Source organism: Pristiophorus japonicus, chromosome 13, assembly GCF_044704955.1.
Source record: "Pristiophorus japonicus isolate sPriJap1 chromosome 13, sPriJap1.hap1, whole genome shotgun sequence".
Taxonomy (NCBI): Eukaryota; Metazoa; Chordata; class Chondrichthyes; family Pristiophoridae; genus Pristiophorus; species Pristiophorus japonicus.
The window spans coordinates 96,834,734-96,978,912 of NC_091989.1; the positions used below are offsets into that span (position 1 = coordinate 96,834,734).

The 144,179-nt window shown below is 45.5% G+C and overlaps 1 protein-coding gene across 1 annotated transcript; it reads right to left on the reverse strand.

Annotated features, from left to right (window-relative positions):
- Positions 1–32,480: 32,480 nt before the first annotated feature.
- trim71 (tripartite motif containing 71, E3 ubiquitin protein ligase) lies at positions 32,481–94,354 on the reverse strand. Its single transcript, XM_070897774.1, has 4 exons — positions 93,209–94,354; positions 64,503–64,670; positions 41,875–42,009; positions 32,481–39,980 (listed from the first exon to the last, which is right to left on the reverse strand). The coding sequence occupies exons 1-4, from the start codon at positions 94,217–94,219 to the stop codon at positions 38,529–38,531; spliced, it is 2,766 nt and encodes a 921-aa protein (XP_070753875.1). The 5' UTR covers positions 94,220–94,354; the 3' UTR covers positions 32,481–38,528.
- Positions 94,355–144,179: the final 49,825 nt, after the last annotated feature.

Genomic DNA, 144,179 nt, shown 5'->3' on the forward strand with positions numbered 1-144,179 from the left:
CCTACTAGTCTTGGCCACTTTGTATGTCCTTGTTTTCAATTTGATATCATCCCTTATTTCCTTAGTTAGTCACGGATGGTTATCCCTTTTAGTCTTTTCTTCTCATTGGAATATATTTTTGTTCATAGTTATGAAATATCTCCTTAAATGTACGCCACTGTTCATCAACCATCCCATTCTTTAATCTATTTTCCCAGTCCACTTTCGCCAACTCTGCCCTCATACCTCTGTAGTCTCCTTTAGTTAAGATTAGGACACTGGTTTGAGATTCAACTTTCTAACCGTCCAACTGAATTTGAAATTCAAGCATGTTATGATCACTCATAGGCAACGGCCACCACACGTTAAAAAAATCCACACACAGGCATCTTCACCCTTCGAGATTTAGCTCGGGACCTGGAATATTAGGTCCTTCATTGAAACATCTCTGAACTTTTTGCCTGGAAGTAAGTCATCCTTAATTCGAGGGACTGCCTATGATGATGGATCACTCATTCCTAGAGGATCCTTTACGAGGAGATCATTTATTAACCCTGTCTCATTACACAGTACCAGATCTAAGATAGCCTGCTCCCTGGTTGGTTCCGCAACGTATTGTTCAAGGAAACTACCCTGGATACACTCTATGAACTCATCCTCAAGGCTACCTTGGTCAATTTGCTTTGTCCAATCAATATGAAGGTTAAAATTGCCCATGATTATTGCTGTTCCTTTTTTACAAGCCTCCATTATTTCTTGATTTATACTCCGTCGAACAGTGTAGCTACTGTTAGGGGACCTATAGATTACACCCACCAGTGACTATTTCCCCTTATTATTCCTTATCGCCACCCAAACTGATTCAACATCTTGATCTTCTAAGTCAATATCGTTTTTCACTAACGCACTGATCTCATCCTCACAAAAAGCTTCTAGAATTCTTTCAGAAAATAACATTTTGTGTTTCAGAATATGAGTGATCTGAGACATGATATGTGGTAAGTGTAGCATGTTTGAGAAGAACAGGCAACTTTGGGCCTGTGGTTCCTAAAGCTCTCCACCACTGGGGGTTTTCCTCACCTTGTGTCTGGGTCTGTTGTAGACTCATTGTTAGAGATCGATCACTGTGACTGGACAACAACTCCATTATCATTGTATCATGTGACTATCAGAGTGGTAGAAGGTGAACTAGATGGACCTTGGTCTTTTTTCATCGAGCAATTCCTATCTTCCTGTTAAAGTTCCACAGGAAAAGCTATAGGTTAAACCCAAAGCTGTGGGGATTCAGGGCGAGCCCTGGGAATGGGTAAGAAACAGGCTGATGTACAAGGAGCATGCAATAAAGGATGTTGGGGTGGGGGAAGGTACCCTAGAGCTCAGTATTGGGAGCACTATTGCTTCTACTTTGCATCGCTGACTCGGTTTTAGGAACCCAGTTCCAATACGTTAAATTGGTGGATGATACCAAAATAGCAGGGGTAGTGGAATGGAAAGAGGCTGTTCCGAGATCACAGGACAAGTTGGACGCAATAGGAAAGAGGGCAGAACAATGAGGGATGACATTTAATGCAGACAAATGTAAAGTATGGCACACAGGAAGCAAAGAATTAAGCGACACACATGAATGGTGCTGAAATAGCTGTGGATGAAGGCCATGGAGAGGTAGCAGACTTGTTACATTCAACCAATGAGGAACAGCAATCAAAAGAACCAATAGAATGTGAATCTACGTGGTCAACACAGTAAAATGAAAATACATTTACATTTATATGGCGCCTTTCACGACCACCGGACGACTCAAAGCGCTTTACAACCAATGAAGTACATTTTATTTTGGAGTGTAGTCACTGTTGTAATGTGGGAAACGCAGCAGCTAAATTGCGCACAGCAAGCTCCCACAAACAGCAATGTGATAATGACCAGATAATCTGTTTTTGTTATGTTGATTGAGGGATAAATATTGGCCAGAACACCGGAGATAACTCCCCTGCTCTTCTTCGAAATAGTGCCATGGGATCTTTTACATCCACCTGAGAGAGCACACGGGGCCTCAGTTTAATGTCTCATCTGAAAGACGGCACCTCCGACAGTGCAGCACTCCCTCAGCACTGCATTGGAGTGTCAGCCTAGATTTATGTGCTCTAGTCCCTGGAGTGGGACTTGAACCCACAAGCTCTGACAAATTGAGTCACAGTTGACATTTAAAATAGAAGTATAATAGATAGTAGAATAAAGGCCTGGGTTTTCATCTGTTTTTTTGCCTCTCCCAGGGATCACATGGCTCCGGTTGGGGTGGAGTGTAGAATGTTGCGGTGCAAGGAGTGTCGCAGTTGTGTGAGGCAGACTGGTTGGGCTGGATGCTCTTTGCCTTTCTGCCATTGTTCATTGTTCATAGGTTTATATGTAACCTTCAGGGCTGCTGACCAAAGGCCATGCGGCTCTTTGTCGGCCGGCGCGGACACGATGGGCCGAAATGGCCACCTCCTGCGCTGTAAATTTCTATGTTTCTATGTTTCTACAAGTCACAGGAAGGTCACGATCAAATTGTACAGTGCTCTGGCCGGGCAACATATTGAGCATTGTGTCTACTCCTGGTCACCAAGACACAAACGAAAGGTTGTGGACACAGTTGAGGGAAGAGCTCCAAGGCTGATCCCTAGTGTTAGACATCTGAGCACTCAGAGGCACAAGTCACGCAGCTCCTGGCTACAGCTCGCAGTGTTGAGAGCTGAGCCACACTTAGCTTTGATTCCCAGCTGATGCTGACTTACTGATTTCAGTCAAGGTGCCAGTAGGAATGGCTAGAAATGGCCTGATCTCCAGAGGGGAAAGTCAGGCACAGTCGCTGATAAATGGCGATCAGCCGATCCCAGTCGTAAGTGTGAACGCTGCGCAATAACCTGATCAGGCTGGACTGCGATGCCCCCACAATCAAATATCTTGCCATGGTTCACACATGATGAATGGCCACTTGGACAAGATACCTGATGCCAATGGGCCCATGTCCAACCCTACCCCAGTGCAGGATGTCCATGCCTTCAGGAGAGGGGACGCAAGAGAAGGGGAATAAAAGCTGATTAGCGGCCGGCGGTCGCTCGCTCCTGAGCCACGTTGGGAAATGCCTTTTGAGTGGACGGGGGAGGAGTGGGGGGGGATTTAATTCGGCTGCTCACCAAGCTCATGGACTACCGGGCTGTAGTAATACCTGCCTTCCTGTAAGGCTCAGAGACATGGACCATGTACAGCAGACACCTCAAGTCGCTGGAGAAATACCACCAATGATGTCTCCGCAAGATTCTGAAAATCCCCTGTGACAACAGACGCACCAACATCAGCATCCTCGATCAGGCCAACATTCCCAGCATTGAAGCACTGACCACACCCGATCAGCTCCGCTGGGCGGGCCACATTGTCCGCATGCCAGACACGAGACTCCCAAAGCAAGCGCTCTACTCGGAACCCCTTCATGGCAAACAAGCCAAAGGTGGGCAGCGGAAACATTACAAGGACACCCTCAAAGCCTCCCTGATAAAGTGCAACATCCCCACTAACACCTGGGAGTCCCTGGCCAAAGACCGCCGTAAGTGGAGGAAGTGCATCTGGGAGGGCGCTGAGCACCGCGAGTCTCATTGCCAAGAGCATGCAGAAATCAAGCGCAGGCAGCGGAAAGAGTGTGCGGCAAACCTGTCCCACCCACCTCTTCCCTCAACGACTATCTGTCCCACCTGTGACAGGGACTGTGGTTCTCGTATTGGACTGTTCAGCCACCTAAGGACTCAATTTTAGAGTGGAAGCAAGTCCTCCTCGATTCCGAGGGACTGCCTATGAAGATGATGAGCAGACCTCCATGGTCAAACAGCCTGCTCTGGGCTCAGGGGAGGTGGCAGAAGGCAGCCTGTGGAAAAATGTCAGCAGGGGGGAGCAGTGGAAGAGAAGCACATTCTCCAAAACCCCAAAGTGCCTTTTTGTACGAATTCCTGATGCTCTGCTGCGAACGGTGTCTGGACTTTAACCCTGCGCCCTGCCCCCACCCCTCCCAAATAAACACGTTGTCCCATGCGGGCTGCAAACAGTGGGACGTGAATTGCCCCAGTGAGGTGAGGCATATCCTGCTGTGCCAATAAAGCTGAGAATGCAACAGGTCGGACTGCCAAGTGCTGAATTGTTTTGGAGAACAGCCTCTTGCGACAGACACAACAAATAGCACTTACTGCAGAATTGGCCAAGAGCCAAGTGCCTCTTCCTCCCCGCCTCCTATTTATCCCTTTATTTGTTCCATATGTCCGTCGCTGCACCATTTCCAGAATTGATATTCCTGGATTCCCGGAGATAAAAGGAGTTCCCAGCACGCAGTTGTCTGGGATGGGCAGCCAGTGGTGCAGGCCTGGAATATCGGGATATGGAGGCACCCGAGAAAGGGCAACACAGATTTACAAGGATAATCTCAGAACTAATAGCTGAGGCTCTTCTCTAAAACACAGCAGGCCGAGGGGTGACCTGACAGAAAGTATGAGCGGGTTTGATAGGAAAGACGTAGAGAATATGTTTTTCACTTGTGGGAAAGACCAAAACAAGGGGCCATGAATATAAAACCACAGTAATTATTTGTACTCAGGCCCCCTTCTGTCCATGTGTCTCCTGAGGAATGCGCATGCGAGAGTTAGGACAAATATCACCCCCCCACCACCCACCCGCAGCACACTTCCTACTGAAGCTTCTCTGCGCATGTGTCCAACACCACGTCGCCTCCGATCCATCCAGCAGCTGAACACATCCGCCGAGCACCCCCCCAGGCCCGAGCCCTCAGCCCCCCCGCAGCCCTGAGCCCTCAGCCCCCTGAGTGAGCCGTGGGCCCTGAGCCACCTGCAGCGCCGCAAGCGTCTGCTTGGGGGCAGCGGGGAGAGCGAAAAGAGGGGCGATGGGGTGAGAGGGTCTGGGGGGAGAGAGAGAGCGAGCCTGGGGGGAGAGACAGAGAGAGAGTCTGGGGGGAGAGAGAGAACTGGGAAGGGAGAAAGAGAACTGGGGGGAGAGAGAGAGAGAGAGCCTGGGGGGGGGGGAGAGAGAGAGCTGGGGGCGGGGGTGGGAGGGGAGAGAGAGTGAGACAGCCTGGGGGGAGAGAGAGTGAGACAGCCTGGGGGAGGAGAGAAAGCTGGGGGGGGGGTGCGGGTAGAGAGCTTGGTGGGGGAGAGATAGAGCTTTGGGGGGGGAAGAGTGTTACAAGGGACATTGCTGGGGTGGATGATATCCAGACGTCACGACACTGTCACTATTCACTTCATACCCAATAAACCTGTTAACAATCCACACACAATACCCCATCTATGTGGGGGGGGGGGAGGCGGGGGTAAGATATTGCGCTGTTGTAAGGGACTTTGACTGAGGGAGGCAACACTTGTGCTGGGGTAAGGGATTTCGGCTGGAACTTGGTGGCTTTTGAGGAGATCTATCCTCTGTGGCTTCTGAAGTCAAAATGGATCGAATTACAAATTGGAAATTCACTCAGAATTTGGGTTGGGCGGTTCCAGTTACACATTCCAGCGGAACTTCAGGGTGTGGCTTATCCTCCAAGGGGACCAATCAGCAATAGGTCATGTGAAAATGGACAGCCAATCAGAGACACGGCTGTCTTTCAGTTAGTACAAATAGACATAGCCATAGAAAATAATCACTAATCGATCCAATAGGGAATTCAGGAGAAAGCTCTTTACTCAGAGAATGGTGAGAAGGTGGAACTCACTAGTGTCAGCTGTGGCTCAGTGGTGAGCACTCTTGCCTCTGAGTCACAAGGTTGTGGGTTCAAAATTCTAGGCTGACACTCCAGTGCAGTACTGGGGGAGTGCTGCACTGTCGGAGGTGCCGTCTTTCGGATGAAACATTAAACCGAGGCCCCGTCTGCTCTCTCAAGTGGACATAAAAGATCACAGGGCACTATTTCGAAGAGCATGGGAGTTATGCCTGGAGTCCTGGCCAATATTTATCCCTCAACCACTATCACTAAAACAGATGATCTGGTCATTATCACATTGCTGTTTGTGGGAGCTTGCTGTGCGCAAATTGGCTGCCACATTTCCTACATTACAACAGCGATTACACTCCAAAAGTACCTCATTGGCTGTAAAGTGCTTTGAGACGTCCAGTGGTCATGAAAGGCACTATATAAATCCAAGTCTTTCTATTTTCTTTCTCACGACCACACACAGTGGTTGAAGCGAATAGCATAGATATATTTAAGGGGACTCTAGATAAACAGAGGACAGAGGACTTTGGAACAGAGGAGGCTGAGGGAAGACCTTATTGAGCTCTATAAAATTATGTGGGGCCTATATAGGGTGGATAGGAAGGACCTATTTCCCTTAGCAGAGAGGTCAACAACCAGGAGGCATAGATTTAAGGTAAATAGTAGAAGGTTTAGAGGGGATTTGAGGAGACATTTTTTTGCCCAGAGGGTGTGGGGGTCTGGAGCTCACTGCCTGAAAGGCAGAAACCTTCATCACATTTAAAAAGTACTTGATTGGCATTTGAAGTTGTAACCTACAGGGCTACGGACCTAGAGCAGGAAAGTGGGATTAGGCTGGATAGCTCTTTGTCAGCCGGCGAGGACATGAATGGGCCGAAATGGCCTCCTTCCGTGCTGTAAAATTACATGAGTCTATGATAAACACAAGTGGGAGAAAGGACTAGAAGGATATGGTGATGGGCTGCGATGAAGCAGGGTGGGAGGAGGCTCGTGTGGGGCAACCATCCTGCTAGGCTGCACAGCCACGGAGCCACGCAGCGATGTGCAGGTCTCACAGAGGCCGCTCACTGACTGCTACAGGGAAGAAACCTGCATACGTGATCATGTGATTGGGCCCTGCACCCAGTTAAAGAGACAGCGCACTAAAATAAAAGAGGGAACAGTGGTGTGGAGCATAAACACCGACACAGACCAGTTGGACCGAATGGCCTGTTTCTGTGTTGCAAATTATACATAAAAGGTCCTACAGCACTATTCAAAGAAGAGCAGGGGAGTTCTCACCAGTGTCCTGGCAAATATTGATCCCTCAACCAACACCTAAAACAGATTGTCTGGTCATTATCTCATTGCTGTTTGTGGGAGCTTGCTGTGTGTGAATTGGTTGTTGCATTTGTGACATTATACCAACGGCTACACTTCAAAAGTGCTTCATTGGCTGTAACGTGCTTTGGGATGTCCTGAGGTCAGAAACGATGCTATGAAAATGCAAGTCCTTTCTCTCTCTTTCTGGGCGAAGACAGGATTGGGATTAGCTGTGATGCTAGGTGTGGCTGAATAGCTCACTGTCCAGGGTCGCGGGAGCAATGCACTGGAGAAGCGTCAGGTGCCTGTACCCTAGCGTGAGGAGGGGAGAAAGCGGAGAGGGGGGAAAAGTACGCCTTTCTCTCGCCTTGTCAATGCTTTGACATCTATTCCCCCCCCCCCCCCCCCCCGCCACCCCACACACTCAGATGAGTCACTGGGAGAGCGCTTTAAAAAAAACATTCCTGAAAGAAATCGGCACTGAACAAAAAGAGATGTGACAGAGAGTTCAGTTTACAGCCAAGGGTAACACTCAAGTGTTGTCGCCTCCAGACTATTAATGATGCTAAATGGCGACTGAGGTAATTGGCTTTTATGGTCGAGAAACACACAGGATTCCACATGCAGATTGACCTGTAATACTTCCCAGCAGCATGGTAAATGGAGATAGCCCACCGCACACAGCCACCAAACAACCCTCTTCTCCAACTAGACAAGAGCTTAAAGAGAAGCTGCAGCCAAATGACATGTGTCATTCAGTGAGACCCTCTGTCCCTCTTTGAAGCGGCCTCCAGTGCGTTTGATTTACAGGTCAGAACAACTTGATGGGCCGGTCTCCATGTGTTCCGTCAGACGTGTGATTTGAGCACCAAAGAGGATTTTTTTTCACACCCCGCTCTCTATTCTTTTAAAGGGGTATAGTAACCAGGAATTTCAAGGCTGGAATTCCTGGCGACAATGGCCCTTTAACAGACGGGACAATGGAGGATCTGGGCAGTTTCTCTGTCAGCCCGCTGTACTGTACAGCCTCACAGAGACAAAGAGCGGGGCCTGCTCTTTGTGAATGAGCACCGTGGAATCCACTGCAAAGGCAGTAATATCAAGAATTCCCATTCAGCGGAGACCGAGCAGCCCCTTTTGGGCGGGAGGGGGTTAAAAGAGACAGCGTCACAAATGGATGGGAAGATCAAAAGTAGCAAAGCCGAGCCAGGGTTTCTTTGTGTTTGTGTGAGTTTAACAAAAGCGGGAGGACCTCCTGAAAAAAAACAACGGCACAATGATCACACGTAGGTTCCCAGTCACATTGCCTCCTGGTTAAAAACACGGTTTGTACAGTGAGTGCCTGAGCCATACGGATCAGGCCTGTCCCCGGGATCAATCCCTGGTCTATGCTGAGTTAACTGTGAATTCTGTAACTGGCTTCGCTGCTCCTGAATGTTCTCCAGAGACCTCTACTGAAGATGGGCCTGTGTGCACATTGGGAGGGGACAGGATTGGAACATAGGAACAGGAGTAGGCCATTCAGCCCCTCGATCCTGTACCACCATTCAATGAGATCATGGCCGATCTGTATCTCAACACCATTTACCCACCTTTGCTCCATACCCCTTAATACACAGTGTCAGCTGTGGCTCAGTGGGTAGCACCCTTGCCTCTGGATCAGAAGGTTGTGGATTCAACACCCTGAGCACAAAAAAATCTAGGCTGACACCCCAGGGGAGAGCTGCACTGTCGGAGGTGCCGTCTTTCGGATGGCACATTAAACCGAGGTCCCGTCTGCTCTCTGGACGTAAAAGATCCCATGGCACAGTTCGAAGAAGAGCAGGGGAGTTATCCCTGGTGCCCTGGCCAATATTTATCCCTCAATTAACATAACAATAAAACATCATCATCATCATAGGTAGTCCCTCGAAATCGAGGAAGACTTGCTTCCACTCTAAAAATGAGTCCTTAGGTGGCTGAACAGTCCAATACGAGAACCACAGTCCCTGTCACAGGTGGGACAGACAGTGGTTGAGGGAAAGGGAGGGTGGGACAGATTTGCCGCACGCTCCTTCTGCTGCTTGTGCTTGATTTCTGCATGCTCTCGGCAATGAGACACAAGGTGCTCAGCGCCCTCTCAGATGCACTTCCTCCACTTAGGGTGATTTTGGGCCAGGGTCTCCCAGGTGTCGGTGGGGATGTTGCACTTTATCAGGGAGGCTTTGAGGATGTCTTTGAAACGTTTCCTCTGCTCACCTTTGGCTTGTTTGCCGTGAAGGAGTTCCGAGTAGAGCACTTGCTTTGGGAGTCTTGTGTCTGGCATGTGGACAATGTGGCCTGCCCAGCGGAGCTGATCGAGTGTGGTCAGTGCTTCAATGCTGGGGATGTTAGCCTGGACGAGAACACTGATGTTGGTGTGCCTGTCTTTCCTAGGGGATTTGCAGGATCTTGCGGAGACATCGTTGGTGATATTTCTCCAGCGACTTGAAGTGTCTGCTGTACATGGTCCTTGTCTCTGAGTCATACAGGAGGGCAGGTATTACTACAGCCCTGTAGACCATGAGCTTGGTGGCAGTTTTGATCTGGTCATTATCACATTGCTGTTTGTGGGAGCTTGCTGTGTGCAAATTGGCTGCTGCATTTCCCACATTACAACAGTGACCACACTCCAAAAGTACTTCATTGGCTTTAAAACACTTTGAGACGTACGTGGTTGTGAAAGGCGCTATATAAATGCAAGTCCTTCTTTTCTTTACACGAGGATAACAAAAATCTATCAATCTCAATCTTGAAATTTTCAACTGATCCTCAGCCTCAAGAGAGTTCCAGATTTCCGCTACCCTTTATGTGAAGAAATCCTTCCCAACATCACCCCTGAGCGGCCTAGCTCGAAGTGTAAGGTTGTGCCTCCTTGTTCCGGACTCCGCCACCGGAGGAGATGGTTTCTCTCTAGCTACCCTCGAATGATTGAATGAATGGCTCAGCAACAGGACTCTGTTGCTAGTGGCCACCTCGGGGTGAAGCACCAGAGCGTGAGCGACAACAGAGCTTTCAAGAGAGGAAGGAAGCGGGGAAAATTGGTGGTGGGGTTTGGAGAGCCAAGAGACAGTGGGGCTGAAAGGTTTCAGAGAAACATTACAGGGCAGATATTCTTCTCCGTTACGTCTGGGGAGCTCAGTTCCCTTTTCACCAGCTTTCCAACCCCAGTCCACGGCTTCCCCAACTGGCTGGAGTGGGACCAGCAGCTGCAGGCCCAGTGAGGTTATTGGAGTGAGGTCGATCTTAGCCTCCTGTATAAACTCTCCGTCCTCCAATCAGAGGGCCGCCTGTATAAACTCTCCCTCCTCCAATCAGTGGGCCGCCTGTATAAACTCTCCGTCCTCCAATCAGAGGGCCGCCTGTATAAACTCTCCCTCCTCCAATCAGTGGGCCGCCTGTATAAACTCTCCATCAGCCAATCAGTGGGCCGCCTGTATAAACTCTCCCTCCTCCAATCAGAGGGCTACCTGTATAAACTCTCCGTCCTCCAATCAGAGGGCCGTCTGTATAAACTCTCCGTTCTCTGCACCTGCGGGCTGCCCAATCAGAGGGCCGCCTGAAGAAACAACAACAACTTGTGTTTATATAAAAATAACAACTTGTGTTTATATAGCACCTTTAACATAGTCAAATGTCCCAAGGAGCTTCACAGGGGCGATATCAGACAGAATTTGATACCGCGCCACAGACAGAGAAATCAGGACAGGTGACCAAAAGCTTGGTCGAAGAGGTAGGTTTTAAGGAGCATCTTAAAGGAGGAGAGAGAGGTGGCGAGGCGGAGAGAGTCAGGGAGGGAGTTCCAGAGCCTGGGGCCTCGGCAACAGAAGGCACGGCCACCAATGGTCGAGCGATTATAATCAGGGATGCGCAAGAGGGCAGAATTAGAGGAGCGCAGACATCTCGGGGGGTTGTAGGGCTGGAGGAGATTACAGAGATAGGGAGGGGCGAGGCCATGGAGGGATTTGCACACAAGGATGAGAAGGTTTAAATCAAGGCATTGCTGGACCAGGAGCCAGTGTGAGTGCATCGGTGGCCGCGCTTTGATGATGCCCTTAGAAGGGTTTGGCAGCAGCAGGGCGGAAGTGATAACCGATGGAAACACCAGCGAGGAGAATTTCGCCAGCGGCGGCCATTTGACACTGCCGCGTGGCCGTCACTTTCCGGCGATAACCGGCCTTATTGGGAGGCTGCATTTCGACCCCAACATATCCGGCAGCCTCTGTGGAGGAACAAACAGAGTTAACGTTTCAGGTCAGTTAGTTTTCAGCAACTCACAAATGAGCTTTCGATCTGAACCGCTGCTCGCCTGTTCCCTCCGGTAGCCGGTGCTGGTGATGGAGGACAGCAGCACCAGAGGCAGTGGGAGTGGAGGAGGTGTGGGCCGGTGCTTGGAGTGGGGATCTCCTATTGGTACACGGCCAGTGGGGTGGTCCGCACCCCTGGGGTCTACCTGCCTCTCTCCCGCAACAATCCCGGGCAACTACAGCCTGCTCCTCTTTGCCAGGTTTTCCATCCTTCCCTCTCCCTTTGCTATTCTGCTGTAACCATTTTCACCTCCTCTAGACCCATCTTTTGTTTCCATTATCACCTCCTTTCCCCTTTTGTCATTTAACCATCGTTCCTTTTGTCATTTAATCGCCGCCCTCCACCCTATCACAGACTTTATTCCTCCCTCCCCCACCTACCATCTTTTCCCTGGCTCTGTATTTGCTTAAAAACTGTTAAATCTCTAACATCTTTCCTATTTCCCTTAGCAGAGGGGTCAATAACCAGGGGACATGGATGTACAGTAGTTGGTAGTAGAAGGATTAGAGAGGAGATGAGGAGACATCTCTTTACCCAGAGGGTGGTGGGAGTCTTGAACTCGCTGCCTGAAAGGGTGGTAGAGGTACTTGGATGTGCACTTAAAGTGTTGTGACCGACAGGGCTATGGACCTAGCGCTGGAAGGTGGGATTAGGCTGGGTAGCTCTTTTCCGACCGGCACGGACACGATGGGTCGAATGGCTCCCTTCTGTGTCGTAATTTTTCTATGACTTCGATGATTCTATGAACTTCTGCTTCTGGACCTGAAACATTAACTGTTTCTCTCTCCACAAATGCCATCTGACCTGCTGAATGTTTCCAGCATTTGCTACTTTTATTCCCCCTTTGATCTTGACTGTCACAATGTAGTTACCAGCTCTGCAAAGCTGTAGGCCATGGAATAAAAGGGGCAGTGGCAGCCTGGATACAGAGCTGGCTAAGTGACAGGAAACGGAGAGTAGTGGTGAACGGTTGTTTTTCGAACTGAAGGATCGTCTACAGTAATGTTCCCCAAGGGTCATTTCTAGGACCACTGCTTTTCTTGATATATATTAATGACTTGTATTTGGGTGTACAGGGCACAATTTCAAAATTTGGAAGTATAGTGAACATGAGGGGGAGAGTGATCGACTTCAAGAGGACATAGACAGGATAGTGAAATGGGCGGGCACGTGGCAGATGAAATTTAAAATTGCAAAATTATCTATTTTGGTAGAAAGAATGAGGAGAGGAAATATAAATTAAAGGGTACAATCCTAAAGGGGGTGCATGAACAGAGAGACCTGGGAGTATTTGTGCACAATTCGTTGAAGGTGGCGAGGCAGGTCAAGAAAGCGGTTAAAAAAAGTATACAGGATCCTGGGCTTCATAAACAGAGGCAGAGAATACAAAAGTGTGGAAGTTGGATAAGTACCTGAAGGAAAAACGTTTGCAGGGCTACGGGGAAAGGGCGGGGGAGTGGGACTGGCTGAGGTGCTCTTGCAGAGAGCCGGCAGGGGCTCGACAGGCCGAATGGCCTTATTCTGTGCTGTAACCATGCTGTGACCACTAGATGGCTCTGTGGAGTGAGGTTCTGAAGGCTCTCTCCCAACAACCTTTGAATCTTTGGCAGGACAAGGTGAGATGGCTGTTAAAATAAAACATACGGGATCCATGGCTTTATAAATCGGGGCATTGAATACATAAGAACATAAGAAATAGGAGCAGGAGTAGGCCATATGGCCCCTCGAGCCTGCTCTGCCATTCCAGTCAGTCAGTCATAGGCAGTCCCTCGAAATCGAGGAAGACTTGTGTCCACTCTAAAAATGAGTTCTTAGGTGATTGAACAGTCCACTATGGGAATTACAGTCTCTGTCATTCAATAGAATCATGGCTGATCATTAACCTCAACTCCACTGTCCTGCCCGATTTCCATTTCCCTTGATTCCCCCAGACTTCAAAAATCCAACTATCTCAGCCTTGAATATATTCAGAGACTCAGCATCCACAGCCCTCCGGGGCAGAGAATTCCAAAGATTCACAACCCTCTGAATGAATAAATTCCTCCTCATCTCTGTCTTAAATGACCTACCCCTTATCCTGAGACTGTGCCCCTAGTTCCAGACTCTCACGCCAGGGGAAACAACCTCTCAGCATCTACCCTGTCAAACTCCCTCAGAATCTTGTATGTTTCAATGAGATCTTGTCTCATTCTTCTAAACTCCAGAGAGTACAGGCCCATTCTACACAATCTCTCATCATAGGACAACCCTCTCATCCCAGGAATCAATAGTAAACCTTCGTTGCACCGCATCCAAGGCAAGTATATATATTTCCTTAGATACGGAGACCAAAACTGTGCACAGTACTCCAGGTGTGGTCTCACCAAGGCCCTGTATAATTGTAGCAAAACTTCCTACTCTTATTCTCCAACCCCTTTGCAATAAAGGCCAACATGCTATTTGACTTCCGTATTGCTTGCTGTACCTGCACACTAGCTTTCTGTGTTTTTTGCATGAGGACACCCAAATCTCTCCGAACACCAACATTTAAAAGTTTCTCACCATTTAAAAAAATTCTGTTTTTCTATTCTTCCTACCAAAGTGAATAACCTCACATTTCCTTACATTATACTCCATCTGCCACCTTACTGCCCACTCACTTAGTCTGTCTATATTCCTTTGGAGACACTGTGTTCTCCTCACAGCTTACTGGTCCACCTAGCTTTGTATCATCAGCAAACTTGGATACATTACAGTCGGTCCCTTCATCTAGGTCATTAATATAGATTGTAAATAGCTGAAGCCCCAGCACTGATCCTTGCAGCACCCCACTAGTTACAGCCTGACAACCTGAAAAAGACCAGTTAACCCTGCTCTCTGTTTTCTGTCCATTAACCAATTCTCTATCCATGCTAATAAATTACCTCCAATCACATGATCCGTTATCTTGTTTAATAACCTTTTATGTGGCACCTTATCGAAAGCCTTTTGGAAATCCAAATATACTACATCCACTCGTTCCATTTTATCTACATCCTCAAAAAACTCTAATAAATTTGTTAAACATGATTCCTTTTCATAAAACCATGTTGACTCTGCCTAATCATGTTATGATTTTCTAAGTACAGAGGGGATTTACTGGAACTTGCATCTTTCTCCAGTTAGAACCCTCGGATGTAGGCCGTTAGGACCAGGGGATTTGTTGGCTTTTTATCCTGTTAGTTTTTCTAGTACTTTTTCCCTACTTATATTAATTACATTAAGTTCCTCAACCTCATTAGACCCTTCGTTCCCCACTATTTCTGGTATGCTTTTTGCATCTTCTACTGTGAAGACAGATACAAAATATTTGTTTAACATTTCTGCCATTTCCTTATTCCCCATAATAATTCCTCCTGCCTCAGCCTCTATGGGACCAACGTTTACTTTTGCTACTCTCTCCCTTTTTATATACTTGTAGAAGCTCTTACAATCTGTTTTTATATTTCTTGCTAGTTTTCTCTTATCATCCATTTTTTTCCTTTTTATCACATTTCTGATCATCATTTGCTGGTTTCTGAAACTTTCCCAATCCTCAGGCTTACTACTATACTTCACAACATTATAACAAAGGCAAAGAATTTATGGTAAACCATTATAAACCACTGGTTAGGCCCCAATACTGGACACCACACTTTAGGAAGGATGTCAAGGCCTTGGAGAGGGTACAGAGGGGATTTACTGGAACTTGCATCTTTCTCCAGTTACTCTCTGATCTCCCCTCATGATCTCTCCAAGCTCATCTTGTCCTTGAGACCCACTTCCTGCTCCCTTGAACCCCATTACCACTAAACTGCTGACCACCCAACTTCCCTTCCTGTCTCCCATGTTAGTTGATATTGTTAACGGTTCTCTCTCCTCAGGCGCTGTCCCCCTCGCCCTCAAATCTGCCGTCATCACCCCTCTCCTCAAAAAAACAACCCCTGACCCCTCCATTCTTGAAAACTACCGTCTGATCTCCAACCTCCTTTTCCTCTCCAAAGTCCTTAAATGTATTGTTGCCTCCCAAATCTGTGTCCATCTTTCGCGCAATTCCATGTTTCTGCCTCTGTCACTGTACTGAAATGGCTCTCATCAAAGTTACAAATGACATCCTATGTGACTCTGACAAAGGATCTCGCCCCGTCCTTCTCGGCCTGTCTGCAGCCTTTGACATAGTTCACCACTCTATCATTCTCCAAAGCCTCTCCACCATCGTCCAGCTGGGTGAGACTGCACTCGCCTGGTTCCATTCTTATCTATCTAATCGTAGCCAGAGAATCACCTGTAATGGCTTCTCTTCCCGCCACCACATCGTTACCTCTGGTGTCCCCCAAGGATCTATCCTTGGCCCCCTCCTATTTCTCATCTACACGTTGCCCCTCAGATATAACATCCAAAAATACAGCGTCAGTTTCCACTTGTACACTGACAAGACCCAGCTCTACCTCACTAGCACTTCTCTCGACCCCTGCACTGTCTCTAAGTTGTCAGAATGATTTTCCGACATCCAGTACTGGACAAGTAGAAATTTCCTCCAACTAAATATTGGGATGACCAAAGCCATTATCTTTGGTCCCAGCCACAAATTGTGTTCCCTAGCCACCGACTCTATCCCTCGCCCTAGCAACTGTCTGAGGGACTGTACGCAACCTTGGTGTCATATTTGACTCTGAAATGAGCTTCCGACCACATATCTGCGCCATCACTAAGTCCGCCTATTTCTATCTCTGTAACATCGCCCGTCTCCGTCCCTGCCTCAGCTCATTCACTGCTGTAGCCCTCATCCATGCCTTTGTTACCTCTAGACTTGACTACTCCAACGCAACTCTGGCTGGCCTCCCACATTCTACCCTACGTAAACTTGAGGTCATCAAAAACTCGGCAGCCCATGTCCTAACTCGCATCAAGTCCCGCTCACCCATCACCCCCTGTGCTCACTGACCTGCATTGGCTCCCGGTTAAGCAACACCTCGGTTTTAAAATTCTCATCTTTGTTTTAAAATCCCTCCAGGGCCTCGCCCCTCCCTATCTCTGTAATCTCCTCCAACCCCACAACCCCCCGAGATATCTGCGCTCCTCTAATTCTGGCCTCTTGAACAGCACTGATTATAATCGCTCAACCATTGGTGGCCGAGCCTACTGTTGCCTGGGCCCTAAACCTCCCTCTGGAACTCCCTCCCTAAACCTCTCTGCCTCCCTTTCCTCCTTCAAACATACCTTTTTGACCAAGCTTTTGGTTATCTGCCCTAATTTCTCCTTATGTGGCTCGGTGTTTTATAACACTGCTGTGAAGCGCCTTGGAACGTTTACCATATTGAAGGCACTATATAAATAAAAGTTGTTGTTGTTATTGATGGTACCAGGGATGTGGGACTTCAGTTATAGGAAAGATTAGAGATGCTGGAATTGTTCTTCCGCAGAGAAGGTCATGGGGAGATTTTCAAAACCATGAATGTTTTTGATAGAGTTGATGGGGAGAAACTGTTTCTATTGGCAAGAGTGTCTGTAAGCAGAGGACACAGATTTAAGATCATTGGCAAACAGTCCAAGGGGGGAAATGAGATTAAATATTTTATTACGCAGCGAGTTGTTGTGATCTGGAATGCACTGTCTGAAAGGGCAGTGGAATCAGATTCAATTGTAACTTTTAAAAGGGCATTGGATATATACTTGAAAAGGAAAGATTTGCAGGGCAATGAGGAAAGGGCAGGAGAGCGGGACTAATTGGATAGCCTACTCAAAGAACCAGCACAGGCACGATGGGCTGAATGGCCTCCTTCTGTGCTGTAACGTTCTATGAACTGCATCACTATTTTGTATATAAAAAACGTCTATTCATTAATTGACCGTGACCAACACCACAGGTTAATTACGAGCATAATTAAAATGTTTGACCGCTGGTGTGCGTGTCACATGTCTGGAGGGCATGGGGAGATAACCAATTGGTCCATAAGGCTCATGTGTCACGTTCCCTAAAATTTAGCCAATCAAAAAACACGTAAAGGCTTGCAAATCCACAGGCTATTTCATTCTGTCACAAACAATCTGCATTCACATCCTCACAAACAAGAGAGAAAGACATTTCCTGCCTTGTCCATTATCCATTTGTTGCTCATTTTCCCTCCGAACTCCACCCCCTCCCCATCCTCATTATTTTAACGGCTGTTGTCATGGAAACACTGACTTGTCAACCTGCTTCCTTTCCGTTCCTGTCCCTTTGCATCATATTTCTTCAGGAGCCCCAGTGACGGCCCTCCGCTCATTTACTTGCTCAATCAGCCTTTCCTTCACAATGTTCATTTTTTGGGCCATTTTTCTACGCTTCATGACAGCTTGATTTTCCTGGGCTGTAACTAAAGAAAATCAGGTCGTACAACGAAAGAGGAAAAGCAGGGGGACCCGCAATAGCGAAGAGAGAAAAAGAGAACAGTTGGTGGAGGTGAGAGAAAATTCACAACGCAGAGAGTATAGCTGAAGATTTAAAACAAAGTCAAGGAAGAAGTAATGACGGAGAAAAAAAACACTGCCAAAAATCAGCAAAGAATGAAGCATAGAAAAGACTTGCATTTATATAGCGCCTTTCACCAGCTCAGGGGGTCCCAAAGCGTTTTACAGCCAATGAAGTAGTGTTGTAATGTATGAAACACCGCAGCCAATTAATGCACAGCAAGCTCCCACAAACAATAATGTGATCATGACCAGATCATCTGCATTTAAAACAGTATCTGCTGTTTTTATTTCAGATTTCCAGCATCCGCAGTAATTTGATTTTGTACCAGGTAATCTGTTTTATTGAGGGAGAAATATTGGCTAAGACCCTGGGGAGAACTCCCCTGCTCCTCTTGAAATAGTGCCATAGAAGAAGAACTTGCATTTATATAGCACCTTTCACGACCACCTCATGTCACAAAGCGTTTTACAGCCAATGAAGTACTTTTGGAGTGTAGTCACTGTTGTAATGTGGGAAATGCGGCAGCCAACTTACGCACAACAAGCTCCCACAAACAACAATGTGTTAATGACCAGATAATCTGTTTTTGTTACATTGATTGAGGGATAAATATTGACCAGGACACCAGGGTTAACTCCCCTGCTATATAGTGTCCTGGGGTATTTTACATCCACCTGAGAGTAGACGGGGCCTCGGTTTAACGTCTCATCTAAAAGACAGCACCTCGACAGTGCAGCTCTCCCTCAGTACTGCACTGGAGCGTGAGCCTGAATTATGTGCTCAAGTTTCTGGAGTGGAACTTGAGCCCACGACGTTCTGACTCAGACGAGAGTGCTGCCCACTGAGCCAGAGCTAACCCCACATACAGATCAACCTGGCAACGGCTGATGGACAGAAAGGCCACATTGTCCAAAAGAAACTGACAGTTCACTATCAGTCCAGGTTACAACCTTCTCATTAACTGAAGCTTTCGTTTGTATCTTAAAAAATAATTCAATGATCGACAGTGATAAAGGCCCAAAACGACAGCTTGTTAGAAAATATTGTGGAAGAATTCCATCGTGTTTATCGTTTTGCTGTAAATAACCAACAGTGGCGACCTTTACATAGATGACCTGGAAGAGGGGACAGAGTGTAGTGTAACAAAATTTGCAGATGACACAAAGATTAGTGGGAAAGCGGGTTGTGTAGAGGACATAGAGAGGCTGCAAAGAGATTTGGATAGGTTAAGCGAATGGGCTAAGGTTTGGCAGATGGAATACAATGTCGGAAAGTGTGAGGTCATCCACCTTGGGGGAAAAAAAACAGTAAAAAGGAATATTATTTGAATGGGGAGAAATTACAACATGCTGAGGTGCAGAGGGACCTGGGGGTCCTTGTGCATGAATCCCAAAAAGTTAGTTTGCAGGTGCAGCAGGTAATCAGGAAGGTGAATGGAATGTTGGCCTTCATTGCGAGAGGGATGTTGTACAAAAGCAGGGAGGTCTTGCTGCAACTATACAGGGTATTGGTGAGGCCGCACCTGGAGTACTGCGTGCAGTTTTGGTCACCTTACTTAAAGAAGGATATACTAGCCTTGGAGGGGGTACAGAGACGATTAACTAGGCTGATTCCGGAGATGAGGGGGTTACCTTATGATGATAGATTGAGTAGACTGGGTCTTTACTCCTTGGAGTTCAGAAGGATGAGGGGTGATCTTATAGAAACATTTAAAATCATGAAAGGGATAGACAAGATAGAGGCAGAGAGGTTGTTTCCACTGGTCGGGGAGACTAGAACTAGGGGGCACAGCCTCAAAATACGGGGGAGCCAATTTAAAACCGAGTTGAGAAGGAATTTCTTCTCCCAGAGGGTTGTGAATCTGTGGAATTCTCTGCCCAGGGAAGCAGTTGAGGCTAGCTCATTGAATGTATTCAAATCACAGATAGATAGATTTTGAACCAATAAAGGAATTAAGGGTTACGGGGAGCGGGCGGGTAAGTGGAGCTGAGTCCACGGCCAGATCAGCCATGATCTTGTTGAATGGGCGGAGCAGGCTCGAGGGGCTAGATGGCCTACTCCTGTTCCTAATTCTTATGTTCTTACCCACAAACTATACTCTCCGAGGGGTGGAGTTTGAGTTTTAGGGCTGAATTTTCAGGCCTGCTGGCAGAAGCGGGGCGATAGAGTCCCAATAATCGGTGGATACACAACGCCAAGTTTCTGCTGACTGTTCAGCCGGCAAGTCATTTACTTGGGCTCCTTAGGTTAGGGGGCCTGGGTGGCTGCCTGAACACAGCAGTGAAAGAAAAGAAAGACCTGGATTTATATAGCCCATTTCACGACCCCAGGACATCTCAAAGTGTGTTACAGCCAATGAAGTAAAATTGGCTTAAAGGTAGGAAGCAAAAGGTAATGGTTGATGGATGTTTTTGTGACTGGAAGGATGTTTCCAGTGGGGTTCCGCAGGGCTCAGTACTGGGACCCTTGGTTTTTGTGGTATGTATCAATGATCTAGATTTGAATATAGGGAGTATGAGTAAGAAGTTTGCAGACGGCACTAAAATTGGCAGTGTGGTTGATAATGAAGAGGAAAGTCATGGACTGCAGGAGGATATCAATCTACTGGTTAGGTGGGCAGAGTAGTGGCAAATGGAATTTAATTCGGAGAAGTGTGAGGTAATGCACTTGGGGAGGGCTAATAAGGAAAGGGTATACACTAAGCGGTCGGCCACTTAAAAGTATAGATGAACAAAGGGATCTTGGCGTGCTTGTCCACAGAACCCTGAAATTAGCAGGCCAGGTGGATAAGGTGGTTAAGAAGGCATACGGAATGCTTGCCTTGATTGGCCAAGGCATAGAATACAAAAGCAGAGAGGTTATGCTTAAATTGTATAATACTCTGGTTAGGCCACAGCTGGAATACGGCGTGCAATTCTGGTCACCATATTATAGGAAGGGCGCGATTGCACTAGAGAGGGTTGCAGAGGAGATTTACGAGAATGCTGCCTGAAAAGGAGAAGCTTAGCCATGAGGACAGATTGGATAGGCTGGGTCTGTTCTCCTTGGAACAGAGGAGGTTGAGAGGAGACAGCAATGAGGTGTACAAAAGTTTGAGGGGCCTGGATATAGTGGATAGTAAGGGTCTATTGCCATTGGTGGAGGGGTCAATTACGAGGGTGCATAGTTTTAAGGTGGTTGGTGGCAGGTTCAGAGGGGATTTGAGGGGAGGCTTCTTCACACAGAGAGTAGTGGGGATCTGGAACTCACTGCCTGGAAAAGGTGCTTGGATGGGCACTTAAAGTGCCGTGATCTGCAAGGTTACGGACCTAGAGCTGGTAAGTGAGATTAGACTGGATAACCTCTTGTTGGCTGGCACAAATACGATGATAAGTACTTCAGGGAATTTTATATGGCCAGGGTGATCTCCTAGACTAGTTTTGATCACCTGGATGGATCAGAAAGGAATTTTTTCCCCAATTGGCCTGTTTTTATCTGTTTTTTTTGCCTCTCATAGATCACATGGATCCGGGTGGGGTGGTGTGTAAAACGTTGTGATACATGGGGTATCGCAGTTGTGTGAGATGGACTGGTTGGGCTGGATGCTCTTTACTTGTCTGCCATTGTTCATAGGTTTATATGTAACCTTCAGGGCTATTGACCGAGGGCCGTGTGGCTCTTTGTTGGCTGGCGCGGACACGATGGGCCAAAATGGCCTCCTTCTGCGCTGTAAATTTCTATGTTTCTAAGTGTAATCACTGTTGTAATGTAGGAAACGCGGCAGCCCATTTATGCACAGCAAGTTCCCACAAACAGCAATGTAATAATGACCAGGTAATGTGTTTTTGCTGTGTTGGTTGAGGAATAAATACCGGGGATAACTCCCCTGCTCTTCTTAGAAATATTGCCATGGGATCTTTTACGTCCACCTGAGACAGCAGACGGGGTGTCAGTTTAACATCTCATCTGAACGACGGCATCTCCAACAGTGCAGCGCTCCCTCAACACTGCACTGAAGTGTTAATCTAGATTTATGTGCTCAACTGCCTGGAATGGGACTTGAACCCACAACCTTCTGTCTCATAGAGGCGAGACCCACTAAGCCACAGCTCACAAAGTGGTCTGATAATCTCATGGTATTTGGGGTCACATGACCTCAATGGGACCCTAACTGCATCTCAAGACTGAAGTGGGCCCTTGGAGGGTGCGCAGTGCACGGCCTTAGGTGCATCAGCTGGTGGCCCGGTCGAAGGTTCGCCCGGTGATAAGTACTGCTTTAATCTTGTGGAGTCAGAATGCTAATCCAGGCCCCATGAAACCAGCCAGAGTCTCTGCCACTCCAGGTCCCCCAGCACAGAGATGGTCCCAGACAGACACACCTTCCTTTGGCCCGGCTGCCCGGTATTGCAGCCAGCTGCCCCAGGGCACTCAATTTGCGGCTTCAGTCTGCCATCCGAAAGCCAATGAGACCCGCTCTCAAAATGGTGCTGGGCTTTTCGCCAGAAATATTGAGTGACCGGCCAGCCAGCCAACCGAAGTCTGCTGGGGGTGGGGGGGAAATCTAACCACTGATGGCTACCACTCCAAGTTGTATTATTGGTTTATTTCAGTGTTCACCATCTCCCCTGTGCTCGCTGACCTACATTGGCTCCCAGTTAAACGACGTCTCAATTAAAAAATTCTCACCCTACTTTTCAAATCCCTCCATGGCCTCACCCCTCCCGATCTCTGTAATCTTCTCCAGCCCTATAATGCCCCTAGACCTCTGCGCTCCATCTATTTTGGCTTTTTGAACATCGACAAATTTAAATGCTCCACCATTGGCCGTCCTTCAGCTGCCTCGGCCCCAAGCTCGGGAACTCACTCCCTAAACATCTCTGCCTCTTCTCTACTTCTCTTTACTCCTTTAAGACACTCCTTAAGCGTCTCCCAGGTGAACATAACTGGCATCCTGGTGGCCGAAGGATTGGGCGAGACAGGTAACACTAGAGTAAGAAATAGTAAGGTATTAGGTGGGGTCAGAGTAAGAGAGAATACAAGGTCCAAGACAGGTTTACAGTGCATGTGTGTAAACACACGAAGCATGGTGAACTGTAGGTTCAAATAGCCACATGGGAATATGATGTCGTGGCAATAACAGAGACCTGGCTCAAAAAATGGCAGGATTGAGTTTTAAACATTCCTGGATATAAGGTGTTCAGGAAAGATAGGGAAGGAAGGAAGTGAATGGTAGTATTGATTGAGAAGAATCAGTGCTGGAGAGAGGATGTCCTGGAGGGGTCAAGGACAGAATCTATTTGGTTAGAGTTAAATAATAAATTACACTACCATGTCCATTCTATAAGCCACCTACCAATGGGAAAGGAAGGATATAGAGGAGCAAGTTTGCAGGGAAATTACAGAGGTGCAAGAACTATAGAGTAGCGATAATGGAGGATTCAATTATCCTAATATAGACTGGGATAGCAATAGTGTAAAGGGCAGAGATGGGGAAGAATTTCCAAAGTGTGTTCAGGAGAACTTTCTTGATCAGTACCTTTCCGGCCCAACGAGGGAGGAGGCGTTGCTGGGTCTGGTTCTGGGGAATGAGGTGGAGCAAGTGTCAGTAGAGGAACATTTAGGGAACAGTTTAGATTAGCTATAGAAAAGGACAGGGAGCAATCTAGAATAAAAATACTTAATTGGAGGAAGGCAAATTTCAGTGAGTTAAGAACGGATCCGGCCTGGGTAAATTGGAATCAAAGATTGGCAGGCAAAACTGTAATTGATCAATGGGCTGCCTTTAAAGATGGTTCGGGTACAGTCGACATACATTCCCGCGAGAGGGAAAGGTAGAGCAACTAAAGCCAGAGCTCCCTGGATGACAAAAGAGATGGAGAGTAAGATGAAGCAGAAAAAGGAGTGCGTATGACAGATGTCAGATCGAGAATACAAGTGAGAACCAGGCTGAATATAGAAAGTTCAGAGGGGAAGTGAAAAAGGAAATAAGAGGGGCAGAGAGAGAGTATGAAAATAGATTGGCAGCCAAAATAAAAGGGAATCCAAGAGTCTTCGATAGACATATAAATAATAAACGGATAGTAAGAGGAGGGGTGGGGCCAATTAGGGACCAAAATGGAGACCTACACATGGAGGCAGAGGGCATAAATGAGTATTTGCATCTGTCTTCACCAAGGAAGAAGATGCTACCAAAGTCAGTGAAAGAGGAGGTAGTGGAGTTGCTGGATAAGACTGGACGCTGAGGGAAGTTAAGGAGTAAATTGCGGAGGCACTGTCCATAATCTTCCCATCATCCTTGGATACAAGGCTGGTGTCAGAGGACTGGAGAATTGGAAATGTTACAGCCTTGTTCAAAAAAGAGTGCAAGAATAAACCCAGAAACACAGGTTAACTTCGGTAGTGGGAAAGCTTTTGGAAACGATAATCAGAGACAAAGTTAACATTCACTTGGACAAGTGTGAATTAATTCAGGAAAGCCAGCACGGATTTGTTAAAGGCAAATCGTGTTTAACTAACTCGATCGAGTTTTTTGATGAGGTAACAGAGAGGGCTGATGAGGGAAGTGCGATTGATGTGGTGTACATGGACTTCCAAAAGGCATTCGATTAAGTGCCACATAATAGGCTTGCCAGCAAATTTGAATAAATGGGACAGTGGCAGCATGGATATGAAATTGGCGAAGTGACAGGAAACAGAGAGTAGCGGTGAACAGTTGTTTTTTTGGACTGGAGGAAGGTACACAGTGGTGTTCCCCAGGGGTCAGTACAAGGGCCACTGATTTTCTTGATGTAGATTAAGGACTTGGACTGGGGAGTACAGGTACAATTTCAAAATTTACAGATGATACAAAACTTGGAAGTGTAGTGAACAGTGAGGAAGATAGTGATAGACTTCAAGAAGACATGGACAGGCTGGTGAAATGTGCAGATGAAATTAAACGCAAAAAAGTCTGAAGTGATACATTTTGGTAGGAAGAACTGGGAGAGGCAATATAACCTAAAGGGTACAATCCTAAAGGGGATGCATGAACAGAGAGACCTGGGGGTATGTGTGCACAAATCACTGAAAGTGGCAGGGCAGGTTGAGAAAGTGGTTAAAAAGGCATACGGAATCCAGGGCTTCATAAATATAGGTAGAGTACAAAAGCAAGGAAGTTGTGATGAACGTTTATAAAACACTGGTTTGGCCACAACTGGAGTATTGTGTCCAATTCTGGGCACCGCACTTTAGGAAGGATGTGAAGGCCTTAGAGAGGGTGCAGAAACGATTTACGAAAATGGTTTGTGGGATTAGGGACTTCATTTATGTTAATAGACTGGAGAAGCTGGGTTTGTTCTGCTTGGAGCAGAGAAGGTTGAGAGGAGATTTTATAGGTGTTCAAAATCACGAGGGATCTAGACAGAGTGGATAGAGAGAAACTGTTCCCATTGGCAGAAGGGTTGAGAACCAGAGGACACAGATTTAAGGTGATTGGCAAAAGAACCAAAGGCGACATGAGGAAAAATGTTTTTACTCAGCGAGTGGTTAGGATCTGGAATGCACGGCCTGAGTGGGTGGTGGAGGCAGACTCAATCATGGCTTTTAAAAGCGAGTTGAATAAGTACCAAAAGGAAAAAAAAAATCACAGGGCTACAGGAAAGGGGCGGGGGTGTGAGACTCGCTGAGTTTCTCTTGCAGAGAGCCGGCACATGTTCGACAGACCAAATGGCCGCCTCTGTGCTGCAACCATTCTATGATTCTATGATTTAAAACCTACGTCTTCGACCAAGCTTTTGGTCATTTGACCTAACATCTCCTTATATGGCTCGGTCAAATTTTCTTTTCGTAACTTCTGTGATGTTTTACGACGTTATATAAATATAAGTTGTTGTTGAATTTAGGACTTTTAAAAAAAAATTTCATAGCAACAGGAGTTGACCATTTGGGCCTTCATGCCTGCTCCACCACTCAATTAGATCATGGCTGACCTGTACCTCAATTCCCTAACCCTTGATATCCTTACCCAACAAAAATCTATCCATCTTAGTCTTGAAAGCTCCAATATCCCCCCAGCATTCACATCCTTTTTTGGGGGGACTGAGTTCCAGATTACTACCACCCTGTGTCTGATAAAAGTGCTTCCCGACTTCACTCCTGAATGGCTTGGCTCTCATTTTAAGATTGTGCCCCCTTGTTCTGGATTCCCCCACCAGTGGAAATAGTTTCTATAGTAGGGCTGGGGAGATTTTGGGCTCTGGCAGCACTGGGGAAGGGGGAACTTGTGTGTGTTGGCACTGGGGAGAGAAATATCTTTGAGGTTGGCAGCAGTGTGGAGAATTAATTTTGGATTACTGGGGACAGCAGCTTACCAGCATGGGGAGGCAGTTTGTGGGTTTGGCAACACTGAAGAGAATATTGAATTGTGAGGTGGCTAGCTTTTACTCTTCTCTGTGGTAAGAGGTCATGAGGAGTGAGGTGCTGTCAAAGTAACCTTGGTGAGTTGCGTCCTGTAGATTGTGCATATTGTAGCCACAGCAGGGGGGCAATGACTGGAACGTGGGGGCAGGAGTGGATATGGTGTCCTGTGGTAGGGGCACTGATAAAGCAGGACACAATAATTTGCTTGAAGTGTTTTTTGCGATGTTGCTTATGGCTGCACACATCAAATGAGTGTCGAGTAGTCCATCACACTCTTGACTTAAGCCGCGTAGATGGTGGAGAGGCTCTGAGGGGTCAAGGGGAGAGCCACTCATCACAGAGTACCCAGCCTCTGCAATGCTCTTGTAACTATGATGGCGATATTGGCATTCCTGTAAAGATTCTGGTGATCCACAAGATGTTGATGCTGGGGGACTCGGCCATAATGGAAGGTCAGAGAAAATGGCTCACTTTGATGTTTTGAAATAGCCATTACCTAGGTACTTACATGATGCGAATGTTACCAGTCAGTCCAAACCTAGATGTTACCCAGGTCTTGCTGTAAACTGCTATGGACTGCTGTTTTTGAGGAGGTAACCAGGATGTTCGATGAGGGAAGTGCATCGATGAGGTTCCACATGGCAGACTGGTCACAAAAGTATGGGATCCAGGACCACAGCTCGAGTACTGCGTGCAATTCTGGTCATCACATTACAAGAAGGAAGTGATTGCACTAAAGAGGGTACAGAGGAGATTTACGAGGATGTTGCCTGGACTGGAGAATTTTAGCTATGAGGAAAGATTGGAGAGGCTGGGGTTGTTCTTTGGAACAGAGGAGGACGAGTAGAGACTTATTGAGGTATATACAATTATGAGGTGCCTAGAGTGGATAGGAGAGGGGTCAACAACCAGGGTGCATAGATTTACAGTAATTGGTAGGTTTAGAGGGGATTTAAGTGGAACTTTCTTCACCCAGAGGGTGGGGGGTCTAGAACTCATTGCCTGAAAGGGTGGTAGAGCAAAAAGGTGGTCAGCGGAAACGTTACAAGGACACCCTCAAAGCCTCCCTGATAAAGTACAACATCCCCACTGATACCTGCCAATCCCTGGCCAAAGACCGCCCTAAGTGGAGAAAGTGCATCCGGGAGGGTGCTGAGCACCTCGAGTCTCAACATCGAGAGCATGCAGAAATCAAGCGCAGGCAGAAGGAGCGTGCGGCAAACCAGTCCCACCCACCCCTTCCCTCAACGACTATCTATCCCACCTGTGACAGAGACTGTACAGCCACCTAAGAACTCATGTTAAGAATGGAAGCAAGTCTTCCTAGATTCCGAGGAACTGCCTATGATGATGGTAGAGGCAGAAACCCTCACCACATTTAAAAAGTACTTGGATGTGCATTTGAAGTAAACCAACAGGGCTACGTACCAAGAACTGCAAAGTGGGATTAGGCCGGATAGCTCTTTTTCAGCGGCCAGGCACAATGGGCCGAAATGGCCTCCTTCCATGCTGTAAATTTCTAGGATTCTATTATTGGAGGAGCTGTGAATGGAACGGAACACTGTGGAATTGTTAGTAGGCGCCCTATTGCTGACTGTGTGATGGCTCATCTGTCTTCAGCTGCTCCGAGTGAAGTCATTTCCTGGGGTTGCACGATTACCCCCCAAACACAACTACTTTTGTATCGGGTTCAAATTCACTGTCGGGTGGGTTTCCTTTTTGACCGCATTGACCTTGCTTTACTGGGGCCTCTTGATGTCACTCAGTTGAATGTTGCCTTTATTTTGAGGGAAGTTACTCTTACTTTGCTTCTGCAATTCAGCTCTTGCTTCTATGTTTGGATCAGAGCTGTAATTAGGTCTGGAGCTGTGGAGCTGGAGTGGAATGGTTCAGGCCCAAACAAAATTGAGTTTAAACAAAATTAATTCCTGGGATGTGTGCGTCGCTGGCACGACCAGCATTTATTGCCCACCTCTAATTTCCCTTGAAGGTGGTGGTGGTGAACCGCTGCAGTCTGTGTGGTGAAAGTACTCCCACAGCGCTGTTTGCGAGGGAGTTTCAGGATTTTGACCCAGCGACGATGAAGGAACGGTGATATATTTCGAAGTCAGGGTGGTGTGTCACTTGGAGGGGAACGTGGAGGTGGTGATGTTCCCATGCAACTGCTGCTTCTGTCCTTCTAGGTTGTAGAGATCGCAGGTTTGGGAGGTGCTGCCGCAGACATCTTGGCGAGTTGCTGCAATGCATCTTGTGGATGGTACACACTGCAGTCACAGTGCGCCAGTGGTGGAGGGAGTGAATGTTGGTGCATGGGGTGCCAATCAAGGGGGCTGCTTTGTCCTGGATGGGGTCAAGCTTAGAGTGTTGTTGAAGCTGCACTCATCCAGGCAAGTGGAGAGCATTCCATCACACTCCTTACTTGTGGATGGTGGGAAGGCTTTGAGGAGGCAGGAGCTGAAACATTCGCCACAGAATACCCAGCCTCTGACTGCACTTGCAGCCACAGTATTTATGTGGCCAGTCCAGTTAAGCTTCTGGTCAATGGTGACCCCCAGGGTATTGATGGTGGGGGAATTAGATGATGGTAGTGCTACTGAATGGCAAGGGGCAGTGGCTCGACTTGCTTGTTGGAGATAGTTAGTGCCTGGCACTTGAGTGTCACGGCAGATTAGCGAGTGGGTGTTGCTTGATCAGATTATGGAGCATTTTAGAATAAGGGCAGATGTACATGGGTGAAAAGACTCCTCTGGGAGCTGTTTTATCAGGCTGAAAAGAGTGCATGAGAAATCTGTTCAACCTTTCGGATACCAGTCCCTCTGGCAAGAGAGCAGGTTGGTAGCTCCTTTCGAGGGAGAATTGCTGGATTGCCAGCCAGGGAGCAGGAGGCGAATACAATTAAGCAGCATATAATCCAACTGGTTTATGCTCCACATGAGCCTCCTCCCACCCTGCTTCATTTAACCCCATTAGCATAACCTTCTCCTTCATGTGTTTATCTAGCTCCCCTTTAAATGCATCTATGCTATCTGCCTTAAACCGCTCCATACTAGCAACTTCCAGATTCTCACCCGTTATCTCTCCTGAATTCTTTATTGGGTTTATTAGTGACTATCTTATATTTGAAACTCATAATTTTGGACTCCCCCACAAGTGGAAACAATTTCTCTACATCTACCCTACCAAACCCCTCCAGAATTTAAAAAACCTTTATTTGGTCACCACTCAGCCTTCTCTTCCCTGGTAGTTATAATACCTCTCTCAGTTCTGGTATTATTGTAAATTTTTTTTACACTTTGCCTTTAAATCCTTTTTGTAATATGGAGACTGGAACTGTGCACAGTACTTGAGTTCATGTCTTTCACTGGGAGACACCTGTTTGGACCGTGACAGAAGCACAGCCTATAGCAGGCAGCATTACTCCTTCAGGCACTGCTCCTCCCTTTACCACAGTGCATCTCCCAGGCATTTTGGGTGGGTGAAGACAAGACAGCTAGTCTCTTCTTGTACTGATCTAGCCATATTAGACAAGGTCATCCCAAACTTAGCATAACCATTTCTCATCCCAAACTGGATTGGTACATATCAACTGCCTGCAGCCAGGATTCAGCCTGGAATATCTTGCCACTGTTAGCTGTTCAGCAATTCTGCAGCGCGTGCAATGATGTTAACGAGGCCAAACGAGTTGATGGTCAGTGGAGAATATGATTCGGCACGGCTGGGAGGCTGCTACATTTCCTCACAGAATAGCCATCTGATACGTGACAAGGCCTTCCACAGCCGACGGGCACAGAGGCCCATAAGAATAGTCGCATCGGGGAAAATCCACAGCCACACTTGACGCCATCTTACATGGTTTCCATACACAAGTCAGTAAGGTGCAGTACATCAAAAGCAGCACACTCAGAGTCCTGTAAAATGGGAAGGGTCTTCAGTTGGTGCCTGTTTTTGCTGTTGAAATAGTAGTCCCTCCAACTTCATCTAAGCAGTGGGAAAGAACTGATCAAATTCCTAAAATTCAGATGGCTGCTTTAGGCAGTGACACTTGTAGTAGAAATGATGCAATCATGGGCATCCCTTTGCACTTATCACTCATCTAATGCAAAAGGCCTGGCAAACAAACCCAACGTTTAGATCAATGGCAGACTTTGGGGGATCTGCAACTCCTTTTCTCCTCTACAACATTTGCCTAATGTCCAAGCAGACATGGTATGAACCCAGTCCCAGTATTTCCTTCCCTGAGCTCCATTGTGCCAGGAAGAGTCAAGCTTGGATATCCTGGAGACCAGCAGATCCTTCTGGTAGAAACAAGTGAACTGGTGAAATGCAGGTCATTGGGAAGGGCCCGCAGGAATCAGCACAACAGGGATTTCAATCATCCAAAGGGAGAGGAGGTAAAAGCCCAACTTGACCTTAATCTAAGTGTTAAATTTGCTTTCAAACTTTTACCAAAAAAACCAAAACTTAAAGCATCTTATTCTTGGGCCTGGACCATAACAGGACATAATCACTGCCGAAGAGTAGGGATAGAGGGAGATCTGAAGGCCTACTTCAGACAAGCTAGGATAGAATACGGTGAGGAGATAAAGCATCGATGGCATGAATTTCTGAAAGGGTTAATGCCCCTGGTTGATTTTCCCCTGTAGCACATCAAGATGTGGAGCTTCAAACAAAAATTATTCTGGATCGGTGACATCTCAGTGGGAGTTTGCTGCAATTTGCCTGTGTGCCCTGAGCGAGGGAAGAAATAGTCCAGAGCTTCTACTTTGGACCTCTATCCAGTGACCTATTTTATGGGCAAGTCTGGTTCGGCTGTTGTTTAGCTGCTGACCTACATGCTGTTGCCCTCCTCTCTCTGCCCATTCCTTTCCCCATAACCTTTAGCAGTTCTTGTTTTGCCACTCATTTCTGCTGCTTCACCAACTCGCCTGGTTTGTTGGGAGCCAGCACACATGGTGGAAAAGGCAGAGCACCAGGAAAGGGACACTTCAGATAATAAAATGGAAGCCACTAAAACTTCAAGAATATTGAGGACTTAACTGATTTATAATGCCAGAAGCACAGTACTTCAATAACAGCTGTTGTGAATTATATCTCTTTTGCCTCGTGAATCAAATGTGCAGCAACTTTTGTTGTAATTAGAATACCCAGATGCATCTTTAATAGATCCATTTTTATGATGCGTAGCAAGCCACAGCTTCCTGTTAGTTAGCCTGTCCACTCAAAGAAAAAAATCATTTTCAGCAATTGCCCCCGAGGTGGTGGGCCTTAGTGGCTTGCTGGGCCACTTCAGAAGGAAGTGAAGAGTCAACCACTGTATGGGGCTGGAGTCACATACACATTGGACCAAGAAAAGACAGCAATTTCCTTCCCTAAAATACATTAGTGAACCAGTTAGGTTATGAACACAATTTAATTTAAGACATTTCTAGATTTAAAAAGACAAATAAATTCAAATTCTGAAACTGCCATGTTGTGATTTAAGCTCTCTTTCTCCGAATGATTTAGTTCAGGTCTCTACATTACTAATCCAATAGCATAACCACGGCCATACTTGGTTTAACTGAAGAGAAGGGCAGGTTTCGGCACATCCTGGGAGCTGTAATCTAGCAGCGTGTCACGGACACTGGCGCATTATGAAAGTTGTCGTCCACTAGTACGACATGTACAGTGACAGTGGTCTACTCTCCGAGCCCGCATGGACCTGGGCATTGCGCAACGCTCAAAGTCAACAGATTTCTGAATGGAAAAGTTCAGAAGTTTTTAAACATGGGTATTCTTTCTGCAGGGGCTGGTTACCAATTGATAGCAAATGGAATTCAAAACTATCTGGTAAGGTCCTACTTGTTCGGATATTTGAGCCAATTAGAAGAAAGTGCGACACAAAAACAGGCAGAGATTACTTGTCTCGGGGTTCTAACTATTTCACTGAGCTCTGGTCCATTGATTTAGGGTGTCATGTGATCCCTTTGTAATTGCTTCTCTATTATAACCTCCCATCAATCAGGACTTGCACAGCAAGGAAATTAGTTCTTCTTGTGTCACTTCACGCCTGCTTTTAAACCACCATTAACAGTTTTCACATCCTGTAAGAGTAGGCTATAGAAATTAACAGGACATAGGACTGACATAACCAAGATCAAACTCTTATAAATCACAGAACAAATCTGAATTTTATGAAATCAGAACAGAGAATAAAATTGTACCACACTGTTCATTTCCATCCGTTATTCCACACAAAGTCCTGAAGCCACATTTATACACTGTGCACTGATTTAACACGACTCCTGAAAGAAATTACACAAGAATGTATCAATTGTAAACAAATTTTATTGAACTTTCATCCAGATAAAATTGCACAAACATCAATTTAGGCTTTCAAACACACAGGAATAAGAAGTGTTCCAGGTCAGTAACCCTCATTCTTTGGTGCAGAGGCTGGGTCTTACATTTCAGAGGTAAATTATACAAAAAGGGGAAACAAAAAAATTACCCGTCACCTTACTGTAAAGACAATCCCCAAGAGGAATTTTCTTTTAAAACAAACACTTTTCTGGTAGTCTAGGACCCCAATTTCCCCTCTCCTTTAAGCAGTGGTTACCACCGATGAACATTAAATGCTGGGTTGTTGCACAACAGTAACTTAAACAATACTGCTCGGACATCTTTAAATACAGAAACAGGCTCCGTCATTTTGAGGCACTTGTCTAAGTTTGAGAAAAGGGCCTTTGAACACTTGCACCAGACATTTTAATGCTATCCCCTTAATCTAGAACACAGACTACAAAGTTAAAATTAGAAAAAAAGAGAGGCAATATGCAAAATCACTTCTTACACAACTCAATAGAACTTTTGATTTTACTTTAGCTCTGCCTCTGTAAAATAATGAGCCCAGAACTTAGTTTCACTGTTTTTAAAAAACAATGAAAACTTCTTTAAGCTATATATTACGTCTTCTCAACCAGGATTTCTGGATCTTGGACCAGACACTTAAATTCTCAAGAATAAATTTTGAATAAAGTCTGCTTAACTAGTGGTTTGAAACCCAGTTTCACAATATAAAAAAAACAACTTAAGCACTTCATAAAATCAGTTCACAAAAACAAAATTTGTTTAAACAAACAGCACATCAGATGCTCCCACTATCAACTGGGGTCACATTTTGTCAATGAAAGTCAACAACTCCTTTGTCTACACTTTAACAACATCCAACTATTCGGTGTGTGAAACGGGTTATTATATTTCCGATTATTCAGCTTCGAGTAAACAGCACTGGTCTGTAAATGGCCAAACCCGCAAGACTTGCAATCGAACCTGCTGGCAAGCTTAGGAAACCATCAACTCCAAGTGCCTTTAATCACCAAATTTCTATTTTACACGCATGCACGGACCAAATTTCTACTTTGCAAGCGAGTACGTGGATTATGAGCAACCTAACTGGCCTATAATCAAACCGCGGCCCAAACCTACCTTACCCTCGACCCTAAGCATGCCATCGCCACCTCTTTCCAGCAATTAACCTGAAGAAACAGCCCCACCGTCTAATCTTTTGTACATCGATTCGACGCGTCGAGAAAGGAAACCGAAGGAATGCCAAGTTATCAATTCAATACCCTAAACGAGAAACTCCAATCATTTGATTAAAAGCTCACCCATTTGCTACCAACCACAACACCTCCCACTATAGGAACCTGCAAGTGAACAGTAAAATGGGCAAACATCTTTTGGGCCAGCATGTTTACCAAGTTGATGTGAATAAAACACCCCATATTTTCTATACCTGTGTATAGATTATATATATCTAAATATATATATATAATATCCATTATCGGTGTGCAAAGGAGGTGAAGAGATTTTTGTTTGGCCTGATCGGTGATGTCACTGAATCGAATCACGGTAATTATTCATAAAATGGCAACACCCAGCACTGCGCAAGGCTAGATAGAAAACTAGTCACTGGCCGTCGGGCTTTCCTAGAGCTTCCCTTTGATGCCACTAAGTTGATAGAAAATGCTTGGGAGTTATGTAACCTTTCATACTTGTAAACAATGTATTTAACAAGGAAAATCCCCATTGTAAGAGAGGGAGGAAGGAGTACTGACTGTTGAGATTGTTAAAAGGGTCATTTTTTTTTGTTGCAAAAGTGTTTTCTGAAGTTGAACTTCAGGTGCTATCAAACGGATAATCCCAACTGCTTGCTGAATGGGAATTCCTAGCTGGGAGGAGCTAACCTACCTTTACCAGTGAGGTTTTTTTTTTATAAACACCAACCAGCATTCATTCACTTTTGTTCAAAGCCCTTTTCAGCTGCTGATTCATGGGTTCCATTAAAATCCCGATATCAAAAAACTGCACATTAGCCTCCGGTGCAAGCTGTTTGCCCAATGGCGGGTGAGCCAATTGGGTCCCAACATGAGGTAGTTTGAAGCTGCCGCGGAAAGAAGCACCGAGGTAGACAAAAGCCATTACCTGACAAGGCACCAGAACCACATCTTGCACCCCTATTACCTTCAGAGATGGTAGGGTCACTTCCCTGAGAATTATGCATCATTTAGACCCTAGTCTCTGAATTATTGGCTTCTTGGGGTTCTGCAAGTTGATCTTTTGTTGAGGTTATTTTGAGGTAAGGTACTGTGCCTGATTAAAAGTTTAAGAATTGTGAACATAATCCATTAAGCACTTTTAGTGAATTCTCTCTGCATTTGCTTGTAAGGCTGTGTGAAATTGTTTTGTGAATACTGAAGCTAAAACAGACTATGGGGATTTGTCCAGTTACAAAATTGGAAAGTGATGCGTTTTGAACACTCCAAGCCCTGACCCACCCAATTCAAAATGTACAGAAAACTGAATCAAGATCATCTTAAGTTACCAATTGGATAGCAGACACTCAAGCCAAATGGGAAAGATTAAAGGATGATTTTTTAAATTTTTAATGAGGATTTCCATCTTCTCCCCTGAACCCAACCTTCAACTTGAAGTTTTACACCTGGAAAAGGACGTCTAATATTTCAGATCAATATGTGGTCTCATTAAAACAGAATGTTTAAAAGACAAATTCAAAACCAAGTTGGATTTGAACAACCATTCCACTGAATGTTGTCTGATGACCCAATTATGAGCAACATGATCAGAGGGGTCATTACACTCGATATTAAAAGGTCACCAGAAGCCATCAGCAAAGCACAGTACTGACTACACTCATCAGATCTGCATCCTACATCATACCAATAACCTCACTCAGTAACAAAGTAGATTTTGAACACTGGGTTTTAATGAAGGACATATCCCATAATCTTTTTAATTTTTTAAAAAAAGGTTCAATTTGGTTTGGAGATTGCATCAATTCTGCTATCCCAAGGAAATCGACAATACGATAATAACAGTTCTTGGTTTGTAAAAGTTTATTTTTTGAAGTATATATATATATATATTTTTTAAAGAAGGCTGATTTAAAAAAAAAACAACCCAAGTGGGGCTGACAAGTGTGTGCTTGTATCTTTAAATTTGTGCTAAAAAAGGGGGAAAAATGGCTTCAAGGAGATATCTCTAAGGCAGTCCACCCAAAGTTGTAACTGCATAAACCTTAAAGCTAAAGAGCACAGCATTCAAAATACAGGAACTAGACTTTGTAGGGTTTTAATTTAATTCTAAAGACAAAGCTCATTTCATACTTCAAAAGTTGGAGAGTTTGAATGTATATTTCAAATTGATGGGGCTCCTGAACAGTTTTGCATTAATCATTAACCACTGCTCACGAACAATTTCCCAATGTGTAAAACAAAAGCCATTCTATGCTACAACATCTAACCACAACATATTCAGCCAACTGTTACAATCCGTCTGAAGCAGCACATTAGCCAGTTTCACCTTGAAAGCTAGTCAGATCCATTCAGGAGTTCAGGATTATGTAGGATATGTTTATTTATAAATGGTGTGTGCTCCACACAAATTCTGAAGCAAGTTCCAATCTTACTGAAGATTAACCAGAAACAACCACCCTTCTCCAGACTAAGTGGACCTCAATGCTGCCCTAATATGATTTTACTGACTAGCACGGCTCTTCCTCTCCCGCCCTGCCAAGAACTCAAAATTAAGACATTTTATCCCTGTCCCCCTGCTGGTTGAAACAAACAGCCAAACTGATGCAAGTTTTAAGTAAACAGCAGCTCTTGCACATGAACCCAATCCTTTGTGGTTCAGAGTTGAGGTCCAACGGTGTTCAGAGGTTGGCCTGGTAATTCATTTTTGTGCTTAGCCTGCTCAGCAATAGCAACCATTTCTAGAGCAACTCCTTGATTTGGGAAGCCGCCCTAGATGACCTTCAGCAATGTATCCGAAGCAAGCCTGCCTCCACAACTGAGCATGCCACTTTTGATCCAAAATTAGGTCATGTTGTCTTCTGATCAGTGAAGAAAACCGTGCCATATTTGAAAATCACCAACCTTCACAGTGTTTAAACATTTGGACCCATTTCCTTCCCAAAAGGCAATGCCCAATTATTACAGTCAAGATGGAACGCATCATTTTTGCAGACTGTAGCATGGCCGCAAATAACTTGGCAGGCAAATGGCGAGAAAGTGAAATGGGAATGAGACTGTGCCTTGAACTCTGATCACCAAATAGCAAGGCAGGAAACTAATGGATCATCTTAGCTGGTCAGATGAAACTGGCTCCGAATTAAAGTTAAACAATTTATGGCTGTTAACCACATTTAGGTTTTGCAAAAATATTCAGTGTGGATTGTGTAAAATGTCAAGTTTATATGCTGCGGTTCCAAGACTGTAAAAATACTGTTTATTCCTAAAATCTGTATTTAAGAGAAGGCTGTGATGGAAATCATTTGCATAAACTTAATTTAAAATAGTTTTAAAGAGACATTGTCTCATTTCTAAACTAATTGGTCACTTTTGGGCTACAGGGAAAACGGAAGATTCAGAGCTGGAAATAAATCCATGGATTCTACCCATGTTCCTACTACTACTACAGCATATATATATTTCCTTAACTATTAGCTACAACCAGAATTCTGGCAGAATATTCACATAACAGCGCTGTTACAATCAGCAATTATTGCCAGTCCTTATGGGTCTTCACAAGTGTTACTACTGCTCCAGCGCATGACACACACAAACCATTACAATCATGCTCTGTAAAGAACTGACCTATTCTCTACTTCAGGGACAGAGCAATGCAAACCCCATCGTCTAAATCCCACCAATAAAGAACTGGCCAGGTCTTGGCAAAATACAACAGAAATATTGCAAAAAGCACCCGTCACATCCCAATCCATCATCACTCAACGAAGCACTGATTGAAGATTTCCCTATTTAGAACGCTTGGCATTGAGAATGAATTGGGATATGCCAATGAGGTGTACATTTCATTTCTGTTTAGGGCATGTGTAAGAGTGCGTGTGCATCCAAGCAGTGTCACACCAAGCAGGACCAGTGGACTTTCCCCACCCTGAACTCATTTTTCTGCAGATTCCCAACTAGGACTAAACAAGACCCAAGGAAAAAGTGATACTGTCTTTTAAATCAGCCAATTCACACTTCCAACACAAAGTAATACTGCCTCCAAGACCAAATACAGCCTACCGATTCAGTAGGAAATTGATTTTATACAGGTACCTGAGGTAGCAGTTGAGGTAAATATATTTTGATTATCCCAGGTGCCTTAATATACTTTGATCTTCAGGGTATCAAACGACAACCCAAATCTTCCTTACACAAATACCCCAAATAAACACTCAGAAGAACCCTCAACAACTTCTATGATCACCATTATGTGCATCAGGCCAAAGAACATTACACCCTAAAAACAAAAAAACAAAACGAAGAGGTATTTAGTTTACATTCAGGTGGAGTGTAGGGCTACATTCAGAAAGAGTGTAGGGCTAAACATACAAGATATTCAATATCAAATAATCCCTGAAAACAAAATGTATGCAGGTAGGCAGCCAAAGCCTTGATCAGTCACCCACAAATGGCCATTTTTAGGCTATAGAAGTGGCCAATAGTCTTCCTACCTGAGAGATTTTTCTTTAAATAAAGCTACAGGACAATTTTAATACTAAGAAACAAGTCTTTGGATTCAGGTCATAAAGGCACCAATTGCCTGGACACATTTGCACAGTTCCATGGAAATATCCAAACATTAGTCAGCCCAACATCTGCAGGCAGTGAGGTAGGTCTGCTATAAATGTATGTAGTTTTGAAGTAGTCTCAGCTCACACTTTACCAACATGAGGTAGATGACTGCAGCACAGAAAAAAAATACCTGTCTTCTCTAGGGAAAACAATTAAGACATTGTCCCTGAGCAACAAATCCACAATATAGAAAAACAAGCACACAGCATTATTAAAACAAGAGGATACGATTGTTGCCAAAGTCGACGACTACTATCAGTCCATCTGGCATCAGGGCTATTCCGGACGGACGATCCATCTGTCCAAAGCCACTGCCTTGGGTCCCAAACTTGCACAGGAAGTTGCCATTTGGTTCGAAGATCTGAATGCGATGGTTCCTGGAATCTGCTACGATGATGCGCCCTTCTTGGTCAATAGCCACACCCTGAGGTCGGAGGAACTGACCATTACTTGTGCCTTCGGAACCAAGGAAACGTGCCGACTGGAAGTCGGGGTGGATTACCAGCAGCCGGTGGTTGTTGAAATCTGTGACCACAAGGTGTCCTTCATGATTAAAGGCCACGCCACGAGGAGAATCAAAGTGCTTCCACAATGCTCCCTCAAAACCGTATTTACTTACAAAGTTGCCGTCTGGGCCAAAAAGCTGAACTCTATGATTGCGAGTGTCAGACACCAGGATCTTTCCATCAGTATTGACTGCAACATCCCAAGGGTAGTTGAACTGGCCATTCTTGCTTCCTTTCTCCCCAAACTTAAGGACGAACTGTCCCTCAAAGGTGAAAACCTGAATGCGGTGGTTGTCCTTATCGGCCACTATGATTCGACAGTTCTGATCACAGGCCACCCCAGCAGGACGATCAAACTGGCCAGGTCTGGCCCCTGCCATCCCAAACTTGTGGTGGTAGGTTCCACTTGGCGTGAACACCTGAACACGGTTGTTGCTACGATCAGCGATGATAATATAGCCCTCTTTGTTGACACAAACTCCCCACGGCCGGCAAAGCTGCCCATCTTCATCCCCTTCTCCGCCAAAGGAGCAAATTGGAAGCCCAATTCCAGCGTAGTTGCGGCCCGCTTTGACAATTACTCGAAAGGGGCTGCTCTCAATATGCTGGCCGCGAATCGTGACAGAGACCACATGCTCTCCTTCCAGATGGGGGGAGTAACTAACTGTGTAGGTGCCATCATGATGATCAAGGACATCAGCCCGAAAGAGGCAGCCATCAGGTCCCATGATAACAACGACCACCAAATCCCCACCGGATGATCTCCCTTCGCCGGTGTGATCCTTGGTGATCACAGTGAAGCTGCTCATTTTCCCACGCAACGCCCGCTTTAATCCCTCACCAGTGGCTGTCGATATGGGGGCATATGCACTGCTACTGATTATGCCCAGTGACTTGATGGCTTTGTACAGTACACCATCAGGTGGAATGAAAGAAAGTGTGTCATCGTCTTGAGGCTGGAGGAGATTCCGAAGTTTCTTCAAGTCCTGGATTTGGACAAACATTTGCTCTTTTGCCAAGAGTACATCCACATCTCGCCCATCCAATAGAGCTTTCTGCACACAGTCTATAGTGCTCTCCAGCCTGGTTAAATTCTCACGCAGCGCTTCCACCTGAAGGTGCAGAGTCTTGGCCTTCATCTGCCGGATCTTTTCTACCTGTTCACAGGAGAGAAAAAAAAATTAAGAAAGCTTCATTCAGAATACTCAAGTTATTCCAATGATTTCTCCCCCAATAAACAAGTAAATTTTTTATCCAACCCGCGTTGGCAATAAATGTTTGTTTGCCCTCTGATGCCTTGCTTCACTGCTCTATTTGTTTTAATGAGCCGAGAGCCAGGCCAGATCCTGCCGTCCCCAGACATCTACACGTGGTATTTTTCCAGTAGGGGTTACTGGATTAACAATCGGAATCAGATGCTGACGCAAGGCTTCCCCCTCATTTAGGATACTGAATCCAAATGAAACGTCTAAACTTTCATCCAACTGAGATCAGCTCATGCTGTGAACGATTTCCTTCTAATCTGTTATGATTCAACGGCACACTGTATTGATTGGCGTTATCGAAGGAACACTTAATACTGTGCAATACACTATTCATTACCTCAAATTGCTCCCAGCAAAACCCAACCACAATTAGGCCATAGCATTACACAGCTTAAAATGCTCTCCAGGCACACCAAAGCCTGGAAAGACAAAATCTATAATCATACTGCTGAATGTTCTTTACGTTGATGTGCATATTGTACTCCTCTGCTTCAAAGGTCAGGTACTGAATACAGTAGAAAACCAGACAGAAGAGTGTGTTCAGGGAGAAATTGAAAAGGGATACAAGAAGGGAAAAGAAAGAGTGTGAGAAAAGTGTTTAAGATGGAAACTATGTTCATCTGCTGCTACTGCACGGGTGTAAACCAAGCGATTTGTTTTCTTTGCGGGAGGGAGGGAGAAGAGAGAAGAAATGAAAAGGATTCTGTCAACACTGTCCAAGCCCAAGGCACAAAACTGCATTCACTAATTCAGTAAAAATGTACAAGAGGCATAATGGTGCAGAAATCCAGTGCTTTGAGATTGGGGTCCATTCCACTGAAGTGACATCACCTTGATGGGTACAAAAAGGTAAAAATAATTCTGGAAATAGCATGCTTTTGGGACCTAGGAGATCAAATTGACAGCAAGTCATGTAATGGGAAAAGAGGGCAACAGAAACAGGGGGCTGCTCAGTGGCTGAAGTCATTCTGTAGCTGTATTGAGCTACTAAAGACTAGCAAGGTTTTGGTACAACTGGCCTCAATGGTCACTTCTGGGGCAGACGGGCGTGGTGGTAGGTTGAAGAGAGAAGTGACTGAAATTTGTACTCTTGATCACTACCCATTGCTAGAAATAGAAGAGTATAGTGACTCTGGTTTATGATATTAGCTCAACCAATGTTCCTCGTAACTTTTTGGGGGCCAAGCAGGCCATTGAAAAGGCCACGCACATGCGGTTTTTCAATGTAAAAGCCAGCTCATTGGCTGTGTTGGACACCTGGAGTGATGCGTGGCTTAGAATCAAGGAATGGTTACAGCACAGGAGGTCATTCAGCCCGTCAAGCCCCTGTTGGCTCTCTGCAAGAGCACCTCAGCTAGTCGCATTCCCCCACCCTTTCCCCATAACCCTGCAATTTTTATTCCTTCAGATACTTATCCAATTCCCTTTTGAAAGGCAAGATTCAATCTGCCTCCATCACCCTTTCAGGCAGTGTATTCCAGATCTTAACCACTCACATTTTAAATAATTGTTTTCTTACTAAAGTGAACATTGAGCTCAACTATGATACAACACTCACTACCATAGTCCAACAGCCCCTAACTCACCACCTAAGCACGGCACAATAGAACTATATTGCAGCATGAGTTACCACTTTCAGAAGGAGGGGTAAAAACAGACGAGAACAGGTAATTTAGGTTCTCGTGCGAGAACGCAGCATTCCATGGTGAACTTTCCACAAACCAATGAGATCAACCAGGTTTTTCAATCAGCACAGTTTACATTGCAATCTGCAGGAGTAACTCACTTTTCTCAATAGGTCACATTCGCGTTCCTCTAGAGCCTTCTTGTGCCGTGAAGTTACTGCTTTGACTTCTGATCGAATCACTTGAGCCTTCATCTCGACTTGTTCCACCATGGCTCTGACTTTCTCGATACTGAGCTGTAAAGAAATGGTGGGGGGAAAAGTATAATTAATTTGAGCCAAAATACCTCTTTGTACATTTACACAAACGTGCCAACAAAATCACTGCAGCTTCGATGTTCTCAGGCATCACAGCCATCGACATACAAGGAGAGTCAGGGCTCCTGTGCTTAACTAGTCAGAGTACAAGTTCCACAATTAGCCTTCCCTAGATTGCAGTTCTTTCCCCACTGATTAGAACTCTTCTTAACCAATCTCTTATCTGCCACATGAAAACTGGCTCACTGACCTTCAGCAGCATTTCCCAAAACTTCCAGAGTATCAAGATACTTATTCTATCCATCTTTAGAGATGAAAATTCCCAGGAAATTTCAAAAGAAGAGCACGAACTGACTTGGACCGTACAAGCACAAATTCTCCCCCTATCCCCTCACAGCCTATACAGGGAGTATCTTCATTGGTCCGAACCAGCGGTATACCACCCAATGACCAGTTTTGCATTCATGAACCAGGACAGCAAGCACGACCCTTGTTAATTTGTTTGTTCCCCCCCCCCCCCCCCCCAAGGGTGAAATTGCCTACACTCCATCCAGGTTGAGCAACTTTGGCAAAGTACTGAAAAGTAGCGTCAATATGCCAAGCTTCATTGTGTAGCCACCTTACATAATGATGCAGAGCCTTAATAGGGGAAAAGCCCAGATAATGTTAAAGCTATTTGACTGTTTGTAGAGGGACAAGAGAAATTACACCAGTCGCAGAAATCTGTCTGCAGCCAACATCCACTTTCACAGACCCAAAGAAGGATGGGGAACAAGAGTAGCATTAGCTAATTTTGCCCTTCCTAACCCAGGGACACTGTGGCCATCGATAACAACCTACTGCAGCATATGGGATCCACTTTTTTGGTCTGTATGGATCAGCTTTCACAGCCTTAATCAGCTGTGCCATTAGGGCATCTATACACAACTGTTTTAACTGACAGTTGCTACAACATTAATCCACCATACAATATTAACCAGAAATGTCTGCTGCAACTGGAGCTGCAGCCATTAATGCAGAACTTTGATTCAATTCATGACCAGTCTAATTTAATTCCCAGACTACTTGACACCCAGCTAGGTTTCTGTGTAAGCTGTAGTAGTGTTAGAGAAGGGAGCTGCTCAGAATGAATACCAAGAGGATCAAATTCTCTGGATTAGCCGGCCAAAAATTTCTGGTGTTTGGAGTCAACGGGTATTAGAAAGGAACAGGTTGATTCTCTCATTTTACAGCAATCTAGATGTGTGTTTATTTTTAATCTAAATGGTTTGACTGACAGGCAGGAATGCTTGCATACACAAGAACATAATAGGAGCAGGAGTAGGCCACCTGGCCCTCGAGCCTGCTACACCATTTAATAAGATCATGGCTGATCTGATCATGAACTCAGCTCCACTTCCCTGCCCGCTCCCCATAGCCCTTCACTCCCTTATTGCTCAAAAATCTGTCTATCTCCACTTTAAATATATTCAATGACCCAGCCACCACAGCTCTCTGGGATAGAGAATTCCATAGATTTACAACCCTCAGAAATCTCTCATCGCAATTTTAAATCGGCAGCCCCATGTTCTGAGACTAAGTCCCCTAATTTTAGTTTCCCCCACGAGTGGAAATATCTTCTCTGCATCCACGTTGTCGAACCCCCTCATTATCTTTTATGTTTCGATAAGATCACCTCCCATTCTTCTAAACTCCAATGAGGCCCAACCTCCCCATATAAGTCAACCCTGGAATCAACCTAGTGAACCTTCTCGGAACAGCCTCTAATGCAAGTATATCCTTTCTTAAATACGGAGATCAAAACTGCACGCAGTACTCCAGGTGTGGCCTCACCAATACCCTGTACAGTTGTAGCAGGACTTCTCGGCTTTTATACTCTATCCCCCTTGCAATAAAGGCCAACATTCCATTTGCTTTCCTGATTACTTACTGTACCTGCATACTAACATTGTATTTCATGCACAAGGACCTCCAGGTTCCTCTGTACTGCAGCACTTAAATGAGAATTTGCTTTTCTATGATTTCTGCCAAAGTGGATAACCTCACACTTTCCCACATTATACACCATCTGCCAAATTTTTGCCCACTATATCCCTTTGAAGATTTTTGTGTCCTCACAATTTGCTTTCCCACCCATCTTTTTATCATCTGAAAGCTTGGCTACATTACACTCTTCATCTAAGTCATTAATATAGATTGTAAACAGTTGAGGACCCAGCACCGATCCCTGTGGCACACCACTAGTCACTGTTTGCCAACTGGAAAATTACCCATTTATCCTTACTCTCTCTTTTCTGTTAGTTAGCCAATCCTCTATCCATGCTAACATATTGGGGCCAAGTTTCGGCCTGAGTTGCTCCTGTTTTTTTGGAGCAACTGATTTAGAATGGAGTATCTTAGAAATTGCAATTCTCGGCATTTAGTTTGCTCCAGTTCTAGTCAGTTGGAACAGTTTCAGTTTGGAACAGATTTTTTTTCCCCAAAAGGGGGCACTTACGCCCATTTTGAAAGTTTAGACAGTGAAAACATACTCCAAACTAACTTAAAATGGAGTATGTGTAGATTTTTGTACGCTCAGAAAAACCTTGTCTACATTTAGAAAATCAGGCGTAGGTTACAAATCAGGCGTAGGGAATGGGGGGGGGGGGGGGGGGTTTAAAAGGGAAGTTTACAAAACACTTCAGTTTTACAAATAAAGAGCCATCAATAATAAATGATAAATACATCAATAAACCAATAAATCAATCAAAAAAATTAATTTTTTAAAAAATCAAATAAAAAAACATTTTTGACTTACCGACTGCAGCACCGGGAGCCCTCCAACAGCGTGCTGGGATGCCCCCCCAGTGTCTCTCTGTCTGTGTGTGTCTCTCTCTCACTGTCTGCCAGTGCCTGTGTTTCTGACAGTGAGGGGATGGGGAGGAGGGATGGAGATAGAAGGGAGGGAGGGAGGGGAGGGGGGGGGGGAAGGGAGAGGGAGGCTGAACGGGCCGGGCCCAAGACTTCGGGCGGTGCCCGTCCCCAGCACCGGATTTACAGGTAGGTCGGGTCCAGGGGCATTGGGGGGGGGGGGGGAGGGGGTCAAGGAAGCAATACTTGGGTGTGGGAGGTAGCCTTATCAACGCAGCCCCAGTGAGGCCATTCGGTCAGGGCTCGGGGCAGCGTGCTTCAGGCCCCTCCCACACAGTATTAGGCGTCTGGAGCTACTGCACATGCGCCCATTGTAGCGCGCATGTGCAGAGGTGGTGTCCCGGCACTGTTTTTAGCGCAGGGACCTAGCTCCGCCCCCCACAGCTCATGCTGCGCCGTGCGCCCAGCTCCAGAGAATCTGCAGGGAGACGGAGAATAGGTTAAGTTTTTTTTGGCGCGAAAAACAGGCGGCCAGGTCGGGGCTGCACCGTTCTATGCGCGGCCCGAAATTTGGGCCCATTACTCCCAACCCTGTGAACTTTTATCTTGTGCACTAACCTTTTATATGGCACCTTATTGAATGCCTTCTGGAAAATCCAAATGCACCACATCCACTGGCTCCCCCTTATCCACCCTGCTCGTTATATCTTCAAAGAACTCCAGTAAATTTGTCAAACATGATTTCCCTTTCATAAAACCATGCTGACTCTGCTTGATTGAATTATGCTTTTCTAAGTGTCCCGCTACTGCTTCCTTAATAATGGACTCCAGCATTTTCCCAATGACAGATGTTAGGCTAACTGGTCTATAGTTTCCTGCTTTATGTCTGCCTCCTTTTTTAAATAGGGGCGTTACATTTGTGGTTTTCCAATCCGCTGGGACCGCCCCAGAATCTAGGGAATTTTAGTAGATTACAACCAATGCATCCACTGTCTCTGCAGCCACTTCTTTTAAGAACCTAGAATGCAAGCCATCTGGTCCAGGGGACTTGTCCGCCTTTAGTCCCATTATTTTACCGAGTACTACTTCATTAGTGATAGTATTAAGTTCCTCCCTCCCGATAGCCCCTTGATTATCCACTATTGGGATGTTTTTAGTGTCTTCTACCATACAGACCAATACAAAATTTTTGTTCAACGTCTCTGCCATTTCCTTGTTCTCCATTATTAAATCCCCAGTCTCATCCTCTAGGGGACCAACATTTACTTTAGCCACTCTTCCTTTTTATGTACCTGTAGAAACTCTTATCTGTTTTTATATTTCGTGCTAATTTACTTTCATAATCTATCTTCCCCTATTATTATTTTTTTAAGTCATTCTTTGCTGGCTTTTAAAGGTTTCCCAATCCTCCAGCCTCCCACTAGCCTTGGCCACTTTGTATGTCCTGGTTTTCAATTTGGTACCATCCCTTATTTCCTTAGCCACGGATGGTTATCCCTTCTCAGTCTTTTCTTCTCATTGGGATATATTTTTGTTGCGAGTTATGAAATATCTCCTTAAATGTCTGCCACTGCTCATCAACCATCCCATTCTTTAATCTATTTTCCCACTCCACTTTACCAACTCTGCCTCATACCTTGCCAGTCTCCTTTATTTAAGCTTAGGACACTGGTTTGAGAACCAACTTTCTCACCCTCCAACTGAATTTGAAATTCAACCACGTTATTTATGGTCACTCATTCGTAGAGGATCCTTTACTAAGAGATCATTTATTAACCCTGTCTCATTACACAGTACTAGATCTAAGATAGTCTGCTCCCTGGTTGGTTCTGCAACGTACTGTTCAAGGAAACTATCCCGGATACACTTTATGAACTGTTGCTCAAGGCTACCCTGACCAATTTGCTTTGTCCAATCAATGAAGTGTAAAATCGCCCATGATTATTGCCATTCCTTTATTACAAGACTCCATTATTTCTATACTCCGTCAAACAGTGTAGCTGCTGTTAGGGGGTCTATAGACTATGCACTATAGAGTATTGTGGCTTGATCTGGAGTAGACTAGGTTCTATGTAGAAAACCATTTCAGCATTTATAAAATGGACCCAACATCACACAAACACCTCACCAGATGTCATTTGGAACACTGTTACAGCACAGGATCCTTCTTGCTATAATAGACTACAATAAAGAGCTCAGTCATGCTACCTTCTGGCTTGCTCAGTGCACAAGCAAGTTAATGCAGTGCAAGTAGTGGGAACTGTAATTCAAGCGATCATATAAATCACATTTAAGAAATATTCTCAAAGCACGTTTAGTGTAAAAGATAGTTGAATGCACTAATCTCAAAGCTCCCTCCAATTCACTTCAGTGATTTGTAACCGAGAGAAATATAATGGAAATTCATTTTCGGTCAAAATATGGATCAGTTAGAAATTCGGTTGCTTCCTCTTTGGATCTGGACACTGATCCCTGATGGCACGCCTGTTTGAGTTGGTGAACTTAATCGCAACTGTAGAACCAGTTCATGAAATAAACATGTTCCCATGGAAATGTTTTTATCCATGAACTGGTTATGCAATTGTAATTAAGTTCACCAACACAAACAGCCCATTTGTTATTAAATCCTGAGTATGCCATGGTGCTGCTGTTTATGCTGGAAAATAACTGGAACTAGTCACTAAACTGTGCAAATAAATATATAATATATACAGACAGACACACACACAACTAATGAGTTCAAGCCTGACTCCAGAGACCTGAGCAGATAATGTAGGCCAACATTTCAGTGCAGTGCTGAGGGAGTGCTGCATTGTTGGAGAGGCCGTCTTTCAGACGAGATGTTAAATTGAGGCGTCTGCCTGTCCATGTTGATGCAAAAGATCCTAAAGCACTATTCAGGGCAGAGAGTAGGCTTGTGTTTCCTGGCCCACATTTATACCTCAGACACCACCACTAAAACAGATCATATTGATCTTACATAATTCAAAAAGTGCTTTGTTTCTGTAAAGAAACTATGCTAGCAACATGGGAAGGCAGCAAACCAAAAAGTAACAACTTGTATTTATATATGTTGTAAGACCGAATTCCAATATTGATTTGTAGAATAAACAAGGCGCAAGCTGTAAAGAATATTTAAAACCAATACACAAAGTTTAAAACCCAGAGTTTGAGATATGAATGTTCCAGACACCGGGCCGAACTGTGGCCATCTGTTCCAAAATCCTGACTTTTTTTTTTAAAAAAAACGATTACCGAGGAAGGGAGAAAAACACCCTCCAAAATTCCGAAAAACAATAAAAAATTCACAAAATCCGTAGCTACTAATTCACTGAAAAATAATTTAATAAAAACTTTACCGTGCCTTTTTTGCAGGTCTACAACACAGGTTGGGAGCCAAGCAGGCCGCCGACTCCTGACCCAGAACTTGACTCCTGACCCGCAGCCGAACCTGGAAACGTGGACACCCCCACTCTGCCGCCCCCCAGGCCCCCTCCTTACCTCAGCCCAGGCACTTCCGGATTCGGGATGTCGGAAAGACATTCCGAAATACCCAAAATCTGGAACAGCCTCGAACCCGAAGTTTCCGGATTTCGGACGCTCTACCTGCAGCATCGTTTGATACTTTGCCTCACATATGAGTGGGAAAACCGCTTCCCTTCACCAGCACGGGGCACCAAGGCCAACTTGTAGAACCCCAAAGTTGGCTCTAGCTGAAGGAGGATAATTCCAGGTTCAATCTATAGAACACCACATCACACACTAAGCGTTAAAAGGTAGTTTTATAATGTGGCTCTATGAAGATTACTCAATTGTATGCATCTCTATTCTTTCACCATTCCAGCCAATCTGCTTGGCTCCCAACATGAATTTCAAAAAACTCTATAGCCTTTATGCAACTAAGAGTTCTTTGTTATTTTTCCCATCGTAACCTTGGACAAGTAGTGAAGGAAATAGCTCCTCTCGTTCTACATGTACACAGTGCAGCTCAAAAGGCTTTATGCTATTCAAAGTATCATTGTTTCAAAAGCCTTCCATTAAGACCAAAGCATAAGACCAAGGACAAAATTCAAAGCTCAAGTCAGGTTTTCGATCAGAAAAAAAATATAGGAGAAGACTGAACATTAGAAACAAATGTACAGGTTGGTCAAAATTATTATTATTTTTTAAATCAAAACATCTTTCTTGCTTTTCCAGAATTTTCTTATCTTAAACATTTAAAGAACAGAGTTTAAGCACTTGTAATGTAGCTTCATTTTGGAAGGGGATTAACCATCTCTCAAGTTCTCAAGGGATTAACCATCTAAAAATGATGTAACGTGCATTATTGAAACCCACAACATCCTCAGTATCAGCGAGAAATTGAGTAAAGAGTTATTAATTATTTTTTGGCAATCTTGCATTTTCATTTCCTTAAAACAATCCCATTCACTTCAATGTGCACGCAGAAATTTGAATTGAAGCAGACTTCATTTTCAGCAGCTATCAGTAACTTGTTTGAAAACAGCATTATTTTCAGGATGCAACATAAATTCCTGTAAAATCAGAAGGAGGCTCCAGTGGAGCTCAGAATGAAGAGCATCAGCCTAGGAACTTACCGTTGGCATTTACAGCCAGCTCACTCATTACTGGTTGCTAAGGAGCTCAGACACAACTGTGCTAGCACGGAGAAGGCAGCAAACCACAAAATGATACATCATGCTCCAAGCATTTGAGGGGAGGGTAGAATTGTCTCTCAGGTTATGACGAAAGATTTATGCCTGCCACTTTGGCATGTTCCAGCCATATCTCAAGAGGGAAAGCTAAAGGAATCACCCCATGCAACTAACTCACTGCATATGAACTTAAAAGAATTAGAAGCAGGAGTAGGCCATACTTCCCTTCAAGTCTGCTCCGCCATTTAATAAGATCATGGCTGATCTTCCACTTCAACGCTAGGTTCCCGTCCAATCTCCAGATTCCATAGTGCCCAAAAATCTATTGATCACAAGTGATGGCCTGTTACAGAACACCATCTGTAGAGGTCCAGGAGAGGATGGTTCTGCCTGACGCCTCAACCAAGTAACTGTGTACAGCTCAGGGTAAAAGGGCATCATCCTCAAACCAGGATCACTCGGCTCCAGACCTCATTGTAGCCATGGTCCAAACATGGACAAAAAAGCTGAATTCCAGGTGAGGTGAGAGTGACTGCCTTTGACATCAAGGCAGCACTTGACCGAGTGTGGCATCAAGGAACCGGCGAAAAACTGAAGTCAATGGGAACCAGGGGGGAACTCTCCACTGGCTGCAGTCATACCTAGCACAAAGGAAGATGGGCTGTGGTCGTTGGGAGGCCAATCATCTCAGCCCCAGCACATCACTGCAGGAGTTCCAACCATCTTCAGCTGCTTAATTAATCACCTTTCCCCCCTTAATGTCAGATTGTGGGGGGGGGGGGGGGGGGGAGGGAAATGTTCACTGATGATTGTGCAGTGTTCAGTTCCAAGACGTGGACACCATTCAGGCTTGGGGTGACGTGGCAATCCACACAAGTGCCAGACAATGACCATCTCCAACAAGAGAGTCTAACCACCTTCCCTTGACATTCAATGAATGGCAAGACCACAGAATGCCCCACCGTCAACATCCTGAAAATCGGTCACCATTGACCAGAAATTTAACTAGACCAGCCACATAAATACTGTGGCTACAAGAGCAGCTGAAGGGCTAGGTGTTCTGCGATGAGTGACTCATCTTCTGACTACCCAAAGTTTTTGCACCACCTACAAGGCACAAGTCAGGAGCATGATGAATACTCTGTTTGCCTGGATGAGTGCAGCTCCAACAACACTAAAGTCACTTGACACCATCCAGGACAAAGCAATCTGTTTGATTAGCAACCTATGCACCACCATAAATATCAATTCTTCAACCAACGGCGCACCATGTGTGCAGTGATCAGCTACATGATGCATTGCAACAATCCAAAGCTTCTTCAACAGCATCTCCCAAACCCATGACCTGTACCACTTAGGACAAGGATAGCAGGTGCATGGGAACAGCACCACCTCTAAGTTCCCCTCCAAGTTACACCCCATTCTGACTTGGAAATAGTTTGCCATTCCTTCATCATCACTGGGTCAAAATCATGGAACTTCCTTCACCACACTGACTGCAGCTGTTCAAGGCAGCAGCTCACCACCACCTTCGAGGGCAATAAATGCTGGCCTTGCCAATGACGCCCTCATCCACTGAATGAATTAACAAACTAATGTTACTCAATGTTAACAGATTTAAAACAAGCATCATTACGTGCATAGTTCAAGTATACATCTATGTAACATGATATATTCAAGTACACCAAGCAGCATTGTACATTCAGAATTTGAAGTACAGTAAAGGTAGCTGCCCATACAGTGCCAAGATGGCTCTGATCCAACTGCAGAATCAGTTAATACTGCAGGCATGTACTGAATCCAAAATAGTAGCAATCCCACAAAAGGATATACCAAGGAAGAATGGATAGAAGAAGAGCAGAGTGGGGAGGAAAACCATGCCAAATTTATATTTGAATTCAAAAATGGTAATTTCCCTACAGCAATATTTGTAAAGTCCTCCTAGTCTGTCCTCACTAATTACTTTCTTTCATTCATTGGTGCAATTTTATCAATGGGTCTTTCTTACAACTTCAGGGGTGTCAAAATCAAGGACAGGTTATGTTCAGCAGATGATTTAAAGAAACAAATTCTCTTTTTAAAAAAAAAAAGGATTAAACCCTGATTTGAAAAGGAAACTACAGTGAAGGCAACACTCAGATTTGATTCCCTGTCTCAATTCCTAGCTCAACTCAAGTAGTTGAGCCATTAGAATTAGGCTGGGGGAGGAGAAAGGCAGCAGAGTTCTCCCTTTCGATCACTGTCCAGTAATTTCTATTGGAAAGCGTTAATGCCAGGACTAAGAACGTAATACATAAAAATATAAGAATTACGAGGAGTAGGCCATTTGGCCCCTCGAGCCTGCTCCGCCATTCAAGATCTTGGCCTCAACTCCACTTCCCTGTCTGCTCCCCATAACCCTCGACTCCCTTATCTTTCAAAAATCTTGTCTATTGCCACCTTAAATATATTCAATGACCCAGCCTCCACAGCTCTCCGGGCTAGAAAATTATAAAGATTCATGACCCTCACAAGAAATTCCTGTTAATTTCCATTTTAAATGGGTGACTCCTTATTCTGAAACTATGCCCGCCAGTTCTAGATTCCCCTACAAAGGGAAACATCCTCTCTGCATCTATCCTGTCAAGCCCTTCAGAATCTTATATGTTGCAGTAAGATCACCTCTCATTCTTCTAAACTCCAATGAGTATAGGCCCAACCTGCTCAACCTTTCTTCATCTGACAACCCCTTCATCTCAGGGACCAAGTGAACCTTCTCTGAACTGCCTCCAATGCAAGTACCGTATATACTCGCGTATCATGCGACTTTTGAAGACCTAAATTGTAACCTAAATTTGGGGGGGTCGCATGATACGCGAGATACAAAATTTGCGGGTGTGAAGTGCTGGCCAAGATTAGGCTGTTAGGCAGACCGTATCCACGCCGAATCTCGGCAGGTATCTCCTGGGCTGGATTGCAGCCTCTATTGTCGCTTGTACTGTATCTTTGCTGTGGTCTAGAGATCGCCACCCACAACTCCCTCTGAAGTTTGCTGCATTATTAGAGGCTCCATCTATCTCAGCCCATGCTTCTTTTACCCGCAAACACAATAGAGGCTGTGGCTGAACGACGCTAGTCAAGCCAGCTGGAATGATTGCTATATCGGTGTTCGATTCGCGAACAGCTTTCACAGCAGAATCCACTCGATGTTTCATGTTAAGGTCTGTATTTGATCTCAAAAAAGTGACTCGCATGATACATGAGATATATGATAAAATCATGTTTTGGGGACGAAAATTTATGGGTCGCATGATACGCGAGATCGTAGGATACGCGAGTATATACCGTATATCCTTTCTTTTTTTAAAAAAGGAGACTAATACTGTACACAGTACACCAGGAGTGGTTTCACCAACGGCCTGTACAGTTGTAGCAGGACTAACTTACTTTTATACTCCATCCCTTTGCAATAAAGGTCAACATTTTTCATGCGTCATGCACAAGGACCCCAAGTCCCTCTGTACCGCAGCTCTTTGTAATCTCTCCCCATTTAAATAATCATTTGCTTTTTTATTTTTCTTGCCTCATATTTTCCTATATTATACTCCATCTGCCAAATGTTTTCCCACTCACTGTCTATATCCCTTTGCAGATTCTTTGCATCCTCCTCACAACTTACTTTCCCACCTATCTTTGTATCAGCAAATTTGGCTACATTACATTAATGTAGATTGTAAATAGTTGAGGCCCCAACACTGATCCCTGTGTCACCCCACTAGTTTGCCAAATTGAAAATGACCCATTTATGCCTATTCTGTTTTCTGTTAGCCAATCCTTTATCCAGGTAACATATGACCCCCAACCCAGTGAGCTCTTATCTTGTGCTGTAACTTTTTATGTCATCATCATAGGCAGTCCCTCAGGATCGAGGAAGACTTGCTTCCACTCTTAGCATGAGTTCTTAGGTGGCTGAACAGTCCAATACGAGAACCACAGTTTCTGTCACAGGTGGGACAGATAGTCGTTGAGGGAAAGAGTGGGCAGGGAGCCTAGTTTGCCGCACGTCCCTTCCGCTGCCTGTGCTTGATTTCTGCATGCTCTCGGCGACAATACTCGAGGAGCTCAGCGCCCTCCCGAATGCACTTCCTCCACTTAGGGCGGTCTATGGCCAAGGACTCTCAGGTGTCAGTGGGGATGTCGCACTTTATCAGGGAAGCTTTGAGGGTGTCCTTGTAACGTTTCCTCTGCCCGCCTTTGGCTCGTTTGCCGTGGACGAGTTCAGAGTAGAGCGCTTGCTTTGGGAGTCTTGTGTCTGGCATGCGAACTATGTGGCCTGCCCAGCGGAGCTGATCAAGTGTGGTCAGTGCTTTAATGCTGGGAATGTTGGCCTGGACGAGGACGCTATTGTTTGTGCGTCTGACCTCCCAGGGGATTTGCAGGATCTTGCAGAGACATCGCTGGTGGTATTTCTCCAGTGACTTGAGGTGTCTACTGTACATGGTCCACGTCTGAGCCATACAGGAGGGCGGATATTACTACGGCCCTGTAGACCATGAGCTTGGTGACAGTTTTGAGGGACTGATCTTCAAACACTCTCTTCCTCAGACAGCTGAAGGCTGCACTGGCGCACTGGAGGCAACTACAGAGGAATTTTTTATGTGGCGCCTTATCGAATGTCTTCTGGAAATCCAAATATATGACATCTACTGATTCTCCTTTATCCACCCTGCTCCTTACATCCTCAAAAGAACTATTAAGCTTTAATACTCTCTACAATTGGACTATCCTGCTCACATCGAATGCCCACTTGGGTCGAGGTACCGGAGAGTTGTCAGCATCCACAGCCCAGAGCATTAGCACGTACAGGAGACAAAGGGAAAGAAAAGCTAAAAATTGACAGTGGGTAGATCAGCACGAGAGTGGGCGCTGATAGATGAAAGATTCTGTGGCATTTACAGCAGTTTGCTTTTAATAAATAATAATTTACAGAAGTAGGCTAGTCATTAGTGTACATTCACATAGGTAAAATAAGGCAACAAGAAATACTGGATGTTGGTCCTGGAAAGCAAGGAAAAGGTTTCTAGTAGGGCTAGTTAAAGGGGCACAATTGGCCAGGAGCGCTAGCTACTAGTGAGTAGTTTTGGATGGGAGCCTTGAGGACAGAGGCATGGGACTGGGCTACCAAACTTGTTAAGTCACTTTTTCAGGAGCGAAAACACAAAAAGATCTATTGCACCTAGTCTCAGCTGGCTGGGTGTTTTTCCCTCCACCCTTCCCCTCATTCCAACTCAGTACTTTGTAGTTCAGCAAGCAGATGTGATGAAAGCCTAGCACTGATAAACCACTCAAGAAAAGGGGACCATATCTGTAGGCGTGTGTCTTGCCTCAGGATTTGAACAGGACTGTGGTTGATAGTATGTGGTTTCAACCGGAGCCTGGTGGGAGGCCCAACTCTGGAACATTCCACCTTGCAGCAATTATAAAATAATTCAAAAACCACTACACAGACTAAACAGATAACCACAGCTAATCATTCAAAAAGAGAAAATCTTCCTTTGTGAACTGCATGCTTTACGCATCTTACAGCTTATTTGATACTTACTCACCACTTCCTAGTTTTAGCCAGAGGGTGCAAAAAGAGAACTTCATCGCAACTCTGGAATCAATATAGTGCATCAGGTCCTTCTGGTAAAGACCAGGGTCTTGGTCAATAACGACATTACATTTCCATTATAGAAGTTTTAAAGAGTCATGAAATGCTATCTTACTTTAGGAGTGAATTATCCCATGTATAAATACCTAACCTTATTTATTGGAGCAATGGGCACGATGGAGCTGAAGCACTGTACTGAGCAATTAGAGACCAAGATTTAAAATCTTCTCCACTTCAGCAAACGTATCTGCTCTGAGCAATTCCAAGAGATTCTAAACTTGAAATAGTAACCCCAGGATAACCAGGGAGTTTATATTTCAAATTAAAGGAGGGCAGTGGGCTAATCACCATAAATTCTTCAGATTCCATTTGTTTCAGAATCCTGATGGAGAAAGCCAAGTACCAGGCCAGAAAAAAAAACTTTGAAAATGAGAGAGAGAGAGAGAGAGAGAGAGAGAGAGAGAGAGAGAGAAATCCTGACATCTAATATATCATGCACAAACTTACCAGACAATTTTCAAGCAGTCTTGCACCCAACCCTAACGGTCATGCAATCTTGCTGACACACAGGCCAGAAGCAACTCACTCCATTCCTGGCAGTAAAACCTGTATCCAATCCTGCACCCACACAAACCATTCATTAATTGCTAGATTCACTGCTGACTCAGGAATTCCACTCCACAAAGGATCATCCAAGCTACTGCTTACCGAAGGAAGCCGAGGCTTCTGTTTCTGATAAAGGTAGTTAAGCCTTTCAGGCCCACTGAAACAGTTGCCTGAATTTATCTGCAGAATGCTATTCTTTTTAAAGTGGGCATGGAAGGAGTGGGAACCTGCTTAAAATAAGAAAGTGTGTTCAGAAACCTAAAGTCACGGATATTACTTGCACATCATTCCAACCACCAGAAAACATACTTCTCTTTCCACATTAGCATCTTACATGAAGAACTTTACATTTTGCATGCATTTCAAAATCAGTTTTTCTACATTTACAGTGCAGCTTTTCACAGTGCAAGAGCTCACTATGAAGACTTGACAACCCAGACCAGCTCCATTACCTGCACAAACTACTGCTACAAGGAGTTTGTCTCTTCTGGCCCCAGTTCAAAGTGGGTTTTCAGCTCTCCTCCCACAATACCAAGAGGGTAAGCAGATGATTTGTTCCCCTCAAAATCAGACAGTAAGTATCTGGACAGCCCTTTCACCCCCAGATTTCCAAAATCAGGACTCATTTCACCAAGGGGACATTGGCACATATTGTTCTCGAACACAGTACTCGGACTGCTGGTGAGCAAGTTAACCAAAGGGCAGAAATTATTGATGGCTCTGTGTCAGACCGAACACGGAACCACAAAGATCCCAGTTCAATCTTGTTGGGAGTCTCCTGTGTCAGCCAAGACAATTGGCTTTTGAGGAGGATACGGGTCTTGTGATAAAAATGTATGGTTTTACTATTAAATTTTTGATTCGGCTGCTTGATAGCCCCTTTCATGCTGATTCAAGCTAAGACTCCCAGGTCACAGGGTATTTTGCAACAGAAAGCTTCAGACAGGCTGGCTGCAGGCTCCACAAGATGCACCGTGGGTTATTTAAAATGTTAACTGTTTAACTGACCATAAGCCATTGTCAAAGGTTGGCTTTCTATTCAATACAGAGCAGAAATGCAGCTTTCTGTGGATGGTTGTTGATCCGATGCAATTATGAGATGTAGCCCTTTGTTTAAGTAGATTTGATAGTCATTTTGAATATTTCTGTGAACACCTTGGCAAAGATCAAAACGATCATGCCCAGGGTAGTGGGTTTGATTGACAGTTGTATCAGAGACTTTTGAGAAGGGGACGAGATCACAGCTCATGGGCCCCAAGTTTCCACATGATTTGCTCCTGATTTTTAGGAGCAACTGGTGTAGAACGGAGTATCTTAGAAATCGGAATTCTCGTCATTTAGTTTGCTCCAGTTCTAGTTAGTTAGTTAGAACAGTTTCACTTTGGAACAGAATTTTATTTTCAAAAGGGGGCGTGTCCGGCCACTTACGCCTGTTTTCAAAGTTTCGTGAGTGAAAACTTACTCCAAACTAACTTAGAATGGAGTAAGTGAAGATTTTTGTATGCTCGAAAAAACCTTGTCTACACTTTAGAAAATTAGGCGTAGGTTACAAATCAGGCGTAGGGAATGGTGGGGGGGGTGTTTAACGGGAAGTTTACAAACAGTAAACACTTCAGTTTTACAAATAAAGAGCCATCATCAATAATAAATGATAAATACATCAATAAATCAACCAATAAATCAATCAAAAAAAATTAAGAAATAATTTTTTTTTAAATCAATAAATAAAACATTTTCTACTTACCGACTGCAGCACCGGGAGCCCTCCAACAGCGTGCTGGGATGCCCCCCTCAGTGTATCTCTATCTCTCTGTCTGTCTCTGTTTCTGACAGCGAGAGGAGGGGGGCGAGGGGTGGGGGAGAAGGGCGAGGGGTGGGGGAGATTTTGGGGGAGGGGGAGGAGATATTGGGGGAGGGGGCTGAACGGGCCGGGCCCGAGACTTCGGGCAGGACCCGTCCCCAGCACCAGATTTACATGTAGGTCGCGTTGGGTCGGGGGGGGGGGTGGTGATGGGAGGGAGGTCGGTTCGGGTCGGGGGTGAGGGTCAGGTCGGATCCAGTCCGGGTGCGGGGGGGGGAGAAGCGGGAATCGGGTCCGGTCCGGGGTGGGGGGGGGGGGTCGGGTCCTGTCCGGGGGCGGGAGTCGAGTCGGGAGGAAGCAGGAACTGGCCGTGGGAGGAGCCTTATTCACGCAGCCCCAGTGAGGCCATTCGGCCAGGGCTAGAGGCTGCGTGCTTCGGGCCCCTCCCATACAGTTTCGGGCGCCTGGAGCTACTACACTTGCGTGCCCACTGTAGCGCGCATGTGCAGAGGTCCCGGCACTGTTTTCAGCGCAGGGACCTGGCTCCGCCCCCTACAGCTCCTGCTGCGCTGCGCCGAGGGCCAGAGGACCTGCAGGAAGGTGGAGAATACGGAGGTTTTTTTTAGGCGCACTTTGTGGCGCGAAAAACGGGCGTCCAGGTCGGCACTAGGCGCGGCTCGAAACTTGGGCCCGTGGACTGGGCATTGCATCAACTTCAAGGGATGGACCGTCCCCTGATCTCCCGCAGAAGATCAACGGAATTACTGGACAAACGGCATAAATGGCCATTTACATGACTTTGCTGTAGTTTCTGAAATTGATGTGGCAGGCGGGGAAAAATCCGTGTGGAAATTCTATCACTTGTGTTTAGTCTACAGCGAGTGCTTCAGCTTTGCAGCCAGCAGCCAGAGTGCTCTATGCTGACCAGAAGAGCTGGGTCAATTCGGAGACTGCGATATGTTACACAGCATAAGTAGTGAGTTTATGTTGTAAAGTCTCTGTTTAGAGAAAGAAAAAAGTGAGTGGTATTTTATTCACCAAGGAGCGCAGAGAAATGCATGATTCACTTTTATACCATTTACATCTTATGTAAATAAAACCAATGCCGGTTCAATCCCTGTCTGCTAAAGTGTATATTCATTCCACTTTCAAGGAGAATCGTGCGGCAGTGCATGATAGATTCCAGTAGCCAGTATACAAAGCAAGGGACCAGAGTTATGATCCCTGGGACTTACCATTATTTACCCAGATAATGGACAATAGAGGCTGCATGTCGGGTCATAGAGCTTACAGGAATGGCTGTTGAGTCTGAACGCAAGAAAATATCTAGTGTAAGAACCAAAAACGTTTGATCACTATGTAGCAGCCTTGTTAGAATAGCACTTATTGACACCAGGGAAGGGGACATCAGGCTTGGCCATCCGTGACAACCCCCCATAGACCAATAGTTGAATGTTTGTCCCGACTCATAAGTTAGGTCGCTTCAGAAGTGTACTACAAAGCAGTTTCCATTCAAGGAACCATACCACAGCAGGAAAAGGGAAGTTGAAACCGAACTAAACTGAAGCCCATTATTTCACCAAAGCTTGTTCGAAGCACTGATATACTGCAGTACAGAGTTGGGGAAACAGATGCGGAGGCCAGATCGGGTTGAGTACACATCCTGAATTGCGGGTATTAGACACCAAGTTCAGGCCAAGCACTACTCCCTATGGTTCAAGTGCAAGTAGGCTACTAATCTTTTAGGTTTGGGGCAGGGAAAAGAGTTGCCAAGTCTAAGATATGGCAAAAGCAGAACTAGGGGACAAATCTCACTTTTCACCAACTTAAAACTTCCCATTCATTCTTTTAGAACAAGGTACAGCAGTTTTATTCAAACAGCAGGTATCGTATAAAAGCAAAATAAAATTACTTTGAATTTCATCAACAATTTGAGGATGCTGAAAATATTAAAGAACTAAACTGAATGAAGCGCCAAACACAGTCCATTTCAAGTTACAGATCAATTCATTTTTTTTTATAAACAGTCCTGACTGTTTTTGCCAGGGACGAATTCATTGCAGCCAGTTATGACAAAGTTTGTGTCTGATTAGGGGCCTTTATGAGATCCATTAATCTGGCAAGCTTCCCAGTTTCGTATTTCTCTCCAAAGCTCAGCCTGTTTTCATGCTACCAACTGGAGAAAAATACCCAAGAAAATGAATGCATTTGTTGTACTGGCAGTTCCCCTCCCCCCAGCAGCTGATTCATGTAAAAATATGGTGACTCATCAAGTCAGGGCAGCTTAACCAAACCAAAAACCAAGCAGCCATTGGCAAGGAGCGTCAGCAATAGAGGACAAAAGCAACACAACAGGCCATCTCTGTTCTATGACATGCTTATTATATTTCATCATCAAATGTGCATTTAGGAAGGTGCTTTACCAAATGCCGATATATCTGCACTGCAGTGAATGGATAGTGTAAATACAGTCCTCACATACACTTGGCACCATGCCCAATATATTGAGCATGGCTCACTTGGTAAAAGGAATGTAAATATAATCCAGCCTCTCTATTTAAATGGTCTTTAGAATTCAAGTCAGGTCTTTTTGAACTCGAAGAAATGAACCCACTAGACTTTCAAGGCTTTAGGATCACAGTCTTTATAGTTAAATTGTGTCTGACAAATAAATCACTTTAGTAGAACCTAGATTATACAAAATGAGGTTAGCTGCATGCTTATGAAATCAAGCCATGGTTGTTCAGTCAGCTCCTGAAAGTGGAACTGTTCCACATGTTAAGTCACCACTCACGGACAACAACACACATTCATTATGCTGTTCATCTTCACAAGGACTCATTTTAAATTCCACCAAATCAGAATGGAAGGAAGCTTTGCTCAGATTGATGGAAGTACGCACTTCCCAATTGCGACTCTTCGTATTTACTGTGTATCTATGTAAAGGTTGAATTTATTTTATAAACCAATTTATAATGTTCATAGAATATATAATATATATATACTATATGCATATATAGACTCTAAATTGTCACCATCTCACAAAAGGAGCCATGTGGAGACACGATTTCAAATCCCACCACAGCAGCTGGGGAATTTAAATTTAGTTAATTAAATAAATCTGGAATTAAAAACCTAGTATCAGTAATGGTGACCATGAAACTACCAGATTGTCGTAAAACCCCATCTGGTTCACTAACATCCTTAAGGGAAGGAAACCTGCCATCCTTACCCGGTCTGGCCTATATGTGACTCCAGATCACAGCAATGTGGATGACTCTTAATTGCCCTCTACGACAAAGTGAGCACGGTGGGAGTACCTTCACCACAAGAACTGCAGCGGTCAAGTTGGCAGCTCACCACCAGTTAGATATGGACAATAATTGCTGGCCTTGCCAGCGATGTTCACATTCAGTGATTGAATAAATAAAAAAAACATTCCTTTTCATTTGATGAGCTCCCTGAAGGAGGAGGTTCCTGCTCGAATAAGCACAAGAACAAAGTGGCAGCTTAGTGCTGAACAGAAATAGCCATTGTGACCAACACTGAAGGAGGCTGTGCAGAGCATGCCAGTGACAACCAACCCCCAATAAGTCTGCCTCAGCCTGGTGTGCAAGCACTCAACATGGTTTAGCTTTAAGGCGTGGTCTTTCTGAATGTTGCTTAAACTTGAAATCTCTTTGTAACAGGACAAAAGTCAAGCCAGAACATTTTGAAGGCCAGTGCGCATCCGAACAACTGAGTCAAGAGTCTTGAAACAGACAAAAAAATAATTTTGGTAACGGAGGTTAACAAAGACAAAATTCTATTGCTGGGAAGGACCCATTGATATGCTACACATTGTGCAGTTAACAGATGCATAGTAAGAACGCATCCCGGCTCATTTATAATGGCTCCGGCCCCAGGCTAAAGAGCTGTACATGTGAATTTCCTGCAATTACCCTGGTTCACAACAGATCTAAAATTATGGCCAGAATTTTAGGCACAGCAGAAAGGCATCATTTTTCTGGTGTTTTATTGCAATTTTAAGCCTTTTTCCAAAAAAAAAATCATGAGAGAGACCTGCTCTGTATTTTCGGTGTCTTTAAATGCATTTCTATGGCAACAGTGTGAGTCACATTAAAAATTGAAAGAAACTTCCACAAATGCATGTTCTTAAGCATGCAGTGCCTAATGTGCATGAATGACTGTTTATGCCGATTATGTTCCAGCGTTTGCAGAGGTTGGCAGTAAATTGACACTGGCAGACAGGGCACATGAATGGGTGCAAATCTCACCCCCTTGAATCTCCCTTTCAGCATCCCTGCACTTCGAATATATGAAAACAAGCTGAATGAAGAAGACACCCCAAGTAACTAAGTGGACAAACTTAATTTGCCCTAAATCTGAATCCTCCAACAGCTCAGTGGGTAAACGCAGGAAGGCATGTCCCTAGCCCGTGCCACTAACTGCAGCAGCGGTAGCACAGTCGGTGTCAAGCAGACACCAGGGCTCGTGCTCTAACCAGTACCCGTTGATCCTGGTGGAATTGTGTACATTTTTGAAAACATGATAGGGTGTGGTATGGTATCATTGCACCCACCACAGTTAAATAACCTATCATATGGGCAACGTACCGGAGGGATTATTACACGCAAGGAACAGGATATCACTCTAGGACATTACCTTCAGGAAAGGAGACAAGAGCGGCAGTATTAAAAAACTAAAGTTTATGGTTTATTGCAGTTTAAAAAAAAAGTCATTCAGCCACTCCGAGATTTTGTATCATTTCTAAAGAGAATGTAAAATTTAATTTTACAACATTAAACCCCCAACCACAAGTACACCATTCATCCCTACAAACAGGCCAACTTCATTTTGTGTACACAAATTATTTTCCTAACACGAAGGTATGTTGTAGCAAGATAAGTGTTGGGTGTGCTCGCAAGCAACATTTGAACAACAGCCCAAAATAAATATACTGCTGGTGTCGGCATTCATTTAATGTTGAAACCACAATAGGAAAATCAGTGCACAGCATCAACAGATGATCTTTGTAAGTATTCCTTGTGTAATACTTGTACACACCCTCTAATAACCCTTTGGTTGGTTGTGGGGGTGGGGGGGAAAAGAGAAGGCATAACAGACAAGTTATTGACATGGTAGTTGTCCAAATCCAAGAAGTTAGGGCAGTTACGCTGGCTTTGATTATCTTTAAGACCCCCTGTTATGACTCAGCAAACTTACACAATTGATAGCTAAGCCATACAAAACAGAAAGGTCCACGGTTCAATCACCAGCTGAGTTAGGTGATCTCAGCGAGCTGACCTCATCACTCTCTGGGTTAAGAAAAATATCTTTGGCCAGGGCTCTAGCTCCCAAACACAACTGAGCAAGCCCCTTCCAAAAGTGTGCATGTATGGACAACAATTAGGCATCACTGCAATTTTTTTCCTTTTTCACCTTACCCCTCTCCACCCCAAGTTGGCTAGCTTGCTGTCCAGGCTCTCATGAATAGTTCCTTGGGTGCTGTATTGGAGAGTGAAAAATGATTCTTAAATGCACAATGTTTGGACTTTTATAACCATGAATTTAGCAAACTGAAGAATGCAGGACACAGACTAGGGGAGTGGGCAGATATGTGGTAAATGCAGTTCCAACATATGTAGTACATTTTGGAAGAGAGAGAGAACACCGTAGTCTATATTAGTAAAATTACAAATGGAGTGGAGAAACATAGATCAGGGGATACACAAGCAGCAAAAATGAAGGTGGAAACAGTGATAAAAGCACAAATAGGTTTTAAAACTAGGATCCATCAAAATAAAAGCAAAGTGGCGATGAACAATCACTAATAGACTTCGTGGTTTGCAATTTTGGACACCCATTGACTGTAGTGCCGTTAACATAGAAACATTCCAAGGTGGCTTTCAAAGGCTAAAAATAGATGTTGAGCCAAAGGAGGTGATATTAAGAGGGGTGACCAAAAGTTTGGTTGAAGAGTGGGTTTTAAGGAATGTCTGAAAGCAAGAGAGGAATGGAGAAGCAGAGGGCTGCAGGGAGGTAATTCCAAAGAATGGGACCTAGCAGCTGGTGGCACAGCTGTAAATAGTGGGGTGAAGGGAAAGGGGATGCACAAGAGGCCATAGTCACAGGAATGGAGAGGAACTGCAGACGGCACATTTTCATCTTTAGATAGGATAAATAAAACATTTAAATTACGAGAAGGTGGGGGTAGAAGAAATGGGAGGGTGGCACAACAGTGTGGGACAATTAGTAGAAAGTCAGGTTTATACATACAGCAAGGAGGACAAGGAATTAACCAAGATGTACTTCCAAAAAAAATAAAGTGGATAAATTAGAAGTAAAGAGCTAATAGATATCAAGAGCTACTGAAACTTGCTTAAAGGAAGAGGACGTGAGGACACATCTGGAGAACTATGGGTGTGGCAAGATAGTGAAAGAAAGGTGATCTGGCACTGTACATTGGGGAAAGTTTATGAGCTGCTGAGAGAATAGAACTGCGAGTTAGCAGAGCCTCTATGGATGGATGGATCTGGAAGATTAAAAAAGGGGTAAATGTCAACAGTAGGTAAAAGGTACAGGCCACTGCAAATAAAACCAATGCACTGCTTTGAGAATTATATAAAGAGACCATCAGCTGCAGTGATGGGGATTTTAATCTTCTTGACATAGACTGGGACTTACTGTGGGAACGATTTGTATGCATGAGGACGTTTATTGAATGATTTTAAGGATCTTTTCTTAAGCAGATGTTGAGGAAGCATTCAAGAGAAGGCAAAACTAGAGGCAGTAATAAGCTAAGTTGAGGAAAGAAGTTGGGGTGGTGTGATCATGATGTTAGGCTGAAATGAGAACAAAACAAATGAAGACTTAACAACAATGCATTATAACCAGAGTTTCTTAATGAAAGTTCAGGCTTACAAACCTGAATAGCCTGCCGGCCTTGCTGCGCATCTGCTAACAACTGTAGGGTAATTTCTTTGGAGTCCTGTACGGCATCCTGGAGGTAGACAAAGCTGTGCCCTACATGACGGCTCATTGTGCATTCTCGACAAATCGGTACGGCGCAAGTATCACAGTACAGACGCATCACCTGAAAGAGAAGAAAACCATCAACATTGGTCAGCATTTTAAATTAGGGAGACAATTTAATCTGAAGCCAAGGCTAACTTTCCTAATGAAAGTGAAACTTGTTCTGACCAAAAGAGAGAACACAGAGCTCAGATTCTAAAAAGGTTTTATAAAAGCAACTGTAATTCATTCTACTAAAACATAATAGTGCAGTTGTTTCTGTAGAATAAAAATATTCCAGATTGTATATTGCAATCATGGCTCTATTTATCTCCCAAAAATCATAGGATTGTTCAACTAAAAAAAAATCCAAATTCATTTCATAGTATGGCATATATATTATAAATGCAATACTATGTCTTTAAGAGCACATACACTGTCACCCTCATGCCTCCATTGGCTCCCGAGGCCACATGTAGCAGATCGCATGGAATCCACCTACTCAGAGTTGCACTCGTGCTGCTCGGACGGAACCTGGTACTAGGAAGAATACAACTGCCTAGTGATAAGTCCCATGATCCCGTGTCACTATGGGAGAACATACATGGTCTTTACTTAGCACCGCACAAGGGAATTAGAGAAAACATCACTAAAACCACGTCAGCGGGGAATTTTGGGCATCAACCTACTTCCAACCCCTCCATTGCACACAGCGGGACAAGGTTCAAAGATTCCAGCCCTCAGTTAAATATTAGGTTATATGAGAAAGGAGGAATGTGTTTAAATACTTCAATTGCTCCTATTGTTTGTGAAGTTAGCAATAGTTATAAATCAGGGTCAAACACGACTCATTTGTCTACACAGAAGACATGCACAAAACAGATTCTCAAGTGAAATAAAGGGAACATTGCACTTGCAATGAACACTAAAAAAAATGTGAAAATCCTGCCGATCAAATAGGTGGAGTGCCAAACTGTCGAATCCAATTTAATGTTATTTAGCAATTAATAGCTAGCAGATTTACCTGGAATTGAAGGCTGGGCTGCAAATCCTACTGTATTTAGTTCTTGTAACTTAAAGTTTTATATACACGTCTAGATTCCCCTTTACTGGTACAATTTTAAACAGATTGCACATTTTTCACATGTAGAACAGTAACCATTTTCACTGGGTTGATGGCCATCATCATCATTTATAGGCAGTCCCTCGGAATCGAGGAAGACTTGCTTCCACTCCTGAACTGAGTTCTTTGGTGGTTGAACAGTCCAATACGAGAGCCACAGACTCACAGGTGGGTCAGACAGTCGTTGAGGGAAAGGATGGGTGGGACTGGTTTGCTGCACACTCTTTCTACTGTCTGTGCTTGATTTTTTGCATGCTCTCAGCGTTGAGACTCGAGGTGCCCAGCATCTGCTCGGATGCACTTCCTCTACTTAGGGCAGTCTTGGGCCAGGAACTCTCAGGTGTCAGTGGGGATGTTGCACTTTATCAGGGAGGCTTTGAGGGTGTCCTTGTAGTGCTTCCGCTGCCCATCTTTGGCTCGTTTGCCATGAAGGAGCTCAGAGAAGAGCACTTGCTTTGGGAGTTTCGCGTCTGGTTTGCGAACAACGTGGTCTGTCCAGTGAAGCTGATCGCGTGTGGTCAGTGCTTCAATGCTGTGGATGTTAGCCTGAATGAGGACGCTGATATTGGTGCACCTGTCCTCCCAGGGGATTTGTAGGATCTTGCAGAGACATAGTTGGTGATATTTCTCCAGCAACTTGGTGTCTGCTGTACATGGTCCATGTCTCTGAGCCATACAGGAGGGCAGGTATTACTACAGCCCTGTAGACCATGAGCTTGGTGGCAGGTTTGAGGGCCTGGTCTTCAAACACTTTTCCTCAGGCGGCCGAAGGCTGCACTGAAGGCGGTGTTGGATCTCGTCGTCGATACCTGCTCTTGTTGATAGAAGATTCCCGAGATATGGGAAGTGGTCCACGGTGGCCAGGGCCACGCCGTGGTTCTTGATGACTTGGGGCAGTGCTGTGCGGTGAGGACAGGCTGGTGGAGGACCTTTGTCTTACGGATGTTTAGCGCAAGTCCCATGCTTTTGTTCGCCTCAGTAAATACGTCAACTATGTCCTGGAGTGCAGCCTCTGTATGAGCGCAGACAGTCATCCGCGTACTGTAGCTCGACGACAGAGGTTGGGGTGGTCTTGGATCTGGCCTGGAGACAGCGCAGGTTGAACAGGTTCCCACTGTTGATGGTAATGTAATACTGACTATATAAAAACACACTGAAGGCAACAGGAAATGTGGCATTTATTATGGGTCTAGATAAAACTTAAATATCAGACCACAGGCACGGAATTCGAACATCACTAAATGATACATGCCACATTTCAACATCCAAGATGAACACAAATTATTACCTCGTCAAGCAATATATATTTCACTTGTAAGCCCTCCCCATTTACAAACACATTTTAAAATCTTTTTTGTTCCAAGATATTGCAATAAATCTTTCTTCACTGTTTTCAGTGAGCAATCCCTTCTAGAAGCCTGTAGCCCCATCTCACTAAACTGGTTGCACCTTGTGGATCCACCATTACATGCATATACAGATTGGTCAACATTTTGGCCAGTACACATGTGCAGAATAGTAGTAATCCTCGAGAGTTGTGCCATGTCAGACACACGCTGCTGCTACCTCAGCAGGAAGACTGGCAGCAAATTGGGAAGATCCAGTCAAAAAAAAGGGTCTTCATCTTTGTCAGTTATCCATACATCTGACTGTGAAACAACTGGGCCTTGGGAGTCAGTGGTCATAAAAGCAGCTCAATTTACCCCAGGTCAACCATTAAAAAAACATGGTCATGCATTTCAAAATGCAACTTGCTTCAATGGGAGACAATTGGTTTTGTACTCTTGTCCAACTCCTGCAGTATGTCAGCAAATAACGGTACAAAATCACAAGATTGATTCCGATGCAGTTCATTCAAACCTATTGGGGCTCATCCTTGCAGAATATCATCCCAACAGCCTTTTATTGCTGCATTTAACTGATAAATTGGTCAAATTACATGTTAAAAATTCAGCTATGGAGCACCGGCTTCATAAAGAAATGCGAATTGATGCCTGTCCGAACTTTATCATAACTTTTACCCCTGCTTCTCTACTGTATCTAAACACGAGAAAAAAATAAACTAAAACAATATCAAAGCATCCAGAAAGGTACATTTTAGGCAGAATCCTCATAGCTCTTCCCTGACAGTGGGGGATCAGCCTCACTGCTCTTTTGCACAGCTTCTGGGAACTGGATGGTTCCACATACACGTAGTATTCCAGATACAGCCAGAACAGGACACTAGAGAATTTCAGCATGACCTCTGCATTCGAACACAACTAATCAGCCAATATAAATTGAAGATATTTACTTTGTTGCAGATAAATTTCAAGGTCCTGATAACATGCAGATACTGTCTGCTGTTAACTGAATTGTTGGAGAGGGGGTGAATGCATACAGGAAGTAGATTTCATGTTTTGCATTAAGGATGCTAATGTTCTTTTCATTATAAATGATCTTGTCTCTTCTCTATCCTAAAGAGGAAAAAAATCCAGACACACACACCGTAGTTTAGTTTAACTTGATGCAAAAGTATCAGCACCATTGTACAGACACGATGCCATTCAGATAGATGCCAGAATAGCACTGCTCAATTGGAGAGCATGGGTTTCAATGTGCCGCTCTCCCAGTCAATGTTCCCTCGAAGGCACACCCATTGGGACGTCCCACACAGGCCGCTCACCAGCTACTGACGCTGGAAAAGATACTGCGCAGCAAATTTAAAGGGACCACGACCAAAGAAAAGCATTAGAGGGAACATTGGTCAGAGTTACTTGTTGCTATTCTAGTCAGATCCATTATGCTCTAGAGATTCCCAATAGTAAAAGGAAGTACAACAATTTTAGCGATGAAATGTGAGCTTCAGATTTCCCCATCTATACTAATGTAGTATTGACTGTGGAAGGAGTGCTCATTTGCAAGCAACAGCACTTATCCCATGTAAAAATGACTTTCACTCTACTCAAGGAGGCATTACTGGTACTTTTCACGACACAAATAACTGAACAATTACAGAACCGAGGCATAGACAATTTCATTGAACACTCCAAACCACTGACAGTACACAATGCTGATTCAGGCTTTCTTCCAACACTACTGTGATTCATTGGAGAGGCAGTTTCCATAAAGAGTCCACTTACAAACTGACGTTTGCATAATTATACAGGCTACAAGTGGGAGAGCGTGCCGCTGGATTCATTATCTCTGTGTATTGCACTAGAAATCTCATGGGATTCTTACCACTTTCTCCTGTCTAAAGAATCTGCATTTATAGAGTACCTTTCATATCCTCAACTTATTTTGGAATGAAATGTGCCTACCAATTTGCACCGACCCTGAAAGGTGGTAGACAATAGACTAGATTTATTTGCAAGGTAGATAATAGATAGTGAATAAATACAATACATTACGAAAAGCACAAATACATAAACAAAAAGATCACTCCCATTAGAATGTATGTTTCCGATTAATAATCCACACAATTTTTGTATGCAATGGTCTTTTATAGACATCCCAGTGAGGCTCCTAAATCAACTTCACAAGAGTACAGTTATCCCAGACCCAAAGCCTTTGAATGAACAACTATTAAGGTACAGTGGAGCTCACTGTGCATGGAATAACTGGACAAGGTGCTCCCAATCTTGCCAAGTTATGACATTTCTGTTGATTCTTGAACCATTAGCACCCAAGAACAAAGGCTTTGCATATTTGCTACTTTACGCAATAAAATAGCAAATGGTTTCCAGATATCCATCTTGGAATTAGGCAAGGGAGGTCAACTTCCATTTCAACACTACATATGACAAGGAAGGGTCTTCCCCTCTGACAGGACAAAAACCCTTTTGTGTCATACAGCTCTTGATTTGGTGATATTCAGCAGAGCCAACTGACAGCAGAAGAAAAGGATGTCAATCCCCACTGCATTAACACAAGACAGAGGCGAACTTTAGCCTAGCAAGAATCAGGATATCTATCCTACTACTAATTTTTACTCTCTGGAACGATCGTGCAGTTTTCTGAACAGATTCTTTGCTCCCCTCTCTTCCCAGGGCATGAACTCATGCTGGTGTACAGCTCCAGAAAGGACCAATTCACCGCCAGCATCTCATCTAAAGCGTAATTCTGCATACACAAGCATAGACTAAGTCAGCAGGCTATGTAACCACACATCACAAAGCCCGATCCTGCCCTCACCCAGTGTCTAGGCATTCATTTTCCAGTTGTCATGGGAAACCTTGAATTCACCCCCCCCCCTCCCCCTCACACCAATTCCATGCAACTGCTGCCACCCTGCCTGAAATAAGCTAACTGGCACAGACCGAGGTTGAAACCTAGAACCTCATAAATAAGCCTTTAGGGGAGAAAACTGAGTTTTAGGAAGCATTGGGTGAAAAGCAGACATGTGTGAAACAGGAGAGAGTCACCATAAATTTAGTTTCAAAAGCTTCTTTTTCCTCCTGTTAAAAACCGTATACTATGAAACTCTCTCTCCAGAACTCTTCCTCAAAGCTCTCACCTGTCTTCTTCCTTGATACAGCCCACTGTATCACTGATTGACCCCAAAAACAATTTAGACAAAATCATCAATTTATTAACTGAAAACAACTATACTAAATTCACTGAAAAGTAGAGCTTTAGAGGCATTCCAGCCATTTACACACGGTCCAAAGAAACCTCACTTTAAATACTTTCAAGACATACAGCAATGCCACCAACTAACCAGGCTGAGTAAAGTCCTGTTTTGTATGGAATTAGCATACAAAACAAAGGCTCCATTTCCATTGAGATCCTTCTTGGGAGGGGGGTGGGTAGAATAGGAAACATGATCAGGAGGTCAAGAGAATCACCTTCCACTCCCTCCCCCAAAGGAGTACAGCAAAGGAGCATATGCTAAACGCCTCAATGAGACCATTGCAAAGAAAACGGTAAGTTTATGAATAGCTCCTCTGGTGGTCACACAAACACACGCAGCTTTCTTCAAGCTTCTTTTAAAAAAAAAACTGATGAATATAATGGAATGCCATGCTTCTGAAATCCTACACTCCCGTAGCAGCACAACGGTGAGGAGGAGGGGCACTATTCTTTCAAAGCTCAAGGAATTAACAAAATGGATCTAGCAAAGACATACACATATGCATTCAATGTTTAGTTCAAAACTACAAGATTATTCAAAACAAACAAGTGGCTGTCTCAAAGTGGATATGTGCATTTTGTCACATGCTTGGCACATTGGAGATTCTAATTCACAGTAATGTGCATAAATGACCACAAGCTCAGAGTAATGAGTATAATCTCAACTGTGGCCCACACTGCACTTGATTTAACCTGTTTTAATATCAGGCACCTATTTGTTCCAACAATTTAAACAATCTAAATGTGATTATGCACCATAAAAATAAATAATTTTTCAGAGACTTCCTAATCAAAACAATGCTGCAAATTATCCAGATGATTCTTTCTAAAATCATTTACATTTATGCACATCTTAAATACTATTAAATTGCCATTTTAGTACAAGTGAAATTAAAATAATTTAATTCATCTAGTCAATAGTTCTACAAGTACATACCAGTGCCTTGTCAGCAAGCCTTTATAGTAAACATGCATTGGATTCTAGTAACACTTCTTTCCAAGGCAAACATCAACTTCAAACAAGCTTCATAAGCAGGACCATTGATCAGTTAATTGGCCATTAACTTGGTGACATATTCCCAAATTGGATTCAACATTTCAAATACTGAACAAATTGAAAAATGAGATTATTCATTATTTTATATTCTCTCCGCTCAATTAAATCCTCAATTTACTGTAAGAGGCACAAGTAGTTTGGGGGGGGGGGGGGATCTGCCAAAACCCGGCTCTTGAACTGTAGCATAGCCAGCATAAATTCAAAATGCAGCTTTATTTGTTGTAGAATTCCATGGCTGGTGGAGAAATGCATACCTTGAATGTGTCGTGTAACTAATGCATTTTGCCTGCCAGGCATTAACATTTTAGAGGCAGGGACTTTAGAAAATCCAGAGTCGAACGGGAACATGTTTATTGGAATCAAATACCGGACAACTTTATTAGTGACTTCATAGCACATGAATACACTCTCAATGGGTTAGTGCAAGTGGCAATTACTTGAAATTATTCCTGATTCAGCATCTCCAAATGATGTGCAAGAGCTGGGCCAGAGAAAAACTAAATATTCAGTTGCTCACTCATTACAAAAATCCCACTAGCAAAAATAGGTTGCTTCACTTTTGTTTAAGACAATTCAACAATTTCTATTCCACAGGCAGACAATTTTATTGACCATTAATCCAGACTGCCCTGCTCCTTCAATTGGAAACGGGGTAGGGAATGAGAAAATATTTTAACTGACTGCATAATTTCACTGCCAAATTTACAAAAGGAATTATCTAGAGCTTGGGAGTTCAATTCCTTTTTGAAAAGACAAAACAGCACTGATCTACCCACTAGTAATCTTTACCTTTCAATATTTTAGTCACCATCTCCTCTTCACAATTGTGAAACCTAGCCAGTGATTGAAGTTTGGAGAAACCAAGAATTGCCACAGTATACGTATAAAACCACAACACAAAAAAAATTACACAACTAAGCAAACAAATCTAATGATTTTATGATTCTATTGTACATTAAGAATGCATGAAGCTTAAAGCCCTGGCTCCCCCAATCTGTCAACTAGAGTATAGAGTATACAACTAGTCATTTGGACGTCTGCCAGCCTAGGCTGCCGCTGGCAACATCCCAGATGTGAAATGTTACTGTATTAAAATCCTTCTGAACCACAACACTGCCAATTGTCAACAAGTGCTGCTGCCTAACAAGTTGATTTGCAAAGATAAGATTTATAAGCGTTGTCTTTCCAAATTAGAGATTAGGGTTACTTCTGCAACCACCTAACTGGCATTCCAAATAATTTAAGTCACACAAATTCATCAGATGAAATTTTTTTTGCGGAAAGTAGTGGCTCAGTTGGTAGCATTCTTTTCTCATCAGAAGGTTTTGGGTTCAAGTCCCACTCCAGAACCTTCAGCACAAAAATCTAGGTTGACACTCCACTGCAGTGCTGAGGGAGTGCTGCATTGTCAGAGGTGCTGCCTTTCTGATGAGCTGTTTAACTGAGCCTGCTCTCAGTTTGGCGTAAAGGTTCCCAAGGCACTATTTTGAAGAGGAGCAGGGGAGTTATCCCCGGTGTTCTGGCCAATATTTAGCCTTCAATCAACATCACTAAAACGTCGTGCCTTCAGCTGCCGAGGCCCCAAGCTCTGGAATTCCTTCCCTAAATCTCTCGTCCCTCCTTAAAACCTACCTCTGTGACCAAGCTTTTGTAATATCTAATATTTACTAATATCTCCATATGTTGCTCGGTGTCAAAATTTGTTTGATAACGCTCCTGTGAAGCGCCTTGGGACATTTTACTACTTTAAAGGCACTATACAAATATAAGTTGATACAAGATCAGATTTTCCAATAGGTTTACTAAGAGAATAGCTTACATTTGAATGCTTTTTTGTAAAAAATATATCAGGCTTCAGGCATCAACAGCTTGAATTTATATCGCACCTTTAACGTAGTTTTGGATTACATCAAGTTTACAGAGGGTAAAACGTGAGAGGCCAGCTAGTTGAAATAGTTAAGTCTAGAGATAACAAAGGCATGGATGAAGGTTTCAGCAGCAGATGAGCTGAGGCAGGGGCAGAGTCGAGCGATGTTCCATGGAAATAGGCAGTCTCCGTGATGGCATGGATGTGTGGTTGGAAGCTCATCTCAGGATCATGCAAAGATGGGTGGGAAAGCAAGTTGTGAGGAAGACACACAGAATCTCTAAAGGGATATATAGACAGACTAAGTGAGTGAGCAAACATTTGGCAGATGGAATATAGGGCCCAAGTTTCGAGCCGCGCCTAGAACGGCGCAGTCCCGACCTGGACGCCCGTTTTTCGCGCCACAAAGTGCGCCTAAAAAAACCCTCCGTATTCTCCACCTCCCTGCAGGTCCTCTGGCCCTCGGCGCAGCGCAGCAGCTATAGGGGGCGGAGCCAGGTCCCTGCGCTGAAAACAGTGCCGGGACCTCTGCACATGCGCGCTACAGTGGGCGCCCTTCCTCCACCCCCCCCCCCCCGACTGGACCAGACTCCTCTCTCCCCCCCCCCCCCCCCCCCTTCCCGGACCCGACTCTTTCTCCTCTCCTCTCCCCCCCCTGGACCCGACCCCTCCCCGGCCCCGACCCGACTCCCGCCCACTTCCCCGCCCCCGACTCCCGCTTCCCCCCCCACACCCGACTCCCGCTTTTCCCCCACCCCACTCCCGCTTTCCCCCCCACCCCACTCCCGCTTTCCCCCCCACCCCACTCCCGCTTTCCCCCACCTCATCTCCTTTCCCCCTCCCTCCATCTCCTCCATCCCTCCCTCTCCCCTTGCTGTCAGAAACAGACACTGACAGACAGAGAATGAGAGACACACACAGACAGACATAGATAGACACTGACAGAGACACACTGGGGGGGGGGGGGGGGGGGGGGGGGCATCACAGCACGCTGTTGGAGGGCTCCCGGTGCTGCAGTCGGTAAGTAGAAAATGTTTTATTTATTGATTTTTTAAAAAAAATTTCTTATTAATTTTTTTTTGATTGATTTATTGGTTGATTTATTGATGTATTTATCATTTATTATTGATGGTGGCTCTTTATTTATAAAACTGAAGTGTTTAATGTTTGTAAACTTCCCTTCAAACACCCCCCCCACCATTCCCTACGCCTGATTTGTAACCTACGCCTGATTTTCTAAAGTGTAGACAAGGTTTTTTCGAGCGTACAAAAATCTTCACTTACTCCATTCTAAGTTAGTTTGGAGTAAGTTTTCACTCACAAAACTTTGAAAACAGGCGTAAGTGGCCGGACACGCCCCCTTTTGAAAATAAAATTCTGTTCCAAAGTGAAACTGTTCTAACTGACTAGAACTGGAGCAAACTAAATGACGAGAATTCCGATTTCTAAGATACTCCGTTCTACACCAGTTGCTCCTAAAAATCAGGAGCAAATCATGTGGAAACGTGGGACCTATATGTGGGAAAGAGAGGTTATCCACTTTGGCAGGAAAAATAAAAAAGCAAATTATTTAAATGTAGAGAGATTACAAAATGCTGCAGTACAGAGGGACCTGGGGGTCCTTGCACATGAAACACAAAAAGTTAGTGTGCAGGTATAACAAGTAACCAGAAAGGCAAACCAAATGTTGGCCTTTATTGCAAGGGGAATGGAGTTTAAAGCAGGGAAACCCTGCTACAACTATACAGGGTATTGGTGAGACCACACCTAAAGTACTGCGCACAGTTTGAGTCTCCTTATTTACTTCCATTGCATTCTTTATTATACTTGCATTGGAGGCAGTTCAGAGAAGGTTCACTAGTTTGATTCCTGAGATGAAGGGGTTTGACTTATGAAGAAAGGTTGAGCAGGTTAGGCCTATACTCACTGGAGTTTAGAACAATGAGAGGTGATCTTATTGAAACATATAAGATACGGAGGGGGCTCAACAAGGTAGATGCAGAGAGGGTGTTTCCACTCGTGGGGGAATCTAGAACTAGGAGGCATAGTTTAAGAATAAGGGGTCACCCATTTAGAACAGAGATGAGGAGGAATTTCTTCTCAGAATCGTAAATCTGTGGAATTCTCTACTCCAGAGAACTGTTGGAGGCTGGGTAATTGAATATATTTAAGGCGGAGATAAACAGATTTTTGAACGATAGGGGAGTCGAGGGTTATGGGGACCGGACAGGATAGTGGAGTTGAGGCCAAGATCAGATCAGCCATGATCTTATTAAATGGCAGAGCAGGCACGAGTGGCCAAATGGCCTACTCCTGCTCCTATTTCTTATGTTCTTATATGACACCACAGTTACGAACAATCTGGTTCAGCTTCGGACAGTTGTCAAGGAGAAGGATGGAATCGGTGGCTGGAGAACGGGAGCTTGTGGCAGGGATCAATGACAACGGCTTAGGCCACCCCAATAGTTAGTCGGAGGAAATTTCTGCTCATCCAGTACTCTATCGGACAAGCGGTCTGACTATAGAGATTATTTAGAAGGGTCGAGTGAGGTGGTGGCGAGTCAGAGCTGGGTGTTGTCAGTCTACATGTGGAAACAGACGCTGTATTTTCAGATGATGACGACCTCATCTGTACCATAATGTTCCGTGCAAATAAAGTTACTGCATTATCTGACAATCGCTTGTTATGGCCTGCTCCAGTGAACAGTGCTAGTTCTGATCTGGCTCAAGCAAATCCATCCACTATCAAGAGACCATTTCCTATAATGGTATATATGGGGGCTTTCAACTTCTAGAATTACATTAGTTCAGCTCAACTGCAGTCGAAGTTCAGAATGTCCTGGTCACAGCTCATTCTAATCAAGACATTTGGAGAGGTCAGTCCTGACAGATAGTATATATAGTGAAGTTGCAAGTGTATTGTAATTAAATTCTTACAAATTACTTAGAAATCAAAATATTCTTGGTGGGGGTGGGAGACGAGGAGCGCTTATACTAAAAATACTATTCATTACTGCTATGCTTATCTCCAAAATCCACTATTGGGCCCATCCATGAACACCTTCCATGTTGTAAGAAGGTCCCAAAGTTCAATATCTGCCTTGTGCCAAGTTAAATTATTTCAGTTTTTTAAAAAAAAGAGCATAACATTTGCCTCAGTAGGCTTGGTTTTGGTGGGTGGAGAAGAGAGAGTTTCACACTACAGATTAAATGTGGACATATATGGACATTGGGTGAGCCAAGGATCAGGATTAGCCACGGTTTTGTCCCCACGCGCCCCACACTCCCTAAAGCAGCCCGACTCTCGCCATCTTCACTGAATAGCCAAGATGTGAAGCATCACAGGGCAGCCAAAACCCATGGCACTGCTCCCTAGCAAAAATTAAGTGGTTTAAGCAAGAGGGGAAAACAAATATTAGAAATTATTTCTATCATGCAGCTCCTTTAAAAGGCAAGTGTATAAAGACTCACCATTCACCTCTTCTATCTGAAAGGCAGCAACAGAAAGCAAAGTCCGGAAGACACTGAACAGTGGTAGATGCCACTGAAAATTAAGCACCTATGGCAGTAGCTATTTGGAACACTATGAAAGATGAGTCCAGGTCTGAAAATAAGAGCCTTCTAAGCTACCAGGTACTCTGATACTCAGCTGCAATATTTCCTCCCTCCTCACCTCCATCTCACCATATAAACTGGAGATAGATGCTCCATGACCTGAATCATGTTCTCAGATGATTGATGGGAGATTTTGTTTAAATAATTAACCATGGCACCATGCCTATGCAGCATGAACACCTGATTAGCACAGGCTGCTGGTTTAAGAATTAAAAAAAATATAAAATTAGCTCTCTGCCCCAAAACCCTCCAATTTTCTCCTTTCGCTCCTGAAATTGCTGAGTGATCATGGTATGGTCAGCAGCCCAATATCTCAACCAACAGACCATGTGTCAGCCTACTTGATCGGGGAGTTGGGGAAAGGAGAACCATTCTAGCTGACCCTACTCATATCTTCATGTGATACTCTTGCTTTCAAAGAGAAGTGACCCGAAATTCGTTTCACAACCCCTCCCTAGCCAAAGGGCATAGACCAATTGGCCAGTGGTCTGAAACTCTTTTGAGATAACCTGCAGAAACATAAAATATTAAAACCATGCCACCCGACCTGGGTGACACAGCAGACATTTTCAAGGCCCCCTATTTTTTTGGTTTTTTGGGTTTTTTTTGGGGCGCTAAAATCAAATTTTCCCAGTGCCCCCTATAAAAGGGGAGGGGGACACTAAAAGCACCGGCAATGAAAACAAATTAAACTTTAAAACGTAAAATCAAATTAAAATTTGGTTGCCGGGCGTGATGATGCACTCCAGTCCCTCCGGTGCCCACCTCTCGCGGAAGGCCGCGAGCGTACCGGTGGACACCGCGTGCTCCAACTCCAAGGACACCCTGGACCGGATGTAAGAGCGGAAGAGAGGCAGGCAGTCAGGTTGAACGACCCCCTCGACCGCCCGCTGCCTGGACCGGCTGGTGGCACCCTTGGCCGTGCCCAGGAGCAGTCCTACGAGGAGGCCTTCGGACCTACCCGCTCCCCTCCGCACAGGGTGCCCAAAGATCAGGAGAGTGGGACTGAAGTGCAGCCAGAATTTCAGGAGCAGCCCCTTCAAATAGTGGAACAGGGGCTGCAACCTTGTGCACTCCATAAAAACATGGAACACGGACTCCTCCAGACCGCAGAAATTGCAGGCGGCCTGGGAGTCCGTGAACCGGCTTAAAAATTTGTTGCACGGCACTGCTCCGTGCAGCACCCTCCAGGCCAAGTCCCCGATGAATAGTGGGAGGACCCCTGCGTAGAGTGCCCTCCATCGGGGACCCCCGCCTCCTCCGGACGGCAAGATGGTACGCCATGGCGTGTCCGGACGGCCGGCGAGGATGGCAAAGTTGAGGGTGTGCAGGAGCAGCCCGTACAGGAAACCCCTCCGCGCGGAACTGAAAGGCACGGAGGGGATTTCCCCGAGGCGGAGTGGTCTGAAACTCTTTTGAGTTTACCTGTGAAAACATAAAACATTAAACGGTGCCACCCGACCTGGGTGACACTCCAGACATTTACAAGGCCCTTTTTTTTTCCCCCCCCTTTTTTGTGTTTTTTTTTGTGTTTTTCTTTTTTTGGTTTTTTTTTTTGGGCACTAAAATCACAATTTTCCCCAGTGCTCCCTATAAAAGGGAAGGGGGACACTAAAAGCACCGGCAATTAAAACAAATTAAACTTAAAAACGTAAAATCAAATTAAAATTTGGTTGCCGGGCGTGATGATGCACTCCAGTCCCTCCGGTGCCCACCTCTCGCGGAAGGCCGCGAGCGTACCGGTGGACACCGCGTGCTCCATCTCCAAGGACACCCTGGACCGGATGTAAGAGCGGAAGAGAGGCAGGCAGTCAGGTTGAACGACCCCCTCGACCGCCCGCTGCCTGGACCGGCTGATGGCACCCTTGGCCGTGCCCAGGAGCAGTCCTACGAGGAGGCCTTCGGACCTACCCGCTCCCCTCCGCACAGGGTGCCCAAAGATCAGGAGAGTGGGACTGAAGTGCAGCCAGAATTTCTGGAGCAGCCCCTTCAAATAGTGGAACAGGGGCTGCAACCTTGTGCACTCCATAAAAACATGGAACACGGACTCCTCCAGACCGCAGAAATTGCAGGCGGCCTGGGAGTCCGTGAACCGGCTTAAAAATTTGTTGCACGGCACTGCTCCGTGCACCACCCTCCAGGCCAAGTCCCCGATGAATAGTGGGAGGACCCCTGCGTAGAGTGCCCTCCATCGGGGACCCCCGCCTCCTCCGGACGGCAAGATGGTACGCCATGGCGTGTCCGGACGGCCGGCGAGGATGGCAAAGTTGAGGGTGTGCAGGAGCAGCCCGTACAGGAAACCCCTCCGCGCGGAACTGAAAGGCACGGAGGGGATTTCCCCGAGGCGGAGTGGTCTGAAACTCTTTTGAGTTAACCTGCAAAAACATAAAACATGTATCCGTGCCACCCGACCTGGATGACACACACAAGACATTTACAAGGCCCCTTTTTTATTTATTTTTTTGTGTTTTTTTTTTTTTTTGGGGCACTAAAATCAAATTTTTCCTTTTTCCAGTGCCCCCTATAAAAGGAGAGGGGGACACTAAAAGCACCGGCAATTAAAACAAATTAACTTTAAAACGTAAAATCAAATTAAAATTTGGTTGCCGGGCGTGATGATGCACTCCAGTCCCTCCGGTGCCCACCTCTCGCGGAAGGCCGCGAGCGTACCGGTGGACACCGCGTCCTCCATCTCCAAGGACACCCTGGACCGGATGTAAGAGCGGAAGAGAGGCAGGCAGTCAGGTTGAACGACCCCCTCGACCGCCCGCTGCCTGGACCGGCTGATGGCACCCTTGGCCGTGCCCAGGAGCAGTCCTACGAGGAGGCCTTCGGACCTACCCGCTCCCCTCCGCACAGGGTGCCCAAAGATCAGGAGAGTGGGACTGAAGTGCAGCCAGAATTTCAGGAGCAGCCCCTTCAAATAGTGGAACAGGGGCTGCAACCTCGTGCATTCAATAAAAACATGGAACACGGACTCCTCCAGACCGCAGAAATTGCAGGCGGCCTGGGAGTCCGTGAACCGGCTTAAAAATTTGTTGCACGGCACTGCTCCGTGCACCACCCTCCAGGCCAAGTCCCCGATGAACAGTGGGAGGACCCCTGCGTAGAGTGCCCTCCATCGGGGACCCCCGCCTCCTCCGGACGGCAAGATGGTACGCCATGGCGTGTCCGGACGGCCGGCGAGGATGGCAAAGTTGAGGGTGTGCAGGAGCAGCCCGTACAGGAAACCCCTCCGCGCGGAACTGAAAGGCACGGAGGGGATTTCCCCGAGGCGGAGTGGTCTGAACTAGGAAGATCTTCAAGGCAGCTGCTTCTAATCACCATTCAGTGGCCTCCGCTTGAAAATGTACAGCCACGCACATCAGGTAGGGACCAGATTGGGCATGGCTGGGATTTCTCTCTCAACCCCAGAACTAAATAGCCGACCCATAGGCAGTCCCTCGAAAGCGAGGAAGACTTGCTTCCACTCTAAAAGCGAGTTCTCAGGTGACTGTACAGTCTAATACAGGAGTTAGTCTCTGTCACATGTGTCTACCAATATGGAAACACTTCAATGCGGGTGTCCCAGCACTCTTGCAGGCATAGCCCAAAAAGGAGTTGTTGTCAAGAGGGAGAGAAAACTGACTAAATGATGTTCTCTGTTAAACTACAGTCAAATAAAAATCAAACTTCAGGACATCACAACTATCAGCACAAACAATATGAACGCCAACATCCCCGACACCCTTATAATTAAACAACCAGTCACCCAAGGAATCGTGTGACTGGACAGTTCATACAACTACTAGAAAACAGCAAGGTCTTACTTCTGCATTTGATATGTGCCAAGTTTAATTAGTCTGTGCCAAGTTTAATTAGTCTGCCCTTCCCTTCCATTTATTTACAGTGTGAACAAATTAGAATTTCAAAATGGTGGTTTATTGCAAAGTCTGCAATATTTACAGAATAGAGAGTTTATTCCCACACCAACCATTCTGTACCGTAGAAACAATTGTTCGTGCCTCTTGTATCCATTTAAACGGATGCTACAACTGGGAAATGAGGCATTTCCATTTTGAGCACGCATGGTCGTTAACAACTACTCCCAGGTTAGATGCAGTGTAGTTTGTAACTTGTGTGCAGTGTATGTTAACCCTGTACCTCAGAAGCACATTTTTTACTTCAACAGAATTATTTCTTAACCATCCAAGTCACTTGCTGTGTAGGTGGCCAAGATTGCTAATTTAGTGCCAAATTATAGGCGGTTGAGTCAGGTTAGGACTGTCCAGGATCATTATAGCCGGAGACTTTCATTCCAACAGTTGAAATAGGTTTGAACCCAAATCCAGGGATGAAGCAACAGTATTATAACCCACATCATTTAGTACCCTTTTCATTAGTAATTCCTACATTCTAAAAAAGGAACTGAAGTGCTATAAATTTTGATTAAAACTGTAGGTTAAGAATTAATTCAAAATAACTGTTCCAATACTTAAAAATTGGGGGCAGGGTGAGAAGAGAAGAGGTTGCAAAGTGAATGAAAAACACAGTCAGATACCCACTCTGGAAAATTATACATAAACAATTGAGTTTTTTTTACAAAAAGTCTTGGGCCACCCAACAGCACGTTAAAAGCTATACCCTCAGCCTGTGGAGTATGGACGCAATGTTCTTCTGTATAACTTTTCTCCGACCTTTGCCTACAGGGTTGTACAAATGCATAATCATTACTTTACTCCCAGCTGTTGACACCTCAATGTCTGGATACGAGCCAGCCCAAAGTGTTCTGGCAATATGCCAGGATAGTTTGCAGTAAGTGCTGGTGATTCACGTCAATTTCACCTTGTGTCAACCAATAATTCCTTTAGAAGCAAGGAACAAGAGCCAATAGCAGCTCAGTATCACGTATGCATTACAAGCTCCCATTTTCGTGAAAATGAGGATAATCTAAAAGTCCCATAAAAAGACTAACAGGGTTACCCATTGAGCACCTCAGTTTATTGTGCCCCATTGTTAAAAGATCCCCATCCGTCCACAAGACTCCCTGGCTACAAGGACAGGAATGCACTCTGCTCTCAAGGACCCTCCAATGCAGCTTCCACGACTCTGCATTTGAACACCAAAAAATGAGTGGATTTGATATTATGCCCAAAAGGTACAAACTGCTACTTACACCAAGACCCCAAATTGCTGAGCAACACCACATTTCAAGTTATCACATCTTAAATCTATATGCAGGTGAGCCCTTTTTGGAAGCCGAATGAGATGGAAAACTCTTAGCTAGAAATATTGGATTGACTAGGGGCAGTTACAGCAATCTTAAATGTGCTGGCAAATTGGATAGCAAGAAAGTGAGGAAAAACCATTGACTTTGAAAATATTTCATTCCTACTAGCCCTGCCCCATATCATTATACTGTGCTGTGTCAGGGAGAGGGGAGTCAAGAAAAAGTGAATGCAAGGCAAAAAATCCATCTCTAACATCGCCACTCCTACCTCAACCCATCTGCTGCTGAAAACCTCATCCATGCCATTGTAACCTCCAGACTCCTCTATTCCAATGCTTGTGTGGCTGGTCTCCCATTCACCAACCAATCCCATTTCTATTGACCGACATTATCTCCCCAACACCTCAAATTTAGAATTCTCATCCTTGTGTTTCAATCTTTTCATGACATTGTGCCTCTCCGCCTCCAGCCCGGTAATCCCCCTCCCCCAAAGCTTTGTTCCTGACTGCCTTCTTGCACTTCAGCTGCTTATGACCTGGAATTCCCTCCCTAAACTGATCCACAGCCTCAGCTTTAAGACCCTCCTTAAAACTTCTTTCACAATGAAGGGAGTCAAGAGACAAACAAGGTAGATCCTGTCCTCATCCAAAGTCACTGGATAGGGGTAAAAAAAAAAAATCACCCTGCTTACTTTCCCTTGTCATAGCACGAGTACAGAGATACAGATTTTTGAACGCTAAGGGAGTCAAAGGTTATGGGAAGCTGGCAGGGAAGTGGAGTTGAGGCCAAGATCAGATCAGCCATGATATTGAATGGCGGAGCAGGCTCGAGGAGGCCAAATGGTCTACTCCTGCTCCTATTTCTTATGTAAGACAGCTATAGCACCCTCAACTACAAATTTCCCCTTTTTAAACATTAAATTCCAAGCGATGAAGGAATGAAACATGCTATACTCCCAAGATCCAACCATTCATTTGATCACAAAAAGCAAGACAGTCCCATAAAGAATAGAAAACAGGACCATCTACAGCAAACCCATTCCTCTCCTCCCCCTTGGATGCCTAGAGTCTTACCCTAAGCACACAATTCAAAGAAAGGCATTTAAGGTCACATCCCCAGGAACACAAGGTCACCAGTGACAAAAAAGTGCCATGCATTAATAACAAATGGCAGAAAGGCATTAACAGCAGCTGCCATTCTAACCGTTACTTAGCCACTCATGTATATAGCTGGCAACATACTTTTTTTAAACTAGTAATTCCACCATCAGAGGTGCTACCCTTTTTCCCCCCTTTGTCTATCAAAATATATTTTCTTGACCGTCTAGAGTGGGAGCTCTTGCCAAAAAAACTGATATTTTCCTACTGAACCAATAGTTTTTCCAGTAAACTTTCATGAATATTTAAGACCCACTTAAGGAAATTTAAATAGAACACTTGTCATCCAGTGTCTGCATCAAGTCACCAGGTACAGCAAGACAAGCATATCCTTCTGTATTCAGTCCTAAATTCAAAGCATCAATGTTTTCTTCCAATTCCTGCAATGCCCATTCTTGTGGCCAGATACAGTCTGTCTAGTACCAATTTGTGAGCAGTTATAGCAAGCAAATAGCAGGTCCATTCAAAACTGGCTTCAGGCTGCCTATACTAAAATCATCATCATAGGCAGTCCCTCAGAATCGAGGAAGACTTGCTTCCACGCTTTAAAAAAAATAAGTCCTTAGGCGACTGAACAGTCCAATACGAGAACCACAGTCCCCATCACAGGTAGGACAGACAGTCGTTGAGGGAAAAGGTGGGTGGGACTGGTTTGCCGCACGCTCTTTCCGCTGCCTGCGCTTGGTTTCTGCATGCTCTCAACGATGAGACTCGCAGTGCTGAGCATACTAAAATACACTTGCGTAGATAAATAATTTGTTCCAGCAGCCTGAATTCTAAATTAGTGCAGAGAAGCTAAAAGGACAAGTGCTTGAAACTCATCAACCAGTCTCATTACTTTCTGTATAGGCCATTTTAAGATAATTTCTAAAGCAAAAATGTAATTTGACAGATCTCAGGAGGGAACTTTGAATGGGAGGTGGTGCGAGTACAATCAACCTCCACGCAAAAGGGTGCTAGCATGGAGCCAAAGTCATGGTATTTTCAAATGGTGTGTGAATTTTCAAATGACTTGTGAACTTTGTGCTAAAGGTGAAGGATGATAGCACATGAGGGACCAGAATATTTCATATTTTAGGCACCTAGTCTCAACATTATTCACTCCAAGGTCCAGAATAACAGACAAAATGAAGTTCCGACTGCTCTGCTCCGAACTTCAAAAAGGCACTCCCTCTGCCAGTGTGGCATTTGCCCATTTCCAAAACCAACCACTCTTTAATTGCCCGAGTGGGATTGCCACATTTGTGCTAAGTTGAGGACAGCTTTGGTTCAATATCTTAAGCACCAGATTTAATGACCACCGGATGCCTCAATGCACTTTACAGCCAATGAAATACTTTTGGAGTGTAGTCACTGTTGCAATGTGGGAAATGCAGCAGCCAACTCCCACAAACAGCAATGTGATAATGACCAGATATTCTGTTTTTGTTATATTGATTCAGGGATAAATATTGGCCAGGACAACTGCCCTGCTCTTCGAAATAGTGCCATGGGATCTTTTATGTTCCTGAGAGCAGACAGGGCCTCGGTTTAACATCTCATCCAAAAGACACTACACCACCTCCAACCAGTGCAGTACTCCCTTAGCACTGCACTGGAGTGTCAGCCTAGATTTATGTGCTCAAGTTTAAGGGCCAATCAGAAGCATCCTACTCTTTTGGGCTCAGTATCATACCATGTTTATTTACCCATTGAGAAACGTTCTTTGAAAGGAAGCTTGCCTGAGCATGAAAACGCTGAGGGGCTTCATTAAAAAGCAGACATAAATTCCCCACCTAATTCACACAAGAACAGTATGTCTACTCTTGATTACAAGGCGATTGAATTATCTGAGGGAGGGGGGGGGGGGGGGAGGGGGGGAGAAAGGATCACCATGACAATTTCCTATACACCCACTGTAGTAAGTATTGCTCACCATTTAACAACTTACAACAAACACCTGCATAAAATCACTGAGATTTTTGATGGCTAATATACATGACACATTTACTCCAAGTCATTACCAGTAAGCAAGATTCCTCCTACACATGGAAGACAGCTGAGTGTAAGCAATGGCAACGGGCCCACCTGCGGTGCTGTTCATCATTAAAGCATCGAGCATCATCACGTGGGGACACTCGCTATGCCTAGAGGAAAAAAATTAAGCAGGATACATCCTTAACCGATTCACAAGAATAAACCTAAATATAGATTTCAATAAAATGCCTCCAGCACAGCATTAAATTTAGTTCAGCACCATGGGGTCCCTCCTCTATGCAGTCAATAAAGCTACACAGCTGTGCAGCATTCTGTGGAGAAAGGTTACATGGAGCAGATGCTGCTGGGAATTAACAGAACCGATAAAATACTGAAACTAGCAAAAAAAAAGTCCCGAGTTGTATCAAAATTGGCAATATCTCCAATTGTGGAAATCAGGGCACGTGAAATTAATGACTGTGCTTCCAACGTGCTCAGCTCCAAGATAAAAAGTTAACCACCACCCACTTCCAAATGATAGACAATGAAAAATGTTTACCAGTCCACCTCTTCTAAAGGCAGCAACTTATGCTGAAGTACATGGTCAATCTACGCCATTGGTCTTCAGGTATTTTGCTCAGGTAGCCATTATTCACCCATGTGTCTAAACAGCAAAATTCAGCAGCCTATGCCAAGCCTAATTATGTCCTTAGCCCACAATCTACAACAGGGACTTTGGACAAACCATGCTGCTCCCTCTTCACACCACCCAGCCAAAACAGAGATTAACTACCCACCCCAAAGATTGGTCAGATCAGCACAATTCCTGCCCTTCAAGGCTATGTCACAACACTATTCCATAAACTATCAGACGACTAGTTTTTGTATTTCATCTTTACAGTTGGGAGGCTCAGACATTTAAAGCTGTACAGGTAGCAGATGCGAGAGGTCTGCCAATGCTCAGTATGTTATCAGATGCTGTATACAAGTAACCAAAATACTGTACATAATACTTTACTGGTTTTTGACCTGTGAAATTGGTGAAGACAATCAACACCAGTAACAGCTCAAATTCCCATTAAGCTTGCTCTATCTCCCATTAAGCTTGCTCTATCTATTTCCTAACAGCAGCTAAATGCTCGTCCACTTAGCTTTTCAATGAAGCAACCTCAAGCTTGTTGATAGCTTAAAAAACTTAGGGAACCCACTGACTATAACCAACATCGTGCGACAAAACAAAATCTGAGTACCATTCCAATCTCTAATAATAATCAGAAAAACAGTCACCACCCATTTCCCATCAGACATTAAATTATGCATGATTCATGATCTCAATTGAACACTGGAAAATCAAAGCCATTATCTTGGCCCCCAAAAACTTGCAACTCTTGCCATCAACTCTGTGCAGCTAGTGGAGGAGCGTGCGGCAAACCTGTCCCACCCACCCTTTCCCACAACGACCATCTGTCCCACCTGTGACAGGGACTGTGGTTCTCGTGTTGGACTGTTTGCCAAATTGTTAGAGTTGAAGCAAGTCTTCCTCGATTCCAAGCGACTGCCTATGATGATGCCGCTGCTCATTGGCTACTTGTTCACAATGAGCCAGCATATCAAATTTAAAAATCGCTGCACGCATCTACCTCACAAAACCCTTGCAATTTTTTCCACCTTTTCACTCCTACTAGTCCTGACTCCCACTGATCTTCCCCATCAAAAAGGTACAGATGCCAGCCACCCTGAAGAACTTTGCTGATGTGACCATCTTTCATGAAAGGGGCCTAGACACTGATGTTGGAACTACGAGGCATCATGGCATGGCCTTATAAATCCTTAAAAAATAATCATCGGCAGTCCCTCGAAGCGAGGATGACTTGCTTCCACCAAAAAGAAATGAGTTCACAGGTGTTTCAATGTTCCAGATCCCGAACTACTTCTTGAAGGGTGGAAGATGCCTGTGCGTGGATTTGATTGCGGTGTGGTGGCCATTGCACACAAGCCACCACAACGGGCTTGACAAAGCTAGGTCTTGGTCCAGTAGAAAGGATTAACCAGGACGACTGGAGACCAACTTGCTGCACGGACCCAGCACGCACACATATCGCAGTGTGGGCTGACCCGTGCTGCCCCTGGGCCCTCGCCTCCTGTGCCCCAAACTCACGCCTCTCCTGTGCCGTGGTCACTTCCTTCTACAAATTCTTGCCGCTCCTTCGCCCCTCCTGCTCTGCCTGCCCACACTGCAATCAGCGTCCTTGGCTTCGCAGCCATTGCCCTCCTGCAGCAGCACGTGCTGCTCCCTGCAGTGGCATGCCGCCGCATGCTGCTCCCTCCAAAGGCCCCGGCCTGCTGATGGTCTTGCAGCATTTCCAGGCCGAGCCGCCGATAATAGGTAATCATCATAGGCGGTCCTTCGAACGAGGACGACTTGCTTCCACGAGAGTTCACAGATGTTTCAATGAAGAACCCGATGTTCCAGTCCTGAAGGGGGTGGAAGATGCCTGTGCGTGGATTTTTTTTTTTTTAAATGTGGCGACCGTTGCACACCAGCCACCACACGGGCTTGACAGAGCTAGACCTTTATCCAATGGCAAGGATTAACTAGGACGACTGGAGACCAGCCCTGCTGCACAGACCTAGTGCGCACACATATCAGTGTGAGCAGGTCCGTGCTGCATTGGGCCCTTGGCTCTTCTGGGCACTGTGCCCTCATTCGCTGCACCTCCACCACGATGTTCCAAGGCCCGGCACTCTAGCTCTATTTACAGTCCCAACCCGCGATGGTGTTCTCACACAGGTCGGGGCAGCCCACAATAGGCAATAGGGCATCAATGACTATGGTGACATCAGGGCAAAATAGAAAAAAGTCAAAGCTAAAGGCACTATATCGGAATGCACGAAGCATTCGCAACAAAATAGATTAATAGCGCAGATAGAAATTAATAGATTTGATCTAATAGCCATTACGGAGACGGGGTTACAAAGTGACCAAGGTTGGGAACTAAATATTCCAGGATACTTAACTTTTAGAAGAGATATGCAAAATGGAAAAGGAGGAGGGGGTATCCCTGATAATAAAGGATGGATTAAAGACAGGAGAGAGAAAGGATCTTAGCTCGGAAAATTAAGAAGTGGAATCAGTTTGGGTGGAGCTAAGAAATAGCCACGGGCAGAAAACATTGGTGGGAGTTGTTTATAGGCCTTAAAAATAACACCCCAAATCGGACACCCTGCTTCTACTGGAGGCTCTGTGCAAGCCAAGAGCTTTCAAGTATCTTGTCCACAGTTGCTCTTCATGTGCAAGCTGAGCTAGCTAGTTTTGGCAGGGTATTCGACGACAAGGTTTGGCAAAATGGCCCACACAATATGACTTGTTGTGAGCTTTCCACCATGGGTTTGAGGATAATGATCTAAAGCAGAACCAACTAATCTTTCTAGCCCATGTATTTGAAGCAGTCAAAATTAATTGCTTCCTCTCCCTCTTTCTTCCGCCCCTCTTTCAGTCGTGGCTCAGTTCGTAGAACTCTCGCCTCAGAATCAAAAGGTTCAAGTCCCACTCGAGATTTGAGCACAAAAATCTAGGCCATCACTCCTGTGCAGTTCTGAGGGAGCGCTGCAATGTCAGATGTGCTGTCTTTCGGATGAGATGTTGAACCAAGGCCCCTTCAGCTCTCGCAGGTGGATGTAAACACTTTCGAAAAATAGCAGGTGTCCTGGCCAATATTTATCCCTTAAATCAACATAAATATAAATTATCTCGTCACCGCCAGGTTGCTGTTTTTTGGGTGCTTGAACATAATAGGAGCAGGATTATGCCATTCGGCTTATCGAGCCTGCTCCGCCATTCAATAAGATCATGGCTGATCTGATCATGGACCCAGCTCCACTTCCCTGCCCGCTCCCGATAACCCTTCACTCCCTTATCACTCAAAAATCTGTCCATCTCCGCCTTAAATATATTCAATGATCCAGCCTCCACAGCTCTCTGGGGCAGAAAATTCCATAGATTTACAACCCTCAGAAGAAATTCCTCCTCATTTCAGTTTTAAATGGGCGGCCCCTTATTCTGAGACTAGGTCCCCTACAAGCGGAAATATTCTTTCCGCATCCACCTTGTCGAGCCCCCTCATTATCTTATGTTTCCATAAGATCACCTCTCGTTCTGAACTCCAATGTGCATAGGCCCAACCTATCTTCATAAGTCAACCCCGTCATCTCCGGAATCAAGTTTATCGTTCCTTAAATTCGGAGACCAAAACTGTACGCAGTACTCTAGGTGTGGCCTTACCAATACCCTGTACAGTTGTAGCAGGACTTCTATCCACCTTGCAATAAAGGCCAAAATTCCATTTACCTTCCTGATTTGCTGTGCACAAATTATCCTTCACTTTTGGTTCACGACAAACAAGATCCCAGAAACAACAATTGGATAAATGGCCAGATAATCTGTTTTAGTAACGATGGTTGATGGATATACTTTGGCCAGGAAAAGGAGAACTTTCCTGGCTTTTTCAGACACGGTCGAAGGATCTTTTAAGACCATGTGTGGAGGTAGACATCTCAGTTTAACGTCTCATCGGAAAGGCAGAACCTCCAATAGTGCAGCACTCCCTCAGTGATGCACAGAAGTGCCAGCTGAGACTATGAGCCCACAAGCTTCGGTCCCAGAAGCAAGAGTGCTACCACTGAACTGACACCAAAAGATTGAAGGGATTTTTTTTTTTTATTATACAAGAAGGTTGTTTGAACAGAGTAGAAGCACATTCCATGTATGTAGAAGAAAAATCTGAATATTGGATAAGTGGATAGCTTATTCAGAAGCCAGTCCATTTGCTTAATTCTGCAAAATTCCAGTATCCTTAACCACGAAGGGCATACACGAGATAGATTAAAACCCAGACTCTGAATGGAAGGCCGCATTCTTGAACACTACCAGCTAGTCCAGTGGACTCAGCTTAATACCGTGAACCTCAAGTGAAATGATAACCACAAACCAACAACTGTTTTGATAAGATAACTACAAAATTCCCATTCCTAGCCTTGTATTGTGCTGCTCTTTTCAGTGGAACAGGAGCTTGCCAATGGGACCAGGGTCAGGAATTAATTTGCAATTATGTAGCACCTTATGTCACTCAGGAAAGCTACCGAAATACTTTGCATATATCAAATTACTTTTTCATGTCCTGTCACTGTTAGAGGCAAACACATTAGCTCTTGTGAGCAGCAAAGTCTAACAAATCGCAATAAGAACATTGGAACAGACTCTAGGAGAATTCACCACTCTTCCAATGCTGCCAGAATCGAGCAGTCAAGGGTCTGTCTAAACCCTCATCTGAGTCAATTCCCATCAGGATTACACTGGGCTTGCTACAAAATGTCACCATATGTGAAGAATGCTACCCCTCCCCCAGAAAAACATACAATGCAACGAACCACCTAGTTAAGACAGGGAAATAGTAAACAAAACCTTTTCTGCAACAGAGAATGGGAAATAACCCATAGTTTTGTCTCTTCGAACAGGAATGAGTATCAGAACCAGATTAACAATCTCTGGGGCTCTGGACACAAAGAAATATTTGGGTCCCAACACCCAATGAAACACAAACATGGAGTAGCATGTGTGAAGAAATAGGTTCTTGGAATGTTTACACACTTAATAAAAAAATCAAAATCATATCACAATATACAGTTCAATTGAAACTGATCCAGGGCTGTATTAAAACTCACCAGACTGCAGAAAAATTTAACAGGAGCCCCTGACCATGGGCCCCCCAGGCCAACATGTTAATCCACCCAATCACTGTGTGCCATTAGAAAATTGTTTTCACTTCAACCACCACTTAAAACACTGCAATTCTAGGCCAACCTTATGTATTTTAAGTACCATAATTCTCACTGCTCCAACAAAAATTGCATTGCTTTAACCCATCACTCGGATAGATTAAGCCAAAGGGTCACCTCGTATATTAGTTTTGCAGCAAATTTGTAACTTTCAATTAAAAAAAAGGTTTCTCTTTCGTCAGGGTGTGAAGGATCCCATTCATGTATAAACAAAGCTGACCGATATTAACCAAAGGGATAAAAATTAATGAATGACAACGTTGACGCTTATTGCAAGCTACTCGTGGACGGTGCTGCCTTCACGTTGTTACTGGAGAAATCAGCGTGGGGGGACAAAGCCCTTTTGCTTACAGCATGCAAAACATGAATGTACCTAATCTCTTTAGAGTAAATCGCACGCTCTGACTCAGCCCGCCCAACAGCAGGCACCATTTTGTTTGGGGGGAAAAAAAGCAGCCCAGCACCCCTGGATTGGAAGGGGAGAATGACACGTGTGTGTGTACACACAAAACCAAAGCGACAAAAATCAGACATTTTAAATTCTCCGGAGTGCTGAATTAAAATTATTCCTGCCAACTCACAACATTCCAAGATTAATCGATACGTTATTGATATGTTGTGCAATCCATACTGCCAGGCACATGAATGGACACAATACATCATTAACGAACGATCAGAAACACGGGCTGTTGCATTACAGGACTGAGTAAGAGTGCGTTGCTCCCGATACCACGTTTCCGAGGACACATTGTTTCCAGGTGCCAACCATGAAACTCAGTGCCACACGGACATCGCAATGAACGATGGTTGGCGTCTTTTGATCACCATATCATCGGTTGGGGAAAACAAGTAACTTAAAAGAAATTAGAAAAATTTTAATAATGCGCACGCTGCCCTTTTCGTTTTTACGCGTGTTAACACTGTCGGCAGCACCGAGATTTATTTTAAACCTTAAAAACTTCCGTCTGTATTGATCTATGTCATTTGAAATATTATTTATTCAATGGTTTTACACGAAAACATGAGAAACAAACTACACTGCCCGATTTTTACTTAATTCAAAACAAGCAGAAATGGCAGTGTTTTGCATAAGCCACGAAGATGCCGACAGCTCCTGGAATACTATACGAAATTTGTAATCGAAATAAAAACATTGCTGCAACAAATGAAGTATCAGACACTACATTGTAATCATTACACCCAGGAGTTTGGTTTGAGGATCGGCTACAAATCCGCTCCGTTGCCTCAGATTGTCGCAATAAACTACAGGGCAAATTATAAAGAAAGTGAAATGCAAAATCCTAATGGGCTCAAATTGTTCAATAGTTGCACCTACGAGCAGTTTCAAGTCGTTGCTTGAATTAAAATCTGCAACCAAAAAAGGTTTAAAAAATCCCAACACAATCACGACCTTTTGGGAATAAAGGTGAATATACGGTCATTTCACACGCACTAAACATCGGACTTTAAATATTTTAAACGATGAAACATAATATAACTGGAATTTTATGCAAAACATCAAATTATCTCATCTTAAAACACCTAAAAGCAATCAAAACACCATTCATTTAAGTTGGCCGAAAACATTTATAAACCATTTAATAGACCCTGAATATGCCATCGATCTGCAAAGTATCCCATTTCTCGATACTAAATCATCGAACATTTTGAAGAATACTAAGCCAATGTTACGGATGAAACCAGATCAGCTGGGTACAAATACTGAGCTTCTAAGATAACCAAAAGTAAGTGAACTAGACTGTATTTTTATAAAAAATTGTAAATATAAAAAAAACCAACCAATTAAAACAGACAGGATCTTTTTTCAATTAAAAAAAACACAAATCGTCAAGTGAAAATTTATTGCAACTACTGCCATGTAACGAACATTGGAAATGTTGTAACCATGCAACTAACATGGCAATTTTGAACCATACAACTAACGAAAAACGTTGGAAATTTTGTAGCCATGCAACTGACCATCGAAATGTTTAACCAAACAACCAACGAAAAACGTTGCATTTTCCCCATGCAACGAACGGCACACGTTGCATTTTCCCCCATGCAACGAACGGCACACGTTGCATGTTTCCCCATGCAACGAGCGACACAAGTTTCAATTGTTCCCCCGTGCAACGAACTAAACGCACCGCAATTATTTTAACGAATTAAAAGAAAAGAACCTACTTCGTTCTCGTGCTGCTGGCAGTAGCTGACCCGTTCGTGTGTGAGCGGCAGGCTGGGGAAGGGCTGTTGGCTGTAGTGCTGCTGCTGGTGCCTGAAGCGCTGGATGATATGCTCCTTGGTGAGGCGGACTCGCTGGTGGGCCCGCACGCAGTGGTCGCACAGGTACTCGGCGCAGTCCATGCAGCGGGAAGTGACCGGCGCGCCCTCGTCACACGAGCTGCAGCCCGACTGCGAGCCCTTGCCACGGCCCCGGCGGGCCGGTCCATTACCCGCCGCTCCCCCGCCTCCCCCTCCGCCGTCCAGCTCGTCCTCGGCCGCCGACACCACGTCCAGCAGGTTGTTGAGCAGCAGGAGCTCGGCCGGCAGCCCCTCGCTGCTGTCGGCGGCGGCGGCGGCGGCCGGGGCCTGGAGGACCTGCGGCGGGGCGTGGTGCGGCAGGCGGCGCTCGCAGATGGGGCAGCCGCCCAACTCGCCGGGGCCGCACGAGTTCGTGCTGCCCGACGAGGAGGCGGCGGCGGCGGAGGAAGAAGCGGCGGCAGGCGGCGAGGCCTCGGGCCCGTTGCCCGGCCGCGCTCGGTTACTGCCCGGCCCGTTGCCCCCACGCCTCCGCCTGCCGCCTCCACCTCCGTGAGACTCCAAGCAAGGCTGGCAGAAGGAGTGGCGGCAGGGCAGCAGGCGCAGCTCGTCGGCCTGAGGGGGCTGCAGGCGGGAGCGTGAGCCCAGGCCCCGGGAGCAGCACAGGCCGCACTGCGGTGCTTGCTGCTCCTCCTGCCGGCTCGGGCTCCGCTGTTCGGCCCGAGGCTGGGCCTGAGCCTGAGGAGGCTGGGCCTGAGCCGGCGGCTGCGCTTGCTCCTGGCCGCAGAACGGCGCGGCCATGGCGCCGGCGGGGTCCGAGCGCTGGTAGCAGCGCGGGTAGAAGCGGCCCTGGGCCAGCTCGGCCGGCCGGGAGGGCAGCCGCTCGGCTTCCTCAGCGACAACCGCTCCCCTGTGCAGCGACCGAGAAATCCACATTGGCGGGCCGACGGGGGCTCATATTCCCCCCCGGGAGGCGCCGTGTGTGTGTGTGTGTGTGAGGGGGGTCGCTCGCTCGGTCCGGGTAGGTGAAGCTCCCTCACCGGGCCCCCCAAAGTCAGATTGTCCGCTAGGCCCCCTCCCGCTCTTCAATCCCCCGCTCTTTCCTGCCCTCCTCCTCTTCCTCCTGCCGCCTTTCTCTTCAGCTGCGCTGCCGGCCGCTGCCTGTCCCCGCCGCGCGCTCCATCTTCTCGCACTTTCTCTCTGTCTGTGTGTGTCCGGCTCCCGCCGCCGCCGCCGCGCGCTGCTTTTCTCTCTCTCCCTCTCCAGCGGGGGGGGGGGCGGGGCGCCGCCTCTACGTCACCGCGTAACTCGACGTCAGGTGTGAGCAGAAGGATCCCATGTCTCCCCCCCCACTCATTCATTCATCATTTATTTCATTCATAACTCTGCAGCATGCTTTCTCTCTCTACCCCCCCCCCCCCCCGCCACCACGATCATCAACCAGGATAACATGCTTCCAAGCCAAAAAGGGATGAGTTCACATGTGTTCCAATGAAGGACCTAATATTCCAGATCCCGAACTATATCCTGAAGGGTGGAAGATGCCTGTGCGTGTGACCCAATATTCCAGATCCCAACCTATATCCTGAATGCCTGTCCATGGGTTTTTTTTAAACGTGCGGTGGCCGTTGCACCCCAGCCACCACACGGGCTTGACAGAGCTAGGTCTTGGTCCAGTGGCAAGAGTTATCCAAGACTAACTGGAGACCAGCTCCGCTGCACGGAGCCAGCGCGCACACTTATTGCAGTGTGGGCTGGCCCGTGCTGCCACTGGGCCCTCGTCCTCTTCTGGGCCCCAGACTCACGCCTCTGTTGGGCCCCGGTCACTTCCTTCTACAAACTCTTGCCACTCCTTCGCCCCTCCTGCTGTGCCTGCCCGCACTGCAATCAGCGACCTGGCTTCGCAGCCACCGCCCTCCTGTAGCAGCACGTGCTGCTCCCTGCAGTGGCCCCAATCTGCTGATGGTCTTGCAGGCCGGGCCGCCGCATGCTGCTCCCTCTAATGCAGCCTTTCAATCACAGTAAATCCTCTTCAACCCCACCACCACCCCACTAGGGGACGATTTAACTATTGAATACAATCTATGCTATTTTAGAGTGGCACTACTCCTAAGCTCATGCTCCTCAGTGCCTTGTCGCAATGTTGTCCGAAATAAATTGCTGACTGGCCAGAAGTGACAGTGCGTTAGCCACATGCACTGATTTTAGTGGAAATCTGTACTCCAGCAAGTAAAGCACTCACAATGATCAATAAAGACTCACACACTCTGCTTTTCGTCGACGTAAACTTGAGGTCATCCAAAACTCAGCAGCTCGTGTACTAACACGCACCAAGTCACCATCACCCATACCCCTGTGCTCACTGACCTACATTGGCTCCCGGTTAAGCAATGCCCCGATTTCAAAATTCTCATCCTTGTTTACAAATCACTCCATGGCCTTGCCCCTCCCTATCTCTGTAATCTCTTTCAGCCTCACAACCCCACAAGATGTCTGCGCTCTTTAAATTCTGGCCTCTTGAACATCCCTCATTATAACTGCTCAACCATCGGTGGCCGTGCCTTCAGCTGCCTGGGCCCTGAGCTCTGGAACTCCCTCCTTAAACCTCTCTTTCCTTCTTTAAGATGCTCCTTAAAACCTACCTCTTTAAACAAGCTTTTGGTCACCTGCCTTAATTTCTCCTTTTGTGGCTTGGTGTCAAATTTATCCGTTTTGTCTTGTAATTCTGCTGTGAAGTGCCTTGGGACGTTTTACTATGTTAAAGGTGCTATATAAATAAAAGCTATTATTATTATTACCATTTTACCAACAAATACACAAAAAGCTTAAAGTGTACATGTACACACCATGTGAATGAGTATTGAGATCTCATGCCCAATGACAATGTATATTACTCATTTTACTCATTTTGTATTAACTAATTAGAAATGCAGTTAGACAAATCTGGATTCCCAATTAGCCACATGCGGCTAGCGGTCCCCTTTTATAGGGGGCACTTGTAAAATATATGATTTTAATGCCCCCAAAAAAAATCACAAAAAAAACCAAAAAAAGAAAAAAGAAAAGAGGGCAGTTAAAAGTGTCTGGAGTGTCCCCCAGATGGGGGGGGGGGGGGGGGGCACTTGATCTAATGTTTATTTTGTTTCCCCCCCCCCCCCCCCCAAAAGAGTTGTGGCTAGCGGTTAATGTATTGGCCAACACTGAAGGGTTAGTGTGTGGGTTCTTGGTGAGGGAACTATCAGGCTTGGCTGCATTGATCCTCTGCAGTCTGGTGCTTGCCTTCACTGTCAGAGATCACGTGTAACTGATGACAGGGGGGTTAGGTACCAGAAGATGGAACCATATTCCAATGATGGAATCAATATCTTCAGGAGAAGAGAGATGGAGAGTAAATGTAGCCTTGAGGGAATAATGCATCAACCACATACTATGGTGCTAGAGTCACATGGAGGGTCTCCATTCCAAGCAGAAAGCCCATCTGTTGAGTCCACTCTATAGTTCCAAAAATAAAATACTGCGGATGCTGGAAATCTGAAATAAAATCAGAAAATGCTGGAACTACTCAGCAGGTCAGGCAGTATCTGTGGAGAGAACTCTATATTTCCTGATGACAGAGGTTAGAGTGGTCTTGGACCTGGCCTGGAGACGGCGAAGGTTGAACAGCTTCCCACTGGTTCTGTAGTTTTGCTCCACTCCAGCAGGGAGCTTATCAACTGTGAGGTGGAGCATGGCAGCGAGGAAAATTGAGAAGAGGGTTGGGGCGATGACGCAGCCCTGCTTGACCCCGATCCGGACATTCACACACAGAGGCTGAACTCCAGGACATAGTCAACGTATTTACCGAGGCGTATGAAAGCATAGGCCTTACGCTAAACATTAGTAAGACAAAGGTCCTACACCAGCCTGTCCTCGCCGCACAGCACTGACCCCCAAACATCAAGATCCACGGCGTGGCCCTGGACAACGTGGACCACTTCTCCTATCTCGGGAGCCTCCTAACAACAAGAGCAGACATTGATGATGAGATCCAACACCGCCTCCAGTGCGCCAGTGCAGCCTTCGGCTGCCTGAGGAAAAGTGTGTTTGAAGATCAGTCCCTCAATACTTTCACCAAGCTCATGGTCTACAGGGCTGTAGTAATCCCCGCCCTCCTGTATGGCTCAGAGACATGGACCATGTACAGTAGACACCTTAAGTATCTGGAGAAATACCACCAGCGATGTCTCCGCAGGATCCTACAAATCCCCTGGGAGGACAGACGCACAAACATTAGCGTCCTCGTCCAGGCCAACATCCCCAGCATTGAAGCACTGACCACACTTGATCAGCTCCGCTGGGCAGGCCACATAGTTCGCATGCCAGACATGAGACTCCCAAAGCAAGCGCTCTACTCGGAACTCGTCAATGGCAAACGAGCCAAAGGGGGGCAGAGGAAATGTTACAAGGACACCCTCAAAGCCTCCCTGATAATGTGCGACAACCCCACTGACACCTGGGAGTCCCTGGCTATAAACTGCCCTAAGTGGAGGAAGTGCATTCGGGCGGGCGCTGAGCTCCTCGAGTATCGTCGCCGAGAGCATGCAGAAATCAAGTGCAGGCAGCGGAAGGAGTGTGCGGCAAACTGGGCTCCCTGCCCACCCTTTCCCTCAACGACTATCTGTCCCACCTGTGACAGAAACTGTGGTTCTCGTATTGGACTGTTCAGCCACCTAAGAACTCATGCTAAGAGTGGAAGCAAGTCTTCCTCGATCCTGAGGGACTGCCTATGATGATGATGACGATGATGATGATATTTCCTGATGTCTTGATATCCAGTGTGTACTTTCTCTGGTATCTTGAGTCGCACCAATGTAGCTATCACTAGAGGGTGCCTCTGATGAACCATCTTGTATTGAGGGTCACATTTCACAGGCGGGAATGAGTTCAATCTGCCACCCATTTCATGCAGTATCTCATAATCAGACTACGGTATCTGCCTTGGCTTAGTGTTAGTATACTTATCTCGGAGTCAGAAGGTTGTGGGTTCCAATATTTATCCTGGCCAATATTTATCAATCAACATAACAAAAAAAAACAAATTATCTGGTCATTATCACATTGCTGTTTGTGGGAGAGCTTGCTTGTGCACAAATTGGCTGCTGCGTTTCATACATTACAACAGTGCCTACACTCTAAAAAGCACTTCATTGGCTGTAAAGCGCTTTGAGACATCCGGTGATCATGTAAGGCGGTATATAAATCCAAGTCTTTCTTTCTTTTCCAGCCCTACTCCAGAGATTTGAGCGTATACTGCACACTTCAGTGGAGTACTGAGAGAATGCTGCCATTCTGGAGGTGCTGCATTTTAGACGAGGCTATAAAAGATTCTGTGCCACTGTCTTAATAAGAACAAAGGGATTCTCCCAGTGTTCTGGTCAGCATTATACCTCAACCAATACGACCAAAACCAGATTATCTGGTCCTAATCTCATTGCTGTTTGTGGAAGCTTGCTGTGTGCAAATTTGCTGCCGCTTTTCCTACATTGCACCAGTGACTACACTTCAAAAATACTTTATTAGCTGTAAAGGCACTATAGAAATGCACACACTTCATCATACGATAGCTGAGTCATAAGGGCTAAGGTGACTGGATTGGACATCACCAAGGTCCTGGTTGGTGATTGGATTGTGCGCAGGAGCGGCAAGGTCAGGGCGAAGGAGCAGCGAGTGATCGTGGAGCGACGTGATCGAGGCCCAGGAGAGGCATGCGTTTGGAGCCCAGCAGAGGTGAGGGCCCAGGGGCAGCACAGGCCAGCCCACACTGCGATATGTGTGCGCACTAGGTCCCTGCAGCTGAGCTGGTCTCCAGTCGTCTTGGGTAATCCTTGCCACTGGACCAAGACCTAGCTCTTCAAGCCCGTGTGGTGGCTGAGGTGCAACGGCCATCCCATGTTAAAGTAATCCACGCACAGGCATCTTCCACCCTTCAGGGTGTAGTTCAGGACTGGAATATCAGGTCCTTCATTGAAACACCTGTGAACTCATCCTTTCTTGGTGTGGAAGCGGGTCATCCTCGACCCGAGGGACTGCCTAAGAAGAAGGGGTAAGCTTTGACTTTGTGCAAAATTGAAAACGATGTCAGCAGCCCGTTTTACACCTCACCCAATTTTTTTGTCCATTGACCGATGATGTGAGTGGTTTGTGATCAGTCGCCATGTGAAAAAATGGTCCAATCAGATTGTTGCTGAAGCTTTCATGTTATGGCCAGAGAGCTGGTATGGGCTCGACGGGCTGAATGGCTTCCTTGTGTGCCGTAACCATTCTATGATTCAAAGCCTCTCCAGTTGCACACAGCTTCGCTCTGTGCTGCTCTTTGGCTGTGAAGTGTAACTGGCAGGTCACAAGGTTCTTCCTGTGGTTTCTACAACAATACAGCAGCCAGGCCCATATGAATCTGCTGATGGGCCGGTCTCCCTCTCATGGCCAGAACGTGCAGTGTAACTGATAGTTTTCAACCTCCCAAAGTGTTTTCTGACAAGTCTAACTCCAACTCGAAGCATTGTTTTACACAATAGATTCTTCATCCTTCCATTTCCTAGTTCATTCCCCATACCTAAGATTTGTTGAACACAGGGACAGGAGGAAGCCATTCAGCCCCTTGAGCCTGTTCCACCATTCACTTAGATCATGGCTGATCTGTACCTCAACTCCATTTACCAGCATTTGCTTCATATCCTGTGATATCCTTACCCAATCTCAGTTTTGGAAGCTCCAATTGACCCTTTCAGGGAGGGTTCCACATTTTCACTATCCTTTGTTCGAGCTAAAATTTTAAGATTGTGGCTCCCTGTTCTGGAATCCTCCACCAGAGGAATTAGCTTCTTTGTATCCACCCCATTGAATCCTTTAATCATTTTAAACACCTCAATGAGATCACCCTTCTAAACTCAAGGGAATAAAACCCAAGTTTATACAACCTGTCCTCATAATTTAATCCTTTAAGCCCCGGTATCATTTTGGTAAATCTGCACTGTCCCTCTCTAGAGCCAATATATCCTTCCTGTGGCACAGTGCCCAGGACTGAACGCTGTTCTCCAGATGGGGACTGAGCAAGGCTCTGTACAACTAAAGCATCACTCCCTCCCCTTTGCATTCCAACCCCCTTGCGATAAAGGCCAACATTCCATTAGCCTTTTTGATTACTTTCTGTATCTGAGAAATGTTCATTTGTGGAGACTGGCCAGTGATTGCCTGTGTCTTTTCAGTTTCTGATGAGGCAATCACACGCCCTGAGAACTTCAATGTGGTCTTCAAGAACTGGCACTTATCATTCAGTATAGCTCCTTTGTCTTTAAGCTTCCCTCAAGGACTGCCTTGAGTTGGTGAACATGTTCTACTTGGCTCTCCTCATATGCCAGAATATCATCCATTTGGCACAAAGTTGTGACATGCACTTCTGAAAGTCTTCCCGTGCTGAAGACTTCCTGAACAATGGTCTCTTGGAATGAAATCATCGTGAATAAATGTTAGCAGGACTGCCCATTTTGAAAGTGGTATTTGCCGTAATCTGGAATTAGCCTCCAGTTTACAGAATACTTTAAACGTTCGCAGCAAGACTAAATTTTCATCGACCACATTAGTACATGCTCCTCATGACCAAGTCAAATCCACATAGATTCATACCTGCCGATTTTGTTCTTGGACTAAAGATACAAGTTCTTCGATTTGAATCTGTTTCTATTGCGAATACTGCCACAAACTCCGTTCCCTAGCCACTGACTTCATTCCTCTCCCCAACTTCTGTCTGAGGCTGAACCAGGCTGATCTCAACCTTGGTGTCATGTTTGACCCTAAAATGAGCTTTCGACCACATATACGCAGCATCACTAAGACCGCCTATTTCCACCTTCGTAACATTGCCCATCTCCGCCCTCAGCTCATCCGCTGCTGCAACCCTCATACATGCCTTTGTTACCTCTAGACTTGACTATTCCCAAGGCACTCCTGGCTGGCCTCCCACATTCTATCCTACGTAAACTTGAGATGTTCCAAAACTTGGCTGCCCGAGTCCTAACTCGCACTAAGTCCCGCTCAGCCATCAACCCCTGTTCTCGCTGACCTACATTGGCTCCCGTTTAAGCAATGACATGATTTCAACATTCTCATCCTTATTTTCAAATTCAGCCATGACCTCGTCCCTCCCTATCTCTATAATATCCTCCAGCGCCACAAACCCCGCCCCCCCCAATCCCAGAGATGTCTGTGCTCCTCTAATTCTTCCCTCTTGAGCATCCCTGATTATAATCGCTCAACCATTGGTGGCCGTGCCTTCTGTTGCATAGGCCCCAAGCTCTGGAACTCCCTCCCTAAACCTCTTCACCTTGCTACCTCTCTTTCCTCCTTCAAAATGCTCCTTAAAACATACCTCTTTGACCGAGCTTTTGGTCACCTGTGCTAATTTCTACTTATGCAGCTCGGTGTCAAATTTTTAATCTCATAATACTTCTGTGAAGCGCCTTGGGACGTTTCATTACGTTAAAGGCGCATTATAAATATAAGTCGTTGTTGTTGAGGTGCGGTGCCCAGGACTGAATGCTATACTCCAGAAGGGGACTGTGCAAGGCTCTACAACTGCAGCAATACTCCCTCCCATTTGTATTCCAACCCTCTTGCGATAAAGGCCAACATTCTATTAGCTTTTTTGCTTACTTTCTGTACCTGAGAAATGTTCATTCGTGGAGACTGGCCAGTGATTGCCTATGTCTTTTCATAGAAACATAGAAAATAGGTGCAGGAGTAGGCCATTCGGACCCTCGAGCCTGCACCACCATTCAATAAGATCATGGCTGATCATTCCCTCAGAACCCCTTTCCTGCTTTCTCTCCATACCCCTTGATTCCTTTAGCCGTAAGAGTCATATCTAACTCCCTCTTGAAAGTATCCAATGAACTGGCATCAACAACTCTTTGCAGTAGGGAATTCCACAGGTTAACTACTCTCTGAGTGAAGAAGTTTTTCCTCATCTCAGTCCTAAATGGCATACCCCTTATCCTAAGACTATGTCCCCTGGTTCTGGACTTCCCCATCATTGGAAACATTCTTCCCGCATCTAACCTGTCCTTTCCCATCAGAATCTTATCAGTTTCTATGAGATCCCCTCTCACCCTTCTAAACTCCAGTGTATAAAGGCCCAGTTGATCCAGTCTCTCCTCATATGTCAGTCCCGCCATCCCAGGAATCAGTCTAGTGAACCTTCGCTGCACTCCGTCAATAGCAAGAATTTCCTTCCTCAGATTAGGAGACCAAAACTGAACACAATATTCCAGGTGAGGCCTCACCAAGGCCCTGTACAACTGCAGTAAGACCTCCCTGCTCCTATACTCAAATCCCCTAGCGATGAAGGCCAACATACCATTTGCCTTCTTCACCGCCTGCTGTACCTGCATGCCAACTTTCAATGACTGATGAACCATGACACCCAGGTCTCGTTGCACCTCCCCCTTTCCTAATCTGCCGCCATTTAGATAATATTCTGCCTTCGTGTTTTTGCCCCCAAAGTGGATAACCTCACATTTATCCACATTATACTGCATCTGCCATGCATTTGCCCACTCACCTAACCTGTCCAAATCACCCTGCAGCCTCTTAGCGTCCTCCTCCCAGCTCACACCGCCACCCAGTTTAGTGTCATCTGCAAACTTGGAGATATTACACTCAATTCCTTCATCTAAATCATTAATCTATATTGTAAAAAGCTGAGGTCCCAGCACTGAGCCCTGCGGCACTCCACTAGTTACTGCCTGCCATCCTGAAAAGGACCCGTTTATCTCAACTCTCTGCTTCCTGTCTGCCAACCAGTTCTCTATCCACGTCAGTACATTACCCCCAATACCATGTGCTTTGATTTTGCACACCAATCTCTTGTGTGGAACCTTGACAAAAGCCTTTGAAAGTCCAAATACACTACATCCACTGGTTCTCCCTTGTCCACTCTATTAGTTACATCCTCAAAAAATTCCAGAAGATTTGTCATGCATTATTTCCCTTTCAGAAATCCATGCTGACTTGGATCATCCTGTCACTGCTTTCCAAATGCGCTGCTATTTCATCTTTAATAATTGATTCCAACATTTTCCCCACTACTGATGTCAGGCTAACCGGTCTATAATTACCCGTTTTCTCTCTCCCTCCTTTTTTAAACAGTGGTGTTACATTAGCTACCCTCCAGTCCATAGGAACTGATCCAGATTCGATAGACTGTTGGAAAATGATCACCAATGCATCCACTATTTCTGTGGACACTTCCTTAATTACTCTGGGATGCAGACTATCAGGCCTAGGGGATTTATCGGACTTCAATCCCATCAATTTCCCTAACACAATTTCCCGCTTTATAAGGATATCCTTCAGTTCTTCCTTCTCACTAGACACTCAGTCCCCTAATATTTCCGGAAGGTTATTTGTGTCTTCCTTCGTGAAAACAGAACCAAAGTATTTGTTTAACTGGTCTGCCATTTCTTTGTTCACCATTATAAATTCACCTGAAACTGACTGCAAGGGACCTACGTTTGTTTTCACTAATCTTTTTCTCTTCACATATCTGTAGAAGCTTTTGCAGTCATTTTTTATGTTCCCAGCAAGCTTCCTCTCATATTCTATTTTCCACCTCCTAATTAAACCCTTTGTCCTCTTCTGCTGTATTACAAAATTCTCCCAGTCCTCAGGTTTGCTGCTTTTTCTGTCCAATTTTTGAGCCTCTTCCTTGGATTTAACACTATCCTTAATTTCCCTTGTTAGCCACGGTTGAGTCACCTTCCCCATTTTATTTTTTACTCCAGACAGTGATGTACAATTGTTGAAGTTCATCCATGTGATCTTTAAATGTTACCATTGCCTATCCACTGTCAACCCTTTAAGTATCACTCGCCAGTCTATTCTAGCCAATTCACGTCTCATACCATCGAAGTTACCTTTCCCCAAGTTCAGGACCCTAGTCTCTGAATTAACTGTGTCACTCTCCATCTTAATAAAGAATTCTACCATATTATGGTCACTCTTCCCCAAGGGGCCTCGCACAACAAGATTGTTGATTAATCCTTTCTCATTACACATCACCCGGTCTAGGATGGCCAGCCCTCTCGTTGGTTCCTCGACATATTGGTCTCGAAAACCATTCCTAATACACTCCAGGAAATCCTTCTCCACCGCATTGTTACCAGTTTGGTTAGCCCAGTCAATATGTAGATTGAAGTCTCCCATGATAACTGCTGTACCTTTATTGAATGCATCCCTAATTTCTTGTTTGATGCTGCCCCCATCGTCATTACTACTGTTTGCTGGTCTATACACAACTCCCACTAGCGTTTTCTGCCCTTTGGTATTCTGTAGCTCCACCCATACAGATTCCACATCATCCAAGCTAATGTCCTTGCTTACTATTACGTTAATTTCCTCTTTAACCAGCAATGCCACTTCACCTCCTTTTCCTTTCTGTCTATCCTTCCTAAATGTTGCATACCCCTGGATGTTGAGTTCCCAGCCTTGGTCACCCTGGAGCCATGTCTCCGTGATGCCAATTACATCATATCCGTCAACTGCTATCTGCACAGTTAATTCGTCCACCTTATTCCGAATACTCCTCGCATTGAAGCACAGAGCCTACAGGCTTGTTTTTTTAACAACCTTTGCCCTTTAGGATTTTGCTGTAATGTGGCCCTTTTTGCTTTTTGCCTTGGGTTTCTCTGCCCTCCACTTTTACTTTTCTTCTTTCTATCTTTTGCTTCTGCCCCCATTCTACTTCCCTCTGTCTCCTTGCATAGGTTCCCATCCCCCTGCCATATTAGTTTAACCCCTCCCCAACAGCACTAGCAAACACTCCCCCTAGGACATTGGTTCCAGTCCTGCCCAGGTGCAGGCCGGTCCGGTTTGTACTGGTCCCACCTCCCCCAGAACTGGTTCCAATGTCCCAGGAATTTGAATCCTTCCCTTCTGCACCACTCCTCAAGCCACGTATTCATCTGAGCTATCCTACAATTCCTACTCTGACCACATGGCACTGGTAGCAATCCTGAGATTACTACTTTTGAGGTCCTACTTTTTAATTTAGCTCCTAGCTCCCTAAATTCATCTTGTAGGAACTCATCCCATTTTTTACCTATATCGTTGGTACATATATGCACCACAACAACTGGCTGTTTACCCTCCCCCTTCAAAATGTCCTGCACCTACTCCGAGACATCCTTGACCCTTGCACCAGGGAGGCAACATACCATCCTGGAGTCTCGGTTGCGGCCGCAGCAACATCTATCTACTCCCCTTACAATAGAATCCCCTATCACTATAGCTCTCCCACTCTTTTTCCTGCCCTCCTGTGCAGCAGAGCCACCCACGGTGCCATGAACTTGGCTGCTGCTGCCCTCCCCTGATGAGTCATCCCCCTCAACAGTACCCAAAGCAGTGTATCTGTTTTGCAGGGGGATGACTCCAGGGGACCCCTGCACTACCTTCCTTCCACTGCTCTTCCTGTTGGTCACCCATCCCTTATCTGGCTGTGTAACCTTTACCTGCGGTAAGACCAACTCACTAAACCTGGTATTCACGACATCCTCAGCTCCAGAGTGAATCCATCCGCAGCTCCAATACCGCAATGCGGTCTGTCAGGAGCTGCAGCCGGAAACACTTCCCGCATATGTAGTCGCCAGGGACACTGGAAGCGTCCCTGACTTCCCACATAGCATAGAAGGAGCATAACACATGTCCAAGCTCTCCTGCCATGACTTAACCTCTAGATTAACTTAATTTGGCAACAATAATGCGAAAGGTTACTTAATCATAAAGAAAAGAAAAAGTAAAAACTACTCACCAATCACCAGCCAATCACTTACCCCCTTGGCTGTGACATCACCTTTCAATTTCTTTCTACTTCTTTTTTGCCTTCTCTCCCTGCTGCAGCTGCACCAGCTGGCCTTTATAGGCCGCTCCGACATCCCTGAACCTCTGGCTCTGATGTCATACTTCGTTTTCTTTTCCTCCCAGGTCGGGGAGTCAGCACTTGTGGGGAAAACAAGACAATGCAACACCTCCCACTCCCACTTGCCTGAACTCTCCCACTTACCAAACTCTTATCTTTGCACTCTGAGCAAGACTGCACCAAGCCCCCTCTTTTTATACTGTTCCTGGTTGACTCACCACTGGCCTGTTTAGGGAACCAGTTTTTAACTAGCTGTACAATTAACTAAGCTAGCTTGCTTAAACCTACAAGTATCCTATCTGTTTAATATTGCAGTTTTACTTAAACTTGTAATCTTATTTTACCTTTAGAAGCTACTCGAAATTGTCACTAGTAATTTACACCAACCTTGAAATGGTTTAAAAAGGATTAACCCTTAAAGTTCTCCCACTTACCAAACTCTTACCTTTGCACTTTGACCTGCTGCTGCACTCCGAACAAGACTGCACCAAGCCCCCAATTTCTGATGAGGCAATCACACGCCCTGAGAACTTCAATGTGGTCTTCAAGAACTGGCACTTACCATTCAGGATAGTTCCTTTGTCTTGAAGCTTCCCTCAAGGATGCCTTGAGTTGGTGAACATGTTCTACTTGGCTCTCCTCATATGCCAGGATATCATGCATTTTGCACAAAGTTGTGACATGCACTTCAGAAGGTCTTCCAGTGCTGAGGACTTCCTGAACAATGGACTCTTGGAATGAAATCATCATGAATATATGTTAGCAGGACTGCCCGCTTCGAAAGTGGTATTTGCCGTAATCTGGAATTTGCCTCCAGTTTGGAGAACACTTTTAACTTTCCCAGCAAAACTAAATTCTCATCTACTGCTGTTCGTACATGCTGCTCATTTGGCCAAGACAAATCCATACAGATTCATACACCGATATTGTTTTTGGACTGTGATGATACAAGCTCTTCGATTCTAAGCTGTTTCTACTGTGAAAGAACATTTAAGGAGGAGAGGGAGGTGGAGAGAAAGTGGAATTCAGAGAAGGAAGTCCAGGTGGTTGACGGCACACTGATCAATGGTAAGGAGTGGGGGAAGAAGTCACACAAGAATGGATTCAGAGAGATAGAGAGTTCCAGGGAGGGCATGGGGTTAGAAGAAGTTACTGAGTTAAGGAGGGGTGAAGCCATGGAGGGATTTAAACACAAAGTTGATCATTTTAAATTTGAGATGTTGGGAGTACTGGGAGCCGATGTTGGGAGTACTGGGAGCCAATGTGGGTTAGCGAAGAGGAGTATGATGAGCAAGTGTGACTTGGTGTGGAAAGGATATGGGCAGCAGAGTTTTGGATAAGTTGAAATTTATGGAGGGTGGAGGATGACAGGTTGGCCAAGAGAACATTGGAGTAGTCAAGTCTGGAGGTGGCTGTAATGTATGCACCCACGAGGAAGCTCACAGGTTTGTTGAACTGTTGAGTAGAGAGTTGCTTAGCCAGTCACATGATTTCACAAGGCTCAATAAAACCCCAGCCAGTTGGGTTCGGGGGATCCACGATGGGGCAGATGGTTGTGAGCCTGGTGGATGAACTGATAATGTGTAGTGTGATTGTTAAACCTTTGCTAATAAATCAAATAGTTCTTAATAGCAATGTGTTGCGATGAATTCTTAAGCAAAGAGCCCTTGAAGCAAATACATTACAGTGACAAAGGCATGAATAAGGGTTTCATGAATAAGGGTTTCAACAGTAGATAGACTGGTGTAGGGATGGAGGTGGGTGATGTTATGGAGGCAGAAATAGGCAGTCACATTGATGCAGAGGATATGGAGTTTGATGCTCAGCTCAGGATCAAATAGGCTGTGAATGTTCTGGTTCGGCCTGTGACAGCGGCCAGGGAGTAGAATGGAATCTATGGCAGGAGCTAAAGACAGTGGCTTCAGTATTCCCAATGTTTAGCTGAAGAAAATTACAGTTCATCCAAGACTGGATGTCGAGCAAGAGTCTGACAGCATAGAAGCAGTGGAGGGAGCAAGACAAGGGGTTCAATTTTACCGTTATCTGCACCCTTTTTTTGGCGTAAATTAATATATCCAAGTTTCCCCAAAGTTTCTGCACCAGCATAACTCAGTTACGATCTTTTTAGGTTAGTATTATTTTGCATCATAACCTGATGTCTGTGCCCGTAAGCGAGTTTGACCAACTTACATTTTTCCTAGGACAGTGTATGTGACCACTCCCAAAAAACCTTCTGGGCACTTAAGAAAAAGCAGCGCACATCAAAAAATCAGTGAAGAAAGACGCCATTGTTTTTAGGCAAAGTTTTGGTGGGAGTCAAGAAGGCAAAGAATATGCATCATGAAGCTTAATTTCTTCAAAGTCAAAAGGGAGAAGATAGAAGTCTCATGCAATTCTTTAATTTTAGATTTTTTTCAAAGTGCCAGGCCACCAGGAACGTCTCTTCACCGGGCTCGAGGGTTGGAGCGTCGGCCGGGAGAATCGCTCCCTCGCCCGGCCACAGGGGCCCGGGGTGAGAGGGGTAATGGTGGACACCGAGTCCCTGTGTCTGGGCGAGGGAGCGATTCTGCCGGCCGACCCTCGAGCCCGGTGAGGAGATATTTGGTCGGTGGTGGGGTGGTACTTTGAAAAAATATCAAAAATTAAAGACTTGCATTAGACTTCGTTGCCCCAAATGTCTTCAGTGAATGCCTAGCTTCCCATTCTAAGCAAGCCTATTGTGCATGCGTAGACCAGGGTGTGGTCCATACTAGGGTGTCCACCTTGGGAAGAGAGAAGGTTTAAGTCCTTTGTCCTGCTGTTTTGAGCTTCTTGCAAAGCTACAATTTAATTATGGGGGCAATATTGACAATCCCATACCTTGTGCAAACCTTCTGCATGATGGTGCTGCAGAGGAGACGATTGATTCAACGTCATCGCATGAGGAACCTCAGAGCACATTGGATGATGAGCAGGAGGCCTTACCCATGTTTGGTATATCGAGACAGGCGTTCATACCTGCACCTGAATGATGCAGACTGTGTGAGAAGGCTGCGTTTCCACAAAGAAATTGTAACCGAGATCTGTGAGTTAGTAAAAGCAGACCTGCAACCTAGAAGCGTCAGGTGGACTGCTTTGTCAGTTGAAGTAAAGGTTACAGCTGCACTTTCATTCTATGCATCTGGATCATTCCAGGCCACAACTGGGGATGTGTGTGCCATTTCTCAACATGCAACACGTGTGCATTCGGCAGGTGACTGCTGCACTATATGCCCGGAGGAATGACTACATAAAGTTCCCCATGACCGCCCAGGCAATGCGTGAAAGGGCTGTGGACTTCTCCAGGATTGCTGGCTTCCCAAAGGTACAGGGCTGCATTGATTGTACCCACATCATCTTGCGAGCACCTTTAGAGGATTCCGAGATGTACAAGAACAGAAAAGGCTCCCACTCCATTAATGTGCAGCTCGTGTGTGATGACATGCATCGCATCATGTCAGTTAATGTGAGATACCCTGGGAGCACCCATGATGCATTCATCCTACTTGAGAGCGCTATATCTGCCATGTTTCAGCAGCAACCAGAAGGGCAGAGCTGGCTGCTAGGGGACAAAGAGTACGGCCTCGCCACCTGGCTCATGACGCCCCTACGCGTAACTGGACAGAGGCTGACCAAGAATACAACATGTCGCACATTGCGACGCGCAGCATAATAGAGAGGACCATTGGCATCTTGAAACAGCATTTCCGATGGCTGGACCATTCCAGAGGCTACATGCAATACTCCCCTGAGATTGTCGGTCAGCTCACTGTTGTTTGCTGCATGCTGCATAACTTAGCCATCATGAGGCAGCAGCACCTGATAGTAGAAGACCCACCTGAGGTGAGGATGGCTGATGATGATGAGGAAGATGCAGATGACAAGGAGGAGTAGGACGAGAATGAGGAAGCCATGCAACTACTTGAACCCAGAGCATGACGGCAGAGGAGGGCGGGCCGTCATGCCCCTTTAACGATTGTTCAAGCCTTGCGCCAGCAGTTCATCCATGAACATAAGAACATAAGAACATAAGAATTAGGAACAGGAGTAGGCCATCTAGCCCCTCGAGCCTGCTCCGCCATTCAATAAGATCATGGCTGATCTGGTCGTGGACTCAGCTCCACTTACCCGCCCTCTCCCCGTAACCCTTAATTCCCTTATTGGTTAAAAATCTATCTATCTGTGACTTGAAAACATTCAATGAGCCAGCCTCAACTGCTTCCTTGGGCAGAGAATTCCACAGATTCACAACCCTCTGGGAGAAGAAATTCTTTCTCAACTCGGTTTTAAATTGGCTCCTCTGTATTTTGAGGCTGTGCCCCCTAGTTCTAGTCTCCCCGACCAGTGGAAACAACCTCTCTGCCTCTATCTTGTCTATCCCTTTCATGATTTTAAATGTTTCTATAAGATCACCCCTCATCCTTCTGAACTCCAAGGAGTAAAGACCCAGTCTACTCAATCTATCATCATAAGGTAACCCCCTCATTTCTGGAATCAGCCTAGTGAATCGTCTCTGTACCCCCTCCAAAGCTAGTATATCCTTCCTTAAATAAGGTGACCAAAACTGCACGCAGTACTCCAGGTGCGGTCTTACCAATACCTTATACAGTTGCAACAAGACCTCCCTGCTTTTGTACTCCATCCCTCTCGCAATGAAGGCCAACATCCCATTCGCCTTCCTGATTACCTGCTGCACCTGCAAACTAACCTTTTGGGATTCATGCACAAGGAGGGCACTCTATGCGGGAGTCCTCCCACTATTCATCGGGGACTTGGCCTGAAGGGTGGTGCACGGAGCAGTGCCGTGCAACAAATTTTTAAGCCGGTTCACGGACTCCCAGGCCGCCTGCAATTTCTGCGGTCTGGAGGAGTCCGTGTTCCATGTTTTTATTGAGTGCACGAGGTTGCAGCCCTTGTTTCATTATTTAAAGGGGCTGCTCCTGAAATTCTGGCTGCACTTCAGTCCCACTCTCCTGATCTTTGGGCACCCTGTGCGGAGGGGAGCGGGTAGGTCCGAGGGCCTCCTCGTAGGACTGCTCCTGGGCACGGCCAAGGGTGCCATCAGCCGGTCCAGGCAGCGGGCGGTCGAGGGGGTCGTTCAACCTGACTGCCTGCCTCTCTTCCGCTCTTACATCCGGTCCAGGGTGTCCTTGGAGATGGAGCACGCAGTGTCCACCGGTACGCTCGCGGCCTTCCGCGAGAGGTGGGCACCGGAGGGACTGGAGTGCATCATCACGCCCGGCAACCAAATTTTAATTTGATTTTACGTTTTAAAGTTTAATTTGTTTTCATTGCCGGTGCTTTTAGTGTCCCCCTCCCCTTTTATAGGGGGAACTGGAGGAAAAAATGTGATTTTAGTGCCAAAAAAAAAGAAAAACACAAAAAAAAAACCACAAAAAAAAAAAGGGGCCTTGTAAATGTCTGGTGTGTCATCCAGGTCGGGTGGCACCGATTAATGTTTTATGTTTTTCAGATAAACTCCAAAAAGAGTTTCATGCACAAGGACCCCCAGGTCCCTCTGCACCGCAGCATGTTGTAATTTCTCCCCATTCAAATAATATTCCCTTTTACTGTTTTTTTTCCCAAGGTGGATGACCTCACATTTTCCGACATTGTATTTCATCTGCCAAACGTTAGCCCATTCGCTTAACCTATCCAAATCTCCTTGCAGCCTTTCTGAGTCCTCTACACAACCTGCTTTCCCACTAATCTTAGTGTCATCTGCAAATTTTGTTGCACTACACTCTGTCCCCGCTTCTAGGTCATCTATGTATATTGTAAACAGTTGTGGTCCCAGCACTGATCCCTGTGGCACAGCACTAACCACTGATTTCCAACTGGAAAAGGACCCATTTATCCCGACTCTCTGCTTTCTGTTCGCCAGCCAATTCTCTATCCATGCTAATAGATTTCCACTGACTCCGCGTACCTTTATCTTCTGCAGTAACCTTTTGTGTGGCACCTTATCGAATGCCTTTTGGAAATCTAAGTACACCACATCCATCGGTACACCTCTATCCACCATGCTCGTTATATCCTCAAAGAATTCCAGTAAGTTAGTTAAACATGATTTCCCTTTCATGAATCCATGCTGCGTCTGCTTGATTGCACTATTCCTATCTAGATGTCCCACTATTTCTTCCTTAATGATAGTTTCAAGCATTTTCCCCACTACAGATGTTAAACTAACCGGCCTATAGTTACCTGCCTTTTGCCTGCCCCCTTTTTTAAACAGAGGCGTTACATTAGCTGCTTTCCAATCCGCTGGTACCTCCCCAGAGTCCAGAGAATTTTGGTAGATTATAACGAATGCATCTGCTATAACTTCCGCCATCTCTTTTAATACCCTGGGATGCATTTCATCAGGGCCAGGGGACTTGTCTACCTTCAGTCCCATTAGCCTGTCCAGCACTACCCCCCGAGTGATAGTGATTGTCTCAAGGTCCTCCCTTCCCACATTCCTGTGGCCTGCAAATTTTGGCATTGTTTTTGTGTCTTCCACTGTGAAGACGGAAGCAAAATAATTGTTTAAGGTCTCAGCCATTTCCACATTTCCCATTATTAAATCCCCCTTCTCATCTTCTAAGGGACCAACATTTACTTTAGTCACTCTTTTCCGTTTTATATATCTGTAAAAGCTTTTACTATCTGTTTTTATGTTTTGCGCAAGTTTACCTTCGTAATCTATCTTCCCTTTCTTTATTGCTTTTTTAGTCATTCTTTGCTGTTGCTTAAAATTTTCCCAATCCTCTAGTTTCCCACTAACCTTGGCCACCTTATACGCATTGGTCTTTGATTTGATACTCTCCTTTATTTTCTTGGTTATCCACGGCTGGTTATCCCTTCTCTTGCCCCCTTCTTTTTCACTGGAATATATTTTTGTTGCGCACTATGAAAGAGCTCCTTAAAAATCCTCCACTGTTCCTCAATTGTGCCACCGTTTAGTCCTTGTTTCCAGTCTACTTTAGCCAACTCTGCCCTCATCCCACTGTAGTCCCCTTTGTTTAATCATAGTACGCTCGCTTCTGACACAACTTCCTCATCCTCAATCTGTATTACAAATTCAACCATATTGTGATCACTCATTCCGAGAGGATCTTTTACTAGGAGATCGTTTATTTTTCCTGTCTCATTACACAGGACCAGATCTAAGATGGCTTGCTCCCTTGTAGGTTCTGTAACATACTGTTCTAAGAAACAATCCCGTATGCATTCTATGAATTCCTCCTCCAGGCTACCCCGTGCGATTTGATTTGACCAATCGATATGTAGGTTAAAATCCCCCACATGCCTCCATTATTCCCTTGATTATTGCCCGCCCCACCGTGAAGTTATTATTTGGGGGCCTATAAACTATGCCGACCAGTGACTTTTTCCCCTTACTATCTCTAATCTCCACCCACAATGATTCAACATTTTGTTCATTGGAGCCAATATCATCCCTCACAACTGCCCTGATATCATCTTTTATTAACAGAGCTACCCCACCTCCTTTCCCTCTTGCCTATCTTTCTGAATCGTCAGATACCCCTGTATGTTTAATTCCCAGTCTTGGCCACCTTGCAACCATGTTTCTGTAATGGCCACCAAATCATACCCATTTGTAATGATTTGTGCCATCAACTCATTTACTTTATTTCTAATGCTGCGTGCGTTTAGGTAGAGTGTTTTCATCCTAGTTTTTAAACCATGATTTTTAGTTTTGACCCCTCCTGCAGCCCTTTTATATTCAGTGGCCCGTTTTGTTTCTTGCCTTTGGTTTCTCTGCCCTCCACTTTTACTCATTTCTTTTCTGTCTTTTGTTTTTGTCTCCTTTTTGTTTCCCTCTGTCTCCCTGTATTGGTTCCCATCCCCCTGCCATATTAGTTTAACTCCTCCCCAACAGCACTAGCAAACACTCCCCCGAGGACATTGGTTCCAGTCCTGTCCAAGTGCAGACCGTCCAGTTTGTACTGGTCTCACCTCCCCCAGAACCTGTTCCAATGCCCCAGGAATTTGAATCCCTCCCTGTTGCACCACTGCTTAAGCCACGTATTAATCTGCGCTATCCTGTGATTCCTACTCTGACTAGCACGTGGCACTGGTAGCAATCCCGAGATTACTACTTTTGAGGTCCTACTTTTTAATTTAGCTCCTAGCTCCTTAAATTCGTCTCGTAGGACCTCATCCCTTTTTTTACCTATGTCGTTGGTACCAATGTGCACCACGACAACTGGCTGTTCTCCCTCCCTTTTTAGAATGTCCTGCACTCGCTCGGAGACATCCTTGACCCTTGCACCAGGGAGGCAACATACCATCCTGGAGTCTCGGTTGCGGCCGCAGAAATGCCTATCTATTCCCCTTATGATTGAATCCCCTATCACTATCGCTCTCCCACTCTTTTTCATGCCCTCCTGTACAACAGAGCCAGCCACGGTGCCATGAACTTGGCTGCTGCTGCTCTCCCCTGATGAGTCATCTCCCTCAACAGCACTCAAAGCAGTGTATCTGTTTTGCAGGGGAATGACCAGATGGGACCCCTGCACGACCTTCTTTGTACTACTCTTCCTGCTGGTCTTCCATTCCCTAGCTGGCTGTGGATCTTTCTCATGCGGTAAGACCAACTCACTACACGTGCCACTTATGTCATTCTCAGCATCGTGGATGCTCCAGAGTGAATCCACCCTCAGCTCCAATTCCGCAACGTGGTCCGTGAGGAGATGGAGGTGGAAACACTTCTCACACACGTAGTCCTCAGGGATGCTTTGCTGCCTGAAGGCTCAGCGGCAACTATTCCAAATGGACCATGTTTACTGTTTGGACTGTTCTGTAATGTTGTGTTGTGTTACTGAAACTAATGATGGAAATTATTCTTCTTTACTTCAAAAGGTTGTGTTAATAATGGAACAAATAATGGAAATGATTCAGTTATAATTTAAAATACATTTTATTCAAAAGTTTAACATTTGTTTGTACTTAACTTTAATAAAAATATTCTTGTATCAAACTTTAAAGTTTTCAGTTAAGATCACTTACAAACTTTTAAATGTAAATTTACATCACTTACAAAAAACTTTTAACGTGAGAACAGTTACAACAGTTACAACAATAATAACAATAACAGCAACAAAGAAAGGCTGTACCCATCTCTCCTCCAGCTTATTCTAAGCCCACCCGCTGCGCTTGGTCTTGTTGACTCCACCCCTGCCCGTAGGCGATGGCGTAGCGTTTCTCGGGTTGGTACCAAGCTTATTCTTTCGAGCATGTCGGGTAATGCGCACTTCTTGATGGGGGTCGTGGGTAGGCGGTAATGTGGAAGGCCTGGCTTGGGCCTCTTCAGAGGTTGGTCTGGGGATTGGAGTGGGAATGGCCGTTGATTCCGTCAATAGCCACGAGGTCTGGGTGTGTTCCCTTATTGCAGCAGCTAACTCTGACATTCCCTCCCTCATGTGCCCTGACACTGTCTCAGCATTCCCTCCCTCATGTTCGCTGACAGTGTTTCAGCTGCCTGAGACATTCCTTCCCTCATGTTCGCCGACAGTGTATCCACTGCCTGAGATATTCCCTCCATCATCTTCCCAGACAGTATTCCCATTTCTCGTGAGAGTGTTGTTACTTCTCCCGACAGTCCCGATACCTCATCACCCACCCCACTGATGGTGTCCAGGAGTGATCATGTAAGGTCAATGCTCTCTGCACTCATTGCCACCATCTGATCCACATTTGTTAGAACCTGCACCTCAGGAGAGCGCTATCGAGCTCTCCTTCCCCCCCTCACCCTGGGTGTGGCTCGCTGCATTCCTCTGGGACCTGCAAACTCAGACAGTGGGGCCCTCGATGTGCCTTGCTGCATCCCATTGGGACCCGCAGCTTCGGACAGTGGGGCCCTGGGTGTGGCTCACTGCACCCGCCCTGGAACCCGCAGCCTTGGACTGTGAGAAGCCATGAAATGTCCCAGCACTCGTACCACTCAGGAAAGGGGCTGGCACCTCAATGGGTGGCATCTGCACCTCCTCCACAGTCAGTACAAGAGTGCGGGCTTCATCCTTCCCCTCCCCCTGCCCTTCCCCCTCACCCTCATCCCCATGCTCTTGGTTTGGCAGGTGGGATTGGAAGATGTTCTCTTCAGGCTCGTCCGCGTCTGAATCTTCTTCGACGTTGGCTTCAGCCTCATCAGGGTTGGCCTCAAGTTCTACAAAATATAACAGAACAGATAAATGGTTAGCAGCAGAGGAGGGGGTAGGGTAGGTGGCATGAGTAGGCTCAGGCAGCAGGCTCATTTGAAGGACCACGATGAATGATAGCACATTGCATCAACCGAAGCGTAGCTGATGGAGACATCCCTGTCATGTATTTCACCATCTTGCAATGACTATAAGTATGTAACTGTAACTCTTGCATATTGTATCTGTACCTTTGTAATGCATACCCTGACCACAGGGAGTGAGCTTCTCACCTGGGCTTCCAGGTATAAATGGGGAAGTCCCACCCAGGATCAGGACTCTTCAGTCCCGGAAATAAAGTGAAGGTCACAGAGTGACCGTGTCTGATATATACATGCCTCGTGTGAGTTTGTAACAAGGTGCAGAGACACTACATCTGGCGACGAGAATCAGGAATCACCGAACCACGAGGATTCCCACCGGCAGCACAGAGGAACACTACTGTGTGGGTGAGCAGAGCGCCGAGATGGTCATGGCCGTTGAGGCTTTTGACACTGCGGGCTCCCCCATCACAGCCCGCCAGATCAAACTCTGGACCAACAGGGACCCCTTCCGATCCATGATAAAGAAATGTGTCCTGACTGGGGACTGGGCGCCCGCACACTGGGCGTGCCCCAAGGAAGTAGGCCGTTTCAGAGTCGGATGGATGAACTCTCCATCCAAGCCGACTGCCTATAATGGGGCAGCCGGGTAGTCATGCCCCAGAAACGAAGGGAAGCGTTCATCAGGGAACTCCACAGTGAGCACCCTGGCATCGTGTTAATGAAGGCCATTGCCCGATCAGACCTGGAACACTGGGTTCACAGGTGCACGACGTGTGCCCAGCTGGGCAATGCCCCCAGGGAGGCCCCACTCAGCCCGTGGCCCTGGCTCACCAGGCCATGGTCACGTATTCACGTGGACTATGCGGGCCCGTTCATGGGAAAAATGTTCCTGATCGTTGTCGAAGTGGATTGAGTGCATCATATTGAACTCGTGCACGACATCCATCACTGTGGAGAGTCTGCGTATGGTTTTCGCGACCTAAGGCTTGCCAGACATCCTGGTCAGCGATAATGGCCCGTGTTTTACCAGCTATGAATTCCAGGAGTTTATGTCGGGCAATGGGATCAAGCACGTCCGGACAGCGCCGTTCAAACCGGCCTCCAATGGCCAGGTGGAACGGGCGTTCCAAGTCATAAAGCAGGGCATGCTACGCTTCCAAGGACCCTCCCTTCGGTACCGCCTATCGTGCCTCCTGCTGGCCGACAGGTCCTGGCCGCACTCGCTCATGAAACGCACGCTCAAGACACGGCTGTCCCTCATTCACCCAGCCCTGGCAGACAATGTCGAGGGCAAGCGCCAGTCCCAAACCGAGCTCCATGATCGAGGCTCAAGGGGGAGGTGTATAGAAATAGATGACCCGGTATTTGTTCTTAACCATGCTTTGGGTCCCAAATGGCTTGAGGGCACCGTAATTGGCAAAGAAGGAAACAGGATCATGGTGGTCAGACTAAACAATGGGCAGATATGCCGCAAACACTTGGACCAAGTAAAGACAAGGTTCAGCATAGACACGGAGGAACCTGAAGAAGAGCATGATGAGATAGCACCCACACCACTGCCAGCGCACAAGCAACAAAGACAGCCCTCAGCATGCACAATCCCTGCGGCCAGCCCGGACAGGCCGGAATCACCTCAAGTGACAGAGACACGTGCTGAGGCTCAGCCACCAGAGTCACAACTGCTGCGCTCCATGAGAGAGCGCCGACCACCCGATAGACTTAACCTCTGAAACTAAAAGACCTAAGGGGGGAGATGATGTCATGTATTTCACCATCTTGCAATGACTATAAGTATGTAACTGTAACTCATGCATACTGTACCTGTACCCTTGTAATGCACACCCTGACCACAGGGAGTGAGCTCCTCACCTGGGCTTCCAGGTATAAAAGGAGAGGTCCCACCCAGGATCAGGACTCTTCAGTCCTGGAAATAAAGTGATGGTCACAGAGTGACCGTGTCTGATATACCCATGCCTCGTGTGAGTTTGTAACAAGGTGCAGAGGCATTACAATCCCCATGAACCGAAGCATGGTTAGCCCGCGCAGTACTTAACATTTAGCAAAGCCAGACTGTGGAATTTGCAGGATTTACCCTCTCCCTCGAGTGTGGGCCCAGCTTGTGCAGTGGTGGTTGCTTTTCTCCAGGCAGGACCCATCACAGCAGCGACCCTGTCTTCCAAGGGTGTCAGATTTGCCGGGCCTCCTCCTGTTCGAGTTCTTTCCCTTTTGTCGTGTGCCACTTTCCTCTGCAAAGATGAAAATGTAATGTTTTAGAGAGAGTGTGTTTCTGCTGGGTGGGACATATACAAGTCACATTTACAATTGCAATTCCATTGAATAAATGAAAATATTACTTACATTAATTATTTTCCCAAGGTCCTGCCACTTCTTTTTGCACTGGCCTCCATACCTCGGGGTGGTCACCATTGTACAGTAATCTTCTGAAAGTTTGTTCCAGCGTTTCTTCATTTCTTCGGGTGGAACTTTTATGTGACCTCGTCCAGCTCGTGCCATCCGGCCTCAATTATAGTTACCAGTGCCTCCACTTTATCCTGTGCGAAATGTTTGGTCCTTGAGCCGTGTTGCATATTGCAGCTCCGATTTTTCCAATGAGAATTAAAGTTCTCTCACACAACTGGCTCTTTAAAAATGTCCGAATGCAGACCGGGAGGTGTACTGGGCATGCACGCCCATAGCAGTCACGACAAAAATGTCTTTTTGCGCAGATAGGGGGGGGCATTGTTTTTTCGGTGCAGACATTAGGCTCCACCCCCCGAAGCTAAAGGACAATTAAATGGCGTGGCACCAATTAAAAAAATTAGAACGGGGAAAATTGCAATTTTTTTTTGGAGTAGGCGGAGCCATAAAAACGGGCGTAACTCTTGTAATATGCCAAAAAAGGACCATGGGGAAAATTGAGCCCAATTTCTGGAGAGCTAGAGCTGGGTGTCGGCGTACATGCGAAAACTGACCCCATGGTCCACTTTGGTTGGTTTCCATGATGAGCGTTTTTATTTTGCGGTCGCTAACTTTTCCTGGGGGTGATAAATTCCAGAACGACACACCCAGTCCTGTGTCAATCCTGAAATCCATTACTACATTGTTAGTCAGCTTTCTCACTGTCAATTTTTTGTTCCATTTCATCCAAGAAAACATATCCTTGTTCTTTGTCAGCTTGGCTGTGAGTCAGAAGGTCATGGGTTCAAGCCTGATTTGAGAACTTGAGCGTGTAATCTCGGCTGATGCTTCATTGCAGTACTGCAGTATCCCATGCAGTGCTGTATCCCATGGCACTGTTTTGAAGAAGAGCAGGAAATTCTCCCCCGGTGTCCTGACCAATATTTATCCCTCAATCAGCATCACTAAAAACAGATTATTTGGTCATTATCATATTGCTGGTTTTGGGAGCTTGCTGTGTACAAGTTAGCTGCTGCATTTCCTGCATTACAGCAGTGTCTACACTTAAGTACTTCTTTGGCTGTAAAGTGCTTTGCGACGTCCTGAAGTCTTGAAAGGCGCTATATAAATGCAAGCTTTTCTTTTTTTTCCTTTTTACTGAAGGAGTGCTGCACTATTGGAGGTGATGCCTTTTAGATGATGTTCAACCAAGGCTCTGTTTGCCTGTTGTGGTAGAGGTGATCGAGTCCATAGCACGATGTGCAAGGGAGGGGTCCTGACAAAGAGTCGTTGCTCCACTCCCATCAACAAGAACAGATTAAGTGTTCATTGATCATTTGTGGGACCTTGATGTGTGCAGGTGTATTATTGTATTGACCCAACATAAGAGTGGCTCTACTTCACAGTACCTCCCAAACCCACCACCTCTACCACCGAGAAGGACAAGGGCAGCAGGCGCATGGGAACACCACCACCAAGCTCCCCTCCAAGTCACACACCATACTGACTTGGAAATATATTGCTGTTCCTTCATCGTCGCTGAGTCAAAATCCTGGAACTCCCTCCATAACAGCACTGTGAGAGTACCTTCACAATACTCTCTCCTATATGGCTCAGAGACATGGACTATGTACAGCAGGCACCTCAAAACACTGGAGAAGTACCACCAATGCTGCCTCCAGAAGATCCTGCAAATCCATTGGCAGGATAGGCGTACCAACATCAGTGTTCTTGCTCAGGTCAATATGCCCAGCATCGAAGCACTGACCACGCTCGATCAACTCTGCTGGATGGGCCACATCGCCCGCATGCCTGACACGAGACTCCCAAAACAAGCGCTCTACTCAGAACTCCTATACGGCAAGCGAGCCCTAGGTGGGCAGAGGAAATGCTTCAAGGACACCCTCAAAGCCTCCTTGAAAAAATGTAACATCCCCACCGACACCTGGGAGTCCCTGGCCCAAGACCGTCCAACGTGGAGAAAAAGCATCCGAGAAGGCGCTGAACACCTCGAGTCTCTTCACTGAGAGAAAGCTGAAGCCAAGTGTTGACAGTGGAATGAGCGCACAGCAACCCAGGCTCCTACCCATCTGTTCCTTCAACCACCATCTGCCCCACCTGTGACAGAGTCTGTAGGTCCCGCATTGGACTCTTCAGTTACCTGAGGACTCATTTCTAGTGTGGAAGCAGGTCATCCTCGACTCCAAGGGACTTCCTATGATGATGATGTTTTCATTGCAAGGGGGTTGGAGTATAAAAGTAAGGAAGTCTTGCTACAATTGTACAGCGCCTTGGTGAGACCACAACTGGACTACTGAGCACAGTTTTAGTCTCCTTCTCTAAGGAAGGATATACTTGCCTTGGAGACGGTGCAACGGTGGTTCATTAGATTGATTCCTGGGGTGAGAGGGCTGTCCTATGATGAGAGATTATGTAGAATGGGCCGATACTCTCTGGAGTTTAGAAGAATGAGAGGTGATCTCATTGAAACATACAAGATTCTGAAGGGGACTGATAGGGTAGATGCTGAGAGGTTGTTTCCCTGACTGGAGTGTCTTGAACTAGGGGTACAGTCTCAGGATAAGGCCATTTAAGACAGAGATGAGGAGGAATTTCTTCACTCAGAGGGTTGTGAATCTTTGGAATTCTCTGCTCCAGAGAGCTGTGGATGCTGAGTCTCTGAATATATTCAAAGCTGAGATGGATATATTTTTAGAGTCGAGGGAATCAAGGGATAGGGAGATCGGGTGAGAAAGTGGAGTTGAGGTGGATGATTAGCCATGATCTTATTGAATGGCGGAGCAGGCACGAGGGCCTACTCCTGCTCCTAGTGCTTATACTGACTGCAGCAGTTCAATTAGAAGGCTCACTACCACCTTCTCAAGGGAAACGAAGGATGTGGATAAATGCCGGCTCTACCAGTGTCGCCCATATCCCAAGAATGGCACCCAATGGCTTTCTGTACCATCCATACCACCATGACAAATGTGTCACTTATTGTAGCACATGTGGCACACCTTGTCTCTATCCTGGCACACCTCTCTGGGACACACACACCTGTTTCGGGGTTTTGGTACATTGGTGAGCTTCTCTCATTTGGTGGCTTTACTTCAGAGGCTAGCTTGGTCAGGATACTTGCAAAGGCTTGTAATTTTCTCCCTGTGCCTTGAGCTGATCTGCATGTGCTTTCCCATCTGGCTGTTTGTTTTAACTATGGCATGTTGCTTTTTAGTAGCTTCACTCTGCCTTGCCTGTTATATTGTCTTCTGAAGTGTGAGGTCAGGGTCGAACTGAATCCTATTCAACGGCCTTTCATCTTCCAGGCCAGCTATAATGTAGTCATGAATCATTTCATGGTGCCGTGCATCATACTTGTGTAGGTCTGTGACAAAAATGTTTACAGAATCCCTCTCTTTTTGGTTACATTGGCTAAATTTTTCTTGAAAATATCTGTGCACCCGAGCAAGTCTCTAATTCTTTTCGCAACTGCATAATATGGTCCCCTTTCAGCTTAAAAGAGCACACTGGTGAAAGCTTCTTCCTCTTCACACACACGTGTCAGTGATCCTCCTCACCGTTTAACATAAAATGGAAGCTTTCCAGTGACTCAAGTCTAGACTTACCCAGGCCTTTGAGGTACCGCCATTGTATTGGCTGTGAGCTTGTAATGTTTGTAGCTCCACACTGTGGATGCAGACGTATTGTGTACTGCAACTACAGAGTTAATAATTAAACAGAAGCAAGAGGTTCCGGAGACTTCAGAGAGCTGTCTGCCATGATAGAAAGCTGTGTGTGCTTGTGCTCTGTGAATATATCACATTTGGCGGCGAAATGTGATTTTTTGGATGATTTAAAGCTGAAATTTTGTTGGTGAAGGATTCAGCCAGCCGACAGAGAGACTTTGGAAGCTTCTCTGCCTTTGGAAATAGCGAAAAAATCCAAGGTAAAAAACAAGCACACTGGTTACTGCAGAGTTTAAAATGGCGGCATCCATAGCAGTAATGGGACACTTAGGTGAAAATAAACACGACCAGGAAAGGTTTAAGGCATATGTGGACTGGCTCGAAATATATTTCACTGCAAATAACATAATCGAAGTTGCAGACAATGCTGATCAGAACCGGGCTGTGTTGGAACGGAATCAAGTGATCTTCTTATCTGAAGCAGGACCTGAATTGTATGAAACACTGATAAATCTGCTTGTGCCTGATGAGCCAAAGGATACAACGCTTGAAGAGATTTTAATGAAGCTGGAACAGCACTATAACCCAAAATCATTTTGGTATACTAAATCAAAAGACTGATGAAATTATCAGTGATTACATTGTAGCATTAAAAAAGCTATCGATGCACTGTAATTTTGGAACTTTTCAAAACCGAGCATTGCGGGACTGTTTTATTTGTAGGGTGAAAAATGATGCGATCAGAAAAAAGTTATTGAAGACGGATGACTTGACTTTTGAGATTGCTTGTCAGACAGCGGGGTCGATGAATATGGCCAACCAATATTCCCGAGAATTTCATAATTATTACGGTCGTCAGTCAACCGAGGTAAATTGCCTGCAGAGTCAAAGTAAAAGACGGTGGGGCCCCAAAGTCTCAGAAACTGGAAATTCTAACAGAGCATCAAAGTCGTGCTATCGGTGCCTGGGACAACACATTGCTCAAAGTTGTTCATATATGAAGGCAGAGTGTTTCTTCTGCAGAAAGACTGGGCATCTTGCGAAGGCATGCCGACTGAAGGGTAAACCAGCTTTTAAAGCTATGAGTAGAAATCCCCAGAGACTACATAGCATGGAAGAACAACAACAGGACGAGGAGATGTTAGAGTTACACGTCATCAGGAGCACGAGGTTAAAGGGCGGCGATTCGAAAAGTATCAAAATCCACATAGACATAGATGTTACGGGATTCAAGATACCAATGGAAATCGACATGGTGTATCCATGAGTGTAGTACTGGAGTTGCTATACCTTGACAAATTGCGTGATTTCCAACTGGAGAAATCCAGGATAGAGCTGCGAGGCTACTCGGGAGAGGTAGCTCGTATCACTGTGAAATATAAGGATCAATTTCAGAACTTGCCTCTAATAGTAGTGAAAGGAGACAAGTCTGCCTTACTAGGAAGAAATTGGTTAAGCTCACTGAAGCTGGATTGGAATGAGATTTTCCATGTTGAAACGAGATTTGCATCAACAGATGATGTTATGCGAAACGGGCAGTCCGATCCAAGGCTTCAAAATGAGTGTCAGGGTACAGAAGAATGCTAGACTTGTTAACTGCAAGCCACGTTCCATACCATATGCACTCAAGGAGAAAGTTGAGCAAGAACTCTAAAGACTAGAGAGTGAGAACATTATTTCTAAGATAGATCGATGTAATTAGGCTACACCCATTGTTGTTGTACCTAAGTCCGATGGTAAGGTAAGATTGTGTGGTGATTATAAAGTAACCGTAAACCAGGTTCAAGAGAGTAATGTCCCCAATACATTACCGAAAATAGAAGATTTGTTCACAACACGGACAGGTGGTCAGATCTTCTCAAAACTGGATCTTACGAATGCCTACTTACAGCTTGAACTAGATGAGGAGTCCAAGTCATGTTTGACTATAAATACTCATCTAGGCCTATATCAATTTAATAGGCTACTGTTTGGAGTGTCTTCCACCCCTGCCATATTCCAAGGGGTGATGAACCAGATTTTGCAAGGTATTGAAGGGGTAGTATGTTATTTGGATGACATATTAACTTCAGCACCAAATAGGCAAATTCATAATAACATATTGAATGAAGTCCTCAAATGGCTAGAGAAGCACAGAGTACGAGTGTCTGCTCGTAAGTGTGAGTTATTTAAAAACTCAGTGGAGTACTTATGGTACAGAGTAGACAAAGATGGATTACATCAAACCATGGGAAAACTGGATGCAATTAGAAATGCACCCAATCCCAGGAATGTCACTGAACTTCGTTCATTCTTGGGTCTTTTGAATTTTATGGGAAATTCCTACCAAATTTGGCTACAGTGTTACATCCACTGAATGAACTATTGAAAAAACAGGTCCATTAGAAGTGGTCAAAAGAATGCAATTCATCATTCAAGGAGTGTAAAAGCAAATTGGTAGAGAGCACCATGTTAGTTCACTCAGACATATCAAAGCAGGTTAAGCTAGCATGTGATGCCTCTCCGTATGGAGTTGCGGCAGTGATCTCTCATGTATTACGTAGTGTGGAGGAGAGACCAATTGCTTTTGCTTCATGCACTTTCAGTGCCAGTGAGAGTAATTATGCGCAAATTGAAAGGGAAACTTTGGCATTCATTTTTGGGGTCAAGAAGTTTCACAAATACTTGTATGGTCGTAAGTTTACCATCGTTATGGACCATAAAACCCTAACAGTACTCTTCCATCCAAAGTCCCCAGTTCCAACATTAGCTGCAGCCCGAATGCAGAGATGGGCTTTGATTTTGTCAGCATATACAAATGATATTGAATACAGACGATCAGCTGATCACAGTAATGCTGATGCTATGTCTAGATTGCCTTCCCCATCACAAGTTACACCTGATAGGGAAGAAGTGTTTAATTTTTCATACATTGATGAACTGCCAGTCACAGCTGAAGAGATTGGTAGAGCAAGCAAATGTGACCCAATGATGTCAAGGGTGTATGAGTATATTGCAACTGGATGGCCAAACCAGGTAACAGACAAAGATACACATTTCTTCATTCGTAGGAATGAATTATCAGTCGATAAAGATTGTATCATGTGGGTGCAAGAGTGGTTATACCAAATAAATTCAGGTCCAATTTATTAGGAGACCTCCATGACCAGCACCTGGGAATGTGCTTGACCAAGACTTTTGCACGCAGTTATTTATGATGGCCAGGTCTTGATAAAGATATAGAGTACATCATGAGTCAGTGTACGACATGTCAATCGGTAAGCAAGCAACCAACATCAGTACCATTACAGACGAAATGGCCTCCCAGAGTGTGGCAAAGGTTACATATCGATTTTGCTGAGCTAGAAGGACAACAATTGTTCATTGTGATTGATAGCCATTCGAAGTGGGTTGAGGTGTTTCCAATGTGGAAAATAACAAGTAAAACATTGGACATTTTACAAAGTTTATTTTCTTCATTTAGCCTCCCAGAAGAAATTGTTTTGGATAATGGACCACAATTTCATTCAGAAGAATTTGCACAGTTCACGAGCAAAAATAGTGTGAAACATACCAAGGTTCCACCATACCATCCTGCCTCGAATGGTGCAGCAGAGCACACTGTACAAATTGTAAAACGTGCCCTCACAAAACAAATGTTAGATCCAAATCCAAAGAAACGACAGGGTTGTCATTGGATCACAAATTGACTAATTCTTTGATTACGTATCGTAATACTCCTCAGACAACTACTGGTAGAACACCAGCAGAGTTGTTTCTCAAACGACAGCCACGAACCAGATTCCCGTTGTTAAAACCAAATTTGGTACAGTCTGTAGAAGAGACACAATTGAGACAGAAAGAGAATCATGATAGAGGTAGAGTAAAAGAGAGAAGTGTGAAATTAAATCAGAAGATGAGAGTGAAGAACCATCACCATAAATGGTTAAAGTGGTTACCAGGAAGAGTGATGAAGATATTTGGTCAAGATGTTTGATAATGTACAGGTTAAGTTTGTTCACATTGATCATATTTTACCTACAGACATGGAAGGAGTTGAAGGTGGGAATGATCCAATTATTTCTGACTCATCAGATAGTTTTGATACACCAGTAGCATATTCTACATCTAGTGTACTGGAAACAAATCCAAGAGAAAATTAGAATGTAAGACTGAGTCTGAGTCAGGAAAACAAACAGTCTGAAGTTATAGTGAGTTCAAATGAAAATCAAGGAAATCCCTTGGAGGAAAACATTCCTCAGGGTTGGAAATTGGTGGTTAGGTGTGCCACAAGGATCGGTGTTGGGACCACACTGTTTACAATATACATAGGTGACCTGGAAGAGGGGACAGAGTGTAGTGTAACAAAATTTGCAAATGACACAAAGATTAGTGGGAAAGCGGGTTGTGTAAAGGACACAGAGAGGCTGCAAAGAGATTTGGATAAGTTAAGCAAATGGGCTAAGGTTTGGCAGATGGAATACAATGTCGGAAAATGTGAGGTCATCCACCTTGGAAAAAAAAACAGTAAAAGAGAATATTATTTGAATGGGGAGAAATTACAACATGCTGCGGTGCAGAGGGACCTGGGGGTCCTTGTGCATGAATCCCAAAAAGTTAGTTTGCAGGTGCAGCAGGTAATCAGGAAGGCGAATGGAATGTTGGCCTTCATTGTGAGAGGGATGGAGTACAAAAGCAGGGAGGTCCTGCTGCAACTGTACAGGGTATTGGTGAGGCCGCATCTGGAGTATTGCGTGCAGTTTTGGTCACCTTACTTAAGGAAGGATATACTAGCTTTGGAGGGGGTACAGAGACGATTCACTAGGCTGATTCCGGAGATGAGGGGCTTACCTTATGATGATAGATTGAGTAGACTGGGTCTTTACTCGTTGGAGTTCAGAAGGATGAGGGGTGATCTTCTAGAAACATTTAAAATAATGAAAGGGATAGAGAAGATAGAGGCAGAGAGGTTGTTTCCACTGGTCGGGGAGACTAGAACTAGGGGGCACAGCCTCAAAATACGGGGAGCCAATTTAAAACCAAGTTGAGAAGGAATTTATTCTCCCAGAGGGTTGTGAATCTGTGGAATTCTCTGCCCAGGGAAGCAGTTGAGGCTAGCTCATTGAATGTATTCAAATCACAGATAGATAGATTTTTAACCAATAAGGGAATTAAGGGTTACGGGGAGCGGGCGGGTAAGTGGAGCTGAGTCCACGGCCAGATCAGCCATGATCTTGTTGAATGGCGGAGCAGGCTCGAGGGGCCAGATGGCCTACTCCTGTTCCTAATTCTTATGTTCTTATGTTCTAGGATGAGCCTCGAATGAGTTTGAATTCATCACCAGGTTTGGAAGGCTCTGTTCGAGAGCGAAGGTATCTTCTTCGAAACAGAAATCAAGTGGTTAAGTTAAATTTGTAAATATGGAAAAAATAAGTCTATATCCTGTGTTATGTATAAACAAGCAAGTTATGTATGATGTTTGTTATAATAACTTCTTCACTAGGGAGGGAGAAGTGTAATGTCTGTGAGCTTGTAATGTTTGTAGCTCCACACTGTGGATGTGGACGTATTGTGTACTGCAACTACAGAGTTAATAATTAAACAGAAGCAGGAGGTTCCGAGAGCTGCCTGCCATGTTAGAAAGCTGTGTGTGCTTGTGCTCTGTGAATATATTACAGCCATATGCCCTGCTCCCTCTCTCTCAGTGTTGTCATCACTTGGCAGGTGCAGTCTCTAATATGTGGTGTCAGCCAATGTTCCCTCTAATTTGTTTTTGCTTATGTGGCTCTTTTAACAGGCTGCGCAGGCCATTCAGATTTCCGCTCATGCGCAGTTTTTCCATTCACAAGCCGGTGACCGGCCTGCACGGGACCTCCAGACCACTGCCCGGCCACGCAGCCACACAGCCTAACGGGAACATTGGTGTTGGCCGGGTCTCGGTTGGTAGCGCTCTCACCTGAGAGTCCGAAGGTTGTGGATTCAAACCCCACTCCAGAGACATGAGCACAAAATATAAACTGGTACTGGAGCACTGAGGGAGTGCTGCTCTGTTGGCCATGCCATTTATTGGGTGAGATGTTAAACCGAGGTCACATCCATTCCCCTCATGTGAATATAAAAAGTCCGGTAGCACTAATCGAACAAGAGCAGGGGAGTCATAGTGGTGTACTGGTCAGCTTTTATCCCTCAACCAACATTGCTAAAAAAACAAGATTATCTGGTCATTTATCTGATTGCTGTTTGTGGGATCGTGCTGTGTGCAAATTGCCTGTCAAGTTTACATAAGAACATAAGAAATAGGAACAGGAGTAGGCAATACGGCCCCTCGAGCCATTCAATAAGATCATGGCTGATCTGATCATGGACTCAGTTCCACTTCCCTGCCCACTCCCCATAACCCCTTATCCCCTTATCATTTAAGTTTGCCTACATTACAACTATTTTGTACCTGTAAATCAAATATAGCACAAGTGCCCCTTATTAAAGAATCGCAACACCACATGGTGGCAGCTGGTGTACTTAACAAAACACAGGGAAAAGGTTGCATGTTAAAAAAACCCAGCCTATCGTGGAATAAAGAAAACATTTCTATAGCACCTTTCATAATCTCAGGACATTCCAAAGTGCCACACAGCCAATTAAATACTTTTGAAGTGTAGTCACTGTTGTAACGTAGGCAGTTCAGCCCGACTGCCTGCCTCTCTTCCGCGGTTACATTCGGCGTCCACCGGTACATTCGCGGCCTTCCGCGAGAGGTAGGCGCCGGAGGGACTGGAGTGGGCACTAAACCGACAAATAAACAAATTAAATTTTAGACGTTATGTGGTTCAAATTAAAATTTGGTTGCCGGGGGTGATGATGCTTTATTTTTATATGTTTTTGTGGTTTTTAAAACACTTGCGACTGTAACAGTAGGCTATGCGCCTGCTTTTTCAGGCACAAGATTTTTGAGGACATTTGTAAGCGTAAATATCAGAAATTTGCACTTACAAATGTCCTCGCTCCCGATCTGTGGAGGATCTGTCAAGCCAGAAACTTGACAGATCGGAAAAGCCGGTTTTCAGCACATGCGCATTGCCACCAAAAACTGGCTTTTCCGATGCCTTTCCGGGTCCGTAGGAACGCCGTACAGACCCGGGGAGACTGGAATTTCAGGGCCAGTATTAGATCAAAGGAAGAGGCTTATAATGTTGCCAAAAAGAGGTTTGGGAGGATTTTTGAATTCAGCAAAGGAGAACCAAGAAATTGATAAAGAAAGGGAAAATAGAATGAGAGTAAACTAGCGAGAGACATAAAAACAGATGGTAAAAGCTTCTATAGGTATGTAAAAAGGAAAAGATTAGCAAAAGTAAATGTGGGTCCCTTACAGGCTGAGACAGGTGAAATTATAATGGAGAATAAAGAAATGGCAGCGAAATTAACAAATACTTTGTGTCTGGCTTCACGGAAGAAGATACAAAAAACCTCCCATAAATATTGGAGAACCAAGGGTCTACCGAGAATGAGGAACTGAAAGAAATTCTATAAGTAAAAAAAAATACAGATTTAGCGTCCGAAATCCAGAGTTCCGGAATTTGAAATGTTCCGGAATCCGAACACCAGGCTGATCTATGGCGGGGTTGTCTGGAATCGGGAAAATATTCCGAAATCCGGACCCTCCGCCACCGTCCTCCCCCCCCACCCCTTACCTCAGCCTGGGCGTTTCCGGATTCTGGACGTTGGAAAGACGTTCCAAAATCCAGAAATACCCAAAATCCGGAACGGCCTCTGTCCTGAGGTTTCTGGATTTTGGACGCTCCACCAGTAGTACTGGAGAACTTAATGGGACTGAAAGCCGATAAATCCCTTGGACCTGATGGCCTATATCCTAGGGTTTTGAAAGAGGTGGCTATAGAGATAGTGAATGCATTGGTTGTCATCTTCCAAAATTCCATAGATTCTAGAACGGTTCCCACAGATTGGAAGGTAGCTAATGTAACCCTGCTATTTAAGAAAGGAGGGAGAGAGAAAACGGGCAACTACAGACCAGTTATCCTGACAACAGTCATAGGGAAAATGCTAGAAGCTATTATTAAGGACGTGGTAACAGGGCACTTAGAAAATAATAATAGGATTGGGCAGAGTCAACATGGATTTATGAAAGGGGAATCATGTTTGACAAATCTGTTAGAGTTTTTTGAGGTGTAACTAGTAGAATAGATAAGGGGGAACCAGTGGATGTGATGTATTTAGATTTTCACAAGGCATTCGATGGTGCCACACAAGAGGTTATTAAACAAAATGAGGGCTCATGGGATTGGCATGGATTGAGGATTGGTTAATGGACAGAAACCAGAGAGAGAATGAATAAATGGGTCATTTTCGGGTTGGCAGACTGTAACTAATGGGGTATCGTAAGGATCGGTGCTTGGGCCTCAGCTATTCACAATCTATATCAATGATTTGATGAGGGGACCAAATGTAATATATCCAAGTTTGCTGATGATACAAAGCTAAGTGGGAATGTAAGTTGTGAGGAGGATGCAGAGACGCTTCAACGGGATGTAGACAGGCTAAGTGAGTGGGCAAGAACATGGCAAATGGAATATAACATGGAGAAATGTGAAGTTATCCACTTTAGTAGGAAAATAGAAAAGCATAGTATTTTTTAAATGGTGACAGATTGGAAAGTGTTGGTGTTCAGAGGGATCTGGGTATCCTTGTGCACGAATCACTGAAAGTTAAATGCAGGTACAGCAAGCAATTATGAAAGCAAATGGTATATTGGACTTTTTTACAAGAGGATTTGAGTATAAGAGCAAAGACGTCGTACTGCAATTATATAGGGCCCTGGTGAGACCGCCTCTGGAGTATTGTGTACAGTTTTGGTCATAGAGGGAGTGCAACGAAGGTTCACCAGACTGATTCTTGGGATGGGGGCATTGTCCTATGAGGAGAGATTGAGCAGACTAGGCCTATATTCTCTGGAGTTTAGAAGAATGAGAGGGCTAGACAGGGTAGATGCAGAGAGGATTTTCCCTCTGGCTTGGGAGTCTAGAACCAGGAGTCACAGTCTCAGAATAAAGGGTCGGCCATTTAGGACTGAGATGAGGAGAAACTTCCAGAAGGCATTTGACAAGGTGCCACATAAAAGGTTCTGCACAAGATAAAAGTTCACGGGGTTGGGGGTAATATATTAGCATGGATTGACTAACAGAGAATAGAGAGTCGGGATAAATGGTTCATTCTCGGGTTGGCAATCAGTAACTAGTGGGGTGCCGCAGGGATCAGTGCTGGGACCCCAACTATTTACAATCTATATTAACGACTTGGAAGAAGGGACCGAGTGTAATGTAGCCAAGTTTGCTGATGATACAAAGATGGGAGGAAAAGCAATGTGTGAGGAGGACACAAAAAATCTGCAAAAGGACATAGACAGGCTAAGTGAGTGGGCAAAAATTTGGCAGATGCAGTATAATGTCGGAAAGTGTGAGGTCATGCACTTTGGCAGAAAAAAAATCAAAGAGCGAGTTATTATTTAAATGGCGAAAGATTGCAAAGTGCCGCAGTACAGCGGGACCTGGGGGTACTTGTGCATGAAACACAAAAGGATAGTATGCAGGTACAGCAAGTGATCAGGAAGGCTAATGGTATCTTGGCCTTTATTGCAAAGGGGTGGAGTATAAAAGCAGGGAGTCTTACTACAACTATATAAGGTATTGGTGAGACCACATCTGGAATACTGCGTGCAGTTTTGGTTTCCATTTTTACGAAAGGATATACTTGCTTTGGAGGCAGTTCAAAGAAGGATCACTAGGTTGATTCTGGGGATGGGGGTGTTGACTTATGAGGAAAGGTTGAGTAGGTTGGGCCTCTACTCATTGGAATTCAGAAGAATGAGAGGTGATCTTATCGAAACGTATAAGATTATGAGGGGGCTTGACAAGGTGGATGCAGAGAGGATGTTTCCGCTGATGGGGGAGACTAGAACTAGAGGGCATGATCTTAAAACGGAGATGGGGAGAAATTTCTTCTCTCAGAGGTTTGTAAATCTGTGGAATTCACTGCCTCAGAGAGTTGTGGAAGCTGGGACATTGAATAAATTTAAGACAGAAATAGACAGTTTCTTAAACAATAGAGGAATAAGGGGTTATGGGGAACAGGCGGGGAAGTGGAGCTGAGTCCATGATCAGATCAGCCATGATCTTATTGAATGGCGGAGCAGGCTCGAGGGGCCGTATGGCCTACTCCTGTTCCTATTTCTTATGTTCTTATAAACTTCTTCACTCAGAGGGTGGTGAATCTTTGGAGTTCTCTGCCCCCAGAGGGCTGTGGAGGCTGTCTTTGAGTATATTCAAGATAGATTTTTGAATATTAAGGGAATCAAGGGATATGGAGACAGTGCAGGAAAGTGGACTGAGGTAAAAGATGGGCCATGATCTTATTGAATGGCTCAAGGGGCCGAATGGCCTATTCCTGCTCCAAATTTTTATGTTCTTATGTAACTGCCCAGTCTTCGATTAGTGCCTTGGGATCTGTCACATCCACCTGAGAGATGCAGATGGGGCCTCATTCGAAAGACGGCACCTCTGACAGTGCAGCACTCCCTCAGCACTGCACTGGAGTGTCAACCTGGATTTTGTGCTTAAGTCTCTGGAGTGGGACTTGAACCCACGACCTTCTGACTCGAGTGTGCTACCAATGAATGAGGCTGACACCTTAACTGGATTAACATCTTGTGCAAAATAATGGGTCAAGGGAAATTCATTAACTTGTTCCTTACTGATTACACACGGCTTGATTTCTACTCGTGAGTTTTAATACCGAGAAGATATCTATGCCTGTCTGATGCTAATCCCCTGCTGTATGGAGAAGGTATCCCTTGGTCTCTGGAGCCCCTGAACATGCGTCGTGTATTAGCATTATCCTGTAACCCGAATAACTCTATAGTGAGCAGTCATCCAGGAGTGCGTGAGCCACAATACACATCCTACTGAACTGTGTTCATTCTGTTAGTTGGTGTTTGTTTCTGCTGATGTTAATAACCCTTCACCTAGGCTGGAGTTTAATATTTTGATATTTCAAATAACAGTGTTGATATTTGATGTCTCCAAGATAAGAGGAGACTAATTGAGGTCCTGTTTCTGACTGCTCCATTTTTGATCAGGGCGGAGGAGCAGTGAGAGATCGGGGCCCAGAAGCGTCAAGATCGGGGCCCAAGGGATGCGAGGGTTCGGGACACAGGAGAGCCAAGGGCAGCACGGGCCAGCCCACACTGCGATCTATGGATAGTAGGAGCATGCGTGCGCACTAGGTCTGTGCAGCAGAGCTTGGTCTTCAGTTGCCTTGGTTAACCCTTGCCACTGGATCAAGACCTACCTCTGTCAAGCCCGTGTGGTGGCTGGTGTGCAACGTCCACCCCACGGTAAAATGCACAGGCATCTTCCACCCTTCAGTCTGTAGTTTGGGACCTAGATTGTCAGGTCCCTCATTGAAACAGCTGTGAACTCATCGATACGAGGGACTGCCTAATACTAAATAGGCTCCATTCAGCATTCAACTGAGCAGGACAACTGAAGTAAGTATTTTTGTTTCATACAGAGTAACACCTTGGGTTACTAGTAGGGAAGCTACTTGTTACATAGTTAAACATGGGTGAATGCAGTAACGATACACAAACTGATCCTGTCTGCTACTGTGAGGCAGTCTGGAGGAGAGAGGTGAGAGACAGCAAAGAAAATAAAGAAAAGCTCCTTACATCTTTAAGAGTGTTACACCAGGTGGGCTGTCCTCCGAAGTTGTGAATCAAACTGTCAGAACAGCTTTCCCCGGGCAAAAGCACATCGCCATAGCGATGAAGAGCCAGACATCGCCCCGGTGCCAGGATAAGATGTTGTTTAACATCCTGTCTCCTCTCTTTTGTCCTTAGTCAAAGAAGACACACACTTAGCAGGCAATTGTGCCAAGTGTTACAGTTAACGCCTGAATCTCTCAGCCTTCTTGTCCCCAGGACTAAACTTTACAAACTGCCTTATTTTGAAATGCTGCATTTTGATGTCTGTCTGGCCCAGTGGCTGCACTCTCTCAGCTCTGAGTGAAAAACCTGTAGGGCCTCTCCTGGGCCTTGAGCACTTAATGCAGGCTGACGCTTCTGTGGGCTATGGAGAGAGTTCAGCACTGTCAGAAGTGCTTTCTTTTACATGAGATGTCTTAACCAAACGTCACGTCTGATTGTACAAGTGGACACAAAATATCCCATGGCACGATTCATAGAAAATTACAACACAGAAGGAGGCCATTCGGCCCATCGTGTCCGCGCCGGTCAAAAAAGAGCTACCCAGCCTAATCCCACCTACCAGCACTAGGTCCGTAGCCCTGTAGGTTACGGCACTTTAAGTACACATCCAAGTACTTTTTAAATGTGGTGAGGGTTTCTACCTCTACCACCCTTTCAGGCAGTGAGTTCCAGACCCCCACCACCCTCTGTGTGAAGAATTGTTTCCTCATCTCCCCTCTAAACCTCCTACCAATTACTTTAAATCTATGCTCCCTGCTGTTGACCCCTCTGCTAAGGGAAATAGGTCTTTTCTATCCATTCTATCTAGGCCCCTCATAATTTTACACACCTCAATTAAATCTCCCCTCAGCCTCCTCTGTTCCAAAGAAAACAACCCCAGCCTATCCAATCTTTCCCCATAGCTAAAATTTTATAGTCTTGGCAACATCCTCGTAAATCTCCTCTGTACCCTCTCTAGTGCAATCGTATCTTTCCTATAATGTGGCGACCAGAACTGCACGCAGTACTCCAGCTGTGGCCTAACTAGTGTTGTATACAGTTCGAGCATAACCTCCCTGCTTTTATATTCTATGCCTCAACTAACAAAGGAAAACATTCCGTATGCCTTTTTAACTACCTTATCGCCCTGTCCTGCCATCTTTAAGGATCTGTGAACATGAACTCCAAGGTCCCCCTGTTCCTCCCCACCTCGCCGTATCTTCCCATTTATTGTGTATTCCCTTGCCTTGTTGCCTCTCCCCAAATGCATTACCTCACACTTTTCCAGATTGAATTCCATTCGCCACTTTTCTGCCCAGCTGACCAGTTCATCGATATCTTCCTGCAGTCTACAGCTTTCCTCCTCACTATCAACTACACGGCCAATATTTGCAAATGTCTTAATCATGCCCCCTACATTTAAATCTAATTCAAAGGTGAGCAGGAGGTTCTTCCATTCATTTGGCCAATATTCCTCCCTCAACTAACACCACCAACAATGGATTAATGTCGTTTGCTGCTTGAGGGATATGGTGATCAAATTGCTTGCTGCATTTGCCTTCATAACAACAGTGACTGCACTTACAAGAGTAATTCATTGGCTGTTAAATGCTTCAGGATGTCCTGAATTTATGATAAGGCTATCCTTGTGCTCACTGACCGACATTGGCTCCCGGTCAACCAGCACCTCAAATTTAAATTTCTCATCCAGTGTTCAAATCACTCCGTGGCCTCTCCCCTCCCTAACCTCCTCCAGCCCTACAGCCCGCCGTGAGCTCTGCATTCCTCCAACTATGGTCTCGTGTGCATCCCGACTTCCTTCGCCCCGCCATTGGCGGCCGTAACCACCGCTATCTAGACTCTAAGCTCTAGGACTCCCACCCTAAACCTCTCTGCCTCTCTACCTCTCCTTCCTCCTTTAAGATGTTCCTTGTAACCTACCTGTTTGACCTGTCCTAATGTCCCCTTCTTTGGCTTAGTGTCACATTTTTTGTTTGATAACGCTGCTGTGAAGCGATTTGGGATGTTTTACTATGTTAAAGGTGCTGTATAAATGCTAGTTTGTTTAATGTTCTCCTAGTACTGATGGTGGTGGATGTTAGGTGTGTATCTGCAGGTGGCTTTGTCACGTGTGAGCCCAGACACTGAGGTAGATGGGTTAGCGACTTTGAAACGTGAGAAAGGAGCACAGTGTCTCCGAAGGTTAGCGGTTTGCAAAGTGCAGAATGTGCAATGATTATCTGCTAATTAACACATTTTTGGACCTTGCTGTGCATAAAATGACGGCCTCGTTTCCTACATCACAACAGTGACTACACTTCAAAAATAATTCATTGGCTGCAAAGCGCTTTTGGACATCCTGAGGTTATGAAAGGCGCTATAGAAATGCAAGTTCTTTTAATCCTGAAGGGCTGGCAACACCCAAACCCCACCATCCCAATCCCCACCATCCCAATCCCCACCCTCCCAATCCGCACCCTCCCAATCCCAATCCCCACACCCCCCCAATCCCCACCCTCCCAATCCCAATCCGCACCCTCCCAATCCCAATACCCACCCTCCCAATCCCAATACACACACTCCCAATCCCCACCCTCCCAATCCCAATACCCACCCTCCCAATCCCAATCCCCAATCCCCACCCTCCCAATACCCACCCTCCCAATCCCCACCCTCCCAATCCCCACCCTCCCAATACCCACCTTGCCAATCCCCACCCTCCCAATCCCAATCCCCACCCTCCCAATCCCCACCCTCCCAATACCCACCCTGCCAATCCCCACCCTCCCAATCCCAATCCACACCCTCCCAATCCCCACCCTCCCAATACCCACCCTGCCAATCCCCACCCTCCCAATCCCAATCCCCACCCTCCCAATCCCCACCCTCCCAATCCCCACCCTCCCAATACCCACCCTGCCAATCCCCACCCTCCCAATCCCAATCCACACCCTCCCAATCCCCAGCACCCCTGCGAGGAGAAACCCAGCTGACCTCCGCCTGGAGCAGCAGCACAGGTGAGATTGAGGGTCAAGTGCCCCTTATCACCCCCTCCTCACCCATTGGCACCGTGCACCAGGGAGAGAGACCCTTACAGGTGGGCTCTGCTGTGACCAGCAGACCTCGCACGCCTGCAAAGATAACTTTTGCAGCTATGTAAAATAAATCGCCATGGGCAACACAGTCATCATTCCCACCCACACAATATGAAATACAACTTTTACTCATTTCCTGTCGCAGAATCATCGTGGGTCCGGTCCAACACCATAACGCTGGCGACGGCCCCACAAACTGTCTTACACTTTTCTCTGGACGGGGGCGGGGAATGGTTTGAAAGTGGTCCATTCAGGCTGCGAAAGGAGGTAGTGTGGTTTTAATTATAAATCATAGTGGAGAGCAGTAAAGGCAGTGAGGACACTCAGTCTGCTACAGATCCCAGGAACAAAAGGCCTGACTGACAGATTCTCCGAGACGCAGGAACTTTGTGGTCAGACAGATCTGAACATTCATCCAGAGCAATTTGTTGCAACTATTATTTGACTTTTGGAAATGAACAGGAAACGGGCTGACTGCCATGGGCACTCATTTGCAAACCCAGACAAGATCGGGGGGTAATAAAACATTTGAAAACATTTCTGTCCAAGCATGTTTGATTGGTGAACAAGCTCATCTCTTTACCATCTCCTTCTTAACCCTTTGCCTTGCTAATTGTTGGATTCACACTCGGGGGGAGCGGACAGAACACCCCAGCCACCCCCATCGGTTCAGTGGGTAATGGTTGCGTGTAACTGGACCACCGTCTTTCAGGTGAGATGTGAAACCGAGACCCCCTCTGCCCTCTCAGGTGGATGTAAAAGATCCTGTGGCACTATTTCGAAGAAGAACAGGGGAGTTGTCCCCGGTGTCCTGGCCAATATTTACCCCTCAACCAACATCACTAAAACAGATTATCTGGTCATTATCACATCGCTGTTTGTGGGAGCTTGCTGTGCACAAATTAGCCGCTGCGTTTCCCACAGTACAACAGTGACTACACTTTATAAATGCAAGTCTTTATTTCAGCGTGAGATGAGTGGATGGTGACTTGGGAGGAGGTGAATGGACAAGTGTTGCAACTCCTGCAGTTAACATGGAAAGGACAGCTGGAAGGGCGAGCGATATCCGCTGTGAAAGGCAGAGTGACGAATGCATGCCCAGTAGTGGGATCATGTTGCAGACAATGTTCCCTTTAAGCTGCGCGGCTGCACAGTGCACTTGGGGCGCCGTGCAGCGCTCACAGTGTTCCGCGAGTGCTCTAGTGGTCCCGTGCAGCACTCTCGGGGTCCCATGCAGCGCTCTCGGGGTCCCACGCAGCGTTCTCGGGGTCCCGCGCAGCGCTCTAGGGGTCCCACGCAATGCTCTAGGGGTCCCATGCAGTGCTCTATGGGTCCCGTGCAGTGCTCTAGGGGTCTCGCACAGTGCTCTATGGGTCCCGTGCAGTGCTCTAGGGGTCCCGTGCAGTGCTCTATGGGTCCCGTGCAGTGCTCTATGGGTCCCGCGCAGTGCTCTATGGGTCCCGTGCAGTGCTCTATGGGTCCCGTGCAGTGCTCTATGGGTCCCGCGCAGTGCTCTATGGGTCCCGTGCAGTGCTCTAGGCATCCCGTGCAGCACTCTCGGGATCTCACGCAGTGCTCTAAGGGTCCCGCACAGCGCTCTCGGGGTCCCGCGCAGCCTGTGAGACGGCTTTTAACTTGGAAAAAAAGGCGCGTGTGTAATTTTGAATGGGCCGCGCTTCCCGTTAAAGGGGTGGTGCGGCCCAAAAACAAATGACAAGGAACATTGGTTGTAGGTGACGGAAATGACGGAAGATGATCTGATGAATGCGAAGGCTAGTGGGGTGGAAGGTGAGGACAAGGGGAATGGGGTAAGAGCAGTGTCTCGAGAAATGGGGCGGACTCAGTCAAGTGTCCAGTTAACCATCGTTTAGGACAATCTTCAGCTCAGGATAAAGGATACGTTTCAAAAGCTCTGGCATGGAAAGACTTGACTTTCTGTAGCCCCTGCAATGACCTCAGGATACCCCAATGAAGTTCTTTTGAAGTCACTATTGTCAGCGGCAGCCAATTTGTGCAGAGCTAGCTCCACAGGCAGTAATGTGTTAATCACCAAATAATTGAAGGATAAATATTGGTCCAGACTCCAGGGTGGACACCCCTGCTCTTCTTTGAATAGTGCCGAGAGGACAGATGCAGCCTTGGTTTCGCATCATGTCCAAAAAACAGCACCTCCAACAGTGCAGCCCTCCCTCAGCACTGCACTGGAGTGTCAGGCTGGATTATTTGCTGATGTCTCTGGCGTGGGACTTGAGCCCACAACCTTCTGACTCAGAAGCAAGAGTGCTACCCACTGAGCCACAGCTGACACCAGTGTGAAAATGAAAGCAAATGGCACCAAGAGTGAGAAACCGGTGTGGGATGGGGCAGGTGGAGTCCTTACAGGAGGCGGGATGGGGAGAGATGGGTAGGACTCTGTGGGCCTATAATAGGTATCTGTGGAAAGCACATCGCCAAGGATGGGAGGGAAGTTCAGGAAGTTCAGGGGTGAGTCAGACATTGTGCTCTTTCCTCCTCACCCTGGAGCAGACTACAACACATTTCCACATCAAGGAGTTTGGGTGATTCATAAACCACGAGAATAAACCACAGGAACGAGGAGGCTTGACAGGGTGGATACAGAGAGGACGTTTTCCCTTGTGGAGGAATCTAGAACTAAGGGACATAGTTTCAGAATAAGGGGTCGTCTATTTAAAATGGAGATGAGGAGGAATTTCTTCTCTCAGAGGGTCGTGAATCTTTGGAATTCTCTGCCCCAGAGAGCTCTGGAGGCTGGCTCATTGAATATATTTAAGGCGGAGATTTTTGAACGATAAGGGAGTCAAGGGTTATAGGGAGCGGGCAGGGAAGTGGAGCTGAAGCCAGGATCAGATCAGCCATGATCTTATTGAATGGCAGAGCAGGCTCGAGGGGCCAAATGGCCGACTCCTGCTCCTATTTCTTATGTTCTTATGTTAATCAGCTTGTAAAACATCATCTCAACCCCAAGCTACCTGTGAGCAGTCTGGCTGCATTATTCTTCATAACAGTTAAGTTTTAAAAAAGCCTTTCTCCCTTCCCCTTCCTGAACATCAGTTTCCCTCACCGCCTCTGTACCTGGCCACATGGCTATTCTTCATTTGCCAGTAGGCCATTCAACCTTGGGGTGATCACAGTCTTGCCCTATCCTGCTCTCACTCAACACAAGTGACCAGATAGGGATCAGGAGTGGGCAATCTGGCTGATTATTGCCCATCATAGCCCAGGGGCCATGTGGCCAGCCTGTAATACCAAAACTGAGCGATCATTTCAAATGGTGTGGCAATTACTGTTTCAGTAACATAGAAACATAGAAACATAGAAAATAGGTGCAGGAGTAGGCCATTTGGCCCTTCGAGCCTGCACCACCATTCAATACGATCATGGCTGATCATTCAACCTCAGTACCCCTTTCCTGCTTTCTCTCCATACCTCTTGATCCCTTTGGCCGTAAGGGCGATATCTAACTCATTTTTGAATATATCTAATGAACTGGCCTCAACAACTTTCTGCGGTAGGGAATTCCACAGGTTAACCACTCTCTGAGTGAAGAAGCTTTTCCTCATCTCGGTCCTAAATGGTCCTTATTCTTAGACTGTGACCCCTGGTTCTGGAACTCCCCAGCAATAGGAACATTCTTCCTGACTCGAACCTGTCCAGTCCCATCAGAATTTTATATGTTTCTATGAGATCCCCTCTCATTCTTCTGAACTCCAGTGGATACAAGCCCAGTTGATCCAGTCTCTCCTCTTATGTCAGTCCTGCCATCCCAGGAATCAATCTGGTGAACCTTCGCTGTACTCCCTCAATAGCAAGAAAGTCCTTCCTCAGATTAGGAGACCAAAACTGAACACAATATTCCAGATGTGGCCTCACCAAGGCTCTGTACAACTGTAGTGAGACCTCCCTGCTCCTATACGCCTTCTGGAAGTCCAAATACACCACATCAACTGGTTCTCCCTTGTCCACTCTACTGGAAACATCCTCAAAAAATTCCAGAAGATTTGTCAAGCATGATTTCCCTTTCACAAATCCATGCTGACTTGGACCTATCATGTCACCTCTTTCCAAATGCGCTGCTATGACATCCTTAATAATTGATTCCATCATTTTACCCACTACCGATGTCAGGCTGACCGGTCTATAATTCCCTGTTTTCTCTCTCCCTCCTTTTTAAAAAGTGGGGTTACATTGGCTACCCTCCACTCCATAGGAACTGATCCAGAGTCTATGGAATGTTGGAAAATGACTGTCAATGCATCCGCTATTTCCAAGGCCACCTCCTTAAGTACTCTGGGATGCAGACCATCAGGCTCTGAGGATTTATCAGCCTTCAATCCCATCAATTTCCCCAACACAATTTCCCGACTAATAAGGATTTCCCTCAGTTCCTCTTTCTCATTAGACCCTCTGACCCCTTTTATATCCGGAAGGTTGTTTGTGTCCTCCTCAGTGAATACCGAACCAAAGTACTTGTTCAATTGGTCTGCAATTTCTTTGTGACTTCCCCTGATTTTGACTGCAGGGGACCTACGTTTGTCTTTAATAGCCTTTTTCTCTTTACATATCTATGGAAGCTTTTGCAGTCCATTTTAATGTTCCCTGCAAGCTTCCTCTCGTACTCTATTTTCCCTGCCCTAATCAAACCCTTTGTCCTCCTTTGCTGAGTTCTAAATTTCTCCCACTCCCCGGGTTCGCTGCTATTTCTGGCCAATTTGTATGCCACTTCCTTGGCTTTAATACTATCCCTGATTTCCCTTGATAGCCACGGTTGAGCCACCTTCTCTTTTTTATTTTTACGCCAGACAGGGATGTACAATTGTTGTAGTTCATCCATGCGGTCTCTAAATGTCTGCCATTGCCCATCCACTGTCAACCCCTTAAGTATCATTCGCCAATCTATCCTAGCCAATTCACGCCTCATACCTTCAAAGTTACCTTTCTTTAAGTTCTGGACCATGGTCTCTGAATTAACTGTTTCATTCTCCATCCTAATGTAGAATTCCATCAATTATGGTCACTCTTCCCCAAGGGGCCTCGCACAACGCGATTGCTAATTAATCCTCTCTCATTACACAACACCCAGTCTAAGATGGCCTCCCCCCTAGTTGGTTCCTCGACATATTGGTCTCGAAAACCATCCCTTATGCATTCCAGGAAATCCTCCTCCACCGTATTGCTTCCAGTTTGGTTAGCCCAATCTATATGCATATTAAAGTCACCCATGATAACTGCTGCACCTTTATTGCATGCACCCCTAATTTCCTGTTTGATGCCCTCCCCAACATCACTACTACTGTTTGGAGGTCTGTACACAACTTCCACTAGTGTTTTCTGCCCCTTGGTATTCCGTAGCTCCATCCATACCGATTCCACATCATCCAAGCTAATGTCTTTCCTTACAATTGCATTAATTTCCTCTTTCACCAGCAACGCCACCCTGCCTCCTTTTCCTTTCTGTCTATCCTTCCTAAATGTTGAATACCCCTGGATGTTGAGTTCCCAGCCTTGGTCACCCTAGAGCCATGTCTCCGTGATGCCAACCACATCGTATCCATTAACTGCTATCTGCACAGTTAATTCGTCCACCTTATTCCGAATACTTCTCGCATTGAGGCATAGAGCCTTCAGTCTTGCCTTTTTAACACACTTAGACTCTTTAGAATGTTGCTGCAAAGTGGCCCTTTTTGTTTTTTGCCTTGGGTTTCTCTGTCCTCCACTTTTACTCATCTCCTTTCTGTCTTTTGCTTCTGTCTCCATTTTGTTTCCCTCTGTCTCCCTGCATTCGTTCCCATTCCCCTGCCATATTGGTTTAACTCCTCCCCAACATCACTAGCAAACACTCCTCCTAGGACATTGGTTCCAGTCCTGCCTAGGTGCAGACCGTCCGGTTTGTATTGGTCCCACCTCCCCCAGAACTGGTGAGGCTACACCTGGAGTATTGTGTACAGTTTTGGTGTCCTAACTTGAGGAAGGACATTCTTGCTATTGAGGGAGTGCAGCGAAGGTTCACCAGACTGAGTCCCGGGATGGCGGGACTGACATATCAAGAAAGACTGGATCAACTGGGCTTGTATTCACTGGAGTTCAGAAGAATGAGAGGGGACCTCATAAAAACATTTTAAATTCTGACGGGTTTAGACAGGTTAGATGCAGGAAGAATGTTCCCAATGTTGGGGAAGTCCAGAACCAGGGGTCACAGTCTAAGGATAAGGGGTAAGCCATTTAGGACCGAGATGAGGAGAAACTTCTTCACCCAGAGAGTGGTGTACCTGTGGAATTCTCTACCACAGAAATTTGTTGAGGCCAATTCACTAAATATATTCAAAAAGGAGTTAGATGTAGTCCTTACTACTAGGGGGATCAAGGGGTATGGCGAGAAAGCAGGAATGGGGTACTGAAGTTGAATGTTCAGCCATGAACTCATTGAATGGTGGTGCAGGCTCGAAGGGCCGAATGGTCGACTCCTGCACCTATTTTCTATGTTTCTACGTTTCTATACTCAAATCCTCTAGCTATGAAGGCCAACATGCAATTTGCCTTCTTCACTGCCTGCTGTACCTGCATGCCAAACTTCAATGACTGATGTACCATGACACCCAGGTCTCATTGCACCTCCCCTTTTCCTAATCTGTTGCCATTCAGATAATATTCTGCCTTCGTGTTTTTGCCTCCAAAGTGGATAACCTCACAATGATCCACATTATACTGCATCTGTCATGCATTTGCCCATTCACCTAACCTGTCCAAGTCACCCTG

Excerpts from the sequence above, each read along its gene's own strand:
- trim71 (XM_070897774.1), bottom strand. The coding sequence starts at position 94,219 with ATGTGGATTTCTCGGTCGCTGCACAGGGGAGCGGTTGTCGCTGAGGAA. Across the intron at positions 64,671-93,208 it reads GCCAGCAGCACGAGAACGAA|GTGATGCGTCTGTACTGTGA; the intron begins GTAGGTTCTTTT and ends CTTCTCTTTCAG. Across the intron at positions 42,010-64,502 it reads AAGGCCGGCAGGCTATTCAG|CTCAGTATCGAGAAAGTCAG; the intron begins GTTTGTAAGCCT and ends ATTTCTTTACAG.